Source organism: Trichosurus vulpecula, chromosome 6, assembly GCF_011100635.1.
Source record: "Trichosurus vulpecula isolate mTriVul1 chromosome 6, mTriVul1.pri, whole genome shotgun sequence".
Classification (NCBI taxonomy): Eukaryota; Metazoa; Chordata; class Mammalia; order Diprotodontia; family Phalangeridae; genus Trichosurus; species Trichosurus vulpecula.
The window spans coordinates 143,901,555-144,045,733 of NC_050578.1; the positions used below are offsets into that span (position 1 = coordinate 143,901,555).

The 144,179-nt window shown below is 34.7% G+C and overlaps 1 protein-coding gene and 1 pseudogene across 1 annotated transcript; both read left to right on the plus strand.

Moving 5' to 3' along the window:
* The first annotated feature begins 10,189 nt into the window (after positions 1-10,189).
* On the plus strand, positions 10,190-119,899 carry LOC118854797 (ephrin type-A receptor 5). The gene is made up of 12 exons (XM_036765041.1): positions 10,190-10,238; positions 27,741-27,846; positions 57,436-57,501; positions 71,471-71,538; positions 72,983-73,108; positions 74,213-74,398; positions 96,672-96,733; positions 96,842-97,051; positions 100,424-100,573; positions 106,576-106,769; positions 111,346-111,501; positions 119,738-119,899. The coding sequence occupies exons 1-12, from the start codon at positions 10,190-10,192 to the stop codon at positions 119,841-119,843; spliced, it is 1,479 nt and encodes a 492-aa protein (XP_036620936.1). The 3' UTR covers positions 119,844-119,899.
* Positions 84,759-85,660, plus strand: LOC118853423 (annotated as a pseudogene).
* Positions 119,900-144,179: the final 24,280 nt, after the last annotated feature.

Genomic DNA, 144,179 nt, shown 5'->3' on the forward strand with positions numbered 1-144,179 from the left:
GGAAGGGAAGAGGGGAGAGAATTTGGAACTCAAAGTTTTAAAAACAGATGTTCAAAAACAAAAAAAAAGTTTTTGCATGCAACTAGAAAATAAGATACACAGGCAATGGGGCATAGAAATTTATCTTGCCCTACAAGAAAGGAAGGGAAAAGGGGATGGGAGGGGAATGGGGTGACAGAAGGGAGGGCTGACTGGGGAACAGGGCAACCAGAGTATACGCTATCTTGGAGTGGGGGGAGTGTAGAAATGGGCAGAAAATTTGTAATTCAAACTCTTGTGAAAATCAATGCTGAAAATTAAACATATTAAATAAATTAAATTTTACAAAAAGAAGGAAAAAAATAAATTCAAATCCTAGAGTTGGAAGACATTCAGAACATCAATAGCAAGGTACTTCAAAAGATTGAACCATTTACAAAAGCAAAGAAAATAGCCAGAAGCTCAGGTTGGAAGTTGTCTTTTATACTGGCTTAACAATGTACCTGGCATCTAGAAGGTGCTTAATAAATATTGATCAATTGACGTTGATATATTCATAACCGTTTAAGATACTGTGCACAATGTTTTTTTTTTTTTCCCAAAAAGGTTCAATGACAAATTTTTAGGTTATAATGTGTCTCACAATATGAAATGGGCACCCAATAGACATTGGTATTATATGTGTATATATAAACTAACTCCTTCACAAACTTCTACCTCTCCAGAGGTGGATAGGAAGGAACTGGTTCACATTACTAGGATTCTGTAGCCCCTGATTTTATACAACAATGAACTTAACAGATTATGCAGAAGGCAGAAGCTTATAAAGGAGAGTCAGTGTCATAGTAACTGTATTCAGACTTTCTAACAATTCACTCACAATCTAGATATCTACTGCTTACTCCAAGGGGAAAAGAAAATTCAATTACTTGGGCAATTAATCAAACATGATCTTCTGGAATTTATATTATCAGCTATGAGCTAAAATAGTAATTCAGGGATTAAAATCTAATGGTAATGTATGATTTGGGGGAAGGCTCCAAATATGCATTCAATTATGTACTTAAGAAATTCATCCGTTCAATGCTAGCCACCAATTAATGCTTTATTGTCTTAATGTGAATGTCTAATGAAGTATTTGACATCATCCTACCTTATCAATAGCTGATAGTTACTGTGGATATACACATACAGACCCACACAAATCAGTGGTCAACATGTATCATCCTCCCTTAAAATTCATTATTGTAGAATTTATCTTGGCAAGGAATTTTCTAGAACTTTATGGAGCTTCTCCTTTTCCCCAAGAGTTTAATTAAACTAATATATTTTCATATATTAATATATACATATATAATATGTGCATATATACATATACATATGTATAAAATTTCCTAATAATAGCTTCAGTAGAGCATGAGCTCATGGAATAACTTAATGGAATATATCATCACTTAAATATGGCAGATACTGAAATGACAAAAGAAAAAAGTAAAATTAAAATTCCATTGTCATCGTCTTAGGCCATCTTATCATTGTCATTTGGTGATATCCATCTATCGTTAGATGAAGTTTTTGCAATAAATACATTGTGATGCCTATTCAAAAAATAAATCAAGGATCTCAAGCTTTGCTGAGACTTGATGATTTCTACTTTAACTTTCTACTACAAAAGATGGCTGCTGTCAAATAATTTCATTGATTATTAGGAAAATGATTGAAATTAAGTAATATTTGAAAATGTTTCATAAAGTATCTTTTCCCATAATTTCAATGATGGACTTCTAATACATAAATCACTGGTGGAGGTCTGCCTATAGAGATGATGCACCACTGATTGAGGTCCTCCCTCAAGATACCTTCTAACCTTGTGTCTCTTTCAAGCATAGCATTGCTTAGTCACAGAATTTTAGGTGGCCCAGAGGCAACAGTTAGTTGTTTATGACTGAAATAATCCACATTCATTATGGTATTTTGAATAACTTGACAATGAAACCCTTACTGTCATCTATTCATTCAAGAAGTTACATAACCCCTCCTCTTTATGTGCTTTTACAGTTTGTACCAGCGGATTGTGTTGGTCTAATGTCCCTAGTTTTGTCTCTATTATGATGTTGAGAATGAACCAGGGACTTTTTATTCAATGTTTGTGACTAAATAATTATCTACAATCCTGGATGAATGATGGCAAATAATGATTTCATGAGTTCATTACAAACACTCATCTAAGGAAATTTTGATGAGAGAGGATATAACTGACCAATCTATTAAAAAAGATCAAATAGAATGATTATTTGTTTAGGATTGTGGATCATGACTTGAATTAGACATGGATGGAATACCAAGCAGCAAAGCTTCAAGAGGAATTTTAACTATTTCCAAGCTATAAATATAAATCTTCTTCTTACAAATAATGATTTTGAAGGGGAAAATTCCAATATCCTTTCAGCAATGTTATCTTGGAAAAAATTATGCTTAGTGTACTTTCATGAAGGAAACAGAACACATAGAAGTCTGTTCAGCTTAACCCACCAAAAACACCTGATTTTCTTGAAGTAAAGAATCCATATTGATTTTCTGAGAGCATTCCAGGGGAAGAACTTCTGAACTATGATGTGCTTCTGGACAAATTTATTTGAAGGAAGCCTAGTTTCATCTCAAAACTATTCCACAATAATCACAACTATGAAGAAGTTATCAGAACACATTGTTTGAGAAAGAAAGTTTTTTCCTAGTTGCATTGTTCTCAGTTGTTTCCAAGGGATATGTGAACATGAATTATATTTAAGCTGTCCTAATCACACCTCATTACCTTCAAATAAATGATCAGGCTGAAAAGATAGTACACATGCACACTATTAAGCATAACCCAAAATATAGCATTGGAGAAGATAGCTGAATAAAGTTTTCTAGGATTTCCTTTACTGAATATATAATGTCTGAAGACAGAAGCTAGTCCTATCAAAACTAAATTTTCTTTTGAGATAATTGAGATCATTTGACCCATGTTACACTGAGAGTGGACTGATATGTCTTTGCCACGTTGATCAGCAAGAAAGATGTTTTGAAAATATCTCCTTTGGGCCCATCAAAACCACAAAGTGGGGGGAAAATTATCTGGTCCATGTGGCTGCTGAAGTACAGCCATTACATGTATTCTATATTTCATGGAATGGAGCAGATATAGTTTTTAAAGAATTCCTCAGTTCACTGCAATTCAATAAACATTTATTTATCCCCTTCTTTATGCAGAGCTCTGCACACTGGTGAGGTTGTTCAGGTAAATATAATATTCTCTTCATGGATAGCTCACAGAACTTATAAAAGGAATGTAATTCATGTGCAGATAATTTTAACACACCAAACTATGAGTGTTATTTGGAGGAGCCAGAAAAAGCTTCATGGAGTATATGGCATTTAAGTCAAGTCTTGAAGAATAGGTAGTATTTCAACGAGTGTAGATAGTTAAATGAGGACCTTGAAGACATGAAAAAGAGTATAATTAAAGGTAAAGAGGTGGAGAAAAGTGGGAAATTAATAGGGAGAGTGAGTAGCTGAACTTAGAGCTGGTCATAGTATTGTGAAATAATGATGTGAAAGTAAGGAGGAACCTATTTTCTGATTAAAAAGGAAAAGAGAAGAAAAATATGCCTTGGGAAGCTATTACATATGTCTGTACTTAGGTCTATATGTCCATATGTCCAGTGATTCAATTTTAGTTAGTTTATGATTCTTTTTTAAATTGCTGCAAGACCTGTTGCATTGATTACTGGGATAGAGTTTTACTCAGTATATTTTACAGTAATAAAGTTTAATTAGATTTAAGGCTTGTTTATCTCTTGTTTGCTTAATTATACAACACCTATCAGATTAGAAATAGCATTTTAAGTTGGAGTTTTTGACAAGCTAAAAAATGCTGAGTAGCATAACTAGTAAAAAAGAGATAGAAAAATAGCTTTTTCAAACAAAGGCAAGTTCTGGAGAACAGACAGATCAATTTTCCAGACATAACTACACCAAAATAGAGCAAATAAGCTAGAACTCATAGTGTGGGACTTTGTTCAATAGGTGGGGATGCTGTAACTAGAATGGCCTTTGTTTTCTTTGAGTGACTCAGTTTATCTCATTGAGTCTTGCTGGGTGCTGGGCCCCTGCTAGGGCTAACTCCAGGGAGGGTCTAGTTTGCATGTCGGGGACAGCAGAGGCTTTTGTACCATGTGGGTTTGGGTCTACCTCTGTTGGGTGTTGACCTGGTCTGCGTGGATGTGAACCTCCCAGGGTCCTAGGGGAAGGGACCAACTCAAAAACCAATCAGCCTTGGTCATTCAGGCGGTGCTTGATGATGTCAAAACTCAATAAGAGGGGAGAAGACAGCTTGAAGATCCCTTTTCGGTTGGAGCAGCAGTGGTGGTGAATATGATTCTGGGCCAGCCCTCGGGCTGAACGTAGATGTTGGTAACTATGAATTGTATTGGGTCTGTCTATTGATATTTGTAATTTGTTTGTATTTTGTTCTGAAGTTCGGGGTGCTGGTTTTTTCTCCCGAACTAAATGAATGTTCTAAAGTTCAGGGTGCTGGCTATTTTTTCCCGTGAACTAACTGAATATAGTCTGTATGCTGGATTAAAGTAAACTTGTCAAGCCCTTCACCATGCTTTCCTTGGTTAAGCAGATAAAAGGAACCTGTGCTTTCCCGGCATGCCGGCAGCCTCCTGGGTGCTGGCTGTGGGTGGATCTTACGCCTCCACAGAAGCTGCTAGCCAGATTGTTAAAACAGATGCTTGGGGAAAGACATTGAAGGATATCATAAGCAAGAGTCCCAAGGCTGAACAGTATAAGACGTGAACTAGAGACAGTAAGTACTTTAGCATAGATAGCATGTAAGAGAATAATGAGATATAAGCTGAAAAGGTAGGGAAACATATATATATATGTTATTCCTTGCAAGTAGCTCCAGGATATTTTTAGATTTCTTTAAGTAGCCAAGCAGCAACAACCTGAGATCCAGTCAAACACAATGTAGAAACTTGTTTTGTATCCTGTCCCACTTTGATAATGTGTAAGTTATTTCCAAAAGCTGTATCATTCTGAGAGTCCATGTATGTGTGTTTCTGAATACCACCATAGTTGCATAAAATAACCAATGTATATATGCACTAGTATGGAGGGAACCATACATGACAAATTATAATTATTACTGATTCATTTATTTGACTTTTTGCTGTTAAAATGGATTATAAGTAAAAAGCTAAAAAAAAAATTTAAGAGAAACTCTAAATTAACTGGGATAAGAGGTTAACAGACTCAAAGTAAGAAAGGACTTTTTAGAAGTTATCTAATCTAGCTATACTATTTTACAGATGAAGAAAGTGAGACCTGAAGAGGTGAAATATCTTTCCCAGAGTCACACATTTAGAAACTGTGAGACAGGATATATAAATTCAGGTACTCCTACACTTTCAGCTGTACCACAGCACATGAACTATTACTACAAGTTCTAATGATAGGAACAATAATTTTTTAAAGAAAATTAATAAAAGATGCTTAGTTTCAGGATACATTTTTAAATGAAAATCTGCTGTTTCTACTATTTATTCCACTCCCTGCAGTATAATTTCAAGCCAAGAAAGTACTCTAGAATTACCTATAAAATTAAGAACTTTATATCCAAGATTTTGCTCTTCATCTTTTCAAAATATGTAATACATATGCATATATATATGTATATGCCTATACATATATGTGGTCATTCAAAAGTAAATAGATGAATACATGTGTATGTGTGTATGCATTTATGTGCATATAAGAGAATATGTGTATATTTATATGTCTGTATACACAAATATTCTCTTCAGAATCATTATTGTCTTCCTTTCACTGAGGTGAAAAGTTTTAAATGACAGCTCAAAGTAGTCCAGACAGCCAGGCTCTGCTTTTCTTTATAAAATTATAACCTGTCCAATGAATAAGGCAGGGATTTTCTTTTACGTCTTTTTGTATACCCAGCATTTAGCACAATGCCTGGTATATAGAAGGTGCTTAATAAATATTGACTGAGTGAGTGAATATCTGTTGGCACCCACTACTGCCTTATCCAACACAATCTATAATGAAAAATGAACCAAAAGTATTTTCAGAGTAGCTCTGCATCTTTTAAAGAGCCTCTTCTTAGGATTTCACCGGGGTGATTTTTTTAAATAATGAAATTGTCTTAGCAGAATGCCTTATCCTAACAATGAACCTGGAATCAAATTATATTAATTCTAATCCTACATGTACTCCTCTGTGATCTCAGGTAAGAACTTCTTAGATTTTCTATAGAATAGGAATAATAATTGTCCTTTTTTGCCTTGCTGAAAAATCCTGAGTTTATTTTTTTAATTATATGAAGAGCATTATGTTATTTATTGTGTTGCTTCAGATAACAACTTTAGATAAAACATGGTCTTTGCCTTTATAAAACTTATACCTGGGTAGGAAGATAAAGAACAAAAGTAAATATAATGAGTGAACAATTTATAAAAGAGGTACAAACAAAATGCCACATTCCCTGGGTGGAGAATATCACTGCTGACTAAGGAGGTAGTATGAATACCAGGGAAAGTTTCTCAAAGAAGGTGGGATTTTAGCAAGACTTTTGAATATTTAATAGGAAATGCAGTGTGTTATGGTGAAGTAGGGGTTGGTCTTGAAGTTAGAAAGACCTGAAATATCTCTGACATATATTAGTTGTGTGTCTACAGGCAAATAATTTAGTTCCACACTATTCTTGAAATCTCTATAGCTTACAGCAAAATTGCTGATCTAGCATCTAGTATAGTTCGTGGTACATAGTAGAGGATTAAAAAAATACCTTTTGTTTGCTCAATCTACATCAAGAGAAGGAGATTGGACCCCAAGAGTGCTTTCTATGAATGACATCATGGGTCAACATAAAAGAAAATGAAACACTTGTCTGGGGGAATTTGCAAGTACACAAAAGAGTATGAAAGAATGATATTGGCAAAGTGAAATGTAGGTGGTATAGATTTTATTCAGTTTATATTGCTTGAAGGAGGAGGAAGAGAATGGATGAGTAAGATAGACTGGAAAAATCTCTTCCAAGTGGTGCCAAATATTGAGGTTATTTGTGCAAAACGTTGATGATGAGTGAGAAGCAGTGTGCATAATAGATAGAAAGCATACTTCAGAGTCAGAAAAAAATCTGGATTCAAGGCCATCCCTGACATATATTTTTTCATGTTTCTCTGGACTAGTCACATAACTTTTCAGTTCTCTAGGCAACTCTCTAGGACTATCAAGGTAAAGAAAAGATGGCAGCCCACATCGGTAGAGGGAGTGTTCTCATGTGGAAGTTTGCTATAGCAATGAAATCACAGGTGCAACCCTACCACCTTTCTGTTTAATTTGGGTGTGGTTATAAGTCAGCTTTCAGGGCTCACTTTGAACTTTCTGGGTAATTCTCATTCTCTTTCATTGGATGCTTGCTATCCAAGCACAAGCGGGAGACTAGATTCTAGGCAAGGGCTTATGAACTCACCAGCTGGCATTCCTGCCTGTTATTGCCCTGAACTAATACAGGTCAATGGGGTCCTCACTGCTCCTACATAGTGATGGGCCCATTGCCATCTGTTAATTCAAGGCAGTCATGGATAGAGAAGCTGTCTTTGGGGCTGTTGTTTGCCAGCTGGCTCCTCATCCCAAAGACTTCCCTTTCCAGCATGTAGGCAGCTGGCTAGTGTCATTTATTTGCTCATCTGAAGTGTAGTGGAGTGGAGGAATAGCAGATCTACCACCTCAGATAAAGAGTTCAAGGCAGGGCTAGTAGAAGGTGTACATTTTTTAAAGTCTAGGATATAGAAAATATAATGTTTGAGGATTTATCCATGGATTGCTGGGGGAGAGAGCAAGAAAGCAAATAAGAGGTCATTTTGGACACACTATAGGCATTGTGTGAGTGTGTATTTTCTGAAACACATCATTGTAGTATTCTTCATTAGTCACCATGTGATGTAACAGTTCTCAGCTACCTCATAATGACACTTAAAGGTTTAATCCTTTCAGAACTGGGAAACTTCCAGATCCTTAGGTATGATACCATTGAGAAGCACACAATTACAAAAATAGATAAATCAGAACTCTGTGTAATGAATATGATATATTACACTATTCTAGGGAGTACATTTCTAGTGTTCTCATGATTTTCTAATTGCCTCCTGCCTTCTTATTATAGAATATATATATATATATATATATATATATATATATATATATATATATATATAATTATATATTTAATTGTATAGGATTACTGTCATGCGATACAACTTCTTCTTGCAGAAATTATTCACTCTTATAGTATAAAGATGATATATCTTATCAGCATTTTGTATCAAAATAGCATTTAATTCAAGTATGCCAGAATTGCATATGCTAGTTGTAGTTACATTCTTCACCTATGGCAAATGACAATAAATAAGAAACACCTGATAAAAGTTCTTTGAAACCATTTCTTTCTGGCAGCAAGTAAATGGGAAAGCAGTGGATTAGCACAACCAGCCTTGTGTCTTCACAAGTACCATTGATGTTTTCCACTTGGGTATTCTAAGAACAATCAACATCAATAACATTTGCTGGGGCAAATCTGGCCAGCACAAAATTAAACGCGAAGAAAGCAGTCAAAATTGGTTTCCACCTACTGCGACATAGACTTCTTCATCATGTTTGGCACTGAGTATTGTGAAAACAGGTTCCCCAGAAGCTCAAGTAAGCAAGCTCTTTCATCTTCCTTGACAACTACAAAACTGAGTGAGGCAACTTAAATCATTTACCAAAGGTCATAGAGTCAGAACCAGAGATTGTGGTAGAATAATTTTCTGTTTTCTCAGATTGGGCTCAAGAACCATAATTTCCCCCCCCTGCCCATTTTTAAAAGAAACTTAGGCATGTTTTATGAGTAGCCACCCCACAGTGATTTTCTAGGATTATAATTCTAGAGCTGAAAAGGACCTTAGAAGCCATCTAGTCTTATTGTAAAGATAAGGAGCCCAAGAACCAGAGAGTTTGCTGAAGATTATATAGGTACTAAGTGGCACAGCCAGGATTCAAACTCAGGTCTGCTATCTCATTTAATTCACTTTCAAATTAATCAATGGCAAAAGGAGCATATGAAAGATTTATTTAAAGAAAAAAAATTTCTTGCTGTCGGTCAGTGGTTGGGTTTGGTTGATTTTTTAAATATATTGGATATGTAATCATCAGTTCTGAATCAGTTAATGAAAATTGTTTTGATGTTTTTAAATGAGAAAAAAATAAAATTAAAATAAATATGAAACAAAGTTTCAAAATAAAACTAATAACATTCTTGAGTTTTTTTTTAAGTAAGACTACATTTCTACATACCTGGTTGATTTAGAGCATGGGATTCTGACAAAATTCAGTATAACAGAGAGTAAAAAAAAGAGTGAGTAGTAGTCAGAAAAAAAAAGATTGATAGCATTGCTCTGATATTAGGTGTATAACCATAAGTAGCTCCTAATTTGAGCTCTAGTTTCCTCACTTACAAAAATGGAAAAATAATATTACTTACACTGTCTACCCAAATCATGAACATATGTGTGTATATATATATATATATATATATATATATATATATATATATATATATATGTGTGTGTGTGTGTGTGTGTGTGTGTGTGTGTGTGTGTGTGTGTATGCATATGTCTGAATTTCTGACAAAAAATCATTATGCTTCAAGAGGGCAGGGACTACAGTATAAACTAATTGTGTGTGTTCAATGAATGTTTTACAATAGCTGAATCTCCATGAGAAATTGGAGTCTGCAGACAGATTGTGATATTCTTCACAGTGTTCTCTCATTTACTACAAAGATATCCACATGTTCTTCCCATTAGCTCATTTTAAAAATCAATAACACATTTCTGTTTTTAAAGATTATTTCCCTGAAATATTTTTAAAAATTAAGATTTACAGTAGGTAATGAAGTTCTTGGAGAAGTCAGCTTCTGGAAATAAAGAATCAAGCTTAACCATTTCTCACCCTAACAGTCACTAGTCTTAAATGGTTTTTTAAACATTAGTTAGAAACACAATTTATTTGAATAGTGTATTTGGTAAATAAAACATTTAGAAACCAATATGAGGCACAGAATATGTTCTAAAAGGAAAAATTCATAACATAGACTGTAACCATGTGTGCAAATGGAATATCTGAAGTATTACATGGAGAGGATGAGACAGGTAGGTGACTTAATTGGTAGAGCTTTGGATCTTGAGTCAGGAAGACCTGAGTTCAAATCCAGCCTCAAATAATCGCTAGGTATGTGATCTTGGGTGAGTCACTTATAAGTCTGTTTATTTGCCTAAATGCACTGGATTAGGAATTGGCAAAGCACTCCAGTATCTTTGTCAAGAAAATCCCATATTGGGTCACAAAAGTCAAACAACTAAATAATTGATCAAAATATGTATTGGATAGTTCTGAGAAAGGTGCATATCTTTGATCATAAGGAATTCCTGCCTTAATGGAACTTGTATTATGCTATTGCACAAAATATTTTAAGGTTCCAATTTGTATATCATTTTCATTTTTATATCCCAGTATATAGGATATCATGATCTTAGTAGGTATTTAATGAACCTTTGGTGAATTCAATTAGATTTGTACTGATTAGCTCATATTCAACATACATGAATTTGGCTGGATTTAAAATAGGGTAAAAAGAAAGAGCAGTGATCATTATCATTCCATTCACTTGCCATTCATTTTCCTATGCTTTTTCCTTTCCTCTCTGCCCTTCCCACATAATGGAAATACAGTAGAGAGGATGTAAAACAGATGGTGGCTTTAAAGGTGTTTGCCATTCTTTGAAAATTGATGGAATGAAGTAAAAATTCTCCCCAAACAACTAGATGGTATCCCTTCTAGATTCTACCTGTGTCTAACCCCAGCCTTATTGCAATTCTAATCTATCACTGGAAGCATGATTGAAAATACATGAAAACACAATGACTCAGAAAGTGTATTTCAAGGTTATTTTTTCCCTAATTCAAACCTTTTGAAAAAACTCACTATTAATAATACAATTTATTCTCTTTCAAAATGACTACAGAAGAGCTCCAAAATAATCTTTGAAAATATAGCTGATGGATATTATACTTTTCTCCACACTCTTTATAGTCACTGTACTTTCCATGTCTGTCCCTTTGCACGGGCTGGTCGCAATTCCTAGAATGTGCTTCATTTTCCCCTCTACCTTCTGGAATCCTTCATTAAAAAAAAATACAAAAAAACCCCCTTTGCTCAATTTACATATTCTATGCTCCCAGTGGTTTCCCCATTTGAGGCACCTAGATGACATAAAGGAAACAGCACTGGGACTGAAGTCAGAAATACTTGAGTTCAATCCAGCCTCAGACACTTAGTTAATAAGCTAGCTAAGTGATTTTGGGCAAGTCGCTTAACTTCTGTCTCCTTGTTTCCTCATCTGCAAAAAGTGGATGATAATAGCATTATCTCCCGTGATTGTTGTGAGCATCAAATGAGAGAATTTTTGCAAAGAGGCAATAATTGGTATTTAATAAATCCTTGTATCTTTCCTTCCTATTAGCTTGTATTTATTTTGTATACATTTTAATGTGTATATATTGCCTCTCAGTATCTGAGAGTAGAGCCAGTTCCATTTTTGCTTTTGAATCCTCAGCACCTAGCTGAAGAGCCTGTGTTAATTGAAAGAGGATACTTTTAAATCCCACATAAACAATGTATTTGGGTTTATTTATTGGTCTTAAGAATGAAATGTTACTTAAATGAGAATCCAAACATCCATTCCTTAATTTTACATTACTAATTACTGATCTAATATATATCTTGTTTTCTCTAATACTCACCTTTATCTTTGTTTGTTGGTATATGTGTGTATGTGTGGGCCAAGGATCAAGAGACCAGCTACACAATTATCAAATCTAAAGAGACAGCTATTACTGCAGATGGTTTGAAACCGGCTTCAGTATATGTCTTCCAAATCAGAGCTCGCACAGCAGCAGGCTATGGTGTCTTCAGTCGAAGATTTGAGTTTGAAACCATCCCAGTGTGTAAGTCATTTTAATTACTGTCAGCTCATGTCTCTGTAGTGGTTACCAGAAAAGAGTCAGTGGATCAATATCCTTGCAGGGAACTCTGTCAGTCTTATTCTCATTTGCTCTCTCTGAGGCATGATCCCTTTAGTTAAGAAACATTAGTCACGCAGTTACTCTAAGTTGGCGGGTTAGCGCATCTGTCCCTGTTTCCTCATCTCATTTAGTCTGGTGGGAGATGAAACATCAGGAAATCCTTAAACTTCAGAAATGTATAGACTTTGGTTTTAAAGAACTTCTATTTATTCCTGCCACAATTCTATTCAATTGTTGCCACTTATTTGTTATTGGATGTTTTATTGTATTCTTCCCCTATTCCAACCCTACCCTAGAAATCTTTATGAGAAAATTCCATGTAGAGCCTTACTTATTGTGTGTCGGGGTGGGAGGGAAGACTATTCTCTCAGGAACCACTCTGATTTAAAAAAAATCTCCAACACCATCAGTCTTTCCTCAACAGAGCCCTAAGTAGTATCTTTTGAAAATCTTTCTTCAATATTCCTTTTATTCAACAGCATTAAAAATATGTTTTTGCTTGAAATGTTTATCGAAAACATTTATGATGTGCCTAAAAACAAATAGTTCAAGAGGAAGAGATTAGAAAAATCACAATAACTGAACTTTATAGATGGAAGAGTCTCTAATGTTTATGTTCTTGCCTATACTCACTTGAATATAACTATATCAGTATTTCATTGAAATTACATAAAAATATAATTTCATTTGTAATTTGTGATACACACACACATGAACATTATGTGTGTGTGTTTTAACTGAGTTTCTAAAGCATATCATATAGGAATCAAGACTGTGAAATCTGGAAGAGACCTCAAAGGTCCATTACTCCATACCCCTTACTTTACAGATGAGAAAACAGGACCAGAAAAGTAAAGTGATATATCCTCTGCTTTAAACAAACAAACAAAAAGATCATTTCATAGTAAAAATAATTATTATTTCCCTTTATTTTTTACAGTGGCTATAATAAAAATATTTTTTCTGAGAATCTGGGTTTGGAATGATTAGAAAGGTTATTTCATTGAAATATTATTAGTATTTAACATTATAGGTATTTTAAAAATCAATGTGAAATATGTCTAATTTAGTTCTTCATATTAGTACCCTCACAACAAGGGCTTCTCATGTCTTTATCCCCCAGAGTGTTCCGTTAGAATGTATACTTGTCACATAATGAGTTTATTGGTTTGTGGATGAGCATCCTTAAGTATTATAGAGGAACGAATTACTATTATAATTTATGATTATGATATTTTATTAGATGATTTTGCTTGTAACTAAGCTCATCTGTTAAGGTTTAGAGAAGACTATGATCTACAATAAAACAAAACCTATGTCTGCTTTTACAGGACCCTTGGGAGCTATAGGCAGATAATTTCTCTCTGTCTCTCTGTCTCTCTCTCTGTCTCTCTCTCTGTCTCTCTCTGTCACTCTGTCTCTCTGTCTCTCTCTCTCTCTCTCTCTGTCTCTCTCTCTCTCTCTCTCTCTCTCTCTCTGTCTCTCTCTCTCTCTCTCTGTCTCTCTCTCCTGTTAAACACTATTCTGTTTGACTATACATGAAAAAGGAGACCATATTGTCAGAATTTTGATTGAAATTAAAGGGATAACTAAGAATTAAACTATTTTTTCAGGCTCCTTGTAGAAAGCTGTTTACAATCCGTTTGAATGCCCATAGAACTCTAAACGCAGCTAGGTGAGGCAGTGGATATAGCAGTGAGCTTGGAATCAGAAAGGGTCATCTTCATGAGTTTAAAACAGATCTCAGACACTTACTAGCTATGTGACCCTGGGCAAGTCACTTAACCCTGTTTGTCTCAGTTTCCTCATTTGTAAAATGAGCTGGGGAAGAAAATGGCAAACTATTCCAGTATCTCTGCCAAGAAAACCCCAAATAGGGTCAAAAAGAATTGGACACAACTGAAACAAAACAACAATAAAAACAACAGAATATTTAAAAATGCATACCTCTAAGTAGGCCTGAAAATTATGAAAGTAATTCTCCCTTCAACAGTCTCATGGATCTTTAGGTAGCGGAGTTGGGAAAGAACTTTCTTTTTGAATCTTAATAGTTAAGCTCCCAAATACAGTGAAAAATGGAAAGAAAAATGTTAGGTCATTACCATTAACAATTAAATCAAAGTGAAGAAATATAAATATAAAATTACAGTAGAAATAGAATAATGAGTTATAAAGCACTAAAATATCTGTAAAGTATAGCAAAGTGTTGTATATTAATATGTACTGTCCTTTTAATGCATAGTTTTTACACTATAAGCATGGATTACATGGACTACTTTTCTAAGGATAGAGGAGAGAATTTGAACCATGTGTAGAATTCTGAAATTAGAGAGACTGTGTGTCCGGTGTCTGTGTGACTGTCATATCCTTCCTGCCAGTGAGGAAGGAGTCAGAAGCAAACTACTAGGAGGTTAGCTTCAGAATTCAATTGAGAAAAAAAAATCCCTTTCTGGACCTACATGGGAAAAATTGGACGTGAAGAAAGTCATCAAGAAAGTTCAACTTGTGAAGCCTTGCTCTATGACAACTCAATATGTGAAAATCCAAACCTACACAAGTGACAAATTAAGCAAATGTTCACCTTGAAAAGAAATCCCTTGCTTTAAGAAGTATTTTATTTTATGACAAAACATTCTTATCTATATATTTATTATGTGATTAATTTTGGTGGAAAGATTTTAACATTAAAACATGGATTATTTTATGACTAGAAAAACACAACTATTTTATGACTACAGCTCTGTATCTGTATTGGTGAAAAATATGTACAGCATCTAGGAACACCCCTAACACTTGTTTATGGATTACCTCCAGACAAGTTATTCCAGGTTCAAAATATAATGTGGGTAATCAACCACTCAAAATTATGCCTCTTACAATGTCACTTATATGGGACACTCTATGATCCAGTGACATTGGCCTACTTACTGTTCCTCACACAAAACACTCCATCTCTTGGTTCTAAACATTTTCATTGGCAATATCCCATGGTTGGCATGCTTTCTTTCCTCTTCTCTGACTTTTGGCTTTGTCAAAGTCCCAGCTAAAAGTCTACTTTAGACAAGAAGCATTTATCTTTTTTAATTCTAGTAAGTTCCCTTTGTTGATTATTACCAATATGTCCTGTAATATATTTTATGTAGCTGTTTTCATGTTACCTCCCTCATTAGAAGCAACTAGGTGGCACACTAGTTACAGCGCTGAGCCTGGAGTCAAGAAAATTAGTTCAAATGCAACTTCAGATACTTCTTAACTGTGTGACTCTGTGCAAATCATTTAATCTGTGTCTGCCTCAGTTTCCTCAAATTTGGATGGCTATAGTAATAGCATCTTTCTACTAGATTGCCATGAAGATCGAATGAGATATTTGTAAAGCCCTTAGGTCAGTGACTGGCACAGAGTTGGTGCTCATTTTCTTGTTTCCCATTAGACTCTTAGTTCTTTGAGGGCAGGAACCCTCATTTGCCCTTCTTTCTATCCCCATTGCTTAGCACATATTTGGCGCATACCAAGCACATGGTTGTCACTTAATAAATGGTTATTGCCTGACCAATGAGATGAGGGCTGGGGAGATTAGAATAGCTGATTCAAAAAGGCTAAGATATCAACCGCTTTTTGAATCTACCTTTAAATCTAGCTATAGATGTAAAGACAGAGTAAAACAGAAGAAAGAGACATCAAAGAAAGAATAATATCTAGGTAATCGAACTGGTATATATGAGGATAAACAACTTCAGAATTCTCTGCAATATCTACATCTTTTTTTCTTTCTTTTTCATTATTGTAACTTAAATATTTCCCCTAAATTTGCATAGTCAAATCAAAAGCAAATCAAAACACCATTTTTAAAGAAGAACAAGGGAAGCAGGAAAGAATACGCATTCTTTCCCATACAAGGAAAATAATAACATACTATTGTAAATTATAAGCAGGAAAGGACTTAAAAGGCTATCAATTCTAACCTCCTTAATTTTACAGATGAGAAGCTTGAGGTCAATGAGTTTAAATGACTTGTCAAGTTGCGTGGTCAATAGGGTTCTAATTTGAAATGTCAGTCCAGCTCTCTTTCATGCCAAGTCTTGGTCCATCTTTACTGCACCATGCAACAAAACAAAACAAAAACCAATAAAAAAGAAAAAGAAAAACAGTGTAGTGGGTACCAGTTAATACTAAAGCTTATTGAAACAAAGAAAATAAGTAATACTACACAAGAACTGGAGATGCTCTTGGCCAGGGGACTTACATAACTGGAATTAAAAAATAGGTTTATGCAAATAAGAATTTATAAAATTTACTTCTTTTGCAGGCTAGTTTAAAGTCCAGGGGTGGGGAACCTGTGGCATGTTTTACATTGAGAGGAAGCAAGTGGAGTGAATGGAGGCCCGGCCTCAGAATCAGTAAGAAGTAACTCAAATCCTGCCTCTGACGCATATGCTGGTTGGGTGACCGAGGGCAAGTTACACAATCTCTCTGTGTACTAGCAATCTCTCCGAGACTATGAGTTTTAAAGAAGGTGATGCATTGCTAGAAAATATAAAAGATTCCTGTATCAGTGAAATTACCAGTCTAATCCCTATCCTTAAGGTTCTTTTGTTTATAAGTAGGAAATAATGTTTTGATGTGGATTATTTCAAATTTCATAAACATGCAAAGAATATATAAATATATATTATATGCATGTAAATGTAATATGTATGTATAAGTATGTATATGTATATGTATATGTATATGTATATAAATGTATATGCATATAAATATGTATGAATGGACTCTTTGAATGTTTATACACACATGTTACATATACATCCATATATACTGGGTCTATATATCTGTATCCATGTGTATTTGTATGCACATATATACACCCATACATACACACATTTTCTTACCATTTCTCAATAGTGTAGTAGGACAAGGTTTGCATTTAGCATCTGAACATCTGGACTTGAGTTCTTAGTTGTGTTCTGACCTGGGAAAACTTGAGCAAATCACTTCATTTCTAGAATTTTTTAGTTACCTCTTCTGTAAAAATATAAGGCCATACTTGATGATCTCCAAAATCTTTTCTGTTAATATAAGCTCTAAATCTTACATTCTTATAAATCTGTGATCCTCACTTATCATATATTTCATCACCTTAATTTTTTCTTCCCTCTTTCTTTTTTCTTTATACTTCTGGAAAGTATAAGTGTTCTGCTTCCCAATCTGAAGATAATTCTCTATAGTAGAGAAAAAAAAGAATCAGAATAAGAGGAGAACTTCTTTCTTCTATCATCCATTATCATATTATCTTCTACCTCCCTACTGCCTATATTCTTTGCCTTATTTGATAGTTTGTTTGCTTGTTTCCTGACCCTAAAACAAAAAAGCCCTTTTTGTTCTTAGCAGTCCTCATAAATTTGGGCTTGGTTTAGGACTGAATACTCTGCACACTTTCCTATACTTTCTCCCACGTCTCTTTTAGTTTATTTTTATTTCAGAGTTCACTGTATATTCCCATCAGTCTCTTTAGCCTTCTCCCTCTTTTCTTCTTTGTTGGAATGGATTGTGTTTATGATCTGGGATTCTTGAGAAGTGATGGTTGTGTCCAATTTGAAGTCAGATGCCAAGAATTTGAATTCTGTTATGGCCACTAGCAGTGTGACCTTATGGTATTCATTTGCCCTCCCCGGGCCCCTTTCCTTACCTGTAAAATGAAGAGATTGCAATAGATAATCTCAAAGATTCCTTCTAGCTCTAAATCTGCCCTTAGCCAGAAATTTTGAATGTTAAATCCTATTTGTTCTTTCTCTATAGCCTTGAAATCAGTTCTGCCAAAAATCATACTATCCTCAACTTTCCCCTTCCTATTGTGTAATAAACTAGGAGATGTAGCAGTCATTTCCTTCTGATGTTTCCGTCATCTCTATTTCGGTGCCCAAATTTTCCTTATTAGTCAGGATTAAATACAGAATAGGAATTCCCTTTTTCTATTCTTCCATCTTCCAAAGAATAATATGATTAAGTCAAGTTAAGATTTTATTACTTGTTCTGCTTTAGCAGAACAACATTTTGGCAATTAATCACATGCTTCCTTGCAATTCTCTTGCATATTGGATGTGATCTCATTATTTCATTTTTCTCGTATTTTCTGCCTTGTTTCCCAATGATATTTTGAGTTCCTTTTAGTGTAGAAAAAGAATCTCTTCTGCAAGCCTGAAAGAATTTACTTTTTAGTCACTTCTCCATAGTACACATAAATACTCATTTTTGAGCGATTGATTCATACTATCATAATCTGCTAATTGTGTAAAATATACTTTAGAAGTACTTATATATTTAAATTCCCTAAAGTCAGACTATATTCTTTAAAAAGACATAAATCTATTTAAAAGCATATTCTTTTTATTCCCATCTAAATTTTTTAATGCAAATAATATGTAAGAACATTCTGTGGAAGTGTGTAAGAAGTTGAGATAATAATGTCATAAAAGTGTAATGATTCAAATGTTAATATAAGAAACATTTCCTATCTAATGTGTTTTATTATAGCAGTTATTATCATTTATAAGTAGATATAAAATTAGCTCTTATAAGGAAGTAATTCCGTGTTATCAGAATTCTATTTGTTACAGAAAACGTCCTCATTTCATTCATTCAATCTTCAAGAGCGATTGTAATATCTTTAAGGGAAGAAATCATTCACAATGATTTTTGAGAATTCCATGGTGCCTAATACAGTTCCTTACACACAGGCAGGCACTTAAATATTTACTGAAATGATAGATAGGTGGGTGGATAGATGGATAGATGGATGGATGGATGGATAACCCAGTATTTTCCATCTCTGTATGTTAAATTTAAGATATTTTTTTTAAACAAAAGGTTTTTAAACAAAAGGGAGGGGCAAGATGACAGACTAAAGAAGCACACAGCTGAACCTTCCAACATTCTCCTCCAAATGACTTTAAAATAACAGATCAATAGAATTCTACAGTGACAGATAACAAAAGGCAGTGAGTGACTTTTTTCAGCCCAAGTCAACATGGGAGGTTAGAAAGAGAGATCTATACAATGTCTGGGGGCAGGATGGCCCAGAGCCCATGTGGTTGAATCACCAGTGGTGGGACTAAGTGGTGCTGACAGAAACAACACCGACCTTGGGAACTCTCAATCCGAGATAGTAAAGGGGCCTGGCAACCAGTCAGAACAAGATTGCAGGGTACCCTTGTGCCAGCACAAGATGCAGAACCACATGTTGTTTAGCAACTCCATGACCTATGTCCACTTCTGGGTCATAATTCAAGGCTACTTTCAGAGGGAGTGGAAACCCAGAGTAACAGTGTAAATTCTTGCCCCAAGGGATCAGGTAGCCTCAGGGACAATATCACTTTAGGTCTCAAGGGAATAGGAGGCCTAAACAGTATCAACTGCAATCCCAAAGCTTCAGTCTCCTTTCTTGAGTATGTGCCAGAGTGCAGACCAAAGGAGCAGTGATCATACCTTTCCACAGATCATATCACCTTGAAACAACCAAAAACCTCCAAAGACCCAGAAAAAAGCAATGTGAAAAAAGAAAAGCATGGAGCTTGGAACAGTAAACCACCTCCAGCCCCAAATCATGAAAAGAGCCCAATTTTAAGATAAAGTTCGAAGTAAAAATATAAGGAGGGAAAATGAGGAAACAACAACAGCAAAATCCTGAACATAAGAGAGTACCCTGTGGTGAGAGGGAAGATCAAAATACAGACTTAAACAAAAAAGATAATAAAGTTACAGCAAGCAAACCTCTAAGAAAAATTGTGAATTGGACACAAGCCCAACAGGAATTACTAGAAGAGCTAAAAAATAATTTATAAAATCAAATCTGAATGGTAGAGGGAAAACTAAGTAAAGTTGTGAAAGCAAAGATGGAAAAAATATTTTTAAAGTAACACCATGGTAAAAGAGGAACACAAAATACTGAAAAAACAACACTTTAAAAACAGAAATGACAAAATGGGAAAAAAAGAGACATACAAAAGTTCAGTGATAGAAATAATTCCTGAAAAACTAGAATTGGGCAAGTAGAAGCTAATAACTCTATAAACATCAAAACACAATAAAACAGGCAAAAGATAGAAAAAAGAATATGTGAAATATCTTATTTAAAAACTACTTTGGAAAACAGATTCAGGAGAGAGAAGTTAAAAAATATTGGATTACCTGAAAGCCATGAAAAAAGAGAAGTTTCAAGAAATTTTCAAGGAAAACTGCCCCAATATCATAGAACCAGAGAGTAAAATAGAAATTCAAAAAAAATCACCAATCACCCTCTGAAAGACATCCCAAAATGAAATCTTATCACATCCTAATTATAGATATGACATCCTAATATCACATCCTAATTTTAGAGCTCACAGCTCAAAAAGCATATATTTAAGCATCAAGAAAGCAATGATTTGAATAACATAGATCCACAATTAGGATCACACAAGATTTAGCAACTGCCATATTAAGAATAGGTGGCCTTGGAATATGATATTCCAGAAAGCAAATGATCTGGGACAACAAACAAGAATAACCTACCATGAAAAACTGAGTATAATCCTTCTTTGGAAAAACAAACATTTAATCAAAGAGTACTTTCAAACACTCCTGATGAAAAGACCAGAGCTGAATAGAAAATTTGATTTTCAAACACAAGACCCAAAAGGAACACAAAAGGTGAATATGAAACAAAAATCATAAAGGTCTCAAGTTTAAACTGTGTATCTTTCAATATGGACAGATGATACATGTATCTTCTAAGATATCTATATAGGAAGAGGGTATAGAATTAAGTTAGGGTGATGTAAAAACATTAGTAGGTGAGAACGAAGGATGTCCTGGGAGGAAGTGGGGAGGGAGAAAAATGGGGAAAATTATCTCACATAAAAGAGGCACATAAGGAATAGCTATTACAGTGAAGAGGAAAATGTTGAGGAGGCAGGCAATGCTTGAACCTAATACACATTTAAAATGGTTCAAAAGGGTATATATATGTATATATATATATATACATATATACATATATATACATATATATATACATATATATATATACATATATATACACATGCATATGTATATATACATATATATACACATGCATATGTATATATACATATATACACATGCATATGTATATATACATATGTATGTATACACACACAATGTATATATATATGTGTATATATATATACACACACACATATGTAAGAAAGAGAGAGAGATAATATAAAATATTTTGGAGATTCCATGCTAAGGTAAACCTTGGCATTTTATGAACGCAATTACGCAATACTTTAAGAAATTGAAGAAATATTAATTGCTCATGGGTAGGCTGAGTCAATAAAATAAAAATGAGAATTCTACCTAAGTTAATTTACTTAGCGTCATTCCAATCAAACTATCAAAAATTATTTTATAAAGGTCAAAAATCAACAAAATTCATTTGGAAGAACAAAAAGTAGAAAAAATATCAAGAGAATTGATGAAAATAAATGGTCAAGGATATAAACAGGCAGTTTTCAGAGGAAGAAACCACAGCTATCAATACCCACATGAAGACATACTCTAAATCAATACTGATTTTTAAAATTGAAATTAAAATTATTCTGATATACCAAAAGTCTGAGATACCACCTCACACCTATCAGACTGGCTAAAATGACAGAAAGGATAAGTGAAAATGCTGGAGGGGAGGTGGCAAAATTGAGAAATTAATGGACTGTTTTTGGAGTTGTGAACTAGTCTAACTATTCAAGAGAACAATTTTAAGCCTAAAGTGTATAAAACTGTATATACCCTTTGAGCTAGCAATTTCACTATGAAATCTGTATCCCAGAGAATTCAAAGAAAAGGGAAAAGAAGCTGTTTGTACAAAAAGTATATATTAGCTCTTTTTCATGGTGGCAAATATTTAGAAATTGAGGGGATGCTTATCAATAGGAGGAGGGTAGAACAAGTTGTGTTATATGAGTATGACTGAATGCTATTGTGCCATGAGAAATGAAGAGGAGGATGAGAACATTTGCCTGAACCCATACAAATTGAAGTGAGAAGAAGAATACACACAATAAATGTCATATTGCAAGGATGATCATCTGTGAAATACTTTAGTACTCTAATTAAGGCAATTCCAAAGGGTTTATGATTTTTAAGAATGCCTTCTACCTCTGGAGAACTAGTAAACCCTGAATACAGATTGAAGCATATGTTTTACTTTCATCATTTTTATTGTTTTAGGTTATATTTTCTTTTGCAACATGGCTAATATGGAAATATGTTTGACATGACCTTACATATATAATTGACAGAAGCATGCCTGCCTGCCTTCTCAAGGAGAGGGCAAAAGCTGGAGGGAGGCAGAGAATTTGGAATTCATTTTTTAAATGATTGTTTAAAAAGTTTTACACAAAATTAGGAAATATTTAGTTAAATAAATTATAAAAATATATATTTTTAAAGTTAAGAAACTACCCAGAAGCTGATGACATAGTTAGGGGAGTTATGTGTATGTATCTATATCTGTATCTCTATCTCTCTGTATCTGTATATATCTATCTAGATCTATTGACATACACACATACACATACACATATGCACATATATTAGATAGATTAATGGAAAGGGAAGAAACATGAAAAGATAGTGGAATTGTTGGGTAATTATTATGATGAAAACTTTGAAATATCATTTTACACCTACCAGATTGGCTAAAATGAGAGAAAGGGAAAGTGACAAATGTTGGAGGGGATGTGGAAAAATCAAAACCTTAATTCACTGTTGGTGGAATTGTGAAATGATCCAACCATTTGGAGAACAATCTGGAATTCTGCTCAAAGAGTTACCAAACTACCTATAACCTTTGGCCAAGCAATACCATTGCTTCATCTATTTCCAAAGATGATTAGGGGAAAAAGGAGGAAGAACACACAAGTTCTAGAATGTTTATAAGAGTTTTCTTTGTGGTGGCAAAAAACTGAAAACTGCAGTGATGACCATCAATTGGGGAATGGCTGAACAAATTGTGGTATAAGATTGTCATGAAATACTACTGTGCTATAAGAAATGATGAACTCAATAATTTTAGAAAAAAAAACATGGAAAGGCTCTCATGAAATAATAAAGTGTGAAATGAACAGAGCCGAGAGAACACTATATGCAGTAACAGCAGTATTATTTTAATGACTTTGAGCAAATAAATTTTGTCTATTATAAATAACCAAATTAACTATAAAGAATTGATCATTTAAAGTATATATAGAATAATTATGTATGTATACATGTATATACATGTATATACATACATATATATGAAAAATTGATATTCTCAAGGAGCTTATATTTTGCCAGTGGAGACAAGTTCATTAGCTTCACTCAAATGACGAAGAGGTCTGTGAAACAAAGAATGCCACAAATCCCTAGTTCAAATGTTATTCACTCCATGAGGCCTTCCCTTACTGTTCTGTCAGGAATGACCTCCCTCCTTGGACCTCAAGTGGCAACCTTTTCCCTGCTCCTATGTATTATAGGTGTCAATGTCTTGCATATAGTAGAAGTTTGAGTAGCTATGTTTGGTTTTTTGGGGAAAAAAAAACAGAAGTGGTAGGTGATTTTTGCTGTCAACTCATTTTTTAGGACTTAAAAGTATGTGTGAAAACCTGACTCCAAAATATTTCTCCCAGGGTATTACAGTATAAATCACAGCATGTGATAAATGTAGTCAAATGAAAACTTGGAGTATAAGGGGAAGAATTAAATTTTAAAAAGTCTAATTTAGTTTTCAAGAACTTGTTAATAAACATTGAGATTATTTTACAAAGAATGCTTTGGACTTAAAAATGAATAATTTGTGCAAATCTATTTTTCTACATGTCATCATTTGAAATGGTTCACATGTAGAAAAAACATCTAATTAGAACAGCACTGATGACAAATGTAAAGTGTTTTTTTAATTATTTTCCAAATTTAATTTTGCTTGTATCATTGTTTCAGACACTTAGTAACATTTCATTCTCAAATGGCACTTTGTCTTTTCCATACAACAAACACTGATTTATTTGTGTGCTGTTTCTTGTAGGAAAGATGTTAGCATGATCTTATCTCATTTATTCTAGTGTGTGCCCCTGGCGTCATCAATAATGTCATCAATTATGTTAGCAAACCTGCAGTAGCAAGATTTATTAGATAACTTCTACCTTTCCTGGCTTGTCATACCAACAGATTACAATCTACCAGATAAGAATAAGGCTATATTTTTTTTAACATTGCTTTAATTTCTTGATCATTCAAAATACTGTCCTTCAGATGTATGTGTCACAGTATCTAATGTAGATTACTGGATTTGAGTAAGTTAAGTAATTTAAAGTATGTCAATTTCATTATTTACCTTCTTGGAAAGGATTTGAAACTTTAAAAAAATCATTTTCTACAACAAATAATGTCATTTTCTCAGCCACTATGAAACCAAATAATACCTCTGAAACCATGACTACCTTGCAGTTTTGAGACTGTAAATGCCCTCTTCTATTTTGTCCAACCTATTGCATTTATTTTTTGTGCTACTTATGTAGGTAATCAACATAGTTTGCCTTGAATTGTTATTTATCTGCTTTACCTGTTTGTTTTGTCTTGTCCAATAACCTATGTGTAAAATAATTTGCAACCTTAAAATGACATACAAATGTTAGCTATTGTTATGGTCATTATCTCTCAACTAAGTTCTAAAATCCTAAAGTGCAGAGATCATAGCTTTGTCATATTTTTCGCATCTCTGAATGTTCTACCCAGTACCCAGGAAGGTACCCAGAATGATAATTGAATTATTAGATATATTTATATGCATTTATATATTTACATAAATATGTATATGTGTTTAAATATTTATATATTCATATACATATAAAATTTACCCCTTTGTGATATACTTCATACTTTTAAAGATAGTGTATTTACATCTTTATCCCCCCAGTATTTACCACTGCATATTCCACATTATAAATACATAATTATTTTTATATAATGAATGAAGGAAGGATACCTTAATTAAATAACTATTCATACAATTTAAATTTATTCAATATGCCATTTTTAAAGGACAAATAATTGGTAATAGATTTTTAGTTTTAATATTTATAAGTAAAATTAGTGCTATTTGTGGTTCATTCTGTTTTGAACAAAGTTTTTCTAAGAACTACTATTTGACATGTTCTCTAAGGTTATCACATATAACAATACATTGTTCACAACCATCTGAGAATAAAGTATGGGCACCAGATGTTTAGCAAGTGAATTAATTATTTTTTCATGTGAAATGGAATGCATTGTGTACTTTAGCATACTCTAGCTGCCATTTGATTCTTTACTCTTTGCTAGCCTGTGATCATCTACTTCAAATATACAAAATTCACAGAATGACCAAATCACAGAATCATCAAGTTGGATTCAATCTCAACAGTCCTCTGATAACATCTTATCACTGAACAGCAAATCCCTCCACATCTCCCACCAGTAGATATCTAAACAATATAGGCCCTTTTCTTTTTTGAATAACTAATATTATTAAGAAGGTTGTTTTTCATTATGTGGAATTTAACTACTTCTCTGCAATTTACAAATGATCCTATGTAAATATTGTTCTTGGTTTTCCTATCTAGGCCAAGGAAAATAAACTAAATATATGTTTTCACAGTGAAGGTTTTCAGATACATGAAGTTAGAGATTGTATCAGCTTTATATATTATTATTTTTCAATATTTAATATCCCCACTACCTTGAACAGTTCTCTGTATAGATTATTTTATTTTGGTTTGTTGTGTTTTTACCAAGTCTCTTCCCAATCCCATAATGTAATGAATAGTGAGCTAGTAGTAAAGCCAAGAGGATGTAGATTCACATCTTTACTTTTGACACACAGTGGACGTGTGGTCACCCTGACAAGTAATTTAAACTCATGCTGAATAAATCCATATCTTTCTAAGAGCTCAAACACCTTGAATATTGTATTCTAGAATGTTGCTGGGAATCATTGTCAAGAAAGCCAACCCATCTTTTGGAGAATTTACATTGATCCTTTTCTGACAATCACAAAAGTGTTTTTTTTCCTGCCCTCTAATCGTAAGGAATCTCATTCATTCTTCATGATTTTTTCAAAAGTTACCATGTGATCTCTAGATAGAATATCTACTACCTTCTCTCACAAATTTTTGATATTGATTTGTATAGGTTTGGTGACTGGAACTTATTGAGGGCAGGTAAATACTCTGTTACAGTCACTTAACTTTAATTTTAAGTTTCAACTGTCTGTTCACTCCTACTTACATCCTCACATGGAAAATTGCTCTTCAACTCTTCTGCTTGACATTGAAAGTTCTTCATGAATGTATGCTACCTTTCCAGGCTTTATATAGTTTACTTCCTCCATGCATGTGGCAGTCTACCCACATTGGCCCAATTGCTATTCTTCAAATGCAACACAAAATATTCCACCTATATGCCCTTGCATCGGTGGTTCCCATATATCTGGAATATTCTGACCGCTCATTGCTACCTTTCAGTTTCTCTTGGTTCCTTTAGGATTCAGCTTGGATTCCATCTTCTTCAAGAAATGTTTCCCAGCCCCATATCCTTCATCTGATAATACTTTGCCTGGTCAAATTACTTTAAGTTGCTTATTTCTTGCTCGATCCTTCAGAAATATGTTGTAAGTGAATCTATTGTAAATAATGTTTTCTATAGCATTCCTTACATACTATCTCCATGTGGGCATAGATATGCTTATTGTTATAGGTATGTCTATGGTATTATTGTATAGGATAATCTCAAGTATATTCACACATTATAACTGGGCTAGATTTCAGAGTGTTTTTTTTCTTCATTGTCAAAATAGCTCTCATAGAATTTTGGATGTGAACACTAACCACACTGATTATTTTATTTGGGGGCTGGGGAAGGGGTAAGGAGATTGTTTCTTACGTGAGGATATGCTTTGCTTGTAAAATGTAGAAGTTACGCAAGCAATCTCTCCCATTTAGACTACAAAATACTTGAATATAGCACTCACACTTTCTTGTAATTTTATAACCTAAAATAGTTGACTTTTAAGATAGATAAATTAGATATTTTTGACAAGTAACATATATTGAGCATCCACTTGTTCAGGATAGAGATAATATGTGTAGCATCGCAGACCTTACTGATGTTTTGCAGATGTATCTGAATTTCATTTTCAAGGCAAAATATTTTCCAAGAGGTTAACCATTTCCAATTAAAGTTCTGATATTTGAGAAGAGGTGCTAGAGAAAAACAGAATACTTAGAAGTATATTTGGCTAAAAAAATATTAAAATATACAGATAGTCCCAGTTTTTCTCATCTATAAAATATATGCAATAAAATCTGTTACCTCTTTTAACAGGGTTGTTGTGAGATTGTGCGAAGTGAATTAAAATCCTTAATATCCTATAAATGTCTATTGTACAACTATTATTACAACCCTTTAAACAATGTTCATTGTGATATTAAATACCATTTTAATTATAATCTTTATTCGTTGTTTCTCTTTCAGCAGTAGCAGCCTCTAGTGATCAAAGCCAGATTCCTATAATTGCTGTATCCATTACAGTGGGAGTCATTTTGCTGGCTGTGGTTATTGGTTTCCTCCTCAGTGGAAGGTAAGTAAGAAAGTTATGATCCTGACTTTTGCAGATCATCTTTTCTTAACTTTGATCTGATTTATTTTTTTTTGATAAGCACATTCTGGCACAAATAATGTAAATGCTAAAAAAAAATGGTAGACTTAATCATATGGATATTTTCCAGGTATTACTTCGGCCATGCACATCTATTTTTCAATCACACAAATTGTTAATTCCTAACTGTTCCAGAAAATATTGCACTGGAATCAGGTTGTCCTTTTGGCCTTAATGTATTCAAGGTAATCACATGTGATTTCTACTGTTGAGAGATCAAGACAGTTTTTCTTGTTTTAGAACTCTGCCTGAATGATTAGTTCACAATGAATGGAGTGCTCCACTTGCCTGGAGGCTGTTCAAGGCTGCTGTTGGTGTCTTAACAGGAAGAGAAGAGATAAACAATCATAATAACATAACAAGCAGTCTAATCCTTGAAGCTAATTGTCAAAATAGAGAACACCTGGGTAGCAGATGGTTTTCCTGACTAAATTTACTTCAGCTCACTAATGATTTTCACTTATCACTATCATCTTTGAGGTGCAGTGATTTTATATGAGTGTTTCAACAATCCAGCTAGCAGCTTCTGTGGGGGTGTAAGATCCACCAACAACCAGCACCCAGAAAGCTGCCAACACACTGCAAAAGCACAGGTTCTTTTGATCAGCTTTAGTAGGGAAAGCAATGGTAAGGGGTTGACAAACTTATTTTAATTCTGCATACAAATATCATTCACTTAGTTCAGGGGAAAAAAAACAGCACCCTGAACTTCAGAGCAAAATACAAACAAAGTACAAACATGGACAGACAGACCTTGTCTGATTGAAATCCCAATATGTAGTTACCAGAGTTTAACAAAGTCCCAACATCCGGGTTTATGAGCTGGAGGGCTTCTTAGCTACAGCTGCCCGGGAGTCTCCACCAAGAGTGAGAGCCCTAAACAAATTACAAACATTGACAGACAGACCAAATACAGATTCATAGTGTTTCAAAAATCCAGCTAGCAGCTTCTGTGGGGGTGCAAGATCCACCAACAACCAGCACCCAGAAAGCTGCCAACACACTGCAAAAGCACAGGTTCTTTTGATCTGCTTTAACAAGGAAAGCAACGTGAACTTAGTTTAGGGGAAAAAGCCAGCACCCTGAACTTCAGAACAAGTACAAACAAATTACAAACATCAACAGACAGACCTCGTCTGATTCAAATCCCAATGCATAGTTACCAGAGTTCAACAAAGTCTCAGCATCCGGGTTTACAAGCTGGAGGGCTCCTTAGCTACAGCTGCCCGGAGTCTCTGCATCACCACCACCATGAGTGAGAGCCCTGCGCAAATGGCTCTGTCCTCTCTTTTTATAGGGCTTCAGATGTCATCAAACGTCATCTGAATGACCAGAACTTAGGCTGCTATGATTGGCTCTTGAGTTAGTCCCTCCCCTTAGGACCCTGGGAGGTTTACATCCACATAGGTTAGGTTAACACCTAATAGGGGTTAGAGCCTGGGGCTTAGCACTTAGTAAGACTCAATGAAATACACTGAATTACTCAAAGGAAATGAAAGCCAAACTCTTCAAGGGCACTTGTTGAACTAAGTGCTAAGAGCCCATTTTGCTTACCAACACACATAGTTACCGACATCTAGGTTCAGCCCGGGAGCTCATAATGTGGGCTGGCCCAGAGTCACTCACACCACCACTGCTGTGGGTAACAGCTCCAAAAAAGAGAAAGTCAACCCCTGGTTTTATATCTTTTTCAGGGTCAGGGGTGAGTCACACATACAACTCACCACGTGACCTAGAATCATCACAGCGACTCTTGTGTAAACCAGGCCCTCCCCTGAGTTAGCCCCACCTTAGGCCCGACTTTAGTTACCAATCCACACCCACATAGGGGTTACACCTAATAGGGTTTTGGGCCTGGGGCTTAGCACCTAGTAAGGTTCAATGAAATACACTGAATTACTCAAAGGAAACAAAAGCCAAACTCTTCAAAGGCACTTGGTTGAACTAAGTGCTAAAAGCCCATTTTGCTTACCAACACATTGAGTCTAATTTCACATTTATATCTACTGAAGTTTTGTTTTTATTTTTTTAAACATTATACCCTCCACTAAATGCTTCTAATACATATTTGTTATCTTTCCTAAATGAAAGGGCAACATGGAGGAAGATATTCAATACTATAATACATAAAATTCATCCAGAATTTATAACCAAATGACTTAACCTCAACTAAGTTGCTATATAAGGTTAGCATAGAATTTATTTCCTACTAGTAAATTGGGTAGTGTGTTGCAGTAGAGTGTTGAATATGGAGATTTGAGTTTGATTCCTGAATCAGTTACCTGTATGACCTTGGGAAAATAACACCTGTAAGTCTCATTTTCCTGATCTGTAAAATGAGAGGGTCACAATAGATTAACAATAAGGTCCTTTGCAGCTCTGATCAATAGTGCAATGAATATATCCAACTCTGCTCTTTTCCCAACCATTCACACAGGTAGTGCTTTTGCATTCCTATCAGTGATCATCCATAGTATAAGCTATCCATTAGAAAAGAATTTGAAAATAGAGCCTTTAGAAAAACTTAATGAGAGTCTATTTATGGGAAAATTTAAACTTGTAAAAAAATGTTGGTCCCCCAAAAAACTCGTATCAAAGGACTGATATGAACATAAATTTTTACTGTGATACTCATTTATTTCTTTTTACAATTTGGCCTCAGAGAAACACATAAATATATGGAATTTGACATTTTAAATATACTGAATCTTATAGACAGCATAGATTAATTACTGCATATTTAAATTACACTGAAAAGAAACACATTTTTTCTATTTAATTCACAAAATGTACTTTGTACTTAAGCTTAAGAATGTTCATTCATTGTTTTTTGGAAACACATGCATTATTCCTTTTCTTTCTTTCCTCCCCAAGTATATGCTATCAGAAGGCAGTTAATTTTAACAAAAGCAGTCAGAAAATATTAGAGAAATAGTCTTTCTCACTGCTGGGAAGTACTTGTTTTGTGTAGGTTTAATAAGAGCAATTCTTTCCCTTTAGCTTCATGGAGTTCAACCATAGACTATTCCTTGTAATTGTATGAGAGACAAACTGCTCCATGTATTGGTTTTTTGGAAAAGTACTGAGTTTTTCACCTTCATCCAAACCAGAACAAAGAATTAGGAGGAAGACCCCTTCCATCATCCAAACTTTAAGTGATTTAAAGATTTAATTTATTAAATTAAGGAAGAGTGATAATATGTATTCTATCCCCGCCCCCCCACCTCCAAGGAGTTACTATTGATTCTTGCAATGATTATTTCCTAATCACAGGACCAAGCTTCTCTTTCTGTTCCTTAGTCCTTCACTTTCTGAGCAAAGTCTATGCAAATCATTCACCAAGAAAATATAAAATATTCTAAATTCATAATATCCCAGTCAAGGGGGATGTTTTCTATACTCTTAATGGTAAAGAAAAAAAACTGAACATGAAAAATACATTTTAAATGAAAAAGAAAGCAACTTTAAGTAGATTGAGGATCTAGAAACAAAGAGCTCAGGCCCATCCCAATTCCTGGTTGTGCCCTTATGTCATTGGAAGATTTTTTAAAGACAGAATAAAAAGAAATTCCTATTCCCAATTGGTAATGAAGCTCTTTACATTCGTCTTACTCATTTCTTTTAGGGGGGGTGGAGAAATTTAGCTTATTTTTTTTCTTTTTTGGTCATTCAAGGAGATGGCTCTCCCTCTTGCACCTGCTCAATTTCAGTTGAAAAGTATTATCTGTATTGTGTGATTTCAGAGACCTCTTCATTTCCTTTTAAAGCATAGAGTAAAAAGTTTCTATTTTGACCACATTTCATCTCTGTGCATACTTTGCTGATGCTGCTGACTTTGCTGCCGCCTTAAAACTGGGACCTCCAGATTTGTGTGTTACAAATGTCTTCTGTTACTGGCTGGCACCCTCAGATTCCTACCATAAAACCTTTGCTCTTTCACCAGGACATTCTCTCTCTATTCCTATTGGAGCCATGGCCAGAATTTTAGGGACAAAACTACTTTCTCTCCCTTTAACTGGGCCTCCAGTAGGATTATTCTCAGTGCTTTCTCTCCACCTCCCCTGACCTCTTTCCCTGAATGATTATATTTCAGATGACAATTTAGTTTTAAATGATTCTGCTTCTCTTTTCTTCCCTTCCTGTGTAAACTTACTATTTTATTCATGTATTTGGGTTCAGCCTTGAGACAACAAGATGTCTTGAAAAGATTACAGAACTTGGAATCTCAGTTTGTGACTCAGATGTGCTTTTACTTGCTAGACAGATGTGTTATTAAGCAAATTCCTAAATCTCTCTGAACTTCAATTTCCCTACACATAATATGGGGATAAGAGTTATACTGCTTAGCTCAACCTCATAGGATTGCTGTAAGGAAAATACTCTGCAATACCAAAATCACAATATAAATGTGAATGATTATCAAAATCCACATGGGGATAAACACTTTCAGCTATTGTTTTCTATTAGCAGTATAAATTAGTTTGTTGAATTAGCACCTGTTACCTAGAAAGGCCCTAAGAGAATTTGAAAGAGATCAGGTAAATTTTATTCGGGAGAGATTAGAAAGAAAATTAAAAAGACATTAGAAAGCCCAGTGATATTTGCAGGAGAGCAGAGTATCTGAGTTCTTACAGGATCAAATTGGATAATTTAAGGTCACCATTTTCCTGGGGAGAAAAGAGTAAGAAACATTAAATGAAATATTAGTTGCTCTAAGTAAAACTGAAAAAAAAAATGAAAACAAACTTTATCTACTGCAGAGCTATCTATCTACCTCTTTGCCTTTGTTACTGTTGTTCAGTGGTATCCAACTCTTCTGATTTGAGATTTTCTTTGCAAAGATTCCAGAGTGATTTGCCCTTTTCTTCACCAGCTCATTTTACAGATGAGGAAACTGAGGCAAATAGGGTTAAATGAGTTGCCCAGAGTCACATAGGTAGTAGGTGTCTGAGGCTGGACTTGAACTCAGGGAGATGAGTCTTCCTGACTCCAGGACCAGCACTTTAGCCACTGTATCCTCTAGCTGCCCTAGTATTTGTCTTAGCGCCTGGATTTTAGATGTTATTTAATTCTCTGTGACTAAGGACAGTTTTGCTTACTATATAAGATAAAGGTTTACCTGCCATTAACAGTTCATAAGAAACCTTTATTAGGGGGGAAAATAACCTTTGGTTCCCTAAATATTTCTATTGCAAAAGCTCAAGAAAATTTTCATTCCTGACACTGTCATAAATAGGTAAACAACATAATAGTACATGACCTTTAATAAGGTAATGAGTGTGTGCGTGCAGTATGTGCACATGCATGTGGTGCAGATACATTACAGGAGCAGAGCCAAATATGCAGATCGTGGCCCATTCTGTATCATAGTTGAATTTGTAGTACTGTGGGGTGCTTTCTTTTACTGCTTTATAAATACATGTGCATTTACATGAGAATAACAGCTTACAAAATAATATAAGCTTTCATAAATACAAATACCTATGGAGAAATAAAATCTGTTTCTTCCCAGGTATAATTCTTACAAATAGCTCTGTCCAAATTATGCTCATAGTACACTTATGCTCCAAACTGAAACACTCAGTAATAGCCTTAGACTTCCCTGTTGATGACACCATGTACCTTCAATAAGAAAAGATCAAGGGCTTATACTTTTATCAGCAATAATGTGACATAAGGCTTTCATTTTATCATTCATGTTTTAATGCATGGTTCAGAATTCTAAGGGGGCATTTGCAAAATAGGAGCATAATCTTCAGGCAATAACCTTGCACCTTCCTCTACTTAGCCACATTATTTAATGTTCTCTCTATATAAATACACTATCAGGAACCATGGCCATCACTGCTGATGCACAAATCCCCATGGCACAGAAGTCATTGACACTGAGAGTCATAGACCACAAAAATTAAAAAATTAAAATGATAGCCTATCTCCCTTTTGGTAATAGAGAAAGATTTTTCCCCCATGGTGATTTCTCTATATTATTATTTTTTCAATAACCACAGAATAGAGCTTCTTAATTTTAAAATCTAATATATTTCTCCATTCAGAATTTTTATCTGATGTTTCTCTCTCATTTTCCTTTGCCTCACTTTATTCATTTATTCATGGCTTTTTGCAGTACTTGGGTTTTTGGACATTTGAAAATTCATGCAGAAACTCTCTCAAAATTGGCTAAGTTATAAAATCAAAGAATTATATGAAATATTTAAGGGAATAGCCCCAGAAAACCATGTTCTTAAGCAGAAAAAATAAAAATGGAGCAAGAAAACACAGAGAAACAAATTAATATCTGTACTCACTGAATGCCTATACCCCTTTCCCTTATCCAAGGTCAATACATAGACTAACCGGCACCAAAGCCCCAGGCCTTTCCTTATGTTTACATGACCAGTCCATAGGCTTCTAACAAAAAGAAACACATTTTAAATTAATAAGCTCAGTCATGAATCTTGAACAACTCTGTTCTAGAAAATTAGATCAGGAACATCATTGACGAGAGAGAAAGAGACAGGGAGGGAGAGAGAGAGAGAGAGAGAGAGAGAGAGAGAGAGAGAGAGAGAGAGAGAGAGAGAGAGAGAGAGAGACAGAGAGAGACAGAGAGACACAGACAGAGAGACAGAGACAGAGAGAGACAGAGAGAGTCAGAGAGACAGAGAGACAGAGACAGAGAGACACAGAGAGAGAGAGACAGAGAGAGAGGGAGACAGAGAGACAGACAGAGACAGAAAGACAGAGACAGAGAAACAGAGACAGAGAAACAGAGAGAGAGAGACAGAGAGACAGAGAGAGAGAAACAGAGAGAGAGATAGAGAGAGAGATGCTTGCATATATTGAGGAAAGCAAAGCTCCAATATTTGTCAGTTATAAGGAGTTTTATATTCATTAGATAGTTGATGTTGCTAGGTTAGAGCTGTCTTGTTATGCCTGATTTGGAAATGGATCATAGAATTTTATAATTAAAAAGTAACCTTAGTGCTCATCTAAACTAGACCCTGCATTTTATCATAACTCAGTATGATTGTGCCAGCACTTTCTCCACTATTTATGCGAAATGCTGCAGGCTTGGCTAGAAATACATGTCGGATTCCAAATAATGGAACTGATGCACAATTAAGGGAAGTTACAAAGCCAACTACATGGCAGAGCTGAGATTTTTACCAAGGACTTCCGATTATAAGTTCAGTGAAAATGTAACCTAGAATGGCTAGATAATTTGGTTAAAGTTTATGCTATGATGCTAGATAGTCTGAAATGTGATAAAATTGATGAGTAGATAACATATAAGTATTGGACAGCTTAAAGTTGAAACAAGATTTAGTCTTTTATCTTTTATATTCAAGGTAGATTATCATCTGTAATGATTGTTCATTAAAGAAGGGTTACTTTTTCTCCTTGGCATCTATTAGCAGTAGATTAATATACTTGGATATATTTTGAAGTGGTAGCTTACCTGTGATATGAATTTTTTGCATGACATAATACCCTTGACTGAGGTTAGAGTGGTATCCCCAACTCAATTCTTGCTGAAAATGAACATTTTAAAATAATGACCAGATTGTATATAATGCTTTCAAATTTACAAAGTGATTTTGATATATTAAATCATTTGAGAAGCACAAGGCCCTGTTAGGTGCTATAGGAACTCTTATTTTCATTTTATACATGAGGAAACTAAGACTTAAAAAGGGTGAGACTTGCATATTGACAAGCAGTTATTCAAGACTGGAGGTGGATTTGAACTTGGAATTTCTGTACTTCAAATCCAATATTCCATCTACCATTTGAAACTTTAGTATAGGCTTTTCCCCCTTCAATCCACCTGGTACTTTAAAAAATTAAATATTCATTATATTTTGACAACAGCAAGTTCAGAACAAACACCCAAATTTCAGTTCTATGCCTGACACATACTAGTTGTGTGGCCCTGGGCATGACACACTTTTCCATCAAGGCATCTCCTGTGCCTATATTAAAAAAAATACGCAATATATCTTGGAAATATAATGACAGAGATTATACTGTTTGATGACCAACTCACTTTTAATATCAAGTGAATTTTAAAACAGAGGCCTATGCTTATCAAAGGTGTTACTACTGTCAAGCAGAAGGTCCAGTGCAGAGTCCAAATGGAAGAGGGATTCCTCATCAATAGTGAAGTGCTCTACTTTATGGATAACATTATGCTAATTGACCAAGAATATTGCAGGACCTCCAAATGGCATTTATAACCAGTTTGACGTGGCAATCTATATAAGGTAGGGAAAGTAAGTGAAAAATTCCTGTTGTCCACATTTTGATAAGCAATTTGATGGACAACTTCTAGAGCAACATTGAATGGTCACTGAAAATAGACAATGAGTTAGGACTGTTGTAGAAGGGGAAAGGCCTAGATTGAATTTGAGAAATGCCATTAAAAATATCTGTTAATGACTCCAAGCTTTTTGAAACAGAGATTTATCTATTTAACCCTGATATTTATCTAGTGATTTTATAGGATTTTAAACCACTACAATTTGAAGAATTAAAATTGAAGAAAATGCAACAAATATTGGAAGGGCAAAAAGTAGACATTAACCTGTTACAGTAAATTCTGGCTTACAAAGAAGTTGTGTAAAGGACATAATAAATGTAGGATATGCCCTTTCCATCCCCCCAAAATTAAACACACAAGCACATAAAAATAAATAAATGTAAATATGTGTGTATATATTTATATCTATGATTAAGAAAACATTTATTAAGCATTTGCTATACAGTTGGCACTATGTTAAGCACTAAGAATACAAATACAGATAAGGAATATCCTGCCTTACCTCAGGGCACATATTCTCTGTGTGTCTGTGTGTGTACATATGTATACACATATACATATATACACATATATAATACATGCATATATAGCTGTATACATGTATGTATATATATATATATATATATATGTATGGGTCAAGATTTGAAGTTTTTTTTTTCTCTCTCCCACTTCCTCCAATTCACTGAGGGAAAGAAAAGAAAGGAAAAGAAAGAAAGAAAGAAAGAAAGAAAGAAAGAAAGAAAGAAAGAAAGAAAGAGAGGAAGGAAGGAAGAAAATAAGAAAGAAAGAAAGAAAGAAAGAAAGAAAGAAAGAAAGAAAGAAAGAAAGAAAGAAAGAAAGAGAGAGAGAGAGAGAAAGGAAGGAAGGAAGGAAGGGAGGGAGGAAGGAAGAAATGGAGGGAGGAAGGGAGAGAGGGAGGGAGGGAAATGTGGTGGCATAATACTAGGCAATATTAGACTAAGCTCACTACTCTGAATCAACATCACAGAGGTGGGAGCTTTAGTTCTGAACAGAGTTAAAGGCTGGAACTCTGAGGAACATCATTTAAACATGGCATAGAAGAAGCACTGGGGCCTAAGACTAAGCATAATCTGAAAAGGGATTGGCTGTTTATATAGTGAGAACAATGAACAATCAAAGGATTCCATGCCTAACCATGCAATGAGAAGACAATTCAAGAAATGTTCCTCATCAAATGAGTAGGCCCCTTTGTGGTTAATTTGTGGGAAGTCATGGACTAGAGTAACGGGATTGGCAGACATGGATCAGTGACAATCTGCATTTTGGAGAGAATATCTTCTTCAATGAGGTCATAAATAGATTGGAATATTGGAGTTTCTTTTTGTGAGTATTTCTTCTTGACATTCACTGAAAATTTATGGCCATATTGAAACCCAAGAGAATGTATATATTTTTTAATATTTAATGGTATTTGCAGTATAATACGCTATATAATATGAAAAGAAGGAAAATAAATCAACCTTTAATATGCTGTCTTACATACCTTTTGGTGTGAAACTTTTGAGAAATCATTTGGAATCTCTTTTAAAAACATTTAAGAATAATATAGTGATGAATTACTATGCAGGGGTTAAATTATTTCCAAAAACAAAGAATTAGCCAACATCATAAAATATTTGGTAGCAATAAGATGTAGTGCTTTTTTCTCTCAAGGAATTAGAGCATTGGAATTACACTATCAAATATAGTACTATTTGGAAATATACATTGACTAATTTCAATAGTGTTTAAGGTATATTTTCATGAGATTGGGAATTAACTGCCATATTTTCAGCAAAAGGTTAATTACTATTAGATGAATATAATTTAAACATCCTTATTTCTGTAGCATATTGTAACAGTTTTAGCTTTTCCCTCATCAATAACAACAGTGAAAAATTCCTAATGACATCCTAATTTGGGATTATTTTCCTGCCATGATTTAAAAAATTGGATTTGTTTTTGTTCAGGGAGCCATTCAAGAATTTTTTTTTCTCCATAGTTTTTCATGTACTCATGTATTTATTTATTCTAATATAGTTAAAAATAAGCACAAATGAACAATAAGAATAAGAAAATGATATATTATTCTGTGAACATTTTTAATGATACACTTTGACTGCTTCTCTCTCCTCATACTTATTTCCCTAAAGATGCTAATTAGCACTGCCCAATTGAGTTTCCTTGGTTTATGTATTCTTGTGCTTTTGGGCTTTTGTAATTTCTATTCCTTTAGATGGGATTTTGTATAATAATAGTGTCAGGCCAACTGAAATTTGAATTAATATACTCAAAAGGGCACAAAACAAAAGGGTAAAAAATTGAAGCATCTGGGGCAGCTAGGTGGTGTAGTGAGTAGAGCACCAGCCCTGGAGGCAGGAGGACCTGAGTTCAAATCCAGCCTCAAACACTTGACACACTAACTAGCTGGATGACCTTGCGCAAGTCACTTAACCCCAATTGCCTTGCCTTCTCCCCTCAAAAAAAAAAAGAAAAATTGAATAATCGTTAATCTCATATTTTTTCCTGTACAAGGAATTCTAAAAGTGGAATCTACACCCTTCACATTGCTGTAGCCATCTGATCACTGGCTGTATCTTATTAGTCTAAATTCCATAATATTTTATTTCCACCCCTTTTCTCCTCTCATATACCTTATTTCTTAGTTTCACCTAGGTTATGACAAAAATGCATTCTAAAAGCCAGCTGACAGGTTATAATCCAATTTTTGATTGAAACCCTGTAATCAAGGACAATACATTGCATCTTGAGGCAGCTCTTCCTACTTTTTAAAAGCTCCAATTAATTCCCCCACATTTAAATTAATGTGAAATATTCTCCTTTGCACATCGAATCAAAAGGACTTTAAACTAAGAAGGAAAGGAGAAGGGGAAAACTGTATTCATGTCCAACAGTTTAGCTACCATAGAGAGCAGATACAATGCAGAATAAGAATAACTATGGAAATAGCCAAATGTTCTAGGGGGAAAAAAATCAAAGAGTCAGTAATAAAACCTATGGCCTCAGATGTTTATACAAATGCATCAAGCAGGACTAAAAAGCAAGCTACACTAAAGAGCCTAGGAAAGGAAAATGTGTTTTCATGAGTCTAACTGAGGTTTTAGAATTAGAGCTGTGACTGAAAAATCTCTGGAAATATATACTTTATTTAAAATATTGAGGGCAAAAATTACAGCTCAGGGGCTTTTAAACTGTTTTCTATCATAGGTGCCTTTAGAAGTCTAAGTCTTTTGTGCTTTACATAATAATTATAGTAATAATAGCAATAATAACCTAATATTCTCAGGATGCTATTTAAATCCATAATATAAAACATATAGATTATAAAAAGAATCATATATATATATACACACACACATGTGTATATATACAAACACATATACATATATATATATGCATATATGTGTGTGTGTGTGTATATATATATATATATATATATATATATATATATATAATATGTTTTTCCCGTACATGTCCATGAATGCATAGGAGCACAATAAAGATAAAGCCTGTGTTGAATTTTACATAGAAAAAAGCTATTACTGATTCTGTAGAAATGTAATGGTCCAGTCATAGTATTCTGTATTGGATCAGATTTCAAGACTGTTCTGAAACTGACTCATGCTGTGACATTCCTGAGATTAAAAATTTAGTCAAGATTCTGGTTTATACTCTATTAAAAATGACTTACATTTTTCTGTGTTGTAAATCAATCCACATTTGTCCTGAGCATGTTCAAATCCTGTTGCTAGACTATATATCTTCTCTAACTCTCTGTCTCTCTGTCTCTCTCTGTATACACATACACATATCCACACACACATATATATGTACGTACATATGTATGTATGTGTATATATATGTAAGAGTTGGCTGTAGCACACAATGGTGGAGACATGGCTAACATTTATGGCTTCAAAGAACTTTTGTATACATTGTGAAATTTAATCCTCACAAAAGCATTATGAGCTTATTGGGATTATCTTAATCAAGAGTTTGAGACTTAGAGTGGTCAAAAGACTTTAAAAAGTAGAGTTATAGAGAGCTAATCTTCTGAATCTAAGTTAGGCTCCTTACAGCTATATTTCCAGAAATGGTGATTTTTCTTTATTCTAAGAAATGTAGAATAAATTGAAATTCTTCAAATGTTTCTTCTATTATTGAAGGGTATTTGAATCTTGTCTCTTGCTTTCCCTCCCAACTCATGATTTGGATTTCTAAGTAGATTGGTTCTAAAGACAGATTTCACATAATCTTGTGGGGGATAAAACAATTAAAATAAATTCTGTTTAAGTTCCTGATATATTCCAGAAATTGTGCTAGTCACTGGGGATACGAAGTTCAGAAAACAAGAATCTATAAACTAAATAAACTAAATTTTTAAAGGGAATGATATGATAATTTCAAGAAGGAAAGAGAACTTGTAATTGGGAATTTCAGGAAAGGATTCATGTAAGAAGCAGAATATGAACTAGTCTCTGAAAGAAACTATGGATTCCAGACATGTGGTGGGGCAGGAAAAGACATGGGGATAGGAGTTGGCATATGGTGGATGAGAAATAGCTGGTAGGCTATTTTGACTTGAATGAAGTGTGTGAAGGAGAGTCATTTTAAAGGACTGCAAAGGTATATAAGAAACATCGTGGAGTCACTTAAATGTCAAGCTGAGGATTTTCTGTCTCATACTAGAACAAATATGGGGTAATTAAAGATCTTGAGGGAGAGAGATGGGGCTGCCATGGTAAGACATGTTTTAGGGATACAAATTTAGTAGCTATGGGGGTGATGAATCAGACAGGGAAGAAATAATTGAAGGCAGAGAGACCAATTAGATGGCTATTTTCCTAGTCCTTATGAGAGATACTAAGGAAGAAATGGTATGAGTGGAGAGAAGGTTACAAACACAAAATATTTGTAGACTGCCAAAATAGTGAAGTGAAAGAGGGAAATTAAGGTACACCTTGAAGCCTAGAAGGATAGAGGTACCATCAACAAGAGTATGGAAATTTGTACAGAGGAGGGTTTTGTGAAAATACCATTCCAAAGTTCCTAGGTACATTTATTTTTGTTTTCTACTGTTATTTTTCTCCTCTTACCTGTGGGAAGAAGAATCAGGATTTGGAGTTTTCCTATTTGAATTGGTTCAAACTATTCAGAGAATTGGAACCTTTAAAGGGACCTCCCATGTCATCTGGCCCAAACCACACCCAAAAGGAATAACTTCTCTAAGATACTCAGCAAGTTCCCCAGAAAGTTTCACTAAATGTAGGAAACTCATCACCTCCTAAACAATCTTTATCCCAATTAGAGAATTGTTTTGGACAGTTCTAATTAGAGAATTATTTCTCCTTGATATTACTTCCATACATGAAGGGAGAAAATAGATGCTGAAAGAATTTTACTATAGCACAAACCAAATGAAAAACCCTGACTGCAGCAACTTAAAAGTTTCACGATTCTATTACTAGGCACACTTCCTCCAACAATACAGATTTCAACACCTCCACATTTTAGGAGACACTTTTCCAATTCTATTTTTTTGCTAGACCATAGTCATAGTAGACACCAGAACTAATGCACAGCCATATGTTCCCCTGTGCAGATAGATTACCACATTCTAAGAAATTATTCTTAGATAGGCTGATGCCTGCTGACAGCAGGAATATGATACATCTAGAAGCATTCATTCCTTAACAGAGAGTTAGTAGGAGTTCACTGAGTTTTTAATTGAATTAGACAACAAAGTACAGAACTAATGTTGCATGTCAAGCTTCATGCTTTCAGTTTTATTTACCCATTTTAACTTTTTCATAATACAATCCATTTTAAACCTGAACCAATCAATTTGAGGTCTGGGATATCTAATTATCTACTGTAACATAGTTAATAAGTTCAAACTCAAGGTACACCTTTAAAAGAAACAAGAGTTTATTAAATACCTATTGTATACAAGGATTTGTGCTAGACACTAGATATATGAAGGTGAAAAGCAACCTTCCTGTTTAACAGATACATTTCAGAATAAACTGTTTCAACAATCCAGCTAGCAGCTGTTGTGGGGTTGAAAGACCAACACAACCCAAACAAGCATGCTACCAGCACACTGCAAACGCCCAGGTTCTTTTTATCTGCTTCACTAAGGAAAGCAATGTTAAGGGGTTGACAAGTTTACTTTAATTCAGCATAAAAATACCATTCACTTAGTTCAGAGGAAAAAAGCCAGCACTCAATTTCAGAGCAGAATACAAACAAATTACAGACATCAACAGACAGACCCAAATACAATTCATAGTTACCAACATCTAGGTTCAGCCCCGGAGCTCATAACAAGGGCTGGCCCAGAGTCATGCATGCCACCCCTGCTGTAGGTAAGAGCTCCAAAGAAGAGAAATCCAACCCCTGGTTTTATATCTTTTCCAGGGTCAGGGGTGAGTCACACATCGTCACCAGGAGGCCACTTAAACCCATGTGGCCTAAAAGCCTCTGCTGTCCCAGACATGTCACTCAAACTTATGTGTAAACTAGGTCCTCCCCTGAGGCAAGGAGGCACCAGGGACACCAAAATCTAATCAAGGAAACAAAGGCCAAACTCTTCAAAGGCACTTAGTTGAACTGAGTGCTAAGAGCCCATTTTGCTTACCAACACATAAACCTAAAATGATAGTTTTGTTGCTGAGGAAACACTTAATATATAAATATTTTAATCTAGTATTATAGTATTATTTAAATGAGAACAATTGAATAAAATATTAGAAACTATTCAAGCAACATCTATGATTTTGCAAAATTAGCTTATTAAAAAGCAAACCTTTGTTATGAATTTATGACTAGAGGTGACTATGAAAATGAATAAATTAAAATGTGCATTGATTTAATACTGAGAAGTTATAATGCCTCTTATTTTCACATATTCTTCCCTCAAAATTTAGTAGCAAAAATAATTCCAAAACAGATTATAATGTTTAAATCAAATAATTTTTTAAATGTCCAGAAGAATGAGAAAATAGAAAGTCTTTGAACTTTGATGTGAGAAGATGAGGGTTTAAGATAATAATTCTGTCCCTTACCATTTACTTGAACTATGTTTAACTTATACGACCCCTTTAAGTTTCAGCTTTCTCATTTGTAAAGTTCAGATAATAGTCAACAGACATTTATTAAGTAAAAAAAAAATAGCAAACATTTATATGGTGCCTACTATGTGCTAGGATTGTGCTAAGTGCTTTACAGATATTACCTCTTTTGATCTGTGCAATACTGTTGGGAGGTAGATGATACTATTATTCTCATTTCATTGGTGCTGAAACTTAGAACAAACAGAGATTAACACATATAGTAATTAAGCTGAATTAATATATGGAAGTACTTGATATGTGCAAAACACTGACAAGTGATGATCAGATATAGAAAAGAAAAGACAGTACCTGCCCTCAAACATATTATAATGGGGAGACAACATATAAACAAATAATGACTTATAAGATATTTAAAGAATAGATGGAAGGTAGCCTCAGAAGGATAGGTACTAGCAAACAGCCAGTTACTAGGTAAAGCCCACAAAATGTGGGCTTTGCACTGAATATTGAAGAAATGGAGAGAAGCAAAAGGATGGAGGTGAGGAGAATTCTCTGATTCAAGGAACAAAGAGTAAGCCAACGTAGTTCTGTCATAGAGTACATGGAGAGGAAGATAAGACTGGAAACTTAGGAAGGAGCCAAGTCATGAAGAACTTTAAATGCCAGAGGATTATCATATGAGACCACATATAAAAACTGTCCTATAATTATAAAATTCAACATAAATCTGAGCTGTTTTTATTATGTAAAGTTATTTCATTAATAGGACTAGCAAATACAATATTGCCTATGATTTAAGAAAGTTAACAACTTTGACAAAAGCTTTGTGATGACCAAAGAGGCTCAGACTAATTGATATTAGAGTCTATCCAGAAAAATAAATGATTTCTTGTGTTTTAAACAACTTCAGGTGCTTAATAAAATAGTTTTGAAATTTCTCTGTACTTTTCAAAATTAATAATTTTTTTGAAGATACTAGTTTTAACTTAAAATTTGGGGATCTCCTGTCAGGCCAAAAAAGAATAGAATTCTGACTGAACACTTTGTCTGGTAACTAGTTAGTGAGTATATAGGCCCTCAAAACCCTTTCAATTCAAGTAAACTTTGATTAAGCATCTAGTATTTGTAAAGTCTTGTGCTACTTTGAATAAAAAGATTAAGACAAAGATATTTACCTCCTGAAGGATGTGTTGTATCCATATTCCTCCGTCAGAATTGTCTGTTCTCAGTGGCTAGACTAATTTTCTGAGCCCTAGTTAGGCTTATAAATTGTTACAGATTTGGTAAAATTGGTGAAAAGTGAATTAATCTACATTATAACATAATCTAGAAGTTTTTTACAAAGGAAGTACAGCATATTTACAATTTCAATTCTTATGCACTTATTTAGCACATAGATTTAGAGAAAATTATTATTCATATTGTCTTGGTTTCGCCATTCAAAACTATTGAACCTTTTCTGTAGATAGACCAGTTTCTGTAAGATATTCCAAGTTATCTTATCTGGAAGGGCCAATCGTGATCTATATGTATGTGCCTGAAAAAAATTACCTGGTGATTTTCAATTTATTTGCCAATTCGTTTTGTAAATTATTTGTGTAGTACTGGAGAACTTTTTTCATGATTTATTGGCATTCTCTGAAGATATTCAACTGAGGAGTAAGGTCATATAGTCAGAGGTAGGATTTGGACCCAGGCTTTCCAGGCTCCAACACAAAATACTATTTTAATATTTCCTAGACATAGTAACCTTTATTATTATTGTTCTAATCAACAATGGTATAATGATAGAATGAAATATTTAAGTTAAAATAAAAATTGCATCCAATTATACCATCTTTATGGAGCAAAAGTTATATTTGTGATATAGGTCATAGAGAAAAATTTCTAAAAAGAAAGATGGGAAACGATACTCACTACTGTATTTGGAATCAGAGACTCTGATCGCTATCTTTGTGACCTGAACAAGTCAATCAACATTGTCCGATTTCAATTTCTTATGTGTATGATGAAGAGATTGGACTAGATATTATCTTCCAATTTTAAAACAATAAGTATATTAGCTACAATGTTGCTTACATGTATTTTATGACTTGATAGGTAGAAGGAGTTGATACTAACATTCCTCTTTAATATGTTCTACCAATGAGTCATTCATTTAGGTTAACAGATACTTTCTCAGAAAACTAAATGAACAGATCATTTGCACACTCAGGTGAGAGTTAATTTAGTGAGATAATTAGGTCTATATTAAGGCTTAGTTAAAAGAAGCATTTTTTATTGAATAGAAGTATTGATTGGAATAACAAGGAAGGAAGGATAGATTTGGTAAGGAAGGGCCAGAGAAAAGTAAGAGGCTATTGTTAGTTGCAGTATGTTAGAATACAAAGAGGATTAGGGGAATCAGAAGACTAACTGTGAATTTTAGTTCTAGGACATAATATATGTTCTAGGATATTTTACTTGAGTCTAGGACATAGATCAGATAAGGAATTTCACACTTATTGGCCTCTGTTTCCTCTTAAAAGAAAGACTAAATGGATGTTATCTCATTGAATCAAATGAGTGATTCTTAACCTTGTTTGTTCACAGCAGTCTGGTTTAATTCTGAAATCTGTGTATGCCCTCTCAGAATGTTTCTGAATACATAAACTGAAATACATAGGAACATAGAAGAAACCAATTACACTGAATTAGTTATCAAAATAATTTTAAAAACAAGTTTATGGGGGCATGGAGCCAATATGGCAGCTGGAAAGCAGGGACTAGCATGAACTCCCTGCCGAGTCCCTCCAAAAACCTATAAAAAATGGCTCTGAACAAATTCTAGAACTGCAGAACCCACAATATAGCAGAGGGAAGCAGGGCTCCAGCCCAGCATGGCCTGGATGGTCTCTGGGTGAAGTTTATCCCACACGGAGCTGGGAGCAGAGCCCAGCGTGGGCAGCACGGACCAACCAGACCAGGAGGTAGGTGGAGCATGCCCTAGCTCCCCAAATCAGTGAGCTGCAGCAGTTACCAGACTTCTCAACCCACAAACACCAAAGACAACACAGAAGGTTAGTGGGAAAAGCTGCAGGAGTGGAAGGAGTTCCCGGTTCGACTACTGCCCTGGGCGCAGCGGAGGTGGAGCAGCTACACAACTACAGCTGCAGTTTCTTCAGGACCCAGGCCCACCTGATTGGAGGAATTAAGTGGCAGATAAGACCAGGAGTGAAGAGCCTGCTGAAGATTTAAATTCAGTCCTGGTTGGGGGTTCTTGGGGAAGGAGGAGTGCTGGTGTGGCAGAACTTGTGCACCCGGCCCCCCCAAGCTTGGAACATAGTTCTCTTAACTCTAAAATGAGTCATACCCCGCTGAAAAACTCAAGGTTCAAGTTAGTTGGCTGGGAACATGGCCAGGCAGTGAAAACGCACCCAGATTCAGTCTCAGACTTTGGATTCTTTCTTTCGTGACAAAGAAGACCAAAGCATACAGCCAGAAGAAGTCAACAAAGTCCAAGAGCCTACAACAAAAGCCTCCAAGAAAGACATGAACTGGTCTCAGGCCATGGAAGAGCTCAAAAAGGAGTTGGAAAAGCAAGTTAGAGAAGTAGATGAAAAATTGGAAAGAGAAATGAAAAAGATGAGAGAAAACCATTAAAAACAAGTCAATGATTTGCTAAAGGAGACCCAAAAAAAATGCTGAAAAATACACTGAAGAAAACAACACCTTAAAAAATAGACTAACTCAAATGGCAAAAGAGCTCCAAAAAGCCAAAGAGGAGAAGAATGCCTTGAAAGGCAGAATGACCCAAATGGAAAAGGAGGTCCAAAAGACCACTGAAGAAAATACTACCTTAAAAATTAGATTGGAGCAAGTGGAAGCTAGTGACTTTAGGAGAAATCAAGATATTATAAAACAGAACCAAAGGAATGAAAAAATGGAAGACAATGTAAAATATTTCATTGGAAAAACCACTGACCTGGAAAATAGATCCAGGAGAGATAATTTAAAAATTATTGGACTACCTGAAAGCCATGATCAAAAAAAGAGCCTAGATACCATCTTTCAAGAAATTATCAAGAAGAACTGCCCTGATATTCTAGAGCCACAGGGCAAAATAGAAATTGAAAGAATCCATCGATCACCTCCTCAAATAGATCCCAAAAAGAAATCTCCTAGGAATATTGTCTCCAAATTTCAGAGCTCCCAGATCAAGGAGAAAATATTGCAAGCAACCAGAAAGAAACAATTTGAGTATTGTGGAAACACAATTAGAATAATCCAAGATCTAGCAGCTTCTACATTAAGAGATCAAAGGATTTAGAATACGATATTCCAGAGGTCAATGGAGCTAGGATTAAAACCAAGAATCACCTACCCAGCAAAACTGAGTATCATGCTCCAAGGCAAAATATGGATTTTCAATAAAATAGAAGACTTTCAAGCTTTCTCAGTGAAAAGACCAGAGCTGAATAGAAAATTTGACTTTCAAACACAAGAATCGAGAAGTAAGAAAAGGTAATCAAGAAAAAGAACAAGAAAAAGAAATTGCAAGGGACTTACTAAAGTTGAATTGTTTTGTTTATGTTCCTACATGGAAAGATAACGTGTATGATTCATGAGACCTCAGTATTAGGGCAGCTGAAGACAATATGCATATATGAATATATGTTTATGTATATATATGTATATGTGTGTGTATGTATGTATATATGTATGCGTGTATAGAGAGAGAGAGAGTGGGCAAAGGGTGAGTTGAAGATAAAGGGAAGATATCTAAAAGAAATAAAATAAAATTAAGGGATGAGAGGAATATATTGAGAGAGGGAGATAGGGAGAGATAGGATGGGCTAAATTATCTCACATAAAAGTGGCAAGAAAAAGCAGTTATGTAGGAAGAGAAGAGAAGTCAAGTGAGGGGGAATGAGTGAATCTTGCTCTCATCAGATTTAACCTGAGGGGGGAATACCATGCATACTCAATTGAGTATATTACCCCACAGGAAAAAAGGAGTAAGAAGATAAAAAAGGGGGGATGATAGAAGGGAGGGCAGATGGGAGTGGAGGTAATCAAAAACAAACACTTTTGAAAGGGGACAGCGTCAAGGGAGAAAATTCAATAAAGGGGGATAGGTTAGGAAGAAGCAAATTATAGTGAGTCTTTCACAACATGAGTATTGTGGAAGGGTTATACATAATGATACGCATATGGCCTATGTTGATTTGCTTGACTTCTTAGGGAGGGTGGGTGAACAGGGAAGAGGGGAGAGAATTTGGAACCCAATGTTTTAAAAACAGATGTTCAAAAATAAAAAAAAAAAGTTTTTGCATACAACTAGAAAATAAGATACACAGGCAATGAGGTGTAGAAATGTATCTTGCCCTATAAGAAAGGAAGGGAAAAGGGGATGGGAGGGGAATGGGGTGACAGAAGGGAGGTCTGACTAGGGAACAGGGCAACCAGAATATATGCCATCTTGGAGTGGGGGAGGGTAGAAATGGGGAGAAAATTTGTAATTCAAACTCTTGTGAAAATCAATGCTGAAAACTAAATATATTAAATAAATAAAAAAAAAAACAAGTTTATGGAACCAGCTTCGGAACCATAAATTAGATGCTCTCTAATGATCACAACTACTTAAAATCCTTTGAATCATGTTCAAGTTCCTCAAGGCTAAGTAAAAGAGGAAAGGGAAGAAAATAATTCAGAACCAGGAGAAGGGAGAAACAAGGGCAAGTGAAATATGACTTATGGGCAATTTTGCCTATAGTCAGTTGCCCCTGGAATTCCACTTAGCATCTTGATTGAATTGAAAGAGTACCGTAGGCAGAGGATCTGAGTTATCAGCTTGGTTCTGTTGCTTGTTTCCTGTATTTCTTTGGACAAGTCCATGCCAATATCTGGACTTCTGGGCAGAGAATGACTGTGCAAGGGTGAATTTTAAAGGAGCTATAAAGTCTCTTATCACTTTAAATTTTATGATGCCGGTACTATCCTATTAGTATGTAATATACATTATATACTAATAGGAGAAATAGTTGTTTTAAAACTACTTCATACATCTTTTGGTTACGGATATGAAACTATCATTAGGTATTTTAAACTTTTTTAAGGATTATTTCTCCAAATATGATTATTTGAGAAGAAATGCAGAGCTTCAGAATAAGTGAGGAAAGGATATTTTGCTCAATAGTTATTGCTGCGGAGGAAAAATAATACATTTTAGTTTTTCCTTTAAGATAATTATTTTTATAGTAATATGCTTAACATACTTTAATTTTTATGTCTAGAGAAAATATAATTGATAGTCACTATACATTGCTTTTATAACACGGGTCACTAATATTATGAGTAATTGTATACGTTATGTTTTAATTTTTGAGTGTTTCTACTTATTTCCACCTCTCTTCATCTTTTTTTTTTGCTATAAATATCAGTGCTTCAGCCACTCAGAATGAGTGCTATGAAGGTGGATGTCTTAACTCTTTCAGGTAGTTGGACAATCATTTAGGTCATACCTCAATAAAACACCACTAGAGCACTATTTTTATTGTACAGTGAAAAATAATAGAAACTTAGGCAATTTAAGGTTTCCTAAGTTCCATAAAGATGTGCTGAGTGAAATCATAGAATGCTAGAACTAAAAAGGATTTTTGTGGTCATCTAATATCTTAAAAAGTTCACATTTGTTATCTTTGCCTTTTCCAAGTTTATACATGTTTTGAGGAAACTGTTTTCTGTAGTTTCTGTCAATGACCTTGTAGGAAAATTATTTTGGAAAGTTACCTGAAATAATGGGTAGAGATGAGCCAGGAAAAAGCATATAGTGCAGTATAAGCAAACCCAACCTACATATTTTATGCATCCAGAGGCCAGGTAAAGGCAATAATTAGCAAGGCAAATAAGAGCATGACTATCACCTCATTCCTCCAGGATATTGTGATTCTCAATATAATCCAGGATTAGATTTGTGTGTGTGTGTGTGTGTGTGTGTGTGTTACATTGTTGATTTATATTGAGTTGTAAGTTCACTGAAACTCTCAGATATTGTTTAAGCAAACTATGGCCTAAAAATACCTTGCCTGTCTTATATTTGCGAGATTATTTTTTAAATTCATTATTAATTTATTTTTACTTCCTTTTTAAATTTTGAATTCCCAGATCTCTCCCTCTCGGCGAGCAATATATTATCAAGTATACATGTGAAATCATGTAAAATATATTTCCATATTAGCCATATTGCAAAAGAAGAAAAAAATAAATAGAAAAAATTATAATTCATGTTTTGCTCAGATTTCATTGTATTGATCATAGTAGCCAAGTCTTTCAAAGCAGATCATCATTGCAATGTTCTGTTACTGTGTGCATTGATTTCCCAGTGATTCTCACTTTACTTTTCATCATTCATACAGGTCTTGCCATGTTTTTCTATTGTTTTTTTTTTTTCTGAAACTAGAACTCTCATTATTTCCTATAGCATAATAGTATTCCATCACTATAATATGCCACAACTTGTCTAGCCATTCCACAACTGATGAGCATGACTTCAATTTCCAATTCTTTCTTACAATAAACAAAGTAGAAATAAATATTTTTGAAATTATCCTTTTAATTTGGATCCCTTTGGGATACAGATATAATATTACTGGGTAAAAGCACATGCATAGTTGTATAGCACTTTGGGCGTACTTCCACTTTGTTATCCATAATGGTTGGACCAGTTTGCTACTCTACCAACAGCGCATTAGTATGCCTGTTTTCCTTCTCCTCTCCAACATTTGTAATTTCTTATGGTTGTAAGATGGTACATCAGAATTTTATTAATTTGTATTTCTCTAATTGAGTGACATAGAGTTTTTTATATCCTTATAGATAGCTTTGATTTATTTTGTTGCATATAATTTTTATTGCGTTATGATCTGAAAAGGATGCATTTAATATTTTCCTTTCTGCACTTGATTGTGAGGTTTTTATGCCCTAATACATGATCAATTTTTGGTGTAGTTTCATGTACTGCTGAGAAAATGGTATATTCCAATCTCCATTCAATTTTCTCCAGAGGTCTATTATATCTACCTTTTCTAAAATTCTTTTCACCTCTTTAACTTCTTGTTTATTTTATGTTTAGATTTATATAGTTCAGAGAGGGGAGGCTGAGGTCCCTCGCTACTATAGTTTTGCTCTCCATTTCTTCCTGTAACTCACAACTTCTCCAAAAATTTGGATACTATACCACATGATGCATATATGTTTAGTATTGATATTACTTCATTTGTCTATGGTAACTTTTAGCAAGGCGTTGTTTTCTTTCTCATCTCTTTAATTATGTCTATTTTTGCTTTTGCTTTGTCTGACATCAAGATTATTACCCCTGCTTTTTTGTTGTTTTTTTTTTTTGTTTGCTTTTCTTCAGCCAAATGATAACATATTCTGTTCTACCCTTTTACCTATACTCTGCTCATGTCTCTCTGTTTCAAATGTGTTTCTTGTAAACAACATATTGTAGGATTCTGGTTTTTAATCCTTTCTGCTGTCCACGTCCATTTTACGAGAGAGTTCATCTCATTCACATTCACAGTCACGATTACTAACTGCGTATTTCCCTCCATCGTATTTTTTATACTTTTCTCTCTTCAGTCACCCTGTCCCTCCTCATCAGAGTTTGCTTCTGACCACCACCTCCCACAGTCTACCCTCCCTTCTGTCGGCCCCCCGTTTTCTTTCTCATTTCCCCTCCTACATCTGCCCTCCCTTCTATCAGCATCCACTTTCCCTTTTCTTTCCTCTTTTCCCTCCTACTTGCCTATAACATACAATAACTTTCTATAACCAACTGTGTGTGTATTATTCACTCTTTGAGCCAAATTCAATGAGTGTAAGGTTCAAACATTACTTATCCACTCCCTTTTTTCCCCCTACTGTAATACATCTTTTGTGCCTCTTCATGCAATTTAATTTATCATATTCTTCCTCCTACTTTCCTCTACAATTTTTAACTCCTTAATTTTTTCATCTTTACATCAAATGAAACTTATAGCTACACCCTCTGTCTATGTATATGCTTTCTAATTGGCTTAATAAAGGTACAGTTCTCAACAGTGACAAATAACTTCTTCCTGTTTAGGGATATAAACAATTTAATCATATTAAATAACATTTCTTTTAAATTTCCTGTTTACCTTTTTATGCTCCTCTTGAGTCCTGTATTTGAATATCAAATTTTCTGTTCAGCTCTGGTCCTTTCATCAGGAAAGTTTCCAAGTCCTCTATTTCATTGAATGTCTATCATTTTCCCTGAAATTTTATGCTCAATTTTTCTGGATAGTTGATTCTTGATTGTAAACCAAGCTACTTTGCCTCCCAGAACATCATATTCTAAGCCCTGTGACCCTTTAATATAGAAAGTGCCAAGTCCTGTGTAATTCTTACTGTGGCTCTTTGGTATTTGAATTGTTTCATTCTGTCTGCTTGTACTATTTTCTACTTGGCCTGATAATTACAGAATTTGGCTAAAATATCCCTTGGACCTTTAATTTTGGGATCTCTTTTGGAGGTGATTGGGGGCTTCTTTAAATGACTTTTTTACCTTCTGTTTCTAAGATATCAGGGCAATTTTCTTAGATAATGTCTTTTAATTTTTTTATTAATTTATTTTGAACTTAAGTACTAAAAGAACTTAAAAACAAAAGAAGAAAAGAAAAAAAATCATTGCCGTGCACACAGCAGAATATCAGAGAGGATTCAAAATATGTAGCAATAAGTTTCTATTTCAAGAAAACCTATACTACACATTGTGTTCAGAGCTGTCCATCTTTGCTTCCTTAAAAGTTTTCTTTTGTTCTCTGCTGTGCACTTTTTAGTTTGTTTTCCCCCTTCCTCCCCCAAGAAGGCTACAATAAAGTATGTGTTTGTGCATGTATACACATACACACATACATATATGTGTATGCATGTATGTATATATAGTATACACATAAATATATACACACATTTATATGCATATATACATAGATGCAAACATATATGCTATATACAAACATATATGTGTATATCCATACATGCACGTACACATACATATACTTAGATATCTATAATCATGCTTATATATAGACATATACATTCATATCCATCTATGCAAGACTGTAGTATACTTGTTTGTCCTCTGTTTCTTGGAGGTTGAATAACATCTTCTTTCATATATCCAAGTCTTTCCATATTTTTAAATCCACCAACTCATCATTTCCTACACCGCAGCAATATTCCAATATTATACTGTAAAGTTGTTTTAAATAGTTTAAACAATATTAATACAGCTGACATGTAGTACAGTTTTCCCTATTTTTCTCTTTTAATTAAATCTTTTTTTAGCTTTAACTTTATCTGAGATCATGATTAGTACTCCTGCTTTTTTTCCTTATAAATTCTACTCCTGATATTTATTTTATATTTGCATAAATCTCTTATTTCCTATCCTTCCTGACTCCTCTATTTTGTTTCTTCCTGCTACCTTGCTCTACTATTACTTAACCTACCCCCCAGGGTCTGAAATTCCCCAGAACATGAATATTCATGATCCCCCACCCCCACCCCAAACAGTGGGGCAAATTTGATACCAAAGAAAGAGGCCAATGCTGTTGTGTAGACATCCAGACACACCAGATCTCATATTGATCACTGTGATCTTGTTATTATGACTTTCACCAATTGGGACCCCATATCCCCCCTTTAAAGAACCCTTCTTATCCTCTCTTACCTCACATGCTTGCCCCTTATCCTCATCTTTCTATCTGAATTTAGTAGACTTTTATAGCCTTCCAATTATATACATTATTCTCTCTTTATTCCAATCCCATTAATCCTCTAGACACTCTTCTATATCTCCCCTTATCCTATTCCCTCACTCTCTCATTTACTTATAAATTTGAAGTCTTTTATTCCATTCTAAATGTATAGGTGGTTCTCTGTTTAACCCAGATGTGATGGAATATTTTCATCCTGTAATAAATGATGAAGGGGGTTACTTCAGATACAGCACAACCAGGATGATCGCATATAATAACAAAAAAAATGTATTAAGATAATCAAATTGAAAGAAAAATAATAATTCAGTAACTGTGCAAAACAATGACCAACCACAATTACAGACTCAAAATGACTCATGCTATCCACATCTAGGTAAAGAATTGATGGACTCAGATGATAAACTGAAATAACATACATTTGTATACGTATATAGATATATATGTCTTTCTTTTTCCCTTTTTTGAGAATATAGCTAATTCACTTTTTTTGTATGACTATACATATTTTAATGGGTCTTGCTTTTTTTTGTCCTCTCAATGTATGGGACAGAAACAGTGGTAGAGAAAGAATTTGCAACTAAAAAAAAGAATTAAAAAAAAACATCTGTACTTAAAAAAATAGATAACATATCTCCAGCATTTTCTTGATCTACCAACCAATCTAATAACTTTGATAAAAGACTTTTTGATAAAAGACTAAATGAGGTTGTTTCCTATAACTTGCTACTTACAAAGCCATGGTGATTCTAATTTCTGTTTGCTATTCTAGATGTTTACTAACCATTTCAATCACTACTACTACTACTACTACTAAAATAAATTATGTTATTTTTACTAAAATTCACTTTAATATCCTCTTTGATCTAACATAATGATTAATCCCTAACTTTAATGAACTCACAGGCTAGTTCTGGAGGTAAAGTACTTCCCTTTTTTAATGAGTAAGTATCTAACACATACAATAGATGATATGGGCTCCAACAGTTTAGCAAAATGAGAGATCAATTAATGTTAGAGTAATCTTGGAGGACAATATTGGAAGTGGGATTAAAGGAAAGATAGACCTTATAAATAACTTAAGCTGATCTTCTACTTTATGGTTTATAATGCTATTTTCCTTAAAACAAACTTGTGACGTAAGAGATAAAGGTATTATTTTTGTTACAACAATAACAAAATTGAAGCCCAGAGAGACTTACCTAGGGCCATATGTCCAAGTAAATATTCAAGCCCAAGCACCACACTTCACTCATTATTATAAACAATGACTCTAATCTAGTTCTGCCTAAACTAAACAGAACAATTGTCTATTGGTAACCAATTTTCAGCTGTAGTACAGTATCTGTATATTTTATTATCTAGTTAGAAGCTAATGTGGTATAGTAGAATGCGTATTGGATCTGGTATGTTTCTCAGTGCCTAGGAAAGAAGGTATGTAAAAATTATTATAACATAGATGCATAAATTATAGACTGTCAGAATTACATTAGATTGAGATTTGACAGTTTAAGGCAGGACTGTCTTATAATACATTAGTGAGGAAATCAACATGATAGAATGGAAAGAACACCATTTCTGGAGTTAGAGGGCCTACCTTCAAGTGCTTATTCAACTCAACCTTCTCTATATGATCTTGGCAAGCAATTTCTCCTATTTGAGTCTTCATTTGCTTATCTATTCAATGAAGAGGTTGGACTATGTGGTGTTTAAAGTCCCTTCCAAATATAAGGTTCTGAGATAATTATGTTTGTACTCAGAAGCAGCATTTGTCAAATGAGTGTCATTTGTCTAGGTATACATGTATTGGGATTGTATTAAGAAAATATATTACTCTCAATATATTAGCAGTGATATTGCCCATGTTGCATCTGATGATACAAGTAAAATCTATATTGACTATAGCTTGGAAAAATCTGGAAGAAACAGTTGTCTTAACCAAAGTCGTCACCATCTCACCTACCTCACAGTGAGTCATAAATATTATAAAAGCATACATCCCTACTTTAGACTGATCATTTTCCTCAAAGTGAGATTCATGATCTTAGGTAGACAAAAGAGAGCAACAAGTTAGATGATATATCTTCACAGGGTAGCTTAATTATCTTTACCTTACATACTAGGAACTTTCAAGATATTCATATATAATTGGAAGTACAAAAATACTTTCCTGAGTACATCATTGCAAACATATCATTAATTTAGACTCCATTTGGGTTTTGAGATTATATGAGTAGGTGCTAGGATAAAATATATTTTTGTTTTGTGGTATAATGTAGTTTAATTTACAAACCATAAATATCAAAATGTAAAATAGTATGCTCAAATAGCTCAAATGACAGTATTATCAGCATTATTGTATCAATATGATAGTTATTGTTATGTTAATGATGTAGGGAGATATTTTGAAACAATATAAATGAGGACTTTTTGATAGGTTGGCATAATAGAAATTTGGCTATCTAAACTTTGCTATAGACAAAAGTTATTTGGCACCTTATTTAAAGTGTGATTTTTCTTTTCTCAGAACTATAATAAATTCTCCAGTGAAAATAAGAGGAGTAAGTAGACATTGACTACAGTGGCCAACCTATTCCATTTTTTTATGACAGCAACCATATCATTCACAGTACAACTGATACTAAAAATGAAAGAATTATATATCCTGTGATGGATGCATCTTCCACATTCTGTAGCTATCTCCAATTACTATGAAAGAGAAAAATAGAAAGAGATGTGCATGAAAGAGAATTAGGAATGAAATACTAAACATCATTCTTGATTTCAAAATTTCAGTCTAAGTTTGATAAAATTTTATATGCGTTTGGCAAATTTATAATTATTCTATTATATGATTTACTTGAACTGCCCCCAGAATAAGTTAAATAAAGGCAAAAGCACCCACCAAGTCGCAAATACACATATGGATTAACATTTAAATAGCACTCTAAGGCTTGCAGATACTTTACATATGTTTTGACTCTCAAAACAATGACATGAGGTAGGGGCCATCATTGTCCACATTTTATAGATGAGGAAGAAAAGGGTAAGAGAGGTTAAGTGACTTGACTCAGGTCAGAGGGTTAGTAAGTGATTTGAACTCAGGTCTTCCTGTCTACATGTCAAACCGTCACTCAAGTTCATTCACATGGACTAGTTGCTAAAGCAAACCTTTGATTCCATTCATTTCCATACATTTAGGATTAAATCCTTAAATTAAAAAAAATGATAAATGAAAAGTTTCACATATTCTTATGTGGTATTAGAGTAGTGGGATCCATGCCTTATCTTGGGCTTTTTTTTTCCTTTTCAGTTGCTGTGAATGTGACTGTGACAGGGCTTCTTCCCTGTGCGCTGTTGCCCATCCAAGCCTAATATGGTTAGTGCTCCCCTTGAGTTTTTTGACTCTTTTGTTTTACTTACAGTGTTAATTTTCTTTCCCCATTCATGTGCCCTATACTAGTGCATCTTATTAGCTAAAGATGGCTCTATGTAAAACAATATTGTTTCATTAAAGTGAAGATGGTGCCCCAAAGTGATGTAATAAATGATTCTGTAATAAATTATACCAAACTATATATAATATATGTATATTGGAAAATATGAAAATACTACATGTAAGATCAGAGTCCAATATCTATTTGTATGTATCAAAGCTGTCACAACTGGTTCTAGTTTATAATGTATTCATTCAGTTACTATTTTTAAACACTATGTACAAGATACACTGCTAGGTGTAGGGGATACAAAGAAAGAAGATTAAGTATTTCCTGGCCTCAATACTTTTCCACTGAGAGAGAGAGAGAGAGAGAGAGAGAGAGAGAGAGAGAGAGAGAGAATGAATTATTTTGAGAGAGAAGTATAATTATTTTGATGTTGTTTTGATGTTGTTTTCTTTGGGGGAAGAATAGAAGGAAATATATTAATAACTAGATGAATAGGGAAAAAATCTTCATGTAGATATAGACAGTCAAACTGAGGCCTGAAGGAAAATAGTGATTCAAAGAAATACTGGATAAAAGGGAAGATGAACTTTCCATATGTGGGAGACAATCTGTATAAATGTGCAGAGATGAGATTTAGAATGCCATGTTGGGAGAACAACAATTTGGCCAGTTTGGCTCCAAATAAGGCATTTGTAGGGTGGTAATACTAACATGAAATCAGTTTTAAAAGGTTAGAACAAGATTGTAAGGGATTTTAAGGTCTACACAAAGAAGTTTTATTTTTTCCCAAAAGTAGCGAATGCCTAAAACATTCTTGATCAGGTAATACAGTGTCTGATTTGTGCTTTAGGAGTATCAGTTTGATAATTCTAGGAAAAATAGATTAGTGGTGGGAGAGACTTGACATAAGGAGATCATAAAAAAAGCTGTTGGAATAGGCCAGGTGAGAGATGATGAGAGTCTGACCCAATCCAGTAACCATGTGACTGGAGAGATCAGGATGAGTGGGAAATTTGTTGAGGAGAGATCAATAGATTTCAGCAAATGATTGGATATATGGTGGGGATAAAAAAAAGAAAAGGATTAACAAATGGCAGTAAAAATGATGTCATATCCATTCTACATTTGGCATGCTTTCCATAGAGCAAGAGTCATATCATATCTGAAAGTATCATATTACGGCTCTCACGTTGAATTGACTTTACCACTTCTTCAGAAAGAACCATGCAACTGACATGCAATATTGCTTTTCTTTTATTTGCATATAGTCCTTATGTGTTTGAAACAAGTCATACATAAATATCTTGCCACCACCAAAATTGCTACTGACCCACTTGTTCTAGTTGCTGGGTATAATTTTATGTTTTTATATAGGGTTAATATTTTTAGTCAAAATATGATCAAAGTTGAAATCTCTGAGATATATTTCATGGAATCCTAGGAATACCAGAACAATGTTTTAATATGCTGCTTGCAAGGTTCCTACTATATAATAAAATTTTAAGAGATTTCAAAAATGTATGTCTACACACACAGGTGGATCATTTACAATGAGAAATAAACACTGCATTACAAAGTTAGAGAGTGTTCCCTCAGGTCAAAATGTAGAAATTATCTCAATTGTATAAATCTTCAAGATAAAGTTAAGTAGATGGTACCCATTTAATTACTAAATTGCTCTTATATCTCTTCTAATATTTGGAGTGTCAGTGGTGAATCACAGAGATCTGAATTGCTATTATGTTCCTATTTTTTCCAATATGGAAAGCTGTGAGTTTTGTGGCTTAATTCCTTCTATTTAAAAATATTTGAATACATAAAGACTAGTAACCAAATTGTGTGTCATACAAATGCAGTATCCTACCCAAACTTTTTTTCTTTTTAAATGAAGTTCAATATTGACATAGTAAGTGGATAGATAAGTCCCATCTCTGACATATTCTAGAGCCACTGGCAAGTCACCTAATCCCTCATTTCCAAAGTCAATTCTCTAAAACTACAAATTGTGAAGAAGTGACTGATCTGCTTTAACAATGAAAATTCCTCACCAGGAGCTCCAAATACTGCTGAAATGAAAGGTTTGGTTTAATATATGTATATGTACATATATGTGTGTGTGTATATATATATATATATGTATATATATATACATATACATATATATATATATGTATATATTCTGCCAAGCACAGCACTTAGCTCTGAAAATACAAAGGCAAATCTGAAATAGTTCTTGCTTTCAAGAAGCTTACACAACACTAAGGGACAGAGACACAATAGAGACAAAAATCTTCTCAGTGGGAATCTGAAAACATCAATTAACACATAGTATGTACCAAATCAGTTCCTGAAAGGTGAATTGGGGATATTATGAAAACAAAGATTATGGTCAGTTATGGCCAATTTGTATCATAAAGATGATTTCTCAAAATGTCAATCCAAATTTAAAAGAGAGGACAAAATAATTGTTTCACAACTTAAAGACTGAACAGTGAGAAGATTTATGAATGGCCCAAAGCAATCCTTCAAAATTGATTTCTTGTAAGACGAAAGTAGATCATTGTTAAAACTGATATTTAATTCCACTTATAATTACTTAGAACAGAGACAAACCCACCTAAAATAAATCATGGGAAATAATGAAAGCTAAAATTGTTAATCTATGTTCAGGACTACCATTTGAAGATTTCCAAATTATCAAAAGGAGAAAACCAGAATAAAACAGTCCCAAAATAGGCATGCTATAGCAGTGGCTATGTAAGGATAAGTCACCTTAAAAGCTGAAGAAATACACAACCAATAACATTATTTTATGAAAATATAAGAAAATATAAGCCCTTTTAAAATACCATCTTTTATAAAAGTCTGCTTTAAGAACTAAGGAAGTCTTTTTGGTTTTGTGAATAGACCCATCTTCTCAATCACAGAAATCTGGTTTCAAAATGTTGTTTTAATAATGTGAATGGAATTTCCTAGAAGTTATTCCATTATTATTCATGTCTATTCTGGAACCTGAAAATAATACAACAAGCAGAAATATTCAGCTATGATAACATGAGCAACCAAACTGTTTATTCACAGTAAGTCTAAATCATGCTGTTGGATTTGAGGCTCTTATAGAACATTATTTGAAAAGCGCTGGTCCTACTCTCTAGAACCTTATCTCAAAACTACCCTGAAACTCTGCAGAACCCAAGGCTACCTCAATAACTCTCCAAGCACAAGTCACACTGTTCCTCAGATTTATTGAATGCCTTAAACAGAGGATTAGAACTCTAATTCCTCCATTTTCCTAGTGTCATTTGATTCAGTATCAGTAAAACAGGAAAGGGAAAAATTGGTCTTCCTGTGAAGATATCTTATTGTCACAGAGCTTTTGTGGATGAAATCCTACCCTTGGACTATGAAATGCAACTATAGAAACTTAAAAATGGTTAAATAGAAAAAAGAACTTAAATTATATGAACAATAAAGTTTTACCACAATGATTACCAGCATACATAAAACCTTCCCCTTCTTAGTCAACATAATCTTGTGAGCACCGAGAAAGTATATTTTTAGGTTGATTCTGGGTTATAGCAGTAGGTATAGAAATATCCGGTGACTCTGCCTCAACAATTTCAATGCCACAAAAAGTGATTGCATCTTTCTATTGTAATTCTGGTGAATCTGTGTGCAGTGTGGCTAAAAAAAAATGGATTCCAGATGGACCTAGAAGGAAAAAAGAAAACTGCTTCTAGTACTGCTGTTGCCAGGTCACCATGGGAAGAATGCTTTTTCAGTTGAACAACCCGAGGTAATCACACCAGATCCTCTGGACTCAGGGCCTTATGCAGAAAATAGTCCTATGAACTTAATTAAGAGAGGCCTGAATGCACATTGATTCATTTCCACAGTTCTTAGTAAGGACTAACTTAAGAGAGCAGCATCCAGAATTGTGATGGATAAAAGAATGAAATGCAATTATTAAACATATAAATCAGGCACTCTACTAGGTCCCATAGATAAAAAGACATGGAATACAGTCCTTGTCCTCTGGGAGCTTATGGGGGAGAAAACTAAAGCATGTGAGCCATTGTCATTAACATTTAAGTATACCTAATTCTTTTGAAAATAATAATTCTTTTGTTTTTATAAAATGATAACCTAAGAACTTAGAAGGAAGATGATTTTGTTTGTCTTGGTGAATAAGGTGAGAGTCCCATTCCTATAATTTTAGTTTTTACACTTCATGTTAAAACAAGGATTGTGATTAGAGCCATGGAAAAGTCTTTGTCATGCCATTTCCAGAGGTAATGATACTTTACATTGACTTACCGTTGCCAGAGCAAGAGGAAGAAATAAGCTGGGTGCAGTATACACAGTTGTATGTGTATGCTTCAAAATTCATCTTAGATGGTTGGCTGTGAAACCTGGTCTAATATGTAGTCACTCACAGGCCAATCAAACTCCAGCCCCAGATAAGAATTCCAAGCTGAGTGGATTGAGTCAAGCAAGAAGAGAGGCCCAATCATTCCATGGGACTAAGCATTGATTTTGAGAGTTGACTTATAGTACAAGTTCTGCCATTTGTTTAATGTGTGACCATGAAAGAGAAACCCCTTCCTGTCTCATGCTGCTACTGTTGCTGCTGTTGATATTATTCTTATTATTAATTAATATTATCAATTATTTAATTAAGAGATTTAGAATAAACAATCTCCATTTTTTCTTTCAGCTTTAATGAAACTGTTTAGCTAAATCTAAAAGGAGATGGTCAAAAATATACAGATCCTTAACCCAGAACTCTTGGTTATTTTTCATTGAAATATATATAGAGAGAACATGAAATTTTAGCATTCTCCTGACTCTGTTGGTATGGCATTTCTGTCTGAGTTTTGCAGGCAGTATTAATATTAAAAGCTGCTTTTTAAAATTCTATTATGTAGTAATGTAATCACTATTTAAGGTGTTGTCTTGGATCATTATAAATGCCACATAGTTCACTTAAAGAGATACTTTTAGAAGTCTTTGTCATTAACTCCACACTGAATGAAGATCTAGAGCACATTATTAAGAGCTGTAGTATGGAGTAGTGCAATATAGGCCATTGATTTCATGGTATTTTAAGATATGAATTATGAATTTTTCACTTGTTGGTGCTGGTAAGAACTCCTCTTTCTCTCCTTCACCAAAAATAAAAAAAATTAAAATGATATATTTATATAAATGATGTATTTATATATTTACATAAAATGATATATTTATCTATACATATACATAAATATGCATACATCCATACATTTTACCTGCTTGCTATGAAAGATACATACATTTAAACATGAAAAAAATTGGATTTGGAATAAGGAAGACCAGAGTCCATATCCTGTCTTGCCTCTGACACCTCCTGAGTTACCCTGGGTCACTTAATCTGTTTTTGCCTCAGTTTCCTCACATGAAAATGGACTTTATAACCTCTATCATCTTATCCAGCTCTTGCTTAATGATCTTATCATAGCCATCTAGGATTATGTTCTGTTCTAGGCTCCACACTTTACCTCTTTGGCTTACTTTGTACTTTTAACAGTCTTTCAAGTATGTTTCAAGTATGACTTAATCCAGGAGTAGGGAACCTGTGGCCTCAAGGGCATATGTGCCTTTTGTTCTACACAGGCAGAAGGAGGTACTAGTTTATAGTAAATATTTGTTTTCATGAATTTGCAAGAATACAGACCACTTCTGCAGGGGATGCTCTGGACTGTTAGCTTCAAGACAGTGTGGTCTCTCCACATAGGACCCAAGAATTGAACTAAATAATCAAATTCTTCAGAATATCCATAAATTGACATTTTAAAGGTAGTCCTTTTTAAAAATGAAAATGTATACTTTGTTGCCAACATCATTGGTGCCAATTATCAGTAATCTGATGAAAATTTGTCTCTCCTGTGTAACCGAACTTTATTATCTCAGAACTAGGCACAATCCCATCCAAAATAATAGTGATTAAAAACTAACATTATATACCTCATCAATCTACTCCAAACCTCCCACTTTCAGCTCACCACTCCATTACTGATGATGTCAAGGATTATACCTTACAATATTTCATGCTTTTCTGTTTAACCTAAGGATTTTCACCTAAAGGTGATGATGTTCATTGCGTTTGAATATTGAACATATTGCTGTCATTGTTCCATAGGATATAAGTAAATCATTTAGAAGAGACAATATTTGCTCTTCTGATAAGATCTATTTATTTTGTTTTGAATAATGTAATTGTTATGAGAGATAAATAAGTTTTCTCTTCTGATAAAATAAGGTACTTAAAATAATGTAACCTTTACAAATGATAACTGTTTTCAGCATGAGGAACACCTAAAATTTGGCAAATTCATACTGGGAAACTGGAAAGTGCATTTTAACAATAAACTAGTTTCTTATTTCTGTTCATTCAAGTGAGAGAGTATAGCTTATTAGTTCAATTCTTAAATCAAAGATTTAAACATCAAAACACAGATATGTTGTTTTAAATGTAGTGAACTTTTTTTACACAATAGACTTTCCTATGTTCATACAGCAAACCTCTTTTCCTGAAAAGATAATAATATTTATAATCAGTAAAACCTGTTTATGTTAAGTCTGCAAATGTGTAGCTGGAACACTGAAAAAGAAAAGGGCTTTTGAAAATCCCATATTCCCTAAATTACCTTTTTTGGCATACTTGAAATATGCTTACATTGAATTCCAGCATGTGTCGACCTATTACCTTGACTCATTAGTTTCTGTGTTTTCATGCCTTTTCCTGCTTCCTTAGAGAGGCTCAAGTGCTAAGGGAAATGGAGTTCAGTGTGCTGAACATGAGCCTGGAAATTCAGAAGCATTCAGTTTTCAAATGAGGCTGATCATTCACTTACTCTGTGACCTTAAACAAGTCAAATTATTTTTTTTCAGTAACTCAGCTTTTTCATCAATGAACAAAGATAATGATTCTAGTCTCGTGTTGTGACTTCTAAACAAAAAAACAACTGTAAAAAGGAATCATAAAGCACTTTGAAACACACAAACTATGTTAGATGGTAGTTTCTATTAATAATCTTTCCATATTTTTTAATAATGCCCAGATTTCCTGAATTTTGATATAAGCAGTTTTAACTATTGCATCTTTCTTTCGGCCAACCTTTTGCAGATGTTATCTCATTAATCCTCAAAAGAAGTTTGCCTGAGAGGTAGGTGGGAATATTATCCCCCTTTATACAGTTGGGAAACCTGGGAGGCACAAAGACTAAAGCCATCCCTTTGTAATAATTCTAGACTCTCATTTTAAAGTGTTTTGTGGCAGGCAGATATGAAGAGTTGTTGGATGTGAATAGAATATTAAATTTTAGATGAAGGATTACTTTGTGAAAATGTAACCATGCATTGTTTTGAAACCATGCCTTTTTTATTTCTTTGGAATCAGGCAGCAACTATATTACACCATGGTGGGGGAGATGATGCCTGAACTCAGGTAAAAGAAAAAAAAAGGCAAAAACCACATTCTACCTCTGACACGGCTCTGTGGGCATTCTGGCCCTGCTGGGGCTGACTTTAACTGTTTCAGTTTTGCAGAACATTAAAGTATTAAAAAAAATCTTGTGATTATGAAATAAAAACACTGAAAATTTACATTTTATGGTAAAATTATTATACAGATTATGTTTAAACTTCAGAAATATTTAACATAGTTGTAACCCTGTAAAATTGATGAGATATTAAATGAAACAACAACAAAAATACACTTCTGACTTTTAAAAGAAAAAAAGAAGCTATATTACATTTTAATTACCACTGAGGTGATGAAAATAAAACTAACTTATATTAAATATTTTAATAATAATTATAAATTTGCCAGCAGACATACTTAGGCAAATGTTTGCAGAGATGTGTTTTCGTCTCACTTTCATCATATAGTATAAATGGTTTTGCCATATTAAAAGTCCAAGACAAGAGAAGAGATTATATGCATTGTACCATTTTACTTTCAAATTCATACCTATCTATTCTTAAAACAAATTCTTGATTCATAGAATCCAAATTTACCAAAAATAGTTTGGGGGGAATTATTTCAGATTTTTTAAAAAATAATTTTATATGACAGGATATTTAGAAAGTATAAATGTGAAAATAATATGTAATCTCTTCAACATGAAAGCATGTATCTTCTCTTTTTGCTCTTTACATCGATCAATGTTTTTCATTGGTGAATGATTTATGCTCCATTATATTCAGCAGTTTGGAATAGGGGAATGATTATCTTATTCTTTGTACTGTTCCCTAATTCAAATAAAAAGACATTTCCAAGTAGAGAAGGTTTTATGTACTTTTAGACATATGGAAGAATCATCATATAGTAGTTGTACCTCACTCTATCTCTTAGGAGCTCAAAATCCCTTTTGAATCAGCAGGGATACTAGTATCTTCATTTTGGAAATAACAATAATCTGACCCATATCCTTAACATTTGCTTTCAAGGCAACTGACTATCCCTATTAACTGTGTCAACCAGCAGATTACTGCCTTTTGATAAAGGAAGTAATTGCAATATAAAAATTCAGTCCCATGTTTACTGTGTTTGTTATATATGTGTATAATGAGCATTCTTTTAATGCCTCTGATAGCCACCGCTAATCAAAAATATTTTTGCGACTTCATTTCTTGTGGTCAAGACTGCCAATATCTAATTCAAAACCTCCTTTGTTCAGTGATGGCAAATCCTTGAACCTGAAGAGCCAAGCCATTTCCAAGAAAGCTGTAACTGATCCTCTTCAGAATTTTAGCAATAAAAGTATTTAACCATGCTTTTATGCAATGGCTGGAGCCATTATTCTGTCAAAACATGAGTGTGTATATTCCTATTAATGTGGTTTTCCCAAAGTCTAAAGTTGCCCGGAGTTCTCATTTTGCCAGAAGAGAAATATGTAAGCTTCACCATTTCCTGAAAATTAGTTTCCTTTAGAATGTTTTCTCTTTAAAGTGAAACAGGGTAATGGGTATTATGTAGCAAAGCAGTAAAACAGAGATTTAAAACAGAGGTGCTTATTTCCATGTCAAGCAATGTATTTTCTGAATTTTTCAGAGAAATAAAAATGAGGACCTGCCCCAGGCCAGATAATCTGAAAAAAATGTAAAGGAAAAATTTTACTCTTTGGAGAATAATTCACCTTAAATTCATTCTTGTTGCTCATTCATTCCCTCTTTTAATGTCATTGAGTAAATTACTAGTCCTACCTAATGGTATCATATTATCCCAAAATCTCAAATTTAATTCCAAGAATTAACATCACTTTTTAATAGTCTTGTGAGTTCTACATCTTGCCATTGTTTTATTTTTTATTTCATGTAAGATGAGAAATTGCAAATTACCAATCTCTCTCTCTCTCTCTCTCTCTCTCTCTCTCTCTCTCTCTCTCTCTCTCTCTCTGTCTATGTGTCTCTCTCATATCTCTCATTTTACACACACACACACACGACATATTTGGTGAATTGTCAAGTTGTAGAAGGAGTGGTCCTCGAACTTTTGGTCTCAGGATCCTTTACACTCTTAAAATGTATAAGTATCCCCTCCAAAATTTTTTTATTTGGATTTCATATACATATATATATACATATATATATATATATATACATATATATAATCATATTAGAAATTAAAATATTGAGTATGTATTAATATTGTAATACTATTATTATAAACAAAGTTTTAAATTCATAGACCCCTTAAAAAGACTTTTAATGTAACCAGTATCACCAGACCATAATGTAACAATCATGAACGCTTTGATGACTTCTAAATTGTTCATAAACATTTTATAGTAATGATGAGTGTCATAGACTGATTCCTTTTAAATTCTTATTATTTTTAACACATTGAAGACAAAATAATATATGACACAATTTCTCCTTTCCAGCTATCTTTCCAAAAACAAGATATTCTTTTGAATGATAAAATCAATGGAAAAGCAATTTTGGATGTTTAGCCTCAAACTCCAAATGAACTAGTTATTTTTAGGATAATTTTTCAAAGTACATTAAAAATATAATGTGAAGTAAAATGTATAAAATATTCCTTCTCCATTCAGGAAAAAAAAAATGTTCCAGAAGGCAGGGGACATAATTTATGCCAAGAGTGGCATATTTATTGTGTATTTGATTGGTTAAAATGATGCATCTGGAGCAGTTACAGAAGATAATACTGAATGAACAGGTTTTCTGCAATGCTTTGTTAGTGATGCTGAACCACTATTTGAGTGCAAGTCCATGCCAGCTGCAGTTTTACTTGGTATATCTTGTTGAGGCTTGTTTTAATGGTGCTTTGGGGGGTTTCAGAACTTAATTTTATATGTTAATGTGACATGCTGCCGTATATGTTATCGAACTCCAGAGATGCCCATAGTCAAAAATAACTTGATTCTATTGCCCTTCTGAATCTCACCCTAGGTAATAATGTGTTATCCACTCTGCACAAAGGTATTCCCAAATCATTTTTATAAGAGATTTAAAGTTTTATTTCTACTTTCATGTGAGGAATTTGCATACAATTTAAATTTTCACTAGACTCATTTAATGATAAAGATAACTTCAGGATAGTTTTGAAACCTTACATTCTGTTTCTTGGGGGAAATGGATATTTGTTTTCTAAGGTAAACTATAAGACGTGTGTGTGTGGTTGTGTGTGTGCATGCACGCGCACATGCACAAGTGTGTTTATCATGTAAATTTATATAGTTTGTTCAAGAATGCCTTGTATTAGGTTTGTGCCTTTAAATAATACCTGGAAATAAGAAAGCATGTCAAATGTTTTTATATGGATATATGGGTATGTGTGTATGTGTAGACACAGTATGTGAATATGTGTATATACATATGTATTTACACACATATATAAAAATATCTACCTATAGGTGTATGTATGTATGTATATGTACATATATGAGAGAAAGAGAGTAAATTTTTAACTGAGAATATGGATAATACAGTTGAAACAGCCCTCAGTATCAGTATGGCACTACAGGGGTCTTTGGTTCAAACTTTGCCTCTCTCACTTTCTACCTTTGAGTCTTCCATGGACCTAACTTTCCTTATTTATAAAATAAAAAGTTACTAAGATTGAAGTTTATTAAAATATATTGAATCTCAGCCTTAATAAGCCATAGCATGATTTCAGTATAAAATATATATTTTTTCCTATTTTATCTAATTCTTCACTGAATTACAATATCAGTGGGATGTGAATGAGCTCTTGTAGGAAACCAGAGTCCTATCAAGGTCTTTTCCAGCTCTAAATCTATGATTTTGTTTGTGTACAATCTCTCCAAGGAGTAGAAAATGAATTAATTATCTAATCTCCTAGTTTACTCATAGTGAGTAGTTTATTCATTTTAATTACTATTTAATCAAGTAATATGAATTAGTTAATATAATTCAGCTTGAAAATCTGATATTTTCTTTGTCTTCTCAGTACTATCATTAAAATTTACCTTTGTTTAATATAAAATTAAGCCTTTAATAAGAAAAGGCATATTTACTATAATCATGTCTCTCTTAAATTTTATAATTAATAGCATAACAGGCTTTAAAAGAGTTGTCCCTATTATACTTTGTCCTCTTTATTATCATAATGCAATAGTATTTTAAAGGACAAAGTATAAAACCAATAAATACTCTCTTTGAGTCCATTTTTGTGACATATTCTATACAAGATAGATGTCTTTAAACCAATATTAGGATAAAACAGTTGATTGATCCTCTATGAAAGATTGACTGCTATTTTCTATGTCAGAACATATAATTATCTCAGAATATATATTTGGTGAAATATTTGTTGTTTTTTGCATGTTAAAATAAAAATACAATGAAAAGACATTTTTGTTTTTCTAGCAGTAGTTTGAATGTCACGTTGGTATGGTTCTTAGGTATCATTACCCTCACCTTTGTGTGACAAACTGTGCTCCTTCCTTCCCCAAACATTTTTCATCATTGTATGGACACAACCAAAAACATCATCCATTCATGAATTCATGCATTCATTCCGCAAACATTATTTAGCACCTGCTTCACAAGGTATTGTGCAAGTGACTGTAGAGACAAATGAGACTTGGTTTCTGCCCAAGATCTAGTGGGGGAAATGAGACATAAACAAAGAACTCAGAACCAAGGCAGAATGTGATAAATGTTGCAAGAAAGCTACAAAATGTTATGGGAACTTCAGCATAGAGAAAAACTGCATACATTGTAGAGGATAAAGGGAGACTTCATGGATTTAGTAGCACATGCTTGAATGGGTAGAATTTTAACATGTTATATATGAGTAGAGGAGGTAGGACAGAGCCTTTTGTGGATGGAATAGTATAGATTAGAACAATGAGAAATATAATTATGGATTGAACAGTGTTTTAGTATAGGTAGAATCTAAAATCCTGAAAGGGAGATAGGGAGAAGTAAACCTGGAAATACAGTTGGGGGCCAAAACAAATTGGATCTTAAGTATTAGGCAGGAGATTGCTAAGTAAGCATTTAGGTGGCAGAAAAAAATTTTAATCAAAGGACTCATGAGATCAATGTGTTTTCATAATGATTAAGAGCAGTGAGCACTGTAGCATGAAAGAGAGAGGAGATGAGAGGAGAGGAGAACAAAGAGTAAGAATATACATATAGGAAGAATGGCCTAAGGACAAAACTTTGGGGAGTATTCACCTTTCTCTAATGGTTGGGAAAAAAATATGGGATAGTAAAGGAATTAGAGAATCTTCATACAGGAAAGAAAAGAACTAGAATGTGATTTGTTTTGGAAGCAAAGGGAGAAAATTTCCAATCAAGAAAGGGAGAGAGTGAGGGCAGAGGTATTCTTGTAAATGTTTACTAACAACTTTCTGAGATGTAAATACTCCCGTGGAAAATTTAAAAATGGATTCTTAAGCCATTTTGTGCTCACTTCAGCATACCCATGGGAGAGAAACAACATTGACAAATGCAGGAGGGAATTTGAGATGGAATATGGAATAAAAATGTGATCTGTGACTTTCTAGAGAAATTTAAACAAAGTAGTAGGGGCAAAATTCAATTTATGAGAAGTTGGGTGAAGGAATGATGGGGAAGAAGGAACTGGTAATGTATAGTTACTATGATAGAGTTTCATTATGGAAAGCAGGCCAAACTGTTTTAGAGAAATAATTCTGAACTGGGTTTTGGTCATGTATATATCATTAAAAAAATCTTCAGTACATTTGAGTTGTAGTTTCATCTAATGGGCCTTGATTGAGTATGTAATTGAAGTAGAGTGAATGTTGGTTGCATTTGGTCACCTCTAAGTTTCTTTTGATCTTTACGGTATTGGTTTCCAGAAGTACAATTATAGAAGATAAAATGGGAGCTGAAACAGACAGTAAAGTTAAAAGTCTTCTCCTCCCTTTTTAGAATATGGAAGCCATGAAGGAACTGGTAGAGAGAAGGATTAGTAATTCAAGATGGAAGATTTTGTTGATTTACCATTCTCTAAGAGGAAAGAGGAAGATGAAATACTCAAGAAAGGTGAAAGGCTTAGAATGGAAAAGAAGAGTCACATCTTCCTTTGAAATAGGAGGAAAGCATAAGAGAAAAAGTGAAGATATCTTGAGAGTGAGAGAATGAAAGATGAAGGAACTCATGTCAGATGATCTTGATTGTTTCAGTAAAGTATTTAAAGAAGTTATGGGTGGGAGTTAGGAGTGGTATTCAATCAATTAAAGTATTTTACTATTCTTTTATTGTGCTATAAATGTGAGGTTTGATACATTTTCCAAAGGGCAACAATCTAAGTTCTCTTTTTCTTTCCTGTACTTATTTATTCTAAATGAATTGCTTCATTAGATTGACATCTGTGACTTATTTATGCTTACTCTGTTGTAGGAGGTGTGGCTACAGCAAAGCGAAACAAGACCCAGAAGAGGAAAAAATGCATTTTCATAATGGGCACAGTAAGCACATTGTACAAATTTCCCCACAGTTCTCTCTCACTTAAGTTTCCATTTCTGGATAGGTATAGAAATATAATTAACCAAAGTATAGGTTTGCTGTTTTTTAATATCAAATCTTCTATGAGGAATAGAGTAATTGTACATGGTGATTAGGTATTGAAAAGTAATTGGTAGAGTTTGAGCATCTCTGTTACAACTTTTGAACACTGCAGGAATTTCAATAAAATCCTCTTACATAGTATGAAAAGTGTCATATTTCAAACTAAGTCTCTAAGTCAATTCTAATTTATGTAAACTCAGTGGAGAAAATATCTATCATATTAATTATGGAAATTGAGTGTAAATGAGATTTAAAAAAAACCCTTCAGTATTCCCTCATTAAGCCTTTTCCCCCTCCTGATCTTATTTCACTGTTCTCTTCTATTAGATAAGAATTTTCTGGAACAGGTCACTTAGTCTCATATGACATGGATGATTTTAAAAGGTTGTAGAAATTTAAAGCATTGTAAATTAACAAAGAAATGTAAAATGGATGTATGCTCTCTGTTCATTAAAACTATGCCAGTGTTGCTTCATGAAATGTGATCTGTGTAGAATTTTCAAAATGGGCTGAGCCACCATACAAGTGTATGCCAAGCACAATATGTGGTGCTTCTGATTCTACTAAATGTCCCCTTGCATAAACACCAGGGAAGACTCACTTTCAATTTTTATGTATATGCCCAGATTTGGCAATATGTAACTGTGTTTTTAAATGAAATACTAAAACTTCTCTTCTATTTTGTTGTCAAACCCCTGGATAAAATTACCTTCTCCTACCAACTTCCACCCCCATCCCAAAAGGAGGTGTGTAGATAGATAGAGAAATAGATATAGAGATCTATGTCTCTATCTCTCTATGTATCTCTCTGTGTGTGTGTGTGTGTGTGTGTGTGTGTGTGTGTGTGTGTGTGTGTGTATTCATTTGTATAGAGTTTGGCTTACAGTCAAGACCTAAATCTAACTTCTAAAAAATGCTGACAAAGTGACCCTGTTGAGTCCTTTAACTTCTTAGAGTCTCAGGCAATTAAGAAAACAAAGATAGAAAAATAGAAAAGAGAGGGGGGAGGAGGAGAAGGAGAAGGAGATGATGACCATGGTGGTGGCGATGATGATGAAGAAGAAGAAGAAAAAGGAGGAGAAAGAAGGAAATTTTATATGTTTGTATATGTATGTTTGTATTTGTATACATACACACATATATATGCATATATGCATACGTATACACACCCACATGCTAATATTTTTGATCCTAAAAATAAAACTTGTGCTGTGGCAGTACTGTTTTTTAAATAACTTAAAAGACAAGTTTTTGGTTACTTGGGACTTAAGGGACCTGGCACTTCATATATTAATGATCATCTACCACTATCATTTCTATTTTGATGTTAATTTATTTTTACAGTTAAACTGCCAGGAGTAAGAACTTATATTGATCCACATACCTATGAGGACCCTAATCAGGCTGTCCACGAATTTGCCAAGGAGATAGAAGCTTCATGCATTACCATTGAAAGAGTTATTGGAGCAGGTATGATGATGACATTTAAGTATAAAATCTAGGCTTATATTTATAAATCAACGCATACATGTTATGTTCATCAATGCACTAGAATACAGAAATTGTTTTTCAAAATGTGAAATTTAATTTTCTCGAATTTAAAGTAATCAATCAAACTTTCCAATGTACTTCTTTTCTATTTCCCAATAACATATTCATGTAAATGAACATATGTCAGTCTCTTGGGCTAAAAAAAAATAGCCAAGTACATGACTCAGTTTTTGTCATAATATTAATTTGCATATCTTAGCCATGTAATGCCAACTTGTGATTATCTAGTTTGTCAACAACTTTCGTTGTTGCTGTTATCAGTTTTTTCAATCATTCTCCCTCCTTCAATATTCTTTGAATCATTTCACTAATCCCTATCAACACCACTTGGAAAAAGGAAGAAGAGACAGGTGAAAGAAAACCTACTAGTTCAAAATTGTTTTTTGTTAATAGTTCTAACCGAGGTTAGCTGGGTTATAAAAATGAAAAAGGTCATGGCTTTTACATTTTATTATTTTCTCTGAATTTCATCATCTGGAGATTTTTCTCCCTATGAGTATTCTTTATTGTCTTTTATAGCTCAAGGATTAAAATCTATATTCAGTAAGATATTGCATAGTGTGAGTACTAACATAATGCATTATATTAAAAACTTTTTCCTTTGTGGGTATTTATACATAGATCACAGTTTAAGTATTAAAAAATCCATAAACTTGGTGGTCAGTCTATTGGTAAGAAGCTTATTCCATTTTCATCAAGCAAAGTTGAAACACAGGGTCCATTACTGAGCCAGTATTTGGAAAATGTCCAGGTAAGTATGAGTTTCATTTTCACTGGATGGACTTAAAACAAAAATACCCTCAGTCAGTTACAGGCTATGATGAAACATCAGAAGAGGCTTTTAGCAGAGGAATAAAAAACTAGGATTACTGGTTCATAGATCTAGAATTGGAACGGCTTTCTAAAGCTAATAGATAAAAATAAAATCCAGTAATTTTAACAGTCTGTTGGTCACCTGTCTCTAATTTGAGCCATTTGACTCAAAATGAATGCTTTAACCATCTCCTTCATCTTCATTACCAGGTGAATTTGGTGAAGTCTGCAGTGGACGTCTAAAATTACCAGGAAAAAGAGAATTTCCTGTGGCTATCAAAACCCTTAAAGTGGGTTATACTGAGAAACAACGGAGAGATTTCCTAGGGGAAGCAAGTATCATGGGGCAGTTTGATCATCCCAACATCATCCATTTGGAAGGTGTTGTGACCAAAAGTATGTACCTACTTGTATGTGATTATGTTCTCTGAATACTAAACTCCTATTTTCTTTCACTTTATCTGACAGGTTGTGACTTTTAGTAGAGAAGAAAAACAGGTCTAGATGACATTAATATTATCTAATGCTAAGTAACTTTGAAGTGATGTGTTCCCATTTTAAAAGACTTCTGGGCAAATCGAGCTTATCTGTATATATGCTCTGCTTTTAAGTAAAGGTGAACTTTTAAAGGCTATTGCAAGAACTAGCAAATTCAATAATAACCTAACCTCACAGAAATATTAATCAGCTAATGATAAGAAGCAGCAATGGTGTTAATGTTATCTTTGTCCTAGTCCCACATCCCTTTATCCTAATGAAATACAATCCTCAAAGGCTAGGGACATGGTTCCAATATGAATGGCATAGCCACAGGTGCCATGCCACCTTTAAGCAACCCTTTATAGTCAGCTGTATTTCTTTCTTTCATTTTCTCCTTTGAGGTATTTTAATAGCTCCCTGGAAAGCAACAGACTCAAAAGACTGAAAATGTTCCAGTGACAAATGTCCCTCAGGCTTCATTATTTCCCTTAAATCAGTAGTAACCTGTTCAATTTGGGCTCAGGCTTTTTTGTAGTCTTGAGACCACAAAATTATATCCAGTGCTTCCCATCTATTTTGAAACTTCTGAGCCTCTGGTACGTTCCACATGGGTACTTATTTGGTGTCCTAGCTAATTTTTGAGGTGCTTTAATATCAGATGTAGCAGTTCACATCAGCTACTATGGTGATGTCCTTAAGCCTGTGGGAATCCAGGGGTGACCCTATAATATTAATTAACCAGAGAGGAATAGGCAAGTTACATGACACCATGGATAAAGCATTGATTCTAGAATCAGGAAGATCTGATTTCAACTTCTGCCTCACATACTTACTAGCTGTGTCACCCTGGATTTATTATTCTGTCTACCTTGGTGTCCTCATATGTAAATGGGATAATAATAATACTATCTATGTCCAAGGGTCATTTTGAGAATGAAATGAGGTAATATTTGTAAAGTACGTTCCAAAACTTAAAGTGCTACATAAATGCAAACTATTATCATAATGTGTAATTTTTATACCAAATGGTGTTATACTCGAGCAACCAGTCCAGTGATCCTATCAAAATATCTCTAGAGCACAAGCATAAAAGATTCTCAATTTCTGCATGTCAACCACTTCACCAACCTGTAGGGTTTACAAAAGCCTAGACAGGATCACCTGGATTTGTTATGATTGACTAAGTTTTTATTCTTTTTTTCTTTCTTTATCTTGGTTTTGAATGATTGGAAGCAAAGGAAAAGGAGCTACCAACAAAGATACAAACAAAAGAGGGCCATTATAACATTTTATTTAAATGAGCAGAAGAGAAGGAACCACAGACAAGAAGGGCATTTTTGAAAGTAACATCTAAAATCTATTATAGATATTTAAAAAAAACAAATGATATAAAAGAGATTTACAGTTTCTTATAGTATCCCTTCTCTGTATAGTCTACTGTGTGTATAGAAATACTTGTTGTTGTCATTGTTTCGTATTAAATTTATTTTTTTTAAAAGCTAAACTCCAGAACCCTTAACATATTGTCTGGGAAGTTGTTTCAGTCCATCATTCTATATATTTTTATGCAGGCAATCAATACTTTAGTCATATTGTGTATTGACTGTAGATATATTGCAAAGAAAGCTACTAAAAACTTTTGACAATCATCTTTCTAAAATTTCTTCCTGTCATTATCTCTTACAGTGTTTGAGGGACAGTTGCATAGTATTTCCCTTACTCTTGCCAGGTTATGAGAAAGTTAAAATAAGGGCTTGAGGGGTTAGACCCCTCATGGATTTGATGTTAAAACAGGCAGAAAGAGCAAGCAATGATAGTGGAGTTGGATAGGTCTTTTGACTTCTCCCAAGCCATTTTGATTCTACACCCATACTTCCCAGTCCCCTCCATGCAATAGTCTTTGATTTACTTTTCTAGCTATGGGTCCAAGTTCAACTCTTCTACTATGTCTCCGGGGGCAACCTACCACAGCAGAAGCACAAGTTACTTTTCTCAGCCCTGAGCTAGTATGACCCCTCAAAATTTCTATTTCAAGGACAAAATAATCAAAGTAGGTAGTACTTCCATCTACTCACTAAACTAAAAAAGAATGGTATTACTCTCCCAAAGAGAAGAAGAAGGAAGGGAAGAAAAATCATTTCTGGTTGCTAACGGCCAGAACTTAATTCTCTTCCACTAAGTTAGGGAGAATGAGGAAGAAAAATTATCATGAACAACAATATTGCTCTCTTCTAAGTTGTCTATATCTCCTTAGCATATAATTTTTGCCTCTCAGATCACTGGGGTAACATAGCTCAGAAGAGATAATGAAGGATTACCCATTAGCTGCATGGTGCAGTGAATAGAGCTTCTGGCCTGGTGTTAAGAAGACTTGATTTCAAATCTAGCATCAAACACTTAAAAGCCTTGTGACTCTGGGCAAATCATTTCACCCTGTTTGCCTGACTTTCCACATCTGTAAAATGAGATGGAGAAGGAAATGGCAAACTTCTCCATCGCGTTTGCCAAGAAACCCCAAGTGAGAACCCAGAGAGTTGGACACAACTGCAACAACAGAAAAACAATAACCCATTAGTATTTGCTTCAGTGTAATAAGAATCTTAGGTGCACTAGAGAATCCTAGATCTGTCCACATCCTATTGTAACAGCAATGTTACTTGCCACTGCTGTGGCTGTGTGAGGCTAATAACACCAGCACACAGGAGGGCTGCTAGCAAAGTTTCTTTGATCTGCTTTTCTAAGGAAAGCAACTTTAAGGGGTTAACAATCTCACTTTAATTAAACATAAATATTTCATTCACTTAGCTCAGGGGAAAAACCAGCACCCTGAACTTCAGAGAAAACACAAACAGAAATTACAAGCAGAAATTATATAAAGAGAGCAAAATAACACTAATCAACATACAGGCTTCTAATTGTCTGACTGAGACATCACATACATAGTTACCAGAGAGAGAAGCACCAACATCTGGGTTTTTCAAAGCCAGGGGGCTCCTTCATGGATACCCAAAAGTCTTATCTGGTCAAATCGTAGGACACTCTTCCAGTGAGTGAGCCTCAAAGCAAAATGATAACCTCTGAGGATATATATGATTCTTCAGGGTCAGAGGGTGTCACAATCATGGGATTCAAATCTATATGACCGGGGCCTTCCTGTGACTTAAGCAGGTCATCAAAGACTCCCAATTCAATCAAAGACCTTGATTGAAACAAAGGCAAGACTCAAAGGTGCTTGATTGCCTTAGCACTCCAAAACAAAAACCAGCAAAAAGTCCCACCCTGCTTGCCATTACACCTATGATGATAAGATCATAGATCCAAATTTGGAAGAGAGCTTTGAAGTCACGTGGTCAAAGTCCTTCATTTTACAGAGCAGTAATCTAAAACCCAGGGGAAGTGACTTGCCTGGGACAATACACATAATGGTCAAACTGCAATCTAAACTGAAGCTCTTTATCTCAAAATCTTCAAGCTATTTGGAAAATACCTCCATGGCAGAGTTTAACTGCCAAAGGGGTCCATGGCATAAGCAAGATTAAGAAGCCCTGATCCAAAGATACATTCAATGCAATGGATTTGGAACATAAACGTTGATGTGTCCTTTTCACTTTTCTGAGGTCTCCTACTACATTCACCACAATTTATGAGAAAACTTGAAATACGGGGCTCAATCATTAAATTTGTGATCCCCTTTTGGTCAAATTGGAGTGTAGACTTCTTTTAGGTCTCTTCAGATGACCTAGAAGAGAACTGCACACAGTGTATGCTCAGCAAATGTTATTCAGTTCAATTCAGCAAATATTTATTGAGCATCCGCTGAGTGCATGCAAATTAATTCAAGTGGTTATAGTACAGCATTAATGAGGCCAAGGCTGAGAGTGTGACTTTTGTCCTTCCCCCACTTTCACCACTGCATCAACTAGTTAAACAGAGACAATTCTGGAATAGAGAGAGGGCAACAAGGGAACAATTATTGATTTATTAGCTTCCTACTGTGTGCTAGGGCCTGCGACCTTGAGACCACATGTGGCTGTGGCCTTTTGACAGTCCAAGTTTTACAGAACAAATCCTTTTATTAAAGGGATTCATTACGGGAAGTTTGATTCAATCGAAGGGCCACATATATCCTTGAGGCCACAGGTTCCCCACCCCTGTGCTAGGCATTATGCTAAGCACTTTGCAGTTATCATCACATTTTAACCTCATAAAATATCTTTTATTAAGTAAATGCTTAATAAGTTATTTTTCATTCCTACATTTCTTACATTATGTGTAGCAATATTGTAATACATTCATGTATCCACATAATGTCATACCATAATTTTTGTATTCATGTTATTCCTAAAGCATTGGTTCCATGAAAACAAGAAGCATATTTTATCTAAACTATGTATCCAGGACTCAATAAGCTGCCTTTTGCCTCCTAGTGAAGAGGTTGTATACCAGAGTTGTGGAATTCTCATAGAGTTTCAGACATGGTCAAGGTATTGATTCATTTTGCATGACTTTACTCATTTGTTACAAATAGAGGTCCTATTTTGGGTGGGGGAGTCATCAGGGAGTTATTTTCCCTGTTTTCCAGCTGAAGAAAATGAGGCAGACAGAGTTTAAGTGACTTACACTAGGGTCATACTAGTAGATGTCTGAAGCCAAGTCTGAATGTAACTCTTCCTTATTTTAGGGCCAGCAATCTATCCACTCCACCATTAGCTCAATTGAAAGGTACCTCACATTTCTTTACATGGGATACATGAAGTTAGTAAGAGATATTACAAAAAGAAAGGCAAACTAACCACCACAATTGGAAATTATACCTAAAATACATTTGTTCTAATGCTGGCTCAGGAATTCTATCTCTGATTCCAAGGAACAACATAATTAATGTTAACTAACACTCTCATATTAATATAATGTTTTTTCATAGAAAGGATTTTCTCCTAAAGTGTAATTAGGGAAGAGAAACATTGGAGATATATAACAAGGTAACAAAACAGTACTTGATTAAAAGTAAGTTTTTCCACCATGACTTTTGTCCATCATGCCTGTTTACTTCTTCAAGACTAATATGACTCACCTGACCAAAATACTACTTGTAGGAGACTCACTAAGGCAGTATACCCTGAAGTCACTCAAGGGCAAACTAGTTCTGCAGGGAAGGAAGATTACTTAAAAGAGGTGCAGGAAATAAAAACAAAAAGTTCTATCTGTAATAAAATGGAAAGAAGAATTAGAAAAAAATCTTAGGAATTGAAGTCATCTAATAAACAGTTGGATATTGAATTCAGTGACTAATCATTGTTCCCTATGGCTAGAATGTTCATGCTTCTCCTGAAGAATTCTTACTTATGATATGAAAACCAGCTCAGATTCTCAAGCCTTTATGTAGTCTTCGCTGAACACCCAGCTAGCAAAATTAGACCTTTTACATCCTATGTAGCATTGTATTTTGTACATGTAAAACATCACTTATAATTCTATATTGCAGTTACCTATTTATGTACCATAGCACGCCCCCTCCCAGCAACCCCTACAAAGTGTAATCTCCATGAGGTCAGGTTCTGGGTCTTATTTAAACCTCCAATCTTACCCCGGAAGTAGAAAAGTATAAGTTTAATAAATGTATTTGAATTAAACTGAAAGTCCCTGTATTCTTTATATCCATAAATGTAATTATAATTGAAATATGTAAATTATGGTCCAGAGCATAAAATGGAAATGTTATAGGGGATGATGATAAATCACTCTTAAAATGTTTACACTTAATTTTTTTTTTAATCCAATACCTTGCTCTGAGGATGACCCCTCAATGACAACATTAATAGGAAAACCAAAATACTGGCCTTAAAGGTGACTCTTTGTCTTTATTTCTTGTTCTGTGTGAATTGAAATCATATTTTTCCTTCACAAAGGTAAGCTATTAATGCTCAACTTAGGAAGTCTGCAACTTGTTTTTAATTTACCATGTTGAAACTCACTTTATTTGTGTCCTTAATTTCATGCTTTCTGATCTGATGCTAATTTATTCAGCAATTATTCTCAACCTGCAGCACACAGATAATGAGGCATAAGTGCAACTAAATCTTATGATTTCTCTGATTGAAGCTGGGGTGGGGAGGCTGGATGTTCCATCTTTTTCTATATCATTGCTTTAAGTGCTAGAAACAAGAGACCTCACTCAGAAATCTGTTTCAACAATCCGGCTAGCAGCTTCTGTGGGGGTGTAAGATCCACCCACAGCTAGCACCCAGAAAGCTGCCAACAGCACACGTTCTTTTGATCTGCTTTAACTAAGGAAAGCAAGGTGAAGGGGTTGACAAGTTTACTTTAATCCAGCATACAGACAGCATTCACTTAATTCAGGGTAGAAAGCCAGCACCCTGAACTTCAGAACAAAATACAAACAAATTACAAACATCAACAGACAGACCCAACACAGATTCATAGTTACCAACATCTAGGTTAAACCCGGGAGCTCAGAACAAGGGCTGGCCCAGAGTCACACACGCCACCACTGCTGTGAGTAAGAGAGCTCCAAAGAACAGACAGCCAACCCCTGGTTTTTATATCTTTTTTGGTGTCAGGGGTGAGGCACACATGCGACTCACCCATGTGACCTAGAATTGTCACAAAGAGGTGGACTTAGACCCATGTGGTCTAAGAGCCTCTGCTCTGCCAGACATGTAAACTAGGACCTCCCTGGAGTTAGCCCCACCTTGGGCCCCACCTTAGTTGCCCATCCACACCCACTAAGGTTTTACACGTAATAGCTGTTTGGGCCTGGGGCTTAGCACCTAGTAAGGCTAAATGAATTACTCAAAGGGAACAAAAGCCAAACTATTCAAGGGCACTTGTTGAACTAAGTGCTAAGGAGCCTATTTTGCTTACCAACACAAAATCCTTTTGTGATCTGTTGCTAAACCTGGCACATCCTAAAGAGAGATACTGTCTGCAGGGGTTTGTTGACAGATGACGAAAAACCTACAGCTCCTGACTCAAATAGCTTATTTTCAATGCAAGGCACTTTCATGAAATGCTCAGCACTGCCAACTTCTACTATTCAATGAGATTCAGAAAATAGCAAAAAAGAAAAAAAATATGTGAGTCAGCCCTCTCTCCCATCAAAACATCATTGCATCCCTGAGTTTCTTATAAGCTGCTCTACCTTGTATTGCCTGTTGTGGAAATTAGCCAAGGGGCTGCTCTTCTTAGATGTTTTTATGTTAATAAATTCAGAGCCAATACTTGCAAATCATAGAATTGCCAAATGTTGAGTTCATCTTCAAAACCTGAGGTGATGTAAAATTTTTCATAATCAGAACAAAGACCAAAGGGGGAAGCAAGAGCCTTAGGCCACATTTACCTGATCTAAAATTAGGTCAGGCATGGAGCTGTGCTAAATTTAAACTGAATAGGAGACTGGAAATACTTTGCAAAATACTATTTACAGCATAATTGAGGAAGAACTCCTTCCATTCCCTAGGGGATGGCACATTCAGGTGCAATAGACTGTTTAAAAAATTTGACCCAGTTGTGACTTATAAATTTAGGACGTTATTCATGCTTGTCAATATAGTGATTTTATTGATATTCCAGAATATGTTTTGTTAATTGTATTTATCTACCATTGTTATTGAAGAAAAATTATTAACATACATTTTTTTCATTTTTAAAGAAAAAATAAATCACATCTTTTCTGAGATAATTGAGTATTATATGAGAATTATTGGCTTATATGGTGACAATACCTTGTACATAGTAGGTCATAGGATCATAGACCTAAATTTAGAAGTATTTTAGAGATCATAGAGTCCAATCTCTCATTTTTCACCTGCCAAAAACTGAAGTCTGGGGAGGTAAAATGACTTGCCAAGAGATGCAGACTTATTAAATGTCTGAAAAAGGATTTGAACTCATATTTTCCTCATTTAAATGACAGTGAGCACTAAACTATGCTAAGCTGTCTCTTTATATATGCAATAAAAGTTTATGAAATGGATTGGGATAGAATGGAATTGAATACTGTAACTATGCTGATCTCAGACCAAAGTCCTCAGGAAAAACCCATCAGCAAATTCATGAACCATGTAAGTACTGCAAATAAGTAATCAACTGATTATTTGTTACATTCAGGTTTTACTGTGATTGATTATAGGTCATTAGTGACTATCAATAAATGAAACTGTAGTTGAATTTTACAAGGATGTTTGAAAACAAAGGAAATGGTTATTCAGTGAAAAGAACACTAGATTTGTAGCCAAAAGATAGGCCCCACCCTCTCAGCTAAGGACCCTACCTCATATTTCACTGGAAAAAAAAGTGAGGTCCTTCTCTAAGAGCTCCTTCTTCTCTCATATAAATCTACTATCATTCAGACATATTCCCCCGATATCTCTTCCTTCACCCATTTCTTTCATGAAGAGGTGGCCTTTCTTTCCCCCTAAGTACCTAAGTAAAACATTATACCTGTACCCTTTTCCCCATCTCTCCCAGAATATTCCTCACTTTGCCATCCCCACTATTAATCTTTAGTGTCATCTCTCATCTTATCTCATCTATCCAGCCTACTAATTAACATGTTAATGTCTCCCACAACCTTAAAAAACAGAAAGAAAAAAAATCTCACTTGATCCAACCATCCTTGATAGCTACTGATCTATCTATCCACAAACATATATGTATATTTGTATATAAAAATATGTATGTATATATTTTGTGTGTACATATACATGTATAAATACATACATACACACATGTGCATGTGAGCATATGTGTGTTTATTATACAACTCCTCCCCTTCCATTCTGAATCATTTGCAGTCTAACTTCTGATCTCATCAGTCAACTGAAACTACTCCCTCCAAAAGGAAAAATATGATCTTTTAATTGCCAAATATAATGGCCTTTTCTGAGTCCTTATCTTGATTTGTCTGCAGCTTTGCTACTGTCAATCAGCCTCTTCTGGATACTTTCTTCACTTTAGATTTCCTTGACACCTACAATGGGAAGTACTCTTTCTCAATCTCTTTTGCTGGATATTACTCCTGGGCATGTCTGCTATCCATAATGGACCTCTTATGTGTCATCCAAGGGTCTGTCTTGGAGCCACTTCCTTTTCCCCCTATAACATTTAATTTGGTGATTTCATCAGCTCCCCTGAGTGACGTCTTTTCTATGCAGATTATTCCCCTATCAATATATCCAATCCTAATTTCTCATGACCTCTCATTTCACATTACCGGTTGCCTTTGGATATTTAAAACTGAATGTTCTCTAGGCAAATCAAAGTGTCCAGGAACAGAATTCATTAGCTTCACACACACGCGCACACACACACACACACACACACACACACACACACACAGTAAAAACTCTTTTTTACTTTCTTAATATTATTGTAATGCTTCCTTTCTTCCTATCACCCAGCACCCAGCCTAATTATCATTGTCTTCTCACACAAAATCATCTCACAATACAATCCTCTCTCAAGCCTTATTCTTTCTACCTTCACAGAATTGCTCAGATATTGTCTTATCTCCAATCAAACTACTGATATAGCCATTGCTTTACATACAGATGATTGCAATAACCTCTTTCTTGATGACACTTCATGTCTTCCCCCCCATTCCAATCCATCCTGTACTCAGCTATCAAAGTGATTCTAGTAAAGCACTGATGTGACCAATCTGATGCCCTTATTTGATAAACTTTGGGGACTCCTGTTTCACCTAGGATCCAATATAAAAGGACTATTTTGTGTTCAAAAGCATTTACAATATGACCCTTCCCTCCCCTCCCTTTCCAGGCTTCTTACACTTAACTACATTGGCCTGTTTGTCACATCTGACACTGTCTCATTATCCCATGACCTGTTGTTGTTGGTCCCTATGCCTTAAATCCTTTTCCTTCTTATTTCTACATAGTGGTTTTCCTGGATTTCCTCAAGACTGTGTTTAAATTAGACATTGTATCATCTCTTGCCTTTCTAGTCTCCTTTCAGCTATTGGATTCCCTCTGAGATTACTTTTCATTTAATCTGTATTTATCTTGTATGTCTGCAGTTATTAAGTGTTGCCTTCACTTTTAGAGTACCAGATCTTTGATAGTAGGAATTCTGATCTTGTCTGTGGTTTTTAATACATATTCAGTCATTAAACATCTTAGTAAGCATTTACTTTACAGATGTTGGGTGACTTCTTATCACTTCTCAGGCCAACTCTCAACCGCAACTTTATCTTCTGTAAAATGCGGATAAAAATATTGAAGTCGAAGATAGCAAGATGGTTGCAGTGGAGGAAGAGAGTGCATCGGGCACCGGCCCGGAAATGGACGAGCTTCTGGAAAGTGCCCTTGATGATTTCAATAAAATCAAACCCTCCCCAGCATCCCCTTCTATCACCACAGCCCCTGATGCTTCAGGTTCCCAGAAGAGATCTCCTACAGACACAGCTAAAAATGCCCTCTTCGCCTCCCAAGAATTGTTCCAAGAACTGTTTGACCATGAGCTAACATGCCAAGCCACTGCAGAGTTTGAGAAGGCTATGAAGGAGCTGGCTGAGGAGGAGCCCCTCCTGGTAGAGCAGTTCCAGAAGCTCTCTGAGGCAGTGGGGAGAGTGGGCAGTGATACAACATCCCAACAAGAGTTTGCTTCCTGCCTGAAGGAAACACTCAGTGGACTAGCAAAGAATGCCACTGACCTTCAGAACTCTGGCATGTCTGAAGAGGAGTTGACTAAGGCCATGGAGGGGCTGGGCATAGAAGAAGGGGAGGGAGAAGGCAATATACTCCCCATTATGCAGAGCATTATGCAGAACCTATTATCTAAGGAGGTACTATATCCATCACTAAAAGAAATCACAGAGAAATACCCAGTGGTTGCAGAGCCACCGTGAAGCACTGCCCCCAGAACAATTTGAGAAATATCAGGAACATCACAATGTAATGGGCAAGATTTGTGAACAGTTTGAAAAAGAAACAGCTGCATACAGTGAGGCCACACAGAAGGCCTGCTTTGAGATGGTTCTAGATGTCATGCAGCAGCTTCAGGATTTGGGTCATCCCCCAAAGGAGCTTGCAGGGGAAACACCCCCGGCTTCAATTTTGACCTTGACACCTTGAATCTGTCAGGCTCTGCAAGTGCCAGTGGAGAGCAGTGTCTGATCATGTGAAATTCTTCACCCTTCCCTTCCCTTCCCTTCCCTTCCCCAACTGTGAGTGAACACCTGAAGTCAGCAGAGCCATCGGGTACTGGGAGGTGTGGTGAAGCTGTGGAGAAGCTGCCTGCCTGTCCCACTTGTCTTCTGCCCCCATTCCAATTCCTTCTGCAGCTCTTATTCCAAGACCACTCCACACCAGCATGCTTCCTCTGTAGCCATTGAGGCTGTTGTTTCTGGGAATGGGACCTATTGTTCATCTCATCAAGTCTTTTACTCCACCTCCCACCCTCCATTATCTGCTGCTAGTGAATGTACCTATTTCTATCTGCTTAAGGTCTTTTTGGACTATGTTCCCTTGCCCCCCCCCCCAAATATTGAGTGTACCTGTTGTCTATACCTGCACTGATGCTTCCTCCTCTGACTCCCAGGGTTTTTGTGCCTTGTTCCCTATTCCCTTTGGAGTCGGGGTGCTGTGCCAGCTCTGGGCATGGGGATAGGGGAGATCCTTGGCTCTGAACACCCATCCTTGGGTGTCTGATCCCTCAGAGCAGAAACACTAATCAGAGTAGGAACTGGAGAAGGGACACTTGGCATATCCTTGTGAGAATAGAGTCTTTTTGGTCCTTGCCAGCCATGTGTCCTTTCCCCTAGGTGCACATATATTTTTTTGGATCCTCTGAGTTCTGCTCTTCTAAATTAATAGATACCTCTGTTCCTGGTCCAATCTGAGAAACCAAATGTTATTCTAAATGTTCCACAGTACTGTTTCCTGAAGTGCCCCCCTCCCTTTCCTGCTATTTTCAGCTTCCTACCCCACCCCTGAACTTGTGACTGAGGGGGATCCCCCTACCTTTTCTCATTCAGCTCTGATCCCCTAGCAAATAAACACAGAGATGGGGAGAGCAAAGAGTGTTCTCTTCCTAGCTATTTTGGGGCAGTTTTGAGACTTCTGGTCCTCTCAACATCCTAAACCTTGATTCATGGCAGTGGTTTGGGAGAGGGCTGGCAGCTTGTCCTCCCCCAACCCTTCCTAGTCTCCTGTGACTTGGCTTGTGTCTAATAAATATCCTGAGCTAGGCTGTTGGGAGTGTGGCCCATTTCTTGTGTGGCATAAACTCCTACAGGCTAAGGGTAGAGCTTGGTTCTGAAACCCCCTGTTCAAAGGTATTTGGCAATGCCTCCCCCTATCCCAGGCTAAGATATCTGCCTGTTTCTTAAAGATTTCAGCAAAAAGTTCTGAGGTTTTTAATTTTTCACTGGCATTCTGTTTAATATTTCAAATTTATTATTGAACACCAAATCACTTCTCTTAGCTGCCCTTTCTTCTCCTCAGCCCTAGATCTGAGAGCCATTTATACTGTGGGGCCTCGTTCACCTTATAAAGTAAGCACTGCACTCAGACCAACTCTCCTGAATTAAGTGTTAGGAAGACAGCTAACATTAAGATGATTTCGGTTCTTGGTTTAGAATCAAATATAGTTCACTAAAATATGGGAATTTTTAGGCACCTCTGAGCTCACCATTAGTAAACAGTGTGACATGGTAGCTAAAAAAAAAACCAAAAACATTTTTCTGTTGCGGTGCTAGAAAAGTCCGGAATAAAAGGAGAATAGGAAGTGCTAATTACATTAAGTGCCTATTATATATTGGGCAAATATAAAAAAAACCAATTCCTGTCTTCAATAAGTTTGGGGAGGGGGGTGAAGACACAACTTCAGTGATGTATTTACTTCTAAGCACCCCTCTTAGGATGTTGACAAGTTGACTCAGGTTTGAGGGAAGATGAGCACGATGCTGAGAGGGCTTAAAACCACATCATTCAAAAGTTGGTAGCTGAGGGTGGTAGTGGAAGAAAGTGGCTTTGCAGCTGAAAGACTTCCCTCCATCTCCTGTCTGCTTCCCTGGTACTAGCTAACCCTACCAAGAAACTTGAGGCAGCCCTGCCCATTTTTGTTCCTAAACCCCCTTCCCCAAGATTGTTGGTTTGTTTTGGGAGGAGTGGACTCATGTATCTCACTGTATAGAAAGCTGTGGCAAAGCTGTCTAGTCGCCTCTATAGAGCCTTCTCCCCTAATAAAACATCTCTACTAGGGGTATGGGTGGAGGCTGCAGGGTACACTAGAAATACTACTGGAGTTAAGACTCAAGAAACCTGGCTTTGAATCCTACCTCTCCCACTATCTGTGACCTTGGGCAGGTCACATAATTTCTGGGACTCAGTTTCTTGATCTGTAAAGGGGGGGAGGGTTGTGAATTAGTCTCCAAAGTTCCTTCTAACCATCAATGCCTGAGCATATACTATTGGCATTCAATAAATGCTTGTTATATTGAAAAAAAAAATATATATATATACATATATACATGTATATATATATATATACATATATACATGTATATATATATATATATATATATATATATATATATTTGCACTATTTACTATGTAGAGTGAGACTATACTACCTTGCTTTAGAAATGCTCATGATCATGTTGACAGAAAGGTGATAAATATTTCAAACCCAGAAACAAAAGTAGGAAGTGAGGTAGAGTGCAAAAGGCAGGATTTAGAGTCAGAGGACTTGGGACTAACCCATATTCTACTGCTTACTGTCTAAGTAAACTTGTGTCACTTAACCTACACCCCAATTTCCTCATCTGCAAATGAGTGCATTAAATTCCATAATCTCTATTGATCCTTCCTGATTTAAATGTGTTTGATGCTATGATTCTTTGATTCTTTGATGCTATGAATTTCCCCAAATCATTCTGTGGAGTGGTAGGAAGTTGAGATTTCCATCACCAAAGGAAGTAAACACCTTCCTGATGATGAATTTATAGATACTTAAAGTATTGAGATCTTACACCCACCGTTCATCTCACCATCACTTTTTGAGTAAGCTATAATTTTGGTTCTCTAGAGATACTGGTTTACCGTGATTCATAAGTAAATAGCATCATTATTAAATACAGATGTTGGAGAATAAAATGTCTTCTGTGGGGAAAACTTATCTTTATACTATTTCCCATATATAATCTATCCAATTTGTTTCCCCCTTTTCTTTCTGGTCCCAGATGATTCTCTATTTGTACTGACCAGAAGGGATATAGATATTTATGGCTAATCAAATTGTGTATCTTTATAAGTGAAAAGAACTTTATTCATCCTTCAGAGGGGCAATGTGACATAATGTTTAAAATGATCTAATTCGGATACATACTGGAATCTCTTAGTTCCAGTTTTCTCATCTGTAAAGTAGAAATTATAATAGAATTAGTAAATAGGTCACTGCTGAGAAGGTTGGATAGGTACCTCAGGTTTGATATTTTAAAAAAATGAGACACCCATTGTCCATCTAGCAATTGACAAAAGATTCATATTATACATAACCAACGGGGAGAGCATTGATTCAACTTAGCTTAGCTTTTCTGACTCTATGTTACTGATGTTTGGGCCATCAGTCAATCCTGAGGGTCCAGCTACACTGTCCTTGTAGCTTTTTGTACTCAGTCAGCTAGGAAGCCATATTAATAGCTCACAAGTTTGTCCACTGATTCAACCAGATGTTAAGGACAGTTTAATTACCTTTTAAGTAATCTAATGAGATCAACGATGTAGAGCACTTTGTAAACTTCAAAGCACTACACAAATAAGAAAAATTATTACTATGTCCATTTCTTTTAAATGGCTAAGGATTTCAGAGTATACCCTGTGATATCTTCGGACTATTTACCATTAGACCAATTTCATACACAAACAGTAGGATCTAAACATTTTCTCCATCTGTAGGTAATTCTTTCCTTTGAAATTTGTGTAGGAAGTTTTTCAAAACCCTGGTGAATTTCTTTGGCTCTTTTTCTCCTGATTTTATGCCTTTTGGATATGGATAATTTTTTAAGAATCATTAGTAATTTCAATAAAATATAAACTCTTTGAGGGCATTCATTACTTTTATTTTTATTTTTGTCTTTGTATTTCAAATACCTGTAGCAGTGCCTGGTACATAGTAGCTGCTTCATAAATTCTTACTGAATTAAACTATATATTTGAAATGACACATCATATGCCATGAAAGTTATTTTCTGAAGTTTTCTCTTTGTTTGAAACATATAACATTTAAAGCATTATAAATCTGGCCTTCCAGTTTGCTTGTATTAGAGAGTATGTAAATGGGAATTATATGAAATAAGAAGAGAAAGGTAAGAAATATTGTGAAAGGTCTTAAATGACATTCTCAAGATTTTATGTTATATCATAGAGCAAATAGGGGGCTATTGAATAGTTGAATAGAATGAAGTATCCTAGGAATCAAATCCAGGTTTTTGGAATTTGACTCTCATACAGAAGATGAATGGGAGAAGGGTGTTGTTCAGTAATTTTTCAATCATGTCAAAGTCTTCATGACCTCATTTGGAGTTTTCTTGGCAGAGATATTGAAGTGGCTTGCCATTTCCTTCTCTAGCTCTTTTTTTGCAAATCAGGAACTGATACAAACAAGGTTAAGTGACTTGACCAGGGTCAAATAGCTAGTAAGTGTCTCATGAACACATGAAGGTGTCTTCCTAATTCTAAGCCCAGTTCTGTATACACTGTACCATCTACCTGCCCCAAAGGGAGAAGAGTAATTAACTGGATTCAGAAGAGCTTTTAATGCCCATTGTAGTAGTCCAAATGAGAGGTGATTGGGGTCCATGCTAGAGGAATGATGTGGAGGCAGAATTGACAAGGGTTAGCAACTAATTCAAAAAGAGTGGCAAGGAAAAAGAGTCAAAAATGACTCCATAATTGTTAACCTGAGTTACGATAAGGATAGTTGTCATCTAAGTAAAAAATAAGAATATTTAGATAATAAAATGAGTTCTATTTTGGACACATTGGGTTTCCATTGCCTATGAGAAATCCAAATGGAAACGTCCAGCAAAAGGTAATATGGGATTGGAGGTAAGGCAATATTAGGAATATACATTGAAGTGATAATCAAACTCATTGGAGTTAAAATAAATTTGCAAAAGGAAGAATGTAGAAAAAAAAGGGAGATGAGGGTAAAGCACAGAGCTTTGGGAAATATCCACTCTTAGTGAATAGGAGGGGAATTATGGTCCAGGAAAAGAGAGTGAAAAAGTATAAGAAATGATGAGCAGGATGCTTTCAGAAAAACCTAGAAAGACTTACATGACCTGATCCAGAGTAAAATGAGCAGAACCAGGAAAACATCAGCTATAGTAACAGCAATGCTGTATGATCACCAACTGTGAATGACTTGGCTATTTATAGCAATACAATGATCCAAGACAATTCTAAAGAGATATGATGAAAAATGCTCTCCATCTCCAGAGAAAGAACTGATGGAGCCTGAATGAATATTGAAGCATACTTTTTAAAACTTTGGGTGGGTCTATTTTCTTTAAAACATGACTAATATGGAAAGGTTTTGCATGACCACATATGTTTAACATATAATTTGCTTGCTTTCTCAATAAGAGGGGTACAAGAAAGAGGGAGGGAGAGAATTTAGAACTCAAAAAAATTTAAATGATTTTTAAAAATTGTTTTTACCTGTAATTGGGGAAAAATAAAATATTAAATAAAAAAGAAACTGAAAAGAAGATATCAAACAGGTAAGGGGAGAACCAACAGATCATTATCTTGTAAGGCAAGCATAGAGGAAATAATATCCAGTACATGGACAAGAGCGTAAAAAACTGAAAATAATTCAAGTAGAATGAGCATTCAGTAATGTTATTGAATTTAGCTATTTGCTTTTTAATACATAGGATTTTTCTATAAGTCTTCAAAATTCCCGTATCTATGTGATTATAATAATTGAATTTAGATTTATGATCACAGATACCAAGATGGAAGGAGCATTAGAGGCCATCTAAGAGCACTTTGCCTCATTTTACAGATGAGAAATTGAGGCCTAATGAGGTTAAGTGACTAGTTAGTAATGAAATTAGAAACCATGTCCCTAATTTCAGAAGTGTTCTGTAATTAATCAGCAATTCCTTTGCATGAAAGAAAAGCTCAAATGTTTTAATATTCTTTCCTTAAAAATTATAAATATCTTAATATGAACTAATTTTAAAGTTTATTATAATCATGTTATGACATAGCTTTAATATATCTTATGCATAGGTATTTATTATGCAATTTTAAAATGACTGACAGCTCTTCCTGTCTATATTTTGTGGCACTTCATGGAAATTGATTTAAATAAAAATAATTTGCATGTTCTTAGAGGATTTCATTGAATTTACAAGGACTAGAGGAAACCACATTAATTATTGCTATGTCATCCTTGCAAGCTAGCGAGAAATGAGATCTAAAACCTGAGCCAAACTATATATAATTAGCATTAAAATGACTCAAGCATGAAAATTAATCAAATGGGATTTGAAGAGTCTTATTATTCTTGTCAACAAAAGAATATCATACCTGTTTGCAAACTTTTATTTTGATTGCTCATCCCCCCCCCCCCTTTTCGAATATGAGAGGCCCTTTAGGTCCCTATCACACTGCTCAAATAATATTTTTTTTGAAAATTCTGTTGTCACAGCCTTTGCTGTCATACATAATTAATGTCTCTTAAACACAGATGATGCTGACTGAAAAATTGCACAGCATGCATTCCAGGTGTCCAACTTCTTAAAAAGTAATTATTTCCTCTTTCTGTATGTGTATTATTTAATGTTAATAAGATTTTTGATGGGTGCATCCTGTTTACAGCATAATATCTTTCTTCCAAGCTCAGTAAAGTCTGGGTTGAAGGCCAAGGTGTTCATTAACCCAGAAAATAAATACTTCATGAAGATTTTTTAACTCATTCGTGCTGAAAGCTCATCAGTCTAAGGAGTACCTGCAGCCAATCATTTTACTGATAGATGATTCTAAAAAACAGAAAATGAGTGGTGAAGAGGGAAGGAGAGAAATTCTGTAAAGAAGAGTAAGTATAAGGAAGGAGCAGGGAATCAAATTGTATATTAATCACCTGAGGGGGGAAGCAACAGGTTTCAAAGGACATATAGAAGATATAATCAAGTTTGTATAAAGTAATTGGCTGTATGTCACTATATTTGAAGGCCCCTCCACCTAAGAATAGACAACCTTCTTCTCCAACCCCCCACCCCCTCACCTGACCCTAGCCAAGCATGATCCTGATATCAGAAATTTAACCAGTACAAATACATTATTTTAAGTTAAACATTTCCTCATTTAAAACATAAATACCCCTTGAAAAACATTACAGATCATTCTTTAGAGAGGTCACCAGTAAAGGTGGGTTGTTAATTTTCTTCCAACCTCAAGTTGTGAGCCCATACAGGGTTCCTTAGCCAGGGAAATATTCCAGAGCACTGTGTGTGTCCCAGAAAATCAGAGACCATTGGGGAGGAAAGGGGAGGCACCCTGACTGTTTTTGAAATAATGTACTTGTTTGTGTTAGAAGTGAACTCTTTTTACCTTGTATACTTCCACAAGATTGAAGAACACTTTACTCTTTCTGTAGAGAAGTGGCTCAGAGTCAAATTCTTAATGGCCCTAGGAGAAATGCTAGGTGGGAGCTTGAGCCAGAGCCATACTTAATGAGACAAACCTAAATTTGAGTTAAAAGGGCTATTTCCCTTTTTACTAAACTAGTGGATTAGAGTAATGGTATAGATAAAGTTAATCTCGTAAAGTATATGATAAATGTTGACCTTTTGGGAACATGTGGGAAAAATATGGGCTAGTTTACAACACAATTACACACATTTGACACTGATTGAATAGCTTGACCCAAACATTATTCATTAATATTTTATGTCATTTTGGAAGGAAGTCACCAGGGGAGTGCCCCAGAGATCTGTGCTTGGTCCTGTAGTTTTTATTTTTTTTTATCATTTATTCCAATAGTAGTATCAGTGGCATGCTTATCAGATTCATAGATCATGAAATGTTGGATAGAATAGCTGAGATCATAGATAACCATCAGAATTCAAGAATATTTTTACAATCATTACAAACATTAGGGTAAATCAAATAATCTGAAATTTAGTATTATTAAATGTTAAGTCATATATTTTCATTAAGAAAATCAACTTCAAGGTTGATATGGGGAATGCATGGATGGTTAGGCAACAGTTCAAGTATGAGGGGAAGCTTTTAGCAGACAGAAAGATCAAAATAAATAAACAGTATGGTATGACAGTTAGGAAAGCCAATGAAGTAGTAGGCTGTGTTAAAAGAGGTGCAATATTCAGGACGTGTAGATTCTGTCCTCATTAGACCAGGTGAACCATATTGTATTCAGCTCTGGCAACATTTTTCAGGAAGAACATTAACAAACCAGATAACACCTAAAGAAGCACGAAATAAATCATGTGTATTTTGTTTATAAAAGTGAATGCTTGGTGGGAAAAGGAGATGTGAGGTAACTGAAAGTCTTTGTAGGAAAAAAAGATATGGGTTTTTTTTTTTGTTTGGTTCTTTGGTTGTTGTTGGTTTTTTTTTTGTTTATTTTTTGTTTTTTTTTTTTTCTGCATGCCCTGGCAAGTTAGAATTAGGATTGATTAGGTGTAATTTGCAACAAGGCAAACTGAGACTTGATACTATGAAAACTTCATGATAATTAGAGGCATATTGAAGTGAAATGAACTGCCTTTGTAAGTTCTGGGTTTTCCCACATTGGAGATTTTCAAACAAAGGCTGGATGGCCATTTGTCTGGTACATTGTAGAGGGGATTCTACTGGCATAAATTGAACTAAAAGCCAATGAAGTCCCTTTCATCTCTGGAATTATGTGAATTTGTGCTATGATGGTACATTTTAGCTTACTGCATACTTTCTATCCTAAGAGCTAAATGACAATCTATTTCTATGGACCTCAGAATTGGAAGAGAGAGACAGACAGAATCACACAGACAGAGAGAAAGACAGAGACAAAGAGACACACACAGAAAGTCAGAGAGACACACAGAGACACAGAGACACAGACAGAGAGACAGAAACGGGGAGGGGGACAGAGAGAGAGAGAGAGAGAGAGACAGAGAGAGAGAGAGAGAGAGATCCAAGACTTTGAAAACTGAATAGAGATGGCAAGCCTATATTAAACACCAAAAGGAAGTGGTGGTAAGGAGAATAGAATAAATAAGGACAGGGATGAAGAAGGACATGCACAATATGGTTCTTTGATGCAAAGAGGGAAGTGCTAAAATTAAGAAGTAAAAATGGACCAAAAATAGTATTTTTGTAACTTCTTAGTTTTCCTTAGCTATGTGCAACAGTACTTTGTAATGAAATTTTAATATGAAACATTCCTTTATGCATTTTTTATATTTTACTGCTAATCAAGTGAACACATATCACATTTCAAGTATCACGAAAAGAACCTACATTTCCAATTTATCATAAGAGAAGTTATCTATATGAAAAACTATCTTGTCATATTATGGAGCTTAATGGAATTCTTAAAATAATTTTTGTGTGTAAATGCTTGAATGTGTATATAACTTTTATTTATATCTAGGTATTATAATACTCATCTCCATACTTTTTTTAAATTTCTGGCAGTGGCAGCCTACATAAACAAGCAGTCTCAGGTCTGAATTAATTAAATAGCAAGAAAGCATTTATATTTTCTTGTAAATAACAGGAAGTAACCTATAATGCACTAGTGATTAGCTTGTGATGGTATATGCATATCTGCATGGATCATATATAATTCCCTCTTTCATATTGAGATTCTTAATTGATCTAAGAGAATAATCACTTTTCTTTCTCAGCATGCTCTCAGTATATTATACAAAAACATATATAGCATATAAATGTACATGTATACACATTTACATTTTTTTCACTATCTTTCCCTAAAACCAAGAGGCTTAAGTTAACATATGTCATTTACTGCTGTATAAGACATAAAGAATTTGTCCTAGAGATAGGAACAATGCTTATTTTAAAATACTATACTGTTGATATCAAGGGAGAAGACTAATCAACCATGTTAAAGACTATTCTTGTCAGACTAAAGTTTATCTGAGTAATACAGTTATTTCTTCACTTATTTTGCATCCATTTCTTTAGCATTTCCTGTGTTCCAGGCACCATACAAGCTGCTGCAGAGGAGATAAACATATAAAACAAGATTCTGAGTGTCCAAGAATTGATAATCTAATAGTGGCAATAAAATAAGTCTTTGAACAAATGCAATAGACAGCATTTTCTAATTGTTAAATGGATGGTGCGGATAATACTGTAATGGGGAAAAGACAGAAGGACTTGCCCTATTAAAACAAGTTTTAACAGTGTTTTCAAGAAAACATTTAATATTTTAAAAGGATCTAAAGGAAAGAGACATTAGTTTCCCTTGGAGAAGATAAGTGAGTGCTTTATGGAAAACATGGGATTTGAAATGAATTTTCAGGTGCTACTAGGATTTTGGTGGGTGGATGTGGGGTAAGCAATTTTAAGTTAAAATATGTCATTAATAATTGTATGGAAGTAGAAGGCATAAAGGAAAATGAAAACTTCTGTTTGAGGTGTTCCTTATAGGAAAGTAGTGAAGCTGGAAATGTATTTAGTGAACTAGGGATTGGTTATGTGTGCATATGCAGTTTAGGGGTCATAATATTGACTCATCACAAAACTAAATATGAGTACTATTAAACTGTCTTCTAATAGCATGTATCATTTTGAATTGTCTGAAGACTCATTGCTACATGATGTTATGTGTCTTATAATGGTGATAAAATAATTTAAAATACTCATTTACCAAGGTTATATTCATATGACCTTGATCTCTCCACATCCATCCAGTTCCCATAGCATCCAACATAATACTAGTAATTGATAATTGTTGATTGGTTGATATTATATTAAAATTTGAGCTTTAGTAAAAATGTCAAAAAATCATGAACAAATTAATATTTCTAAAATAGTTTAAAGCACTCCTTGTATGACCAGGTTAAAATGCAAAGGGGCATATTTTCCTCATCTATATATCTGCAAAAACATGTTTGATATATTTATGAAATAAAAGCTACATAACTTTGTTTTCTTTCTAGGTAAGCCAGTAATGATAGTGACAGAATATATGGAGAATGGCTCTTTAGATACATTTTTAAAGGTAAGATTTACAATAGTTTTTATTCATCAAAGCCATGACACACCCAACACTGATGATTTGCTCATTATATTTCTGTGCAAGACTAATACTTCTTCATTATCTTTCCAGAAAAATGATGGACAATTTACTGTAATTCAGCTAGTAGGAATGCTGAGGGGCATTGCTTCTGGAATGAAGTACCTTTCTGACATGGGCTATGTGCATAGGGATCTTGCAGCCAGAAACATCTTAATCAACAGTAACCTAGTATGCAAAGTGTCTGATTTTGGCCTTTCCAGAGTACTAGAAGATGACCCCGAAGCAGCATACACTACTCGAGTAAGTTCTAACAGTATCAATAATATGAGAAATCAGCCCCAGACCATTATTCTAAAAGAAATTATGAATATTGTGTTTTAAAGATTTTTTTGTTCCTTAGAGCATAAAATTAACTTGAACCAAACATCTATACTTTTGACTTATAACAACAAATGAACTGATGCCAGATGATTTTTTTAATTATTTGAAGGAATGCCCCATGATATTATAAGTTCATAATCTCACTGAAAAAAGTAGTTTCTTTTATATAGTTGTCTTTCAAAAACCTCCAGCCATGAATCTCAATTCACACTAGCATATGTACCATGAATTCTCCCCTGTTGCTTTCCCAGAAAAGAAGTTAGCTAGCCTAATTTGATCCAGGTCATAAATTTCCCATAGAAAAATGCCCATGCTTCTCTCCTACTCCTGCTATACATCTGTATCTATACATCTGTGTGTGTATTTAAATTTCATCCTCCAGGAATTCTTTTAAAATCACTTAAGTTAATTTATAAACTCCCATTATATCAACTATTTAAACCAAATCCCATGACACAATAGGTAAACATATTTGGAGAGACTATCCATTTAAGGATTGTTGTAAGCCAGCCCTTCTCTATTGGGAAGAAAATTATGGTTTTCTACCTCCTTTTTCTTGTTTCTTTGCCTTTAAGTTCCCTCTAAATGGTTTAATTAGATCATTTTATTCATCTCAATTTTTTTCATTATGTCAATCATGTATAATAATTTTTATCTATGAAAGCTGAGGCAATTTTAATATGATTCCACATCCTTCTAATTTATCTTAATTATCAGAGTATTTTAGGCAGACATTTTTGACCCATATTATCTAGCTATTTGATTTAATTCTTTACTTTACCTTATGGTGGTAGACAGAACCACAGAAGGAATAAGTATGGATTTATCTTAGCAGCTCTATTAGAGTAAGATTTGAGCTAAGAGGATGATTACATTTCTGTTCTGCATCAAGGTCACTGATTGCTCAGAAAGCAGAGATTACAAGAGTTTCTGGTAGGACACAAAAAGTAGTAACCCAGCATGTCATTCCCCTCTACCACATCCTATATTGCTATCTCATTTTCTCATTGAATATAGATATGCTATGGACTTTTATTTGTTAAAATTATTACCGCCACTTTTTATTGACACTCTGTCTCTAAGTTTTCCTGTATGTTATTGGTGTAACCATACTCAGATTTTACTCAGTCACTTTATTCTATGCTCAATTCGCAGTAAACAGAAATGTTAGCAGATCTGGCAAGATTTCTCAATGTTTAGACAAACAGATTTCAATTGGTAACAAAATTTATTTATGTCTCATAGTTCTGAATTTTTAATTTATTATTTAAAGAGACAATGAATTTAAAGCACTTAAAAAAACTAGAAACTGTATAAATATTAGCTATTAAAATGATCTCAGATTCTTAATTTGAATGAATGGCCAATGGAAATCTTCCTATATCTATAGAATTCTCAGACATCAGTTCAGTATAACTCAGCATATATTTAGTAAGCATCCAATTTGCAGAGCCCTGTGCTACAACCACTGAGGGAACTAAAAATAAATCTCTGTTCTTATTAGACAATAGTCTCACAGATTACATGATACACAAATCACATATAAATAAATATAAATGATTGGCAATATGGTGAAGCAGATATAAGTTATAGAATCTGAAAGACTTTCTATATGTTATATGTGTCATCAGGAACAAGACTCTTAACTCTCTCGGTGCCTCAGGCAATGCTTCAAGAATATAAATTGCAAATGAGTTGCCAGTCTCTACTGTTGGGGAATATTTACATGAAAGGAATCTCTATGTACTTCTTCCCCCACATCTCCCACTCCTTCCTTTTGTGTGTGTTTGTGTGTGTGTGTGTGTGTGTGTGTGCGCGCGCGCGTGTGTGTGTGTGTGTGTGTGTGTAAATCTTAGTTCATAAGGCAGTCTTTTAAAAATCTTTATTATGAAGTGAGAGTCATTATCAATATATAACTATGAATATATCTTCACTTGGAAATTTTATGAAAACAATTATTTTTGTAAAATAATTCTTTCCAAATGTGTAAAAAAATTCCTTTGTAAAAGTTCTGTTGGGGATAGGGCTTTATGGTATCAACAGCTGCTAAGAAGAAGAATGAAGAGGCAGTGGAGATCTCTAAAACAACAGCCTTCATGGCTTTACTAGAGCATGGCTCTGACAACTTTGACTAAATAAAGGACTATGTTCCTGATCTTCATAGAGCTGTTCATCTGGAAATGAGTGGGATACCACTAACTACTTTCTGCATATATATTATGGCCCCACAGTCATGGTCTATACATCACTTTTTAGCAAATAATTTTAAACATTATTTTTTTCTTCCCTCAAATTGAAATTCTAGCAGCTTATATGAGGAATATCTGAAATAGAGTTCCTTCTTTACTTTTTGATATGAGTATGGTTATTCCTTTTCCTAAGCAAATATTTGAAATTCACATGACTTTATCTTAAAAAATAAAAAAATAGCTACAATAGGCAGTATTTGGTTTTCTGTTTGCCTATTTTTTTTAAAGAACTAGGAAAAAATACTTTCAGCTTGAGCTAGACAAGATTATGAAAATTATTTCCTCTTTGAACTGAGGGAATTTTATTTTAAATCATCCATTGCAATTATCATGCAGAATAATTTTTAAAATGGATAACTTGGTAAGATTTTTCTCATACTTTCATTTCTATTTATTTCTTTTGACCTGGTAATAGCAAATGTGCTACTCACACAAAAATGTACCAGAAACATAAAACCAGAAGAAATAAACCAAGTGCGTGCACATATGCATGAACTTCCCACCCATCTACCACTCCCACAGTGATGTATTTGTTCTCATTTATCTGGCTTCAAACATATCTTTGCCTCCTTAAAGTCATGTGAGGGACCATTCAAACCTCTTGACTTTTTTTTTTATTTTCAGTCTTCCTGAAATGAAGGTAGGAAGGGAAGAGAAAGGAATATAAAACATTTGCATTCTCTTTGTTTTTATCTTAAAGTTATGAAAATATTATTTACTGGCCTGTTTGACTGCTTGCCTTCCCTTATTCATGGCCACCATTCAAAGCAACATAATTGAGATGTGGATCCCATATGTGCTCTGGTATTCAAACAGAATTTAAAACTGCAATCCTTTCTGGACAGGCAATTAGTAGTCAGTCTACAAATACTCATAGGCTAAGGTATGCAGGAAGAGAATAAGTGCTGTCAAACAAATGTACTTTACAATTCTACATCTCTTTCCAAAGCCTTTCAGGTGAGGAAACTGTATCCCTAGAGCCTCTAAGAAATGTGGACTGTTATTGTACTTACTTATTTATATGATTACTTAACTTTCCTAGGGAGGAAAAATCCCAATCAGATGGACTGCACCTGAAGCCATTGCTTTTCGCAAGTTCACTTCTGCCAGTGATGTCTGGAGTTATGGAATTGTAATGTGGGAAGTGGTTTCCTATGGAGAGAGACCATACTGGGAAATGACCAATCAGGATGTAAGTACTCAATGGAGTGAACAGGCCTTTGATTATCAAAAGTATGGGTCTTTTGGTGCATTTTATTTTTTAAAAGAGTTGAAAAACAAGAATTAGTTTGCTTTCTCCCCAATCTTCCTCTGATAAATTTATTTTAGCTATTTTCTATTAATTATTATTCCATTTCTATGAAAAGTATATTTTAGATACATAAAATTTACTTTCATCAGATGATTCAATTGTATGACAATGATGTTTATCTCTACTTCAGTCAATAATTATAGTATCATATATCTAAAGCTGTAAAGGATCTCCAAAACCAAGTAATCCAATCCCCTCATTTGATAAATAAGAAAACTTGACATCAAAGTGACTTGCCCTAAATGCCGTAGTTTATAAGACCTATGATCTGAGCCAAGATTTTTGTTTGGAATACTTGTCTCTGCTACTGGACTTGGGCAAAAACAATACTGTTCAAGCACTTTTAAGGAAATAGCACAATCTAATTGACACCAAATTCATAGGTTTGACCTACTTTCTCTTCTAAGACTTGTGTGGTCCTTACTATGATTGAGAGCCCCACTTTGGTACTAGCCATGTGGCCTTCTGAGAGTCCTTTAACTTTTCTGAAACTCAGTTTCTAATGTGTAAAATTTTATTATTGATATTTGAATCATTCACCTCAAGGAAATGTTGTGAATAAAGCATTTTGTTAATTTCAAACTACTATATAAATGTGAGTTATTGATGTGGATGGCAAGATGACAGAAAGTATCACATGAAGTGATAATTATCTGCTAAAACAGTAAAACTATACAAATAGCCATGATGATGCAGAGGTGACTCTGGTTCTGCTCACCTCACTCTCCATCAGTTCATACATTTCTTCTTATATTTGTCTCTGAAACCAGTCCTTTTACTATTTCTTAAAGAACAAAAATATTTTATTATACTAAGGTACCATTTTTTGGCAATGACCCAATTGATGGGCATCCATTTCTTTTCCACTACAAAAAGAGCTGCTTTAACTATGTTTGTACATATTCATGACCCTGTATTCTTATTTGCAAAGTATTACATACTCTGCCAAGCCAGAAAAGTTTTGCATACCTGCTATGAATGGGCTCCATAAATGTCTAGAAGTCAAAGATAAGCTGGAGGCTTATTCCTGGAGGCTTAGGAATCAGGTGGCAAAATTTTTTCCCTCATTGAAACTAACAGAATCTATATACTAAAAAATATCCATGTAGGTATGTAGAGCACACAGTAATGTATTAATAGAAATTTGAAGCATATTTTGTTTAATCTTAACTACTCTAAAATCCTTGTTTATAAAAAGTCTGAATTTATTGCATGTAGCAGGATACTGAAGCTTAGTCTCATCAGTTATTCCCCTGAATACCCATTGTTGAGAATAATGTGTGCCCTGTGACATTTCCTTTTCTGCTTAAACCACACAGATTCAGGATCTCCCTTTTCTACTAATAGTTGATTTTCCAAGCACATATCCACATAACATGAAGGAAACAATATCTGAGCATTACAGATTCTTTATGCCCTTTATTATATTTTGCCAGAAGAGGTAGCACTTTCTAAATTGAGTTAACACTATTGATTTGAGTGTCAATGCCAAGAACATGCATAGCTTATAACAGAACTTCAAATGTACCATGGGTATGCTGAACTGGTGCCAGCCTGTCTGCTACCCTCATTGCTGCCCCCACCTTTTTCTTCGTTAACTCTGAAAAACCTTTCTTTTCCAAAATAAATAAATAACGTGCTTCAGGCTGACAAATGTAATAAGAGATGGTAGACCAAATGGGATTATAATTCTTGGAGTTTCATGATGAAATCCTCAGTAAATGTAATGAGTTGCATGATGCCTTGATAAATGACCAACTCAACCACAGAATTCCTTTCTCTAGATTATTGGCCTTCCCCCTGTGTAACCCTTGCATTTCATCCACACCCAGACAAAAAAAATACAATAATCAAAAAGACATAAGGCATTTAAATCACCACTTAAAGGTCAATTGAAATGATCCAAATGTGAATGAATCAGTTTTATTTTAGATCTAGGATATAGCCTGTATTTACTTTCCTAGTAGAAAGATCTTCCTATCTTCTCCAAATTTCCAACACATTGCTCTCTTCTACACACTGTAATCCAGCTGTACTATTCCACTTGCTGTTCCTCACATATGATGCTCCATCTGTCTCTCTACCTTTTCCCTGGTTGTCTACAATACCTGCAATCTTCTTCTCCCAAACATTGGCTCTGAGATTACCCCATTTCCTTCAAAACTGAATTCAAGGGCCACCTCCTCCAAGAGGCTTTTCCTGACCTTCATAGCTAGATGCCTTATAATTATCTTGTATATACCAGTTAGTATACATTGTCTCCCCCATTAAAAGGTAAACTCTTTGTGGGCAGAGAATGTTTTTTTTTCTTTTCTTAGCATATTGCTTAACAAATACCAAGTACTAAAAAATGTGTTGAGCTACACTTAGTTTTTTTTTTTTAATGTTTATAAAGAGAGACTTAAAATTTTGTAAGTAGTGATGCCCTCCAGGTAAGAATTCTTTTTGAAAAAATGCAAGTGATGATTTTTCTCCATGTGAAGTTTGATATGAATCTTTTCCACTGCACTTTCTATTAACTGAGAACAATTCATTTGTCTTGATTCTTTGATGCAATGGAATAGTTGCTACTCACCCTTCTAGAAGAAAATCCATGCTACAATCTGGGTCAGAGGGATAAATGATAGCCTGGAAATATATATTCAAATACTAGCTCTGTTTCAGCAGTTACTCTTGAGAAAAGGGCAAAACCTTATTTAAGTGTTTGGATTTCCTTGGGTGAATCATCAAGGAGATGACTCAGGGATGCCTGATGAAGTATATTAGAAAGAACTGGTTAAATAGGACATGAGAGACTTTGAAGACAATTCACTTCACTTCAGAAATGAGTATCTTGTTTCTGTTATTAACCAATAGAAATTGATCTTTTAGTGCATAAATAGTTTGTCACTTTTCCTTTGACATTTAAATTAGCAGATACAAATCAGGACCAGGATTAGAGTTGAGTTGGATGAAGTGTAAATATAGCTCAAGGTCAAATTCCATATCATGACAAGAAACTTTATTGAGCAAAATTCTGTCTTTTTACCCTTGTAATCAGATTTGACTCAAATTGTAATGCCACTAAAACTACATTTTAGCATTTCTCTAAAGAAAAGGTAGATATTAGTAAATTGACCTTGAACAATTACAGTTCTTCTTATCTGGACATTCAGAGTAATGTTTCTGAACAGTAAGATGTCAGGGAAATTTTTGTTTCTTGAACACGGATTTTAAATGGCTTATAATAATCATATCACTGTCTCATATATGCATGCTTATGCATACAGATCCAAATATACCAACAAAACATGAAGACATTTTAAAGGTTTTGCTCATTGCCAGCCTAACTGTTCAAAACATTTGGCTTCTTTTCTTTTTTTTTAACCAAAATAAAATTTCAAAAATCAGATTAAGACATAAATTTTGATGACTAATTTTATATTGTTCTTGACCAGTGACAAAAAACGATTTGAAATTCTATTTTTGTCACGGTTTCAAAATAATTTATCAAAAGTATCATAGTGCTCAGTCTCTAATGAATCTCTATGTATATGTCCATGTAGGTGTGAGATCTATGTAATGAAGAAAGAGAAAAAGCACAGTGGAAAAACCCATTGATTTTTGGAGTCAATGGAAAAAAATGTTTTATTCTTGGTTTGCCTGTAAATTAGATGCTTAATCTTTGGTAATTCATTGCCTGTCTTGGAATCAGATTTGTCTATAATAGGATTGGATGTGATAACCATCAAGGCAACATCTAATTATAAAACAAATTCTATAATTATATGAGTATGTGATAGGAAGTGACTTATATAAATATTCTATCCTATCTTCCTCCCTATATATAGGTATATATATATTACATATAATTACATCATCTGTATAGCCACAGTCAATGAAAGGGCCATTGTCAGTTATAGTAGATTAAAAGTCCAAAATGGGTATAGTCCTATATTATAGGGGTGCCTTTTTCAAATTTCTCCTCAAAGAAGTAGGATTTCTTTTAGGTATCCAACATGAAAACCCTATTCTAAGTTGTTTCTGTTTTTTGTTTGCTGAGTTTAGCAGTGTGATCTTCCTAAAAAAGAACTTAATTGTCTGTGTAGCTAGTAAATTGACATAATACCACAATATATGAAATTCAGGGAAAACTTTTCACCCTATGGATTTCAAAAGATTATTACCAAACAGGGCTCATGGACATTTCCCCTGGAGTGACTAGTAAACCTATGTAGAACCATTCTTTAGCTCATTTGGATATATTTTCCTATTCATTTGGAGATATCTAGGTCCTGACCTTCTGGCAATTACATAAACACTGAAGAGGGCAATAAAATATTGCTCAAATTTATTTTTGAAAGTTTAACCTTTCAAAAGAACATTCTGCATGAAAAAAACACTTTATCTCTGTAAGCTTCAGTTTTCTCATCTGTAAAATTGGCATATTCATTCTTGTACCATCTGCCACATGATAAGGACCAAATGACATAATGTCTGTGAGTTTTATAACTATAAAACACTGTTGAAATATAAGACATTTTTATTTCCTTATATTTTCATGAGAATTATTTTTCTCAGTGTAATGTTTTACTCCTTCAACTGGTATTTGTAGCATAACCTCATTTTTTTCCTTCCACTAGGTGGTATAATCTATTTAATCACATTTAATATCTATTGTTTATTTCAGAAATAATTTTGTCTTTGTAGAAATATAATTTACTTATCAATAAATGTGTTTCTCTAAAAGAGTTTGATCTCTGAGAGATCAAAAATGAACTCTCTCATCTCGTTATTATTCCCAAGAGCTGATACACTATAATAATTTTCCTTAATCATCTAACCCTGGGGTAGTATTGGTGACTAATAGTCCATATTTTGGAGTTTGGTGGACATAGAATAACCATGGAAGAAGAGAGATAAGAAAGATCAGAAAAAAGATGAGAAAAAGTGGCAAACAGTGTACTGAAAGCCAAGGTGGGAAATATCAAGAAAAAATTATTCTTGGCACCACTGAATGAATTTTACTTTTTATTATAATGCTTTATTATCTTTTTTCATCTGCGACAAGTGTCCTCTGAGGAAAACAATGATCAGATATAATTTAACAGGAATATTATGGCATTGTCCATTGCTGTTTATATTTGATACCACTTTAAGATAAAAAAAAATTCATTAAAATCTGCATTGTTTTGTACTACAGAATAAACAAATCTGTTTTTAAATAGTCCCTATTAACATTTTGTGTCCTAATTTCTTTAGAATAAATATTTTTAAGATAACACAAAAACATAACTATGTTTCTTCTTCCATATATACATTGAAATCCAACCACTAAATATTCCACTTTAAATATGCTTGCTAGTGTGCAGTCATTCCAGATTCCATGCAGTATTGTCTGGCTGATTATAAGCAGCCAGACCCTTACATATTGAATGATACATGAGATACTTATGTTCTTTAGCCTTTGACTTATCTGTCATTTAGCACACTACTTTGTTTTGATGCAAAATTGTACATTGATTATTTTAAAATAAGTGTGTGTGTTTAAATGTTCATTACAAAAATATCATTCATATAGAAAACAAAGATAAATAAAAAAAGAAATATGTTTACCTATTTCTCAAAAAATGTTACAAATCATCTGTTTTTAAGTAGCAATAATTGCCATTCATCATTCTTATAATTTAACTATATAGTTCGTGTTTTGGGTTTTTTTTAGATTTTGAAAGATATATACGCTAATTTAATTTTTTCACTTTGATTATGTTCCCAACCTTCATGAGCCCACCCCATATTCTTTTGGCCAGGAATAAAAAAAGGTAAGGTGCACAGTGCAAAATCTTTCCCAGCAGAAATCTTAAATTTTGGGGATTAAAAAAAATCTGCTTTGTCTTACTCAGGTAATTAAAGCTGTTGAGGAAGGATACCGTCTGCCAAGTCCCATGGATTGTCCTGCTGCTCTGTACCAGTTAATGCTGGACTGCTGGCAGAAAGACCGAAACAGCAGACCCAAGTTTGATGAAATTGTCAGCATGTTGGACAAGCTCATTCGTAACCCAAGCAGCTTGAAGACACTGGTTAATGCATCAAGCAGGTACAACAATAGTACTCATTTTTTTCCTCATCATGTACTATAAAATCAAGAGCAAATTATTACATTTTCCAAATACAAAGAAGTTCAGAGAAGGATAGTAGGATAATTGTATATTCAACTCTAAATCTATCTGTATCTGTATATATGTATGTGTATCTGTATCTGTATATATGTATGTGTATCTATGTGTATGCATACATAAACATATGGAAAAACATGTGGAAGTAATAAGATTCCCCTTCTATACTTGTCTATTGCTGAAATTTCTTCCACTCTTTTGTGTATCTTTAGATTTTTCAGATTCTCTTTTCTTATTTCCTTTTTCATCACTATTGCTATTCTATTCTACTTCCTCACAAGTCACCTTTCCCCCAAACAAAATCCTTCACTTATAACAAAAAAGTAGAGTGAGAAAAAACAAATTTGTGTTGTAGTGGTTGCTTCTGAAAATGAATGTCTTATTCTGTACCTACAGTGTATCATCTGGTCCCCAAGAGGTTGGAGGCTTGCTTTATCATCAATCTTCTGGAGTCATAATCAGTTATTGTATTGGTTCAAGTTCTTAAGCCCTTAAAAGTTGCTTTCCTCTATAACATTGTGGCCATGGTAGAAAGAGCTCCCCTGATTCTGTTCATTTCTTTCTTCAAAAATATATGGATAAGCTACATATAAAATATATAGGAAATAATTAAAAAGAGGGAAGGCACTAGAACTAAAAGGTTTGGGAAATAGCTTCTTCTTTTAAAAATATGCACACATATATAGACCAATTCCCTATGTATATTAGAGTTCAGCTCCTAATTAGAGAACTTTGGTTCAAATATTTGTCCCATTAATTGTCTTACTTCTAATTCTAACTACATTGCTTTTGTAAAAAAAATAATTTCATATACTTAAAATTGTCCATTTTTCTTTCCTATTATGGTTTCTCTCCCTATATTTGTCAAGAACTCTTTGCCATCTATACTTGTGAGATATTCTATTCTCTTCAACTTTGTTTTTAATACCTTTTATATGTATACAAATCATACTTGCTTTTGTTTGCTATATATCATTTTCTCCATGTGATGCAATTGGTCTATATCTGGAAGCAACGTTAGAGGGGCCAACCAGGCAGAAATAAAAAGTGGGAGGTCTGGAGATGCTAACTGACTTGCCCAAGGAAAAATAGATCAAAAATGACAGCTGTGAGGCAAATCAAAAAACCTTTTGTTGAAAATTGAGTTTTCTTTCCAAAGGAATTCTCAAAATAATACCTGAACTTTATCAATTAGAAGATCATTGAGTTTAATAATGTTTACATTCTCATTTCTGATGTAGAAAAAAAAGAATAACATGGCCCTTTCTTGAAAATGTAAACAATTGCTGAGTTTATAATAATTATAGCTGCCATTTATATAGCACTTCCAAGATTTTGAAAGTGTCTTACAAATTTTATCTAATATAATCCTAAAAACAACCCTGAGAGGTAAAATTATTGTCCCTATTTTACAGATGAACAAACTAAGGCAAAGAGAGGTTCACATAGTGACACAGATAAATCCACTGAGGAAAGATTCAAACTCAGTCTTCCTGAATACAAGTTTTGCACTGAGCCATGTAACTACTTTTTTATATATTTATATTTAAAAGTCTGTAAAGTATGTCCAAATACCAGTAATAATCATATGTCAACAGGGATAGGTGAGGGGGAGAATTACTTTTCTAGGAGTTATGAACATCAATTAACTACTTAGTGGAAAAGTTGTGATATATATGAAGGCTGTTGTTGAGTTACATCCAACTACTGATGACCCTATTTGGGGTTTTCTTGGCAAAAAAATACTGAAGTGATTTGCCATTTCTTTCTCCAGCTCATTTTATAGATGAGGAAACTGAGGCAAACAATTTTAATTCATTTGCCAGGGATTGTGGAAGAAGCAAGTGTCTAAGGCCAGATTTGAACTCAGAAATATGTCTTCCTCACCTCACACCCAGCATGCTATCCACTGTGCCACCTTGCTACCCATTGTAAATCTACCTAGGCAATTAAATGCTTTATCCCTCTTGTGTCTGAGTGATTACTTTAATTGTTTTCCTCTTTACCTCCATATCGAAAATATTTTATATACACTTGAAAAAATTCTTACTGACTACTAAATTTTGAAATTCATAACATACAATTCAAATGACTCAAAACTATGACAGATGAGCAATCATGGAAAGAGTCCCTGAAAGAGAACCATTATGGCATAATTGTCCACTATTCATGTACTTTCATTGCTATAGTCTGGGCCTGACTGGGGCTGATTCCCTGGTAACCTAAATTTAATACTGGAACAAAATAAGACTCTCATTAGTTACTTATTGTTGTTTAGTTGTTTTAGTCATGTTCAGCTCTTTCTGGCCCCATTCAGGGCTTTCTTGGCAAAGTCAATGCCATTTCCTCCTCCAGCTCATTTTGCAAATGAGGAAACTGATACAAACTGGTTTAAGTGACTTGCCCAAGGTTACACAAATAGTAAGTGTCTGAAGCCAGATTTGAATTTAGGTCTTCCTGACACCAGGTCTGGCAACTCTATCCACTGTGCCATCTAGCTACCCTGTCATCAGGCACTTAGCAGTCAACAAAATGAGTTTTACTTGCATAGAAAAGATAATAAACAAAGATATGATACTTAATTTGGGTAAATATAGTCCCTCTTCTTTCCATATGAGCCACCTGTCTGATCACCTGGGTAGGCAGTGGTGATTTACTCAACCTTTGGGCATCTGCTAAATCTGAAGGTCAGGTTGACTCCACTGTGGTGAGCCCTTTTTTGTAATCAAGTTAATAGTAAACCATGTCCAACTGTGTAAGGTCACCAGGACAATAAAGAAACACTAAAGGCAAAACTGCATCAGCTCCCTGGGTCAATCGAATCTTAGAAACACTGCCTTTTATAGTAAGCAGAGCCTAACCAACGTAGAAGAGGAAGTAAATACTGGTTGACACTGTTCCCATCACAGGACTGTTGGTGCTTTGCATATTTTCCTTTATATCTGAAATCTGTATTTGCTTTTACCCAGAAAGATTGGAGTGTTTTCTTCTAAGGCCACAACAGAACAAGTCATGTCTTAAAAATATCTTATATCACTATATTCTTTTCTATTTTCCTAATATGCTACCTAGTTCCCTACTGTGGCATCTTCCTTCTATTGCCAGAAAGGAGGCAGCAGCAAGAACCCAGATTTGAATTGACAGCACATTAACATGAGTTCAGAAATGACAAAGAATGAGTAAATTAGATTAAATAAGTATTTCATATATTATATGAAAATTGTTTACTAGGAAAAAGCCATTTTACAAAGCAAGAGTGAATCTTCCATGTACCATTAACTCTCTAAAGAAGCAACTGGAGAATGAATCTTATTAGCAACTAGTTTTAATGTCATTTCCAACAAATTAGCAATTAAAAAGGTCTGATGTGATGCCAAACATGAAAGCCTTCTATATTTTCTTATCTTGGATAGTATTGATTTGACATCAGTTAGTCACACCTGTACTTATAAAATAATAGAAGAGAAAAGAAAATTAACAAAAATTTATTTCTTACTACCATGATTGTGAAGGATTTATTTGCACCATATTGTATTATGGCTCCATTTGATTGCAAGTGGTTCCACTTAAAATTGACTTCAGCTTTATTCATTAGAACAGTTGATCATTCAAATGTCATTTCCCTCTCTGTGATCATCAATGTGGCTTTATGTCATACTAGCAAAACAGTCTGCTTTAATCTTTGCCCAGGGGTTTAAAGTTATTTTTTGATTCCTAGGTTCTATACTCAGGGCAATTCATTCTGTATAACATCATTCTACAAAACTATATTAAAATAATAGATAATTCTATGAATTCTGAAGCAATCAGAATATGCTTGCTATATCTATGCAGTTTTTTTGTTTGTTTTTAGTAAAGACCAGAAACAACTGACTACCTAGGACAACATACCTAGGACAACAGTCCCAGTGTATATTGTTCTTGAAAAGATCCAAGAACATATTATCAATGTATTTGATAGATGTTATGTAATTGTTTAATTAAATTAATCTAAATAAATTACTTATTATAAATTATAATTTGTCATAAATTATAAATAAATTTAATTTAGTTAATATTTGATAAATCACAATTTATCTGTAATCTAATAGATAAATCCTAGATTGTTGCTTGAAAAGTTACATAAATAGCCCAAGGTTACAGAACACCCAACAGTCAGTGATGGGACTTGAAACCAAGACTTCTTCATTCTAAAGCTTCCTCATTCTAAACCCTAAATTTGGGTTTGTGAATTCATATAATTCTTATTTATATATTACATTTATATGCTCAATTGTGGATAGTTACTTTGGATCAAATTCATGTTCTCTTTAAGTTGAAAGTCTATTGTGTTTAAAACTTGCTATATAGTTTTTTTTTTGAAGGGGGAGGGAGAAAATATTTTACATGCATATAAAAAGTCATTGTAAATTTAAAAAAAAGCCTTTTGATGTGGTTGAAAATACCAATATACGTTAATTATAAAAGAAGTCATTCATAATTTTTAATGTATTTTAGAGTATCAAACTTGTTGGCAGAACATGGTCCACTAGGAACTGGGGCCTACAGATCAGTGGGTGAATGGCTGGAAGCCATTAAAATGGGACGATATACAGAGATTTTCATGGAAAATGGATACAGTTCAATGGATGCTGTGGCTCAGGTGACCTTGGAGTGAGTAATTTTTTTTTTCTGATAATTTTCACATTATTTGTGGAGAAAAGCAAATTGTTTGAAAACCAGTATGGACAGGGCCAAGGGAAATCAAATAATCTTTGTCACTGCCTAACAGCTTCCAAAGAAGCTTCATCATTTTTTAGTCTGTGTTGATATTAACCAATAAATGCATGGTAGAAGTCAACTTGAAGTCAATGTCATGTATCTCCAGTACATTTGTTTCTTTATTTTAATTTGAATAAATGGAAGACTAGTTCTCTATTACAATGCTGCTTTGTGTTGTGGGAAAAAGAAAAGATGCTTTTTTTTCTTGACACAGTTTTTATATTACTATATAAAATAAATGTTACATGAATGTAAATACAAAAAAAAATGTAAGCACAATTGGTATGGCTAGTCCTATGAAGTGATAAAAAATAAGGAACTACACCTTGTCATATTGACTCTGTGTAATGATGCCCAGGTAACACCTAACTTAATAAAAGCTGATGTTTTCTCATTGGATTGGTAGGTGGTGCACATTTGCATTTTAGTAATGCAAGAATTCATCAGATGGTACTTTTGCTGAGCTATTTGGTACAAGCTCTGTAAAACCAATTGCGTCCTTTTCTTTTTGCACATAAAAGCTTTAATTGATCAAATCCTATGAAATAAAAATCACTATAATTAGCTGGTGAATTCCCTAATGTCTCATTGGATTTTTATTATATTTTCTGTATGTACAATTACTTTAACTTTGTTATTTATAAAAATTGGCCATTATTAGGATGATTCAGTAGGGTTTTTGAGTTAAACAGTAGTTATGAAATTTAATGGAAACTTACTGTAAAGCACTCATTTTGAAAAGATAGTGTCATTTATAAAACTTCCATGTTAAAATAACATTAGTGAAAAGGGGTTAAAATGTATATTAGCAATTATTTTTCAATTTATGGTTTTAAGAGTTACCTGGGATAATGAGAGGTAGATTAAGTTACTTGCCAAGGCTCACACAGCCAGTATATATCAGATTTAAAATCTGAACCTAGGTCTTCCTTCCTCTGTGGCATTGCTTGGAAGAGAGAGCTGCCCAAGAGCTTTAAAATCATCAATATTTTAAAAAAGGGAGATACTAAAGAAGGGTGCTAAAATTATCCCAAGCACCATATATGCCTCATATTCCATCTTCCACACATTTCCCACTAAGCATTCTCTCCCCAACCTTGCAATCTTAATATTATTGCACTCATAGTTGTGGCCAAGATCATGTAATTCCCATAGCTTCAGCATTTCTCATATTCAGAATCCATTATTAAATGAGCCTGAAATCTCAGTTTATCTTATTCTCAAATTCCCCCTCCCCACAATACACAAACAATAGCTACCTAATCTCATACAGAATATATACGCTTTAAGTCCTGACTCTAAAGGATTTATGTCAGTACTACTTTGCAAATAGTGGACTGAAAAAATTGCTGATTATTTAAAGATATTTATATATGATTGCTATTTAATTTTTCAGTAAAAATGTAATTTTAATTTATTAAATTCATTATTTGTCATTTTATATTAAAATGATATTGTAGGTATTTCTTCTACCCATTGTCAGATTACTTGTAAATGTATAATAAACATATTTGCATTAAATGATGTCTCCTTTTGTCATTAAAACTGCTATATATTTAAATTTTTTAAAGTTCATGGCCTGTTTACTGTTCCTCTCATCATTGAACTCACATTAAATAATTTTGCAACAGTTCCTAATTTCTTCTTTTCATCCTGTGGGCACCACTTCCTCTTGTAAACAAAAATTTTATTTGAATCTTCGATATTTCCAATGGTCGTCTTATCATTTTAGTTTTTTTTTCCTGTTTTTGTTGCTTTTTTCTTTAACTGGTCATTTCTTCCTTTCTTTTTTTTTTTTCTGGGTCTATATTATCTCTTTCCTATTTAATTCCTGTTTTGAAGCTGATCTTAACACCTTAGATCCCTGCCTGATTAATTACTCTTGACTGACTACAGGGCTTTCATATCCTCTGCTTTCTTGCTATATTGTCTCTACCTGGTTACCCTCCTGTCTTTTTGTGTCCTTGATGCCTGGGTGGAAGAGTAAGGTAAAATTGAAGCTATTCAGGGAACTACTCAAAGACCTTGCTAATTATGTTTTTTGCCAGTCTCAATAGTAGGCAGACTTCGAAGGTCCATAGGTAATAGGGGACCCAGAGAGTCCCCATTCACATCACTGACATGATAGCCACACATGACCATAAAGAAATAGATGCTATATGGAAACAGTTGTCTTAAACTCAGATCCCTTTGTTTACTGTCCCTTTTCCAAATATTCTCTACTAATTTCTAGACATTTTCATTGCAACAGAATGCTAAGTAACTCATAGAAAGTGATGATGAGGTTAAGCATATGGTCAAGATTAGAAGTGGGGAAATAGACTTATACATTCATTTTTCTCGTTCTTGTTTAAAAAAAAGTCAGCACGATACTCCTAAAATCCCCAGCTGTTGATAAAATGAACTGGAAGATGAACAAAAGGAACAAATAAGCTTTTAGAAATCACATTGATTTTGTGCAATCATTATTTGTCATATTTAAATATTAATTTTTGCGGGGTCTCTCAGCAAAGCAAAGAAAGGACAGCACAAAATAACCAACAAAACATTTTGTCCTGAAACACTGCCAGGCCAGGGAGGAAAACAAACTAGAGTTTGGAAGAGTGCTTTTACAACAGCCCTAGATACCTATATCAGATAATTATACTCCAAATCAAATCCCAGCAAGATAAAGGGCCCTGGATGCCAAAAGCTAATCAAAGGAAACAGGTATTACCTTGTCCCATCAAACCCAGTTTTAGAGGGAGCCTAGACATAGAGCACATAACTGTTTATAACACCACTGAGTAATATGATTAAGAACTGAAAGAAATCTTAGAAATTATCTGTCTCAATGCCTCATTTTACAGGTGAGAACAGTGAGTATGGGGACAGGGCTTTTAGTGGCAAGCTTCCCTACTTGCATCTAGGAATGCAGATAGTTGTAAATAGACAAAAGATCCTGTGGTTCACTTGTTCTACTGCGCTCAGTGTAAGTTACTGTCTGTGCATCTCAGAACCTAAATATTGCTGTTTGATGATATCAAGTATTCACATGAATAACAACCATGCAATGACAAAAACATGTAGTCTGTACTACAATACAGAATTACAGTGCTGTAGTGCCTATAGGGGGATTTTGTGCCCTAGGTGAGCTGTGAATGGAATCCAAAGATGCAAGTTGAGGAAAGAATAGCATCTTACTTTCTAAATTTCCTATCAGACCTACACAGTCAACTTTAGATTATTTAGATAATGGAGCAAGTGTCAACATAGAATAAAATAAATCATGGGCAATAACAACATAGACAGAGAAGATAAAAGTGATGATGTGTTACACTTATTTTTAAGGGTATGTATTTTATATTGTTAAGCTGTACATGCTTTTATGTAATGAAGCAAAACATTTGATATGAATTATTTCAGCTCTTTTACAGCAGAGAGAGAAGCATCATAATTAACATTATGATAAAATATCTACACATGCATAATATTCTGCACATTATAAATGTGGGTATAACCCTCTAAGAACTTCTCATCTATATCAGCAAAAAGGTGGGGTAAGTGTTCCCCATCCACTAACTCTGTCTCCTAATACAAATAGATTTGTGCTGCAATCTCAATACATAGTTTAAATCAGCCTGAAAATTTTACATAGTCCAATTTAAAGTTGTAACTGTGGCAAAAGACTCAGGAGACATACTGAGCTTTAATGTATATGTATTTAATTATTCTCCTCCCTTCTTTTATCCAGCCATTGGTGGTGGGTCTAGTGAGAAGTGATAAGCCTCAGAGCTGTGTAAAACAGAAGGGAGAAGTGTAAGGGCTATGGATAATCCACAGACCAGATAAGTCAGTTCTGAATAATTGAGTTGGCCGAAACATGAATTTAACTTTTTTTTGTTCTGTTTTTCCCACTCTGTGTGTTTAAAGACTTAAAAATCAAACAGCCTTCTGACTGGTATGAACTAAAAAAATATTGTAGAAAATCATGTGAGATGTTTTCTGGACTTTAATTTCACTTAGTACCTTTCATCACATTCATAGTTCTTCCCAAACTTATCATACATTGTCAGTTGAGCTCAAGTTGTGCATTATGTAATAAATGTTATTCTCATATTTGAATCCATAAGTCTCTACTAAAGTTTAGCTATTTTATTCATTAGAACTGGCCTTGAGTATTACTTAAGATTACATGGAGTGTATGGTACAAATTAAAGTAGCCTGATGATTTTGGATGAACCAAAACAAGACATATTTACAATTCTCTCTAGCTATATATTACCTGGTGCTATCTAGTACAATAAGGTCAGTAAAAGGGCACACCTGGGCTCCTAATGCAAAAGCATTTACTGAAAATCTTTCCAAGTGGTGCCCATACCAGTGATTTAGTCATCAAAAGCACACTTTCATTTATTTTAAATTTCAACATCGTAATATTATTGATTTACTCAGTTGAGCTATAATTTAAGAAGAAAATTATGAAATCACAAAACAAAAAAGTAAAAGAATAGCACCAGATATAAAAGTAAAATTAATTAAAAACTATTTTATGGAACTTTCTTACTATTTGAATACATAGAGAATATATTTAAGGGCCCACCAAGTGTTAAAGTTGTTTCAAGTTTCTAGTATATCATCATAAGGAGATAGTAATAGTGATTTTCAGAAAGCTTGAATATAAAAATAATGAGACAAATTATCATTGCTATATAACATTTTCCCCTCCACCAAGTGTTTTAATCTTTGCATTTTATAATGTTACCCATATATATTATTTAATTATGATGCAAATATTTTTAAAACTTTCTAGCATTTTTTCAGAGATAGATAGGAAAAACCAGATATAGCAAAAAGTTGAATACCACAGAACTATTAAACATGCTTCTGTCTTAGAAGTGAGAGAATGGAGTAATATAATTCACTAAGCCCCTTCCTCTCATGAAATGTGTATCTGTGCAAATGTGTGTGTTTGTATCTTTTCTTTATGCATCTCAGTGATGCAAAGAACAAAAATGGCTTCCATGATAAAATGTATGATGAGTTGGAAGAAAAGGAAGGAAGGAAAGAAGGAAACACCTCTAAAATAAAACATGAATCTTTTATATGCTTTGAAGAGGAGATTCTACTTAGCCATTAGAAAGAAAGCTAGATCTGCAGCCATCACTCAAATAAAATTACTTAGGATAGTCACTCTTGTCGGGATGTGGAGTTTTTTGAAAGTTCAAACTCTGTACAGAATTGAACTTAATTCCCCCTAGGGAAAGTCACAGAAAGTAAGTCTGTCTGTATCTAAGACAGTCAATTCTATAAAGGAAAAAAAAGACAAACTTATTACTGGATAGAAGTTGTCAGTTGTTTCACTCAATTGTGTAGTTATGTAGTTCTACTTTTTTTTTGAAACACTTTTGGTATTGAGTAGACATAGTGCAATTTAAGTACTTAAGGAGAAAAATTAATTTGTTTCTTTTGAGCCATTAGATGCCTTTGTGTACGTCTACTTTTTTGAATGTCTGTCTCCTTGTCTGCAAAATGGGCCTAATAGACTTGTACTCCCTACCTCACAGGGTTGTTGTGAGGAGCATATGAAATAATGTATTTACGGGATTTTGTAAAATATTATGTACTCTGTAAATCTTAGCTATTAGTTATATTGTTACTATTAACACTATTATACTTTTATGTCTCCCTAAAATATGGTATCTATGAAATTACTTTTGCCATTAGCAATGATACAACTCTATCTACAGATTTAAATTTTAACATATGATTTAAGAGATTAGATAAAAATGTCAAGAAGATGCTAGATTATTTTCAGAGTGATGAGTCATGGAGGTTTTAAAATGATCTTTTTTTTTTCTCAAAAGTTCATCTACCTGTGCTATACATACCTGTTATAAAAACCAAACAAATTTCACATTCTCTTAATCTGAGACTGAAGAGCCATAAACACTTTTGTACATGATGAATCCCATATTCACAAAGTAAGCAAAGTTAGCATTCAATCTAAAATTCCCATAAATCTTGGATTTTGTGGCCAACTGCATAGCCAGAGGAAGAGGTCTTGTTTTGTCTGACTCATATTTTCCAATTAATTGATATTATTTTTTATTGTACATAGGTAATGGCAATGAAGTTTCATATAATTACAGTCATCATTCAGTCATTTTTTCAGTTTTCTCAGACTCCCCTTGAACCCATTTGTGATTTCCTAGGTAGAGTGGTTTTCCATTTCCTTCTCCAGATCATTTCATACATGAGAAAACTGAAGCAAACAGGATTAAATGATTTCCCTAGGATCACACAGCAAATAAATGTCTGAAGCCAAATTTTAACTCCCAAAAAGTGTCTTCCTAACTCCAGTCCCAATACTCTGTTCACTGAACCATCTAGCTACCCAGCATTATAGTAGGAGAGATAATAAAAACTTCCAAGTCACCCATTTTCCCTGACTCCTTTTAAAGGGAAGTAAGCACACAACTTGGTAGTGTTAAAATGAAAATGAAAACCAAGGCCTTAACTAATTTCCACTACACCATCATGCTCCACATATTTATTATTTTATAGTAGAGTAATTCATTTTATAATTAAATTTACTTTGTTTGCAAATGGAATTTTAAAAACCCTTGGGAATGGGAATGAGAGTTAGAGACATTTTGTCTTCTATTTCCAGTATTATGGCCCTAATTTTAATACTTTGGGTCCTAGAATGTATAAATACAGATAATTTTAAAATTAATTACCTTCCATTACCTGATAAAGATTCATCAGGGAGATCAATGACTTTTCAACCCCAGTGATAAATTGGTCCCATTTTTTTTTACTACTTGTAATAGACACTTCCTGTTACCCATGTATTAAGGGAAATAGAAAAAAATTAAATACCTTTGAATGTTAATATTTATGACATCTGCTTGTACTAATAAAAAACCAACTTCACAATGTCTTTTTTTTCTTTTCCCAACTTTTACAATGAAAATGGTTAGTTATGGTAATTAAAACTTCTAAAATTATGAACAACTACTCTGCCTTTATTCGTATGCCATTCAAAATGAAGTGCTAGTTTTCCACATAAGAAAAATATTTAAAAAATTAAAAATAATACTGAGAGTAACAAAAATGTGTCAGATAAAAATTTTCTCCATTTTCCCTAACTCATATAATGCTTATCAAAATTATAATAAAATGTTCTAAGGATTTCATAGGTTTGTAGGATTTTTAAGACAACAAAGTTGTTTAGAATCCCCCAATTTGCACGTTAATTGCTCATTTGAGGAATCAAAATCATTCTCAAAAACAAGAGAATTAATGATTGTCCTATGATATAATCTGCAAGAATTGTGGGTTCTGACTTCTAGTCCCCATTCATGTGCTAACTTGGCATGGTAATATGAATATCTCTACTGTGCTTTTGATTATTAAAGTCGATTAATAAATGATCATAAAAAAGCCCTCTTGGTTGAAAATTCTTTCTCCTCTCATGTAATCTTCATAATGCTCTTAATGCCAATATACTTTACTTGTTATTTGGTAAAAGAAGAAAGCATTCATATTTCATTTTCTGTGTAAAAATGAACTTTTTGATGATATCTTGAAAGTACTATAATCATAAATGCATATATTAGACTTAATGATTTTTATTAATGTTTATATTGACTGAAAGGTCTGTCAGTGCACTTTCTTAGTGCAAAAATTGTTAAAAGGTATACATAGAATTCAATAAATATATCCATCAAATATCACTTAAACATGGAGTTGCACCTTCAACTTCTTATCCAAATATGAAAATACTTTCTGCTTACTTCTTTTAGCAAAAAAATGTCCTTAATGGGGCCACACTTTAAAAACTATCTTGTTAAAATTGTGCCCTCTTAAATTTACATCTGTTTGCATGTACAAAATATAATTCTCAACTACTACAGAATGTTACAAGTACATATGTTTTTTGTATTACCAAAACAATATGTGCCCAAAGAAAGATTTTCCAGGCACAATTTTGAAAATTTGACCTCCAGAGTTTAACGCTGAGATGACAATCTGTTTCTGCATAACCTCGGCATCTTTCTCAGTGCAAAAATCAGTGTGAGATATTGAGGTATACAATGAATTGAATAAATATATCCACCCAATATGTGCTTTCTTCATGCAGGGATTTGAGACGACTGGGAGTGACTCTTGTCGGTCACCAGAAGAAGATAATGAACAGCCTTCAAGAAATGAAGGTCCAGCTGGTAAATGGGATGGTGCCATTGTAACTCTCTTTTGATGTCACTTCCTCAAGTGATTAACTCTGCACTTTGTAAACTAGCCGTGAGATTTATTTTGACATAAAGGAATAGAAAAAAAAATGAAACTGTGATTTCACAACCTAAGGCAAGCAAGGACCACAAAATTTGTAACCAGTATTTGATGAAAATCTCCTTTACTTTCTTCTGTCTTAATTTTTCATGAAGTAAAAATACAACCTGCATTAAGCAAGAAAATGGATATATTATGGTTAGGTTAACCATTTTCTTATGCTTCTGCAAAAACAAATTCCTTCCCACAACACTTTGTACATGGAATATAAAAATATATATAAAGCACCTTTATATCCTGAATTATGGCAGCACATGTTAATACTTCCAATGACTTACTTGAATCGAAATGGTTTTGTGACCATTTGTGGACTAACAAAAGCTGCAGTTTACTGAAGTTTACTTCAAGTCTTAATTGTCTACAAAAGTGTATTGAAGAGCAATATGATTAAATTTTTTCTTAATAGATATCTTGTTTTATAAATTTAAAATGCTGTTACACAGCATTAAGTTATAGAGACTGGTATATAAACATATTGCTTGATTAATGCAAATACAGTACAGGGTGTATATTTATTTTTCTGTGTTATAAAATTGGTTTAGTTTGCTCTTCTGAAAATTATTACTGAAAATGTCTGTATATTATGTACAGTTTGCTACATACCTAGGTATACATTTGGGTTGGGGGTGGGGTGGGTCTTAATGGGAATTCTGTATACACTATACTCTGCTTGTATTTTTGCCATTGTTTTGATTCTAGCAGCATAGAATAACCAGTTTTAGGCATTTAGAAAGCATATAAGAAAAGCAAGAGTACAACTGAAAATGAAATGTTTGTCTTTCTCTCCCCGCCATGTGTTCAAATAGAGTTAAATCTCTCTATCCACTAACAGAAAATGTCTATAAGATTAAATCCCCTTTGGCTTTTTAAAAAACACTTTGTGATCTCTGTGACAATGCAGTTCTTCCACCCATTAATCTTGCTCCACCATAAGAAATTTCACCTTTTGGAATCACTGAAAATATCTTGTCAGGCAAAGTTGACACCAAAGGGCACATTGTCAGTGGGATGTAGAGGGATTTAACTGTGCGAGTTCCCATTAATGTTGTTAAATCCATGGGCACAGCACTAAGCATTTACCCCTAAGTGTTAATCCTTTGTAAGCAGTACCATTGTAGCTCTGCCACAGTCATTTTGATATAAAGGCAGCATTGGGACAACAACTAGCATATATTTTGCTCCAGGATTTCCTTTTACCTAAGTCTTCCAAAAATTGTATTTTTTGATAATTGGTTATTTCTATCATAACTCCAACTCTGATTGTGTTATGTGATAATGATACCTTGGGAAATGGAGTTCTGTAGCAGTTGTGTACATGACAGTACTTAATTTTGTTAAAAAATAGTCAGTATTATTTCAAAGGCAAGAAGAAAATGTCAAATATATAAATCCAAGAAACCATATCTGGTGATGACTGGCAAAAGCAGGTACAGAATCATGTAAGACAGTCCAGAAAATCTTTGGAAGTGTGATCATGCAAACTGGATTAGCTAAAAACTTAGACATTTTAAGTTGTTGGTGACTGATACTAGGAGTAATCTACACATATGAGGAGGACAGAGTGGAGCTGAGATACAACCAGTACTAGATCACTCATTGCAAATTAGGCTAAACTAGCTTGAGTAAGTGATGCCGAGAGAGAATATAAAACCTTCATTTCTATGGAATAGTTGATTCCTTTTCCAATTTGAATACCAAGGGAAAATATAGAAATACATAATGGTCTTTTTTTTTCCCCTTTCCACCCTACTACTTACTGTGACATGACCATTTGGCGGGAGGAAAAAGGAGGAAAAATATAGATTCTAAATCATTGCAAATAATTAACAATACATTTAATGATAAAGAGTGAATTTTATGATGTTTCTATATAAATTGTTGCTCCATTTATATTCCTGGAGATATTTAAGGAAACAGTTATGAAATTCACTATATAATTCCCCCTCCACACCCAGAAATAATGTTTATAGGCAATAGTCACTAAAACTATTGCTTTAGTTTACCCACTTCAATTGAGGAAAGGAAATTTAGACAATTTACTTTTTTAAACATAATTAGAATTCTAATTCTGTTGGATTTGTCTAACACTGAATCTGAGTGAAGAAAGCTGCAATTGAGAAAATTCTAATCTCTGTTAAAAAATATTTGATCATTTTATGTTACTTAATATAATCCCCTGAATGGTAGGATAGCCACATAATTACTTGGGATCCAGAGAGTGAATAATTTCAAAATGAAACTGAGACTTAACTTTATTGATTTAAAGAAAATCACCAAGGTGAAGGAAAGGAAACGGGAACCTCATGGGTGCCAAGAATTGCGATGTTAAATTATACATGCATAAGTATACATATAATGCACTATATGTGTGTATACACACATCTACATACATACAATCTGCTAAAATGTTTCCTACTTATGTATTCTTGATATTCAAATGAACTTGTTTTTTAGATGAGGGAGTCTTTATGAGTTTTTTGAAATGTCCTTATAAATACCAAGTTTATCCTGAGATAGCTTTGCACAGGGTTTCTAGAAATTGTCAGTTTGACTAGAAAGAAGAAAGAGAGGTTTTCATCATAAATCTGATGTAGTCGTGAAAGTAAGAACAAATGCCTTGCTAATGCATTTGTTCACCCCTGGATATATCACCAATTGGAAAGGTGCCAAAATCATCTACAAATGTGAGAAATGGATAAAGGAAAAGAGTTGGATGGGCAGCTTTCATGAAATGCAGTGAGGCAAGAAGACCAGGAGAAGGTTTTACAAATCTTGATGGTGTGATTCCTCATCTTATTGTTTCATTTTGTCAGTCACCAGGCTATCACAAATAAAATTGAGACATGATAGTTTTAGCACATAAAGGAGATTTGTCAAATAATAAATAACATTATTAGAGCTGTCAGTAGAAATATCTTTTGGTTGTTTGTATCTTCCTAACTGCTGGACTTTGTAAAGTAGTCACCATAGGGAGGAGACAATAGCTCACCAATATCTGTTGAAGTCTCACAATTACTACTTTTATCAATCAGAGCTTGATTGTGACTTCTGCCCTTGGCATAACTGAGTTGCTCTTTCTTGAATGGTAAAGCATGTCATTGTGTATATAAAATGTAAGGGTTTGTATTATTTCTTTTCTGTTTCTGAATTTTTTTTATTTGTGTTTCTGTAAAGTACCTTGTCCTTGCTTACTGTACATTGAAATCAAATATGTATCTATATAATGTATGGTGTTCTGGAAGTTAGGCAACGCTGTGGGAATTGCATTTCCAGTAGAATTTTAAAACATAGGGTGGACCAGCCTTAGTAACTGCAGCTATTGGAAAAAAATAAATTGCCAGACAAAAGAAAACACCCTTACTGCCTTTAAATCCATGTAAAGAAATTGGACAGCACTTCTGAATATAGCAACATTAAAAATCAAGCAAGGAAAAAACATTCAGTTTCATTTGATCACTTATGTAGCTATTAGTCTATGTTGTATCTTAATCTGAGAAAAAACAATACCAAAATAAAATTAATAATTTTACCCTATGGAAGTGGGACATAAAAAGCAGAGAATGAGAAAATTTGCTTTTGGAAAGCATTTTTGGACATATCCCAATTTACTGCATAGAAAGTTATAATAAGTAAGTTTAATATCAGTTATTAGTCATTTGCTAGGTAATTATGTTATATAATTGAGCTCGTTTATCAATACTAAAAATAAAAAAGAGAAAGTTAAGCACCATAGTTAAGTCTTTTCTGTCATCTTTGGTAGCCTATTCTAAAAGCAAAATAAATTCATGTACAGTAAGATAATGATGATGTAAAATAATCAGAATTAAAATGTTAACTTTATTTACAGTTTATAAGGAGAATAAGTGACAGCCATTTGTTTTGTTTTTGTTTGATTTGTGTTTCTTGGATCTGGCTCTCTAGTCCAGCTGGATTACTTTGTCCTGTCCATTTTGCTGCTATGGTAATGTGTCAGAGCATTTGGTAGATAATCAAATTATTTTTCATAGCATTCTTATTCCTCTATAAAAGAGAACCTCTCTTCAAAAATTACTAGTCTAAGGTTCTTGTAGAGGACAGTCTCTTCTTATTGCTTTCAGAAGACATCACTTCATATAAACAAAAGGCTGATTGACAAACATCAAATGCAAAATTTATTTAATTCTTCTAAATATTGCAGGAGGGAAAACTAAGGTGACAGGCAAATTAGTCTCAATTCAGTGTTGAAAATATATATGTAAAAAAAACACCTATAAGCACCCAGTGCTCAAGAGATTACGAATCTTTAGACTACAATAGCTTTAAAATTAATCTTTAATAAGTATGTGAATTATATGAATAGCAGTCTGAGAGTTACATTTAGTCTCAGTCTTTAATTAATATTTTCATCAATATCCTTTGGTGCCATGCAGGTCAAAAGTAACTCAGTCCACACTTTCATAATTTGTGGTAGTCAATAGAAAAGTTCAATTCCTTGCCTGAGAATTTAACTTGTAGAAAGCATAGATTGTAGTATTGCTGTATTTATTTCTCTTTTAATTTGATGCTCTGTGTGCATTTTGTTTGTGTACATGTTTTTGTAGTATAAGATATGAAATTTTCTATTTTTTCATAAAAATAAAAAAACCTTTGAATACAGTTAAATCCAATTGTCATGCTTGATGCAAAAACACGCTTGAAATTGTTTACGGAGGAGATTGCTCTATTTCCCATTTTAAATATTTAGGTTATATTCATTCCATTTTTTTATTTTATAAGTATGTAAGATTGATTATCTACAGAATAACACAATTCATTTATAAACTTGATTGCTTTGAAATTCAATGTACATTATTCTTCAGAAACATATCTATGATTCTCTATGGTAGGTCCCTCCAAATGTTTAATTTTGTAGCTAGGGAATAACACTGAGACCATAGCCACATTCTACAATCAGCCAATAGTTTAATTCTGGGTTCTAAAAGGAACTTGTTTGGCTAGTTGTCTATAGGCTGGAACAGAAACTCCTAAGTGACCTTGGCCAGAAGAACCATTGATAGGGCAGAACCCATAGGGCAGGTGGTAGCCAATGAAGGGGGCAAGAGATAGGGATGGGAAAGATTACTTGCCATTCATTTTAATGGATAGGTGTACAAGATATGAGAAAGTAGCTTTTGTAGTCAAGGGAGTTGAAAGGTATAAATTTTTATGAATAATAAATTATATGAGCTTCTTTAATAAATGCATTCAACAATGTATTAACTCCTTTTACCCCTACAAATGCATATAGTTATTATTGTTGTTGGTCAGCATTTTAACAATTCTTTTTATTTGAAAATATTATAATGGTTTTCTAAGTTAAATAAATAGGTGATGATCATAATTAGGGGATAACTTCATGAAGCTTTGTCTTTACCAGTCAGTGGAAAATTACAATGGTATCAGAATTCAGGGGCTAGAAAGTACTGTGGATATTATCTAGTCTGACCCCTGACAGAGGCTGCTAGGTAGTTCAACATATAATGTGCTGGGAAAACCTGAGTTCAGAGCTAGTCTCATATACTCACTAGCTCTGTGATGCTGGGCACATCACTTAATCCTTGTTTGTCTCAGTTTCCTCAACTATAAAATGGAGATGATAATAGCATCTGTCTCACAAACTTGTTGAGAGAATCAAATGAGATATTGTTTGTAAAGTATTTAATACAGTATTTGTCACACAGTAAATGCTGTCTAAATGATTATTCTCTTCTGCTCTAACCTCTTCCTTCATTTTAAGGATGAAGTATGACCCAGAAGAATAAAAATGGTATGACCAAAGTTATACGAGTAATCATGGAAGAACAGTGATTAGAGCTCCTGAATCAGATTTCTTATTCCAAGTCCAGAATTCTTTTCACTATATAGAAAGTGAGACAGAGTAAAGACATATTTCATCTTTTTTTGTATGTGTGATAAAAGCCCAATAGATAATAAGAAAATGGGGAAAAGCAAAGGACAATAAGAGGCAATTCATTCTTTAAGTTTCTTTCTGCCCTAAAATTTTGTAATTGTTATAGTATATTCCATTTTAGTGGCTAAGCAAAAAATGAAAATGTTGCAGCTTTTCTTATGGTTCTCAAAATATTTTTTACTTCTTTTAAATTATTTCAAATTATTCTCTTAACAACAAATAATTCTGATTTATACAAAATGAACAGAATAATTCGTTTATTTTTACAAAATAAATTATTGCAGAGTAAACAGAATAACCCAATTCTGATATTTTCATTTGGGTTTCACCTACAAATGGTAGTGAAGCTTCACTATTTTTAACTCTGTTACCTTAAGCAAGTGAAACACTTCAGCTCTCTGACCTTCAAGATCTTTTTTAAAAAAAAAGACATTCACCTAACTGGCTTCTAAGGACCTTATTGTCTCTGAGCTCTCTAATTCTTTGATTATTATTTAGAGAAGTTTATTGGCAATTGTTTATTAGCACAAGTTCTGGAAGGTCTTACTGAGTTAAAATGGCATCACACACAGCCTACAAAGGACTGTTATCTAAGGGATAGCCTAGCTAAGTTCCAAAAGGTTCATCATGAGGTTAGCCCCCATGTATGCTGGTTTCTGTCCTAGTAACTCATTAAGCCTTTTACTAATGATGTAAAAGATCGTACTCTGTTTCACTGGAGAAATTATCTTTGCTAATGGAATCACATTTGTTTGCTTTTGTGGTGTGCAGCTTTATTTTACCACTGGCCTCTGATAGTGATAAAAATTCTGGATTTGGAGTCAGAACTGAGTTTGAATCCTACATTAGACACCTACAAGCTGTGGAAGAACATGGTCAACTCCTCAAGCTCTCTTAGCCTCTTTTTACACTTAAGAAAATCATAAAATGAGGATAACAATATTTGCACAACATACTTTACAAGGTTGTTATGTGGGAAGCACTTTATTTTTATTTTGGTTCCTTTTTTTTCTCCAACATTCACTTCTATAAGATTTTGTGTTCCACATTTTTTCTCCCTCTCCTCCCTCTTCCTCAAGATGGCAAGCAAACTGATATAGGCAATACATGTACAATCATATTAAACATAATTTCACATCAGTCATATTGTGGAAGGAGAATCAGAACAAAAGGGAAAAACCATGAGAAAAAAATAAAAAAGAGAAAATAGCATGCTTCAATCTGCATTCAGACTCCATATTGCTTTCCCCTGATATGGATAGCATTTCCATCATGAATCTTTTGAAATTCTCTTAGATCATTATATTGTTGAAAAGAGCTGCCTAACCAAAGGTGATCATCACACAGCATTGCTGTTGCTGTATACAATGTTCTCCTGGTTCTGCTCACTAGCATCAGCTCATGTAAGTTTTACCAGGTTTTTCAGAAATCTGCTTGCTCATCATTTCTTATAGCACAATATTATTCCATTATGTTCATATACCACAACTTGTTTAGCCATTCCCCAATTGGTGGGCAAGGGGAAGCACTTTATAAACTGTAAAGTGCTATATGGATAGAAGTTCTGATCTGACACTAGCTAGCTTTGACTTTGACTAGGTCACTTAATATATCTACAAGCATCTCTTTCCTCAGCAGAAGTTTCCTAAGAAGGTTGAATTGAAGTAACATCTAGTTTTTCAAATGCTGAGAATATTAAATATAACTGGGATTTATTCATTTGAAATTATGTCACAATAGGATTTTATTTTGGTTGATATGAGCTGGTGAAAGTTGAAATTGTTCATAGGGTAAGTATTTATTCAACTAGTTTCTTCCACTCTTTTTTTCTCCCTGATACTACTCAGTATTTTGGTCAATAGGCACCTACCCTTATGGAATCTGAAGACTGTCTCTGCCCACATTTCTTCCAGGGTTTGAGGTCCTTTTTACTCCAATTACAAATTATCTGATGAGTTGACTCTCCAAATGAAGTAGTGCAACAATAATACTGAAACTGATTGCTTTCTATGTACCTGCTTCTAGGGTGTTGCCATTTGAGGAAATATCCTGTAAATACAACATACTAAGTTTTATTTCACATTAGAACTTCAGAATTTAATAGATTGTTCAAAAAGCTATGTGTCGTGTGTTTGTGTTGGAGAGAGAGAGGAAGGGAGGGAGGGAGAGGGAGAAAGAGAGAGAAATAATATCATTTTTAATGTAGTTATGCCAGGTTATTATATGCCAGGCACTGTACTAAATATTGGAGATGCAAAGACACAAGTGAAAGTCCCTTCCTTCAAAGCACTTACATTAAAATGAGGAGACATGTTCCTATATAGTTGTATTGAAGGAATATACAAAGGACATAGAAAATCACTTTAGAGGGAAGGCACTAGTAGTAGAGGATTAATAAAGACTTCTGACAGAAAATGGAGGTTGAGTTGAATTTTGAACCCAAGGATTTCAGGATGCTGACTGGAGCAGGGAGAGTATTGCTGGCCTAAGGAAAAGTAACTTCAAAGGCCTAGAAACCAGAGATAGAGCCCATATGGCTGCATTTGAAGCTTAGACATTACCTTAGGGCCCTGGGCTATGATACATGAGTTTTTGCCTTATCTTGCCCTGATCTAGGCATCCTCATTACTTTTTTGCAATTGCTAAAGTGTATTTCCATGTGTAATCCTCCCAATGCCACACATGTGAACATATTTTAGTTCACTTTTATGTGTTTTCTCCCACTAGAATATATAGTTCTTAAGAGCAGAGACTATATTATTTACTTATATTTGTATCCACAGTGCATAGAACAAGCCCTGGTACATATTAAACATTTAAGTACTTTTTCCCTTTATTTAATTCATTTAGTGATACAGCATTTATTTCAATATTTTTTCAGTATTTTTTGGGGTCTACTTTAGCAAGTCATTGACTTGTTTTTCAAGGTTTTCTTGCATCATTCTCATTTCTCATCCCAATTTTTCCTCTACTTCTCTAACTTGCTTTTCCAACTCCTTTTTGAGCTCTTCCATGGCCTGAGACCAGTTCATGTTTTTCTTGGAGGCTTTTGGTGTAGGCTCTTGCACTTTGTTGACTTCTTTAGGCTGTATGTTTTGGCTTCTTTGACACCAAAGAAAGATTCCAAAGTCTGAGACTGAATCTGGGTGCGTTTTTGCTGCCTGGCCAGGTTCCCAGCCAACTTACTTGAACCTTGAGTTTTTCCTTGGTGTATGACTGCTTGTAGAGCAAAGAGTACTTTGTTCCAAGCTTGAGGGGATGTGCCGTTGATTTCAGAGCTATTTCTATACAGCCAGCTCTGCCACCCCAGCTCTCCTCCTTCCTCAAGAACCACCAACCCAGACCTGATGCAAATCTTCAGCAGACTCTTCACTCCTGCTCTGATCTGCCACTTAATTCCCCCCACTACGTGGGCCTGGGGCCGGAAGTAACTGCAGCTGTAGTTCTGTAGCTGCACCTGCTCCGCTGCCCCTGGGGCAGTGTCCGAACTGTGAACTCTGTCCCCTGCAGCTTTTCCCACTAACCTTCTCTGTTGTCTTTGGTGTTTGTGGGTTGAGAAGTCTGGTTACTGCCATGACTCACTGATTCAGGGTGCTAGGGCCTGTTCTGCCTGGCTCCTGGTCTGGCTGGTCCTGCTGCCTCCCACGCTGAGCTCGGCTCCCCTCCACTCTGTGGGTGATAGACCTCATCCAGTGACCATCTAGGCTCTCCTGGCCTGCATCCCTGCTTCCCTCTGCTATTTTGTGGGTTCTGCAGTTCTAGAATTTGTTCAGAGCCAATTTTATAGGTTTTTGGAGGGACGTGGTGGGGAGCTCACGCAAGTCCCTGCTTTCCAGCCACCATCTAGCACAGGTTCTTTCGATCAACATCTAGGTTCAGCCCGGGAGCTCGGAACAAGGGCTGGCCCAGAGTCACACGCCACCACTGATGTAGGGAGGAGCTCCCGATACAGCATTTATTTCAAAAGCTTCATGAAGGGAGGGTACTAGTATATAAGTACAGTAGGCAGGAATGGTTAAAAAAATCCATGTTGTAAGAACTTCTATATGTCAAACAAAAGAATATATATTTGATCCTAGATGTAATAGGGATATATTGGGGTATATTGAATAGATGGCATATTCAAATACATAAACTACTAAAATAACCAATTAAGTTTTCCAACTTTCTCAGATTCAATTAAAATCTCTCAGAATTCCTTAGACACACTCCCAATTACTAGAATCACTAGAAAACCTGGCAAAGTCCCTGTGTCACTTTGTGATCACCCTGGGAATTGTCTTCGTTTCTGTGATATCTGTCACCTCCCTGATATCTTCCTCTTTAAGCATAAAGGACAACTATGATATTTGACCTGCCATTCTTCACAGCTCAGGAGTCACACTAACATAACTCAATCCCATCCTCACCATTTGACATTGACCCAGGACTTTGGGAGCAATGTCCCCCCAAAAATACTTTTTTTCCTAAAATAGGAAGACACTTGCTGTGTCAAGATTAATATCTATACTAAGCAGGCAAGAAAATTGACAAATGTTAAAGTCATAATATTGTCCCCTTTCAGAACAAAGCCACAGCTGGACACTCCAAATGCAAAACAAATTATATAACCAACATCAAAAATAATCATAGAATAACAGAGTTGGAACAGACTTCAGAGGTCATCTCATCCTGGGATCCAGCCCAGGACAGCCTAGATGGTCGCTGGATGAGGTCTAGCAAAAAAAATAAATGAACCTCCCTTGTAGTCTTCTGAAGAACTCATCACAAATCTCTTGTCAAAGACCTCTCATGATGGGGAATTGACTTCCTGTTATACTGCAGCATGCCATTTTAGGGTGGATCTAATTGTTAGCTTCTTTCTCATTTTGATTCAAAATCTACCCTCCCATAATTTCTACCCATTACTCCTAATTCTTCATAAGAGAAGAATTAGATTTGCTCTTCTGTATAGCGAACCTTCTAATATTAGAATACAACTATACAGTTTCCCTTCCATTTTCATAGATAGACATTAAAATCTACGTTTGTCAAGTAGGAAATTATTTCTGATGCCACAACCATAAAATACATTTTGCTCTTAGCTTAGGAGACAACTTGGCTTCTAAAGGTTTTTCTGTTGTTATGTTTTTCAACTCTTAGAATGTGATGAACGTAGCTTCATTATTTCAGAATGCACAATTCAAGAACTTGACCTCTAAAATATTTGATTTGGGCTCCCTTAAAATCTGTATTATGTTCCTTACTCTCCCACCCTCAAAATGCCTCTATTTTTCTCTACGAAACTACTCATTTTTCCCAAATTAGATTAAATTTTGCATTTTGCTTAAGGTTGTACTCCCCTCAAACATCCAGAAGAATAGTTATTAAATGCACAGCCAGAGTGCAAGGTGTTGGGAAGTTGCTACTTGGAGTCTGTCCCGACTTAGCTCTTCCTGAAATGGGAATACCGCTTGAGGAAAATCAGTTCTGAGACAATAGGTGTGATGAAAATGTTTATGGAGCGGTCTCTGGCTGCATGATATAGATTTTCCTTTTACCAGGGCAGATTGTGATCATTCTATGCCTTAGAAGATTATTTTCTTTAGATACTGTGGATGAACAAAGTTTTGATCACCTGGTAGCCAATTGTTTCATGATAACTTTATTTGAATTCAACTAGGCCTGCTGGGATAAAAAGTATACAGTCAGTCACCCTGCTGGTACTCAAAGCCTTTCAAACTTAGTAAGCCCTTCCAGGCTTAGCCTTCAAGAAAGAGGGGTCACCTCTACAACATGATGGGACATCAAAATAAGACTTTAGTGGAAGCATATGAATCTAATAAAATCATAATAAAACCTTTTAGTTGGACATATTGAACCAATAAAATCATGTTAGAATATTTTCTGGGGCATGCTAAACTAATAACATTTTAGAAAATTTAGAATTGTAAAGGACCTTAGAGGCCATCTAATCTACCTTCCTTCCCAGTACAGGGAATACCTCTCAGAGACAGTAATTTAGCTCCTGCCTGAATAATTTCAGTGACAGGAAGCTCAAAAACTAACCCATTCCAATTTTGACTAGCTGTTCTCGCTGGAAAGTTGTTGTTCATAGTGTATTTGAGACACTTTGTAAGACTAAAATATTTTAATTAATATCTGAATAATCAGTCACTTTAGGTGGAGATTTCTTTTTCCCCAAAATACATTTTATTTTTGATTTCTTTATTTTAACATTACAATGATTTTCAGGAATTCTACTCCATAAACCTGAACACCAAATGAATGTAATAAAGAAAAGCAGTGTAAGCAAAGCAGTGACTACATATGGCAGCACATTCAATATTCTATATTCTAGTCTCCCTGTCCCCTCCCTACCATCTCAGGTACTTTCTTATTAAATTATCACTAATGGTCAAGGTCCCTTTCCTAAGAACTCTGAGTATGTGTCCTTCATAATTTTTTTTTAATTTTTATTTTATATTCAAAGGCCAGAACACAAATACAGAATAAAGAAAAAAAAAACTTAATATCAACTTAAATATTGAAACTCAAATACAAAGTAAAAAAGAAAAAAAAAACATGTCATATGCATAGCAGAACAGAAGATTCAAAATATAACAATAGATTTTCCTTCCAAGGAAGCCTATAAGATAATAATACACTTTGTGTTGAGAACTGTCCATCTTTTCTTTGCTTCTTTATAAGTTTTCTTCTGTTCTCTGCTATGCACTTTTTTACTTTGTTCTTTTTTTCCCTCCCCTCCCCAGAAAGCTACAATTAAGTTTAGATATGTTTCTATAACTGTAGATACATACTTATACATATATACATACATATAAAGACATATACTTTCCCAAATAAATTCTACTACTGATCTTTATTTTATGTTTACACATATCTCTTGTTTCCTATCCCTCCTGCTTCCTCTACTTTACTTCTACCTGCTACCTGGCCCTTCTATTACTTACTTACCCCCTCTAAGGATCCCTCCCCTCCCGTATTCTCCCATTCCCGTAAAGCTAAACAACATTCTGTACCTCCCTTTGGCCTATTCTCTCACCCTCCCCTCTAAAACTCCCTCCCTTGTCCTCCCTGCCCCCTCCTTATGCCCCTACTGTTTTATTTCTTATGAATTTAGAAGACTTTTATATTCTTCTAAATATATATGTATTTTTCCCTCTTAAACCCATTCCCAATGAAAGTAAGTTGCCAGAACTACCAGGCTTCCTTCCCCATATAATTCCTCTGAATCGATTCTTCTTTTGCACCTCATTTCTATAAAATACTTACTCTTTTTAGCTGCTCCTAAATGGTTTTACTTTTTTAATTCATATCATACTCAGGATTTCCCCAGTCTTTCTTAGGAGCTACCCAATTATTAATAAGAATCTTAGGCATACATTTTGAATTTTACATATATAAAAAGTAAATGGTCTGTCCTTATTGAATCCCTAATAATCAGTCTTTGGCATATAACTTATATTTTTCTGAGCTCTTCTATTAAGTTCAGGTTGTTTTTTTTTTTTTAATCAAAGTCTTGAAAGTCTGACAGCTGATCAAATATCCATTTATTTCATTCATGATAATGCTTAGTTTTGTTGGGTATGCTATTTTTGGCCAGAGCTCCAGTTCATTTGTTGTTCGATATATAGTGTTCCAAGACCCATGGCCTTTTAATGTTTCTACTGCTAGGTCTTGGGTGATTCTAATTGTGGCACCATCACATAGAAATTGTTTTAATTTTTTTTGCTTTTAATATTTTATCCTTGAGCTGGGGGTCTGGGGTTTTGGCTATGATATTCTATGAGTTTTCCTCATAGGATCTCTTTTAAATGTCAATCAATGGATTTTTTCTACTTCTACTTTCCCCTCTTGTTCTAATACTTCAGGACATTTTTCTTTAATTATTTCTTGTATTATTGTATCAAGATTCTTCTTTTGATCATAACTTTCAGTTACTGTGATTATTTTTATGTTTTCTCTTCTTGCTGTATTCTCTGAATCTGTCGTTTTTCCTCATAGAATGTTTCACTTTCTCGTCAATTTTTCATTATTCATATTTTGTTTAATTATATCTTTATCTCTAATTTCACTGGCTTCATCTTGCCCAATTATAATTTTCAACATGGCATTTTCCTTCCTTATGATTCTTTATCTCCTTTTCTAATTGGTTGACTTTCCTTTCATAATCTTGTTTTTGTTGGACTATTTTTTTTTATTTTTTCATCCATCCCTGTCATTTGATTTTTAAAGTCTTTTTTTAAAGGTCTTCTATGAATCCTTTTTGGATAGGTGACCATTTGATGTCATTCTTTGGGGGTTTCTTTACTTCAGTCTCCTACTCTGAAGATGAACCCAGGTCTTCTCTATTTCCATAATAGCTGTCTAACATTCGGTTCTTTCTCCTTTGCCTGTGCATTTTTAGTGGTAATAGCTTAATTTTTGTAATCTTCTCTAGCCCTGGGGCGTGGGAGATAGTGCCTCTTGCCCCAGATCTTCAGTTCTCCCCTCTAGCCTGGAACCAAAGCCAAACCTCCAACCTCCTGTAAGTGCTTATAGCCAGGGGCTTTTTGCCCCACTGCTTCTGCACTCACAGGTATAAGCTGATTCCTTCTCACCCCCTGCTGCTCTTCACAGCAGGATCTGGCATTCCTTGTCAGCAGAGGTTCCCTCGATCTGATCTTCCCAGACTTAGTCACCCAACTCCCATCACTATTCCAAGGGTAAAAGTTCCCTTGGTTGGGAAGGAGGCAGCCTCTCAAAGCAACTAACCCAGGGCTTGCCTCCCTTGGTAAAGAGCAAGCTAGTCTGTAGGTGGTTACTCTTAACCAGGACCAAACCTAGTCCTGGGATTTTTCTTCTTAACTTCTTGAATTGTCCCAGGAAGACCCCTGTTGTGCCCCCATTCTTTTTCATTTTACACACAGACACACAGACACACAGACACAGACACAGACACACACAGACACACACACACACACACACACACACACACACACACACACACTTTGATTGCTTTAAGGTGCTATTTTATCTCTTTTGTGGAGGAAAATCTTGAGAGCTTGGAATTTTATGACCTACTCCTCCATCTTCCCAGAATACTCTCCCCATGATTTTTAATATTAACATCTGTTTTTAGGAAATGTTACTCTATATCTTCTCATCTATTTACCCATTTGATGTAAGTTGTCTAGCGGAGGTAAGAGTATGAATTTTTTTTCTATTTCTTCTCTTTTCCTTTTGTGAGAGAACTGTCCTAATCCTCTAGATAACATTGCCTTTCTTTCTAATGTTATGGAGTATCTATTTTATATATTCCTTTTATACAACTATATTGGGGTCTCCCCATAAAAAAGAAGAAACAACACTTGCCATAAATATGCATAGTCTTACAAAACAAATTAAAATATGTTGCCTGCTGTACTTTGAGTTCATTATCTTTCTCAAGAACTATGTAGCCTGCAGCATCATTGACTGTATCTTACTTCATGTACTTGCTTTAGCCTGTACCCTTAAGGACCCTGAAAAAAAAATAGAATTCACACCTGTTTTATTTCTGGCCATTTAGTTTACTTCCATATATAAGTAGCTAAACATGAAGAAGATTTTATTTTGTCCTGGGATGAGGGACAATTGTTTTTTGGTTTTGTTTTTTGTTTTTTTTGGTGGGGGTATAGTAATTAATAATAGCTATTATTTATGTGATCTTTTAAAGTTTGCAAATGATTTTACACCTGTGATCTCCTTTTACACACACAAACACACACACAAACACACACAGAAACATGCACCAAATAGTTTTTATAATGATCCTAATCTTTAGAGATGAGAAAAATGAAGCAGAGCTTAAATGACTTGGCCAGGATCACAAAACTATTAAGTGTCTAATGTTAAATTCACGCTCTGTTCTTCTTGACCCCAATTCTAGACTTAATCTTCTTTGTCACCCAGCTGCCTCTAAAATTTATTTAGCTTTTAAAAAAATCAATAGACCACTGAGTTTTTTGGTGAGCCAAATACAGGAAAACAGTCCAAGAATTTATATATATATATATATATATATATATACATATATACATATATACATATATATACATACATGTATATATGTATATATATACATATATATAGCACACACATGTGTGTGTATGAAGTGTGTCTGTGTATGCATACACAAATACATATATGTATGTACTTATGTGTGTATGTGTATGTATCTAGGTGTATGTATATATGTGTGTATATACATGTATACACATGTATGTATGTATATGTGTGTATAAATATATTTCATTTCAAAGATACTAAATTAAATAAGACATCTTTCTCTAAATCCTTAACCCCAAGTCCTAGGATCCACTTTTACTAACACATGGGAATTAAATTTCTGATGAAATGTAAGACCTCAATTTACAACAGTCAAAAATAGGCTATTTAGTTCCCAATGTGTACCTGGCATTGCATTTGACACACAGACACACATAATTTCTAGAAAAAGTCACGTTTCCTACCCCATGGAGCTTACATTCCAAAAATGACATTTTGATATATAAACACAACTGAATATTAGCAGGGACTAATGAACCAACCTTCTACTCAGTACCAAGGGCATTTAAGCTACATACAAATGAAATATTGGGATTGAGTTCCTGTTTTATTTGGGATTTTTTTGGGGGGGTGGTCAGGGGAAGAAAGCAAATTACTTTATTAGGTGAGATTATCTGCAAAGAAGGAAAAAATAATTCAATCATATAGGGCTAGAACAGTGAATTTCCAGGCCAATTAAGGGATCTCTTCTAGAAAAGATATTATTCTTATTTTGAAGGTAAGTCCTTGAGAACTTTCTCTCTCTTTAATGCAGGAGGATACAAGAGTTTAGAAGTGGGTTTGATTCATATCAGCATCCTCTTCATTCAGTTTTAATGTTTAGATTAAATGAGGCTCTCATAAGTCACTCAACAGTTAACAAATTAAGCATTAACTAATCATAGTATAGAAAGGATATTAAACAGGGTACTCCAACACTTTACATCTGAAATGATCAAGCCAACAGTCCAGGGTGTGGTGACTCATCTGGTACTGGGACCCCCATGGATACTTAAGAGCCCCAAATCCACCAGGCATTTTATTCCTTTAAGTGAATGGGAAGCTGACCTCCAGAAGCTACCAGGATACTAAAAGGTAGGCACATATTGAGCCTTAGCCCAAGAGTCTGGCAGGGAAGACTTCCCCTTAGAGCCAACTGAAGACCTGAAGAGAGGGACTTGGAGAAACAGAAAACAGTTAGGCAGGTTAAGAGGTTAAGACTTCCATGGTGCTTGGAACAGAGAGCTGGCTGTTGGACAAAGAAGGAGCAGTCATGTAAGTTGTATGAATACAGCCCAGAGATAATTGAGAACTTGTGACAGCCCTTGGGTCTATTGGTGTGGACAGTGGTGGTCTAAACCATAACTATATACCTTAGCAGTTCCATCCTCCTTCCACCACCAACTTTCACCCTCGTTGGTGGAGTTCAGGCTCACAATCTTGGAGATCGCCCTTTAATTTAAAAGAAGAATTCATATATATAACCAAGTTTAGACTTCACAAAGGTCTCTCAAATTTTACAACCTAAGAGAGCTCTAAAAATACAATTTGGAAATAAGATGACTTCAATTATTTTTTCAGATTATCACATATGGAAATTATTGATCCTACTACTTCTGGTATTTGTGTATGCCCTTAAATACATTTTATTTAGCACTCAACAGCTCTTCTTCTGAGCTATCCACTACCTCTGGCCCAAGTTTTAGGAAAATTTGCCTAGCCATGAGTAAATTATTTTTTAAAAGATTGTTATTTCATATCATAACTAGCTTTTATACTTCATCCAGATTTGAATTTGGCCCCCTGCTTTCTCCAAGCCTCATTTTATACATACTGGCAATTTACAAAATGGCTAATGATTTTGAGAGGGATGCAGTCACTCTCTTCCAAGTTAAAAAAAAAAAAAACCTTTGGACTCTTTAAAAAATAATCCTCTACAGTATTTTAGTTTTCTCTCCATTTGTCTGCCTCGGATAGTTTGAGAACAGATTTTTCCCAATTGCTAAAGCGTCTAAGATTTATACAAATCAATCCCTGATTGACCCACCCATGGTCTTACAATGTGGAGGGTGGAGGAGGAGTAGCCAAGAGCACATGGCAGCTAATAGCACATGGACTCAATGCCGCATGGTCTCAAGAAATACCCAAATAATTTCAGTCTCTGTTTCCCAATCTTGACCCAAACTACCTCAAAGGTTTCAAATAAATGAGAAAAAAATATATACTTACCAAGCTTCTTCTCCAGCTGTTCTTACTTTAACACTTGAATGTAAATGGCTAACAATTTGCATAGTAAAGGAGCTTATCTCCCAACCCTGTTTCTTTCTCCACCACCTTCCAGGGATCTTTTTTTTTTTTTTTTTTTTTTTTTTTTTTTTTTTTTTTTTGCTAATTCCTTTTAAACTCTCAGTTCCTAGAGTTAAAAATTCCCTCATGGACATAAAACAAAACTTTTCTTAAACACACAGAGAAGACATTAGACAAGACATTGCACATGAACAATTTAGAATTCAAATTCAGATCCATCCTAAGCACTAAAATAAAATAATAATAATAATACATTTCAAGCTTCACATCTCCCCTTGGCTACAAAACCTCCTTTCCCTGAAGCAGTGAAAGGCTTTGAAATCCAAATCAGTCTACCCCTCCCTGAGAGAGAGAATTTTTTTTTCCCCTTTAAACCTGTTCCCTAAAGAGCTATTTGCAGGTATACCTAATTTCTATTCCAATGTGCCCATAATTAACAATTTGTCAGATGGAGTTTTCTCTCCCCTTGCCCTGCCAATTAACCAGAAGAGGTAGCCCCAGTCCTCTCAGTCACCCAGGTGCTAACTTGTTGCCCCTCCAAGCCAAACCCCAGGGTCAAAGACCCAAGGACTTGTTTATAGTCTCTCCAGATAGGGCTCCAGGGTCAAACTACAATTTGGATCTCCACTCAAATGACCCAAGGACTCACAGTCCCTCCAAGCCGAACTGCAGGGTCAAAGACTGAAGGACTCATGTTCCCTCCAAATAGGGCTCCAGGGTCAGACTACAATTTTTAGATGACCACAGTCTATGCCAATGGACCCAAGGGCTATCATAAGGTCTCACGTATCTCTGGGCTGTATACATACAACTTACATGACTGCTCCTTCTTTGTCTCCCAAACTGCTCTCCCTTCCAAACACAATGGGAGTCTTAATCTCTTAACCTGCCTAACTGTTTTGTGTTTCTCTGAGTCCCTCACTTCAGGTCTTTAGCCTGCTCTAAGGGGAAGTCCTCCCTGCCAGACTCTCTGGCCACCAAGAATTTTCAGAGAATTTTCAAAGAATTCTTGGAGAGTGCCTGCCCGGGGTCAAGGTGAGGAGGAGTTGCTCAAGAGTGGGCGTGACCCCACTTTGGGCACCTAGAACTGTGTGGGGTGATACCACCTGCCAGCAATTAATTAAAAGAATCTGAGGTCTCAAGGTAGAAACAGAAAACAGAAAACAGAAAAAAGGGCAATCTCCAAACTGATAGACCATCGATAGGGAGAGGTAGGGTACAGGAAGTAAAGTGTAACTATATACCTTAGTGGTTCCATCCTCCTCCCACCACTGAGTTTCACCCTCATTGGTAGAGTTCAGGCTCACAATCTCACGAGAAATCTAACCCAGGAATAAGGAAGTGAAAAACATATTTTTTCCTTATTTGGCGAGGCTCATGTTGAGGTAGGGAGGAAGTGGGTCCAGATACTCTAAGTTCCGGATTCCTATGGGTCAGATGATTGGACACTTAGGCCTAGCTGACAATCAGAAGCCCTGAGCCATGCTGAAAAATCCACATCCCCATTCATCCCACTCAACTCACAGAAAGGCTGAGATCCAAATTCCATGAGAGGGCTTCACCATCCCACTCACTAGCAACAAGTTTTTCACTTTTAAAGGAAAGATGGCCTAATTTATGTGGGTGGGGGTGGCACTTGGTAAGTCCTATCTTACTCCCCAAACAGTGGTAGTTGGTTTATCTCTTAGGGCACAGTAGCTGGGGAATATTACAGTATATATTCTTTTCACCACCAACCCTTTGAACAACTCAGGGGGAAAAAATGGTTAAAAATGACATCAAGGGTCATCTTAAAGCGGGGAAGACCACATGTAAGAGAATGACAAGATTTCCATGTGGAGGAGGAGAGAAGTCCTATCTAGCAATCTTTGTAATGGATTATGGCTCACTGTTTGCATCTGAATATCTGATTTTTTTTTTTTTACCGCCATCAGACACAACAACCTCCTTGTGTTCAATTGCTAACAATGCAATGAACCAAAACAACATTGTATTCTAGAGGAACGGACACAATTAATTTTATCTCAGAGAGAGTTCTGAGTGGTAACTCATTAACTGTCCATGTCAGAGAGGGAAGGATACCACCAGCAGGACTTACAATGAATATTATCTTCTTTTACTACTTTCAAACAAACTAAAATAATGTCCTTTGGACATTAAGGTAAGACAATGCACTTCATGTTGTTTCTAACAGCAGCAATGGATTTGTAGGTACCTCTTTCTATTTTCCTGCTTATTCCCATTGCGACCAAGGAAACATAACAAAAGGGGTGGCTAAAGTTGTGGTGAGCACTTTGTGGCCATGGAAAATAGTCATGTTTTCTTTGGGAATGCATTTCCTTGGCCTCATTTGTGCTGGGAAAGTTAATTTGAATGGAAAAGACAAACACTTGATAATATTCTGCTGCTTTGGGTTAGACTTTGTAGAATCCTGTGAATTTTAAGCCACAAATACATTTCTTGATCCTAGCTTTGCTTCTTGTTTACCACTTTCTCCACTGCTCCACCCCTCTAGCCCAAGTGTGTACCCACCATACAACTTATCTTACTTGGTATTTTGTTTCTTTGAAAGAATGATGGTCTATGGAAATGGTATTTAAATTTCTGGACCAAGATATAAATACGGGAAGATGAGCTCTTGGTAAGAGATGGAATGAACCAAATCAGGGCTACTAAAAAGTATAATTATCTCATCTTTGAAATCTAATAAAAATTCCTTTCAATTGAAAAGAAATGGGTGGCAGAAACCTGACTACATATATCTACCAACATGCATAATTTCAATAATAGCCAAACTAGAATGAATTGGCAAAACATTTTTTTAAATACTTCTCATATGTTGAGCACTGGATTAAGAACTAAGGATACAAAGAGAAAAGTAAGACATTGCCTGTTCTCTAAGACTTCACATTCTAAAAAGAGGAACCAATCAATAAATGAAGGAATATGAATTAAGCAGTGTTTTGTGAAAGTCCTCTGGCATAAGGGAGTCCCTACTGAGAGGGAATAGGGTTCCCCCATTGGCCCTTGCTTTCTATAACTAGCCTCAAAATGCTCTGCTCCCCTGATGAAGGTGCAGCTGTCAATAGGTTAAATCCTTGTCCAGATACCCAATTTATATTTTAGAAAAGGCCTTTGGCTAGTCAGAGACTTTGAAGAAAACAACCCTTTAATTAGTTGTGTTGCTGAAAATAACATGTAGAACAACAGGAGTCAGCTCAATACAAAGTTTTATTTCAAGTAATGAAGAGGGGAAAAAGGATAGAGGTAAAGGAGACCCAACATGAAACTCCAGCATACACAGTAGCATAAAATATAAGGGTACAGAAGAGAAGCACTGCTTTCAGAAGCACAGAAACATAGGTTCTTTCAGCAAGAATGGGTGATCCAGTGGGAAGTGGTACCCCTGCTTTGAGGGAATAGTGTACTCTCATTAGCAGGGAGGGAGTACACCAGTAGGAAAGTATGGTCCTGCTGGAAGGGAGGGGATACTACAAAGTGCCCTTCTTTTTTTTTTCTTTCCTTGTTTTCTTTTTCTTTTTATTATTTATTTACTTAATATTTTTAGTTTTCAGCATTGATTTTCAGAAGAGTTTGAATTGCAGATTTTTCCCCATTTCTACCCTCCCTCCCACTCCAAGATGACATATATTCTGATTGCCCCATTCCCCAGTCAGCCCTCCTTTCTGTCACCCCATTCTGCCCCCCATCCCCTTTTCCCTTACTTTCTTGTAGGGCAAGATATATTTCTATGCCCCGTTGCCTGTGTATCTTATTTCCCAGTTGAATGCAAAAACTTGTCTTTAAACATCCGCTTTTAAAACTTTGAGTTCCAAATTCTCTCCCCTCTTCCCTCCCCACCCACCCTAAGAAGGCAAGCAATTTCACATAGGCCACATGTGTATCATTATGTAAAACCCTTCCACAATACTCATGTTGTGAAAGATTACCTATATTTTTCTCCTTCCTATCTTATCCCCCTTTGTTCAATTTTCTCCCTTGACCTTGTCCCTTTTTGAAAGTGTTTGCTTTTTATTACCTCCTCCCCCTATTTACCCTCCCTTCTATCATCCCACCTTTTTTATGTCCTTCCTCCTTCTTTCCTCTGGGGTAAGATACCCTACTGAGTGTGTATGTTATTCCTTCCTGAGGTAAAATCTGCTGAGAACAAGATTCAATCATTCCCCCTCACCTGCTCCCTCTTCCCTTCATACAGAGCTGCTTTTTTCTTGCCACTTTTATGTTAGATAATTTACCCCATTCTATCTCTCCCTTTCTCCCTTTCTCACTCTCAATATATTCTTCTCATCCCTTAATTTAATTTAATTATTTTTTAGACATCATCCCTTCATATTCAGCTCACCCTGTGCCCTCTGTCTATATATATATGTATGTATGTGTGTGTGTGTGTATGTATGTGTGTGTATGTATGTGTATATATATATGCTCATATATATGTGTATATATATATATATACATACACACATACATATATATACATGTGTATTTGTATGGATGGATGGATGGATGGTTGTTCCTTTCAGCTACCCTAATACTGAGGTCTCATGAATTATACACGTCACCTTTCCATGCAGGAACGTAAACAAAACAGTTCAACTTTAGTAAGTCCCTTATGATTTCTTTTCCTTGTTTACCTTTTCATGCTTCTCTTAATTCTTGTGTTTGAAAGTCCAATTTTCTACTCAGCTCTGGTCTTTTCACTGAGAAAGCTTGAAAGTCCTCTAATTCATTGAAAATTTATACTTTGCCTTGGAGCATGATACTCAGTTTTGCTGGGTAGGTGATTCTTGGTTTTAATCCTAGTTCCATTGACCTCCAGAATATCATATTCCAAGTCCTTCAATCCCTTAATGTAGAAGCTGCTAGATCTTGTATTATCCTGATTGTGTTTCCACAATACTCAAATTGTTTCTTTCTGGCTGCTTGCAGTATTTCCTCCTTGATCTGGGAGCTCTGGAATTTGGAGACAATATTCCTAGGAGTTTCCTTTTTGGGATCTTTTTCAGGAGGCGATCAGTGGATTCTTTCAATTTCTCTTTCACCCTCTGACTCTAGAATATCAGGGCAGTTCTCCTTGATAATTTCTTGAAAGATGATATCTAGGCTCTTTTGTTGATCATGGCTTTCAGGTAGTCCAATAATTTTTAAGTTATCTCTCCTGGATCTATTTTCCAGGTCAGTGGTTTTTCCAATGAGATATTTCACATTCTCTTCCATTTTTTTCATTCATTTGGTTCTGTTTTATAATATCTTGATTTCTCATAAAGTCTCTAGCTTCCACTTGCTCCAATCTAATTTTTAAGGTAGTATTTTCTTCAGTGGTCTTTTGGACCTCCTTTTCCATTTGGCTAATTCTGCCTTTCAAGGCATTCTTCTCCTTATTGCCTTTTTGCCATTTGAGGTAGTCTATTTTTAAGGTGTTATTTTCTTCAGTATTTTTTGGGGTCTCCTTTAGCAAGTCATTGACTTGTTTTTCATGGTTTTCCCTCATCACTCCCATTTCTCTTCCCCATTTTTCCTCTGCTTCTCTATCTTGATTTTCCAAATCTTTTTGAGCTCTTCCATCGCCTGAGACCAGTTCATGTTTTTCTTGGAGGCTTTTGTTGTAGGCTCTTTCACTTTGTTGACTTCTTCTGGCTGTATATTTTGGTCTTCTTTGTCACCAAAGAAAGATTCCAGTCTGAATCTGAGACCGTTTTTGCTGCCTGGCCATCTTCCCAGCCAACTACTTGACCCTTGAGTTTTTCATCTGGTTATGACTGCTTCTAGAGTACAGAGTACTTCATCCCAAGCTTGAGGGGCTAGGCTGTTGTTTTCAGAACTTTTTCTACACAGCAAGCTCTGCCCCACCAGTGCTCCTCCTCCCCCAAAAACCACCAACCCCGACTGAACTCAGATCATAAGC

What these genes read in the sequence shown, in the direction of transcription:
- LOC118854797 (XM_036765041.1), top strand. Translation starts at nt 10,190, where the DNA reads ATGTGTGCAAATGGAATATCTGAAGTATTACATGGAGAGGATGAGACA. An exon ending in ACATGGAGAGGATGAGACAG is followed by an intron (nt 10,239 to 27,740) that starts GTAGGTGACTTA and finishes TTTCTCTTTCAG; the next exon opens with CAGTAGCAGCCTCTAGTGAT. An exon ending in GGAAGGTGTTGTGACCAAAA is followed by an intron (nt 74,399 to 96,671) that starts GTATGTACCTAC and finishes TTTTCTTTCTAG; the next exon opens with GTAAGCCAGTAATGATAGTG.